Source organism: Cnephaeus nilssonii (genome assembly GCF_951640355.1).
Source record: "Cnephaeus nilssonii genome assembly, chromosome: 12".
Lineage (NCBI taxonomy): Eukaryota > Metazoa > Chordata > Mammalia > Chiroptera > Vespertilionidae > Cnephaeus > Cnephaeus nilssonii.
Window position 1 is genome coordinate 8,226,395 of NC_137083.1, and position 133,599 is coordinate 8,359,993.

General features: G+C 58.0%; 2 protein-coding genes and 1 long non-coding RNA gene across 4 annotated transcripts in view; all 3 read right to left on the reverse strand.

Moving 5' to 3' along the window:
* Nucleotides 1-2,734, reverse strand: part of AQP1 (aquaporin 1 (Colton blood group)) — a 12,487-nt gene extending 9,753 nt beyond the window's left edge. Inside the window, exon 1 of the mRNA XM_079785335.1 lies at nucleotides 2,057-2,734. Coding sequence (XP_079641461.1) covers nucleotides 2,057-2,446 — 390 coding nt within the window. The 5' untranslated portion in view covers nucleotides 2,447-2,734. The remainder of the gene's footprint in view (nucleotides 1-2,056) is intronic.
* Nucleotides 2,735-17,988: 15,254 nt separating this feature from the next.
* Nucleotides 17,989-20,744, reverse strand: LOC307107897. Its single transcript, XR_013814267.1, has 3 exons — nucleotides 20,301-20,744; nucleotides 18,892-18,960; nucleotides 17,989-18,670 (listed from the first exon to the last, which is right to left on the reverse strand). It is a non-coding gene; the product is annotated as an uncharacterized lncRNA (long non-coding RNA).
* A 1,180-nt stretch (nucleotides 20,745-21,924) lies between these two features.
* On the reverse strand, nucleotides 21,925-115,509 carry MINDY4 (MINDY lysine 48 deubiquitinase 4). Of its 2 annotated transcripts, XM_079786152.1 has the most exons (18): nucleotides 115,380-115,509; nucleotides 110,055-110,174; nucleotides 106,283-106,518; nucleotides 103,113-103,359; nucleotides 100,781-101,208; nucleotides 75,839-75,897; nucleotides 70,973-71,088; nucleotides 68,513-68,629; nucleotides 67,239-67,327; nucleotides 58,683-58,784; nucleotides 57,146-57,209; nucleotides 56,463-56,528; nucleotides 52,805-52,872; nucleotides 40,972-41,035; nucleotides 38,192-38,353; nucleotides 32,274-32,454; nucleotides 31,649-31,721; nucleotides 22,194-22,378 (listed from the first exon to the last, which is right to left on the reverse strand). In XM_079786152.1, exons 1-18 carry the CDS (start codon nucleotides 115,440-115,442, stop codon nucleotides 22,330-22,332), a joined length of 2,304 nt encoding a protein of 767 aa, XP_079642278.1. In that variant the 5' UTR covers nucleotides 115,443-115,509; the 3' UTR covers nucleotides 22,194-22,329. The 2 variants fall into 2 exon arrangements, with proteins under 2 accessions (XP_079642277.1, XP_079642278.1); XM_079786151.1 differs by lacking the exons at nucleotides 31,649-31,721; nucleotides 32,274-32,454 and having other exon boundaries at nucleotides 21,925-22,378.
* Between the last annotated feature and the right edge of the window lie 18,090 nt (nucleotides 115,510-133,599).

A 133,599-nucleotide genomic window follows, 5' to 3' on the forward strand; every position in this document is an offset into this window, starting at 1 on the left:
ATGTCCAGCTCGGCCCCTGGGCCGCAGCCCAGCCCTGGGCAGGGTGATAACCGCCGGCCCACAGCGCCTGCTGCAAGCGCGGGTGTGGCCAGGACCTATCAGACACCTAGGTGCCCGCGCGCGGCCTCAGGGCCCCGGGCTCCAAGGAAACCAGCAAGTTAGCAGCAGATGGGCCTCCCCCAGCCCAGGGCTGGCCCCCCAGCGGCTGCCCCTCCCTCCTCCCGCCTCCAGCCTGCCCAGCCCAGGTGTGAGGGTGACTCTGGAAAGTGGAGGCGGAAAGGGGACGAGACGCTGGAGCAGGGTGTGGCCAGGCCGGATGGCATCTGCCTGGCGCACGGTGGCGGAGGGGACCAAGCTCCCCGGCAGAGGCCTGTCCCTGGAGAGGGAGGGTCAGGAGGGTCCGGGAAAGCCTGGGGACACAGCTCCTCCCCGCGGAGGACCACGGCCCAGCCCATGATGCCGGCTGAGCTCCGGGGTGAGCCTCCCTGCCCAGAAGGGCGCTCCCTGAGGTGGCCTGGCTCTGCCCCCACTGGAGGCGCTGAGGCCGGAGGGCCGTGCCCCTTCCACCCTCCCGGCCATGCCTCCTGACTAAAGTCTAAACTCCAGCCGCACGGCTAATCTTTAACCGCGGGCCGAGCAGCGCGGGCTCTCCCGAGGGCTGGGCGAGGTGTCACTGTGACACGAACGCTAATCCCCCGGCACAGATCCTGCCGCCTGGTCCGAGCATCGGCGGGGAAGCCCGGGGACAGTCCCAGGAACCACCCAGTGCCATCTCCCTCCCGGTCCCCACACCCGCCCGCCCTGCCCGGGCCCGCCAGCCTCTCCCTCCACATGAGTCCTAGTTCCTCCTCCTGCTCCTTGGCCTCTGCCCTCCCCGGGACAGCACCCCCACCCAGGTGCTCCTCGACATCCTTCCAGCCTCAGTCAGCCTCTGGGCCAAGGCCCCCCTGCTGTGGCCCGAGCGGGGCTGAGTATGCACTTGGCTCGGGGTCTGGAAAAGCCCAGGTCTGCGACAGCGGGCGGCGGCAGCCAGAGGCCAATTAGCTGTGCTGAGCGGCCCGCGAGGAATTCTTTTCAGCAGCTGCCACCCATTGCCAACATCTGCTTGTCGTTAGTGCCCCTAGCCCAGGCCCCACTCCAGCCAGGAGCGGTAGGCACAGGCAGGGACCCCCTGACCCCCACCCAGGCTCACACAGCCCACTAACATGCTCACACACATGCTGGCAGAATCAGACACCACGGGAGCGCGCGGCTTACGCTCACTCGAGCCCCACGCCGCCATCCACGTGTATCACCCGTCCACACACAGACACACGGGCCACACCTCCCGGTGCCCAGCCACAGAGTGAAGCCCAGACCCGAGGCAAGAGGTCCCTGCCTGGCCCGCCCTGCAATCCAGGAAAACCACCTGCCAACCGCCCAGAAAGCCTTCCCGGCCCCCAGTCTCTCCCATTCCTGGGGCCAGAGGGGCGGGGGGGGGGGGGTGTTTCCTGAAGGGGGGTTCCTAACGCCAGTCTGGGGTGGGATGCGGATGCCAGACCAGCAGTCATGGTGTCCGCCTCCATGGAGGGCAATGTCCACCCTCCGGCTGAAAGGGGGGACCTGTGGGGCTCCCTGGAGATCAGTGGGTCCTCCACAGGAGGGGCCCCACTGCCCACACCCCTGCAGACCTGGCTGCCGGGCACCTGGTTTGGGGGGGCTGGGGACAGGGGCTGAGTTTCCCAGGGTCCAGGCTGCAAGAGCAGGGAGCTGACTGCACGGGCAGGGCTGAGAGGTGAGGAGCTGCTGGCCCAACGCGAGCTGCCTCCAGGGCTCAGTCCCCACAATAGATGACCTCAGGGGACGTTGGCAAGACTGTTATTCTCGGGGCCTCAGCTTCCCAGCGCCCGGCAGGAAGCAGGCTCTGGGCTGCGTGCGGAGCTGGGTTCCAGCCCCAACTCCGCCTGACCTCCGGCAACCTCTTGTCCTCTCTGCTCCTCAGTGTCCCCATCCGCACAATGGGTGGAGGATGAGACCGAGGCCCTGTCAGCACCATTCGAAAGCCCACCCTACTCACCGCATTGCTGCCCAGGGAGTTGTCGGGCAGGGACGAGGTGATGCCCGAGAGGATGGCGGTGGCGACAATGGCCCCCACGCACTGGGCGATGATGTACAGGACGGCCCGGAGGACGCTGATCTGGCAGCTGAGCAGCAGCCCCAGGGTGACGGCTGGGTTGAGGTGGGCGCCGCTGATGTGGCCCACGCTCTGGGCCATCGTGGCGATGCTCAGCCCGAAGGCCAGGGACACCTTCACATTGTCCTGGGCCGCACCTGACGTCTGGTTGTTCTTCAGCGGGAAGTTGAAGCCCAGGGCAGAACCGATGCTGATGACGATGAAGAGGGTCATGGCCAGGAACTCGGCCACCACCGCCCTCCAGAAGAGCTTCTTCTTGAACTCGCTGGCCATGCTGGCGGGGGCTTGGCTGGAGACCGCTGCCTGGTGCCTGACTCCCTCGGAGAGCTGAGCCACAGCCCGGGCTGGGCCTATTTATAGGGCCCCCGGGGGGAGGAGGGGAGGGGGAGCACAAAGGGAGGAAGGCCTCTCCTGCTCCTGGCCCGCCCCACACCGCACGGGCCTCCTCTCGGCGATGGATGCAGACACAGCTCTGCTGTTGGCCTGCCAACTTTTTTCCCTTCCTCCTCTCACCCCTCCCTGCCTCTCTCCCTCCGCCCTCCGCCCTGCCCAGCCGAGGAGGCAGGCAGGAGGCTGCCACTGCACTAATAGGCTTTGGGAAATTCCTCCACGTGGGCCCCACTCAGGGGGCTGCAGAAACCCAGGTGTCCCTGCCCTGTGTGCAGAGCTTAGGGGGTGCCCAAGGGCAGAGCCAGGCACTCCAGAAGCGGGGGGGGGGGGGGGGGAGATTGGGCAGGCTGGGCCCGGAGGGTGGACATTGCCCTCCTTGGAGGCGGGCACCATGACTCTGCTGGTCTGGCATCCCCATCCCACCCCAGACTGGCGTTAGTCTGGAATCCATGCGTCCAGGCATCCGGAGGGGCAGCCTGGGCCTCCTGCACCCCAGTCCCAGGCTGGCCACTGGATGTCACCTCAGGGATGTCCCAGAGCCCCAGGCACCCCGCCAGGCCTCCGCCAAGGGGTCACCGAGGCATCAGAAGTCTGAGAGCTGGTCTGCGGACCAGCCCCGCTCTGGGGCCAAGGCCAGGCCCGAGCGAGGTGAGGGGGCTGGGAGCCCCCACTCCAGGAGGCCTCAAGCTTCTGGGGCAATTCCCAGCAGTGATTCAGGGGCAGAACCACAGGAGACAGAGGCAAGACTGGAAGCCGGGAGGGTGAGGAAGGACAGACAGACGGGGAGGGAAGGGGAGCGGACACAGCCCTGCAGAGGGAGGAAGACAGGCTAAGAGGGAAGTAGAGTCATGAGAAGAAGGGAAGTGAGAGAGAGAGAGACCCAGGCAGAGACAGGGCGCGGGCCAGGGCAGAGAAGGAAAGACGAAGAGCATGCCCGGGGTGAGACCGGCTGAAAGAGGGGAGACCCGACTGGGCCCAGAACCAGAGCGAAAAGGGGGAGATGTGTGAGGAGCGGGAGGTGGGAGGAGGAACCAGACAACACACTGAGCGAGAAACTGTATCCCCGAGCCCGAGCCCTGAGGCCTGGCCCAGGAGAGAAGAGCCCCCCACCCTGGCCTCTCCCGCCTCCTGCCTGCCCCACACAACCCTGTGTGAGTGGTGGCTTGTCCCCATTTTATAGGTGGGAAACTGAGGCCAGTGAGGGAAAGGACTTTCCGCGTTCTGCAGGTGCCGGGGGCGGGGCAGGGGTGAGTGTGTGGGCTTGTGCAGCCTGCCCAGGGGCCATCTGCAGAGATGACAGCAGGCCCCTCCCCGGCCACCCTCCTGCCCGGCCCCAGCAAGGAGCCACCAGGGGTCAGGCTGGGGTTTGCTGGGAGGCAGCCCGCTGGGGGAGGAGGTGGGGGGAGTGCCTACCCCAATACGCCAAGTGCCTGCAAGTACAGGACGGAGTGGACATGAGGCGGAAGTCAGCGTGGTGGCCGGCGAGTCCTGTCTGCTCAGAGAGACCCAGCAGCTGAGGCCAGAGGTAATCTGTACCCTATTAACTGTCAGAGAGAGAGAGAGAGAGAGAGAGAGAGAGAGAGAGAGAGGAGAGGAAAGAGAGGTAGAGAGGAGAGAGAGGAGAGAGAGAGGAGAGAGAGGAGAGAGGAGAGAGAAGAGAGAGAGGAGAGAGAGAAGAGAGAGGTAGAGAGGAGAGAGAGGAGAGAAAAGAGAGAGAAGAGAGAGAGGAGAGAGAGGTAGAGTGGAGAGAGAGGAGATAGAGGAGAGAGAGGTAGAGAGGAGAGAGAGGAGAGAGAGGTAGAGAGGAGAGAGAGGTAGAGAGGAGAGAGAGAGGAGAGCGCGCGCCGGCCTACTGGGGCCACTTCCAGAACCTCCTCCACATCCGTCACTCCGGGCAGCACTGGCTCGGCTCTCCGCAGCCCGGAGGCTCCCTCTCGCCATGGCCAGGTCCAGGGCTCCCTCCACAGGCCTGAGATCCCCAACACCGGGCTCTAGGTGCTGGCCCTGCTCCCCCTCAGACCAGGCTCCGGAGGCGTGGCTGGGCGCCCCTCCGCCAGGGAGGCCTGGAGCGGGACCCTCTCCCCTCAGTGTCCTCTAAGAGACGGACCGTCCTCCTCTTCCCTCCTGCCTCCAGGTCCTGACAGGGCCACACCTGCCCCTGCCCTGCGACGGTGCGGGTGAGTTCTGACACTGCAGGCACAGGGTCCCGGCCAGGAGGGCGTGCAGGCGGCCTGCAGAGCGGGCACCAGGCCTGCAGGGGCCACTGACCCCGCTGGGGTGCGGGGGCGGCACAGCAGACGGCACTCGGCGCCTCGGGGCCTGGGCCTGTCCCAGGTTCGGTGACAGTGCCCACGGGCCGGGCCAGGACCCGGGCAGCTGAGGACACAGGAGGTGCCACCGTGCCCGGGGGTGAGAGTCGCCTCGGACTTACTCATTTACCCACCAGACCTTTACTGGGTGCACGTCACATGCCCGACTGTCCTGGGCACTGGGAGGCGGCTCCGGCCCACGCCGCCCAGCGCCGCCTCCCAAGGCTTGTGTTCTAGCCCATGAGCCCGCAGGCTCCGTGTGGGCACCTGGATGACAGAGCGTGTGACTGGAGGGCACCCGTGTGAGTGTGCACTTGGCAGAGGCCGTGTCCTTCTGGAACAGGCAGGAGACGGGGACCCGGGGTCCCGGAGCAGGCAGGCAAAGCACTTTTGTCCGGGCCCATTAGGTGCCCACCAATCTCGGGATGGTGAACGGGGGTACTCAGGGCAATGCCCCAGCCACCCTGCGTCCCTCCCCCACTAACCCCCCAGGCCAGCATGCTTTCCGCCCTAAGGGCCACCATGAAACTCCTTCCTTTGGGCGAGGCATTGACACCTCCAGAAAGTGCCATTAAAACACCAGCCTCTCCAACATAAAGCCACCTCCTCTCCCACAATGCAGAGGGGCCCCTGTGGCCGTGACCTACTTCCACGGGAAAGGAGGAAGGTCTCCCACTGGAGCCCCAGACCCAGGAAGGCCCCACGCCCCTCCCCCACCTCCTCGCCACACATCTGGGCCCACCAGGGAGGGAGGGAGGGAGGCAGCGTCCAGCCGAGGGCCGTCTTCACAGTCCTGGGAGGCTCAGATGCCGAGTGACTTGCCCGAACGGCAGAGCTGGGACGGGAACTCGGGACCCCTGGTTCCCAGAGCCGCGTCTCTCTGCCTGCCTGTGGGAAGGGCCCCGATGGGCCTGGTTACCAGAGGGAACCCCAGGAACAAGTACACGGCTGGGGGATCCAGGCCCCAGAGGCACCAGGACGGGTGAGGGGTGAGTGAGGGACACCTCCACTCCCCTGAGTAATGACCGCACGGTAGGGGCGGGTGGGAAGGAAGCAGGGGACAAGAGTGGACACAGAGAGGCTGGGAGAGGCCAGGCAGCCCTGCAGACCAGCTAGCCTGGGAGCTGGGCTCCGAGCAGGGCCCGGCCTTCCCCCCCCCCCGGCTCCCCCTCCCGCCTGGTCTGAGTCGGCAGCCCCAAGTCCCTCCCATGGACCCGGCACAGGCCCAGCCTCCAGAGCCCCCGGGGCTGAGCCAGGCTAAATAAGGGGGCCTGCCCCTCACCCCAGGGCGGGGCTGGAGGCCACTCAGGCTTGAGGGCACCTCGGGGCCCTGCCAGAGCAGCGCTCCGGACAAACGCTTTTCCAGATGTGCCTTATTCCTGACGCGCCCGGCAAGACCCGAGTTCCCGTCGGAGCTGGCTGTTCCCACCACCGTCTGGGCTCGGTCCCCACCGGGACTCGTGGGGGAGCCTCAGGCTTGGGCTGAGCTGGGTGCACGAGCCTCGGCGGCTGGCTAAGGAGCCGGACCTCGGGCTGTGTGGGGAGGAGGCGCCCACGGGGTGGCCTGGGTGTCACCGGGCAGAGGGGACTCACCCTCCCATGGCCAGGCAGGGGCTGCCCGCCGCAGGCCGGGCCGCGGAAACAATGACTTCGCCGCCTCCAGCAGGCCCACCGGGAAGATGGCGTTTGGGGCGGGAGGAGACGCAGACAGCCGACTGGCCGTGACCACTGGGGCACCGTCAGCTCACCAGCAGCTCGGATGACTTTTCCAGAGACTCTCAGGCTTCCCTGAGTCGAGGCAGAGAGCGCTGGTGGAGGGTCAGTGCCTGGGGTCCTGGACAGGGCGTGGGCATCGGAGCACGTCCTCCCAGAGGAGCCCCTGCCGCCTCCCAGCTCGGCCCCTGCGCAGGGCGCTCACGGCCACCCCTCCCCTGACCTGGATCTAGGACCCGGGGGCCCTGGCTCTGGGCCGCTCCAATGGGCCCTGTCTCCCTCCCCAACCCTACGGGAGGCATGGATCCAACTGGGGCTTTGGCACCAGCGTGGACCCAGCCTTCCTGGGAGGCATGGCCACCCCCTTCCAGGGGACGGGAGGAGGGACACAGGCCAGAGCAGAGACCAAGAGGGATACAGGATGTCCCCTCCAGCTCCTCAGCCCAGGCCTCCACCCCCTCCTGACTCCAGACAGGGGCCCAGGTCCTGTGCCACCAGGCCTACTGCCCCTGGGTGATGGGGTGCACACCCTCCCTCCTCCTTCCCTCCTGCCCCAGGCTCCCCTGGTCCCTCCTCCAGGGCAGCACCGCAGTCATGAGGGTGAGCTCACCCGGGCCTGGGCTGTCCCCTCACGGCCCCACGGGGCGAGGCTGTGCACCCAGCAGCGCTGAGCACAGGGCTGGGCGGAGCGTGGGGGGGCTGATCTGGGAAGCATCTGTTCTCTATCTGACTCCCCCCAAAGCCACAGCACCTACCTCCCAAAGCCTGTGAATTCCTCCCCGCCTGACAGATACCTCCTGGCCATTTAGGCGTCACACGATCCCCCCTAAATCAATCAAAACCGGATTTAGTGGGCCACCAGTGATTCGCCAGGGGAACAACTTAGTCATCTTCTAAGCCACTGCCTCTGGTTCCCTTCTCCCCCGCCCTCCCCCAGCCCTGCCTGCCCTGAGCAACATCGAGGCTTATGGGGGGGAGGAAGGGGGGGGTGGAGGGGAGGGACGATGTCAAACCTACGTCTGAGAGGCAGGGTTTTCTATTCTGAGGTTTGGCAACTCTCCAGCACTGGACCCCGACCTGACGCCCCAGAAGAGAAGCCGGAAAGACGGGACAGGAAACTTTCCCCCAGCCCAGCTGGGACGACGAGAGTTTGACCACCGTGTCCACAGGGTCGGCAGTCAGGCTGGGCACCTGGCCCTGCACGCGGGCACTGGGAGCTCAGGGCCGCCCCGTCCTACCCCGCTCTGTCTGCATGAGGGCACTGGGAGCCAGGGCCGCCCCGTCCTACCCCCGCTCTGCCTGCATGAGGGCACTGGGAGTCAGGGCCGCCCCGTCCTCTCCCCGCTCTGTCTGCATGAGGGCACTGGGAGCCAGGGCCGCCCCGTCCTACCCCGCTCTGCCTGCATGAGGGCACTGGGAGCCAGGGCCGCCCCGTCCTACCCCGCTCTGCCTGCATGAGGGCACTGGGAGCTCAGGGCCGCCCCGTCCTACCCCGCTCTGCCTGCATGAGGGCACTGGGAGCTCAGGGCCGCCCCGTCCTACCCCGCTCTGCCTGCATGAGGGCACTGGGAGCTCAGGGCCGCCCCGTCCTACCCCGCTCTGCCTGCATGAGGGCACTGGGAGCTCAGGGCCGCCCCGTCCTACCCCGCTCTGCCTGCATGAGGGCACTGGGAGCCAGGGCCGCCCCGTCCTACCCCGCTCTGCCTGCACAGAGGAGGTCCGCCAAGAGGGAGTGAGGTCACGGTTTCCCAGCCCTGCCCTGCCCGTGAGGAGGGTGCCGGGCCAGGAAGGCGGCATCCCTCACTTCCAGAAACTGCTGGTGGTGGCATTTGTGCCGGGCTGCCAGCCACACCCTTGGGGGCCAGGGGTGGGGTGGGTGGGGATGGCCTCTGTGCTGCAGGTCCCTGGAAGGGAAGTCATTGCGCGTGTAAGTGACTTCGGATCATTTCCTCACCCCGGGCACGCACACACACACACACACACACACACACACACACACACACACAGCACTTCCCCTGCCCCCACCTGGCTGCCACATAGCTGCTCGCTCTGCTCTCCACGCCCCAGCCCCTCCCACCCTGGGCCCTCAAAAGCCTCCTGTGTCTGCCTTGTTAGATCACAAAACATCACACTGGAGAAGGGGGTCAGATAGCATTGGCTCATGGGGAAACTGAGGCTCAGAGAGGCCAGGTGACATGCCCGGGGTCCTTTAAGGGGTCAGGGTGGAGGCAGGGCTGGGATCCGGGTCTGCCAGCCACGCCCAGGCTCTCCCTGCCCCTATCCTGAAGACAGCAGGCCACGTCCTCCTCCATCTCCAGCAAGGACTCAGCAAAGTGCCCTCCTCAACCAAAACCAAGTGCCCTCCTCGCCCCGCACAGCCAGAAAGTACCCGTGGGGAAGCCCGCCTTCTACTCCCCGAGGCCCCCAACCTGACCTCTGTGCCTCCCAGCAGGGCCCGAGCCAGCGCAGAGGCAGTCAGTCCCAGCAACACTGCGGTCCCCTGTCCAGCCGGGCTCCTGGCCTCTGCTCGCCCCCTGAGGTTTCCGATGCCCCCTGCCCTCCCAGCCCACGGCTCACCTGTGGCCCGTGCCCCAGAGGGTGTGTCCAGGGTCCTCAGCAAGTCCTGCAGGCGGGGACTGGGCTCCCTCTCCTGGGGCTGCAGCCCCTCCCCCGAACACCCATGCCGTCTGCCACCCGCCCCCCCCCGCCCGCCCCCGCCTCACTGCGCTCTGTGGGTCTCGCTGCCTCTGCCGTTCTCACTGGGTCTTTCTCGGCTCTGGCCACACCTCGGTGCCGTCAGCCTCCTGGGCTGTCCTTGCCTCCCCTGGGCCCTGCGCTGGGAATGGTTGGGTGCTTCACTGGGCTTTCCAGGGGGCACAGGTGCCCGGCGGGGTGCAGCCTCCCCTCCCGCCCAGGCCTGCTCCAAGTCCTGAAGGGAAGTCCCTCCGTCACGGGCAGTGGCTGTTCTCACGGCTCACCTCCAGGATCAATATGTTCGTGTTATCCCAACCCTGCAGTCAGATCAGCTCTCAATGTTGTTTTGTGGAGGAAGAGGCCCATGAAAGCAAAGTGACCATCACACTGTGGCCCTGACCGCCCCAGCCCACGCCCCCACTGCGGCTGGCCTGATGGCAGAGCTCCGGGTGGGCGGGAGACGGCGCACCCTGACCCTCTACACGGAGCGCGTACTCCTGGGCTGGGTGTGCCCCCACCCTCTCCTCCTTGATCACGAATCCCCCATCCCTCTCACCAGCCCTCGCCAAGTCACGCCTGGCCAGGGTACCACAGGACAGGCCTGGTTGCCCCTGCCTCCACCCAACAGTGCTTGGGCTTCTATGTACACATACACATGGCACATGCTCGCACATACATACACGTGGGCATGAACAGTGCATATAGTACATGCATGCAATGCACACACACTGATTGCCTCTATAACGCATCGCATGCATGTACATGTGCATACATGCATAAAACACATATGTATATGCCCAAACACATAAGCATGCATGCAAGCACACAGAGTCGTGACATGCGTGGTGGCCATGATCCCCTGCACCTCCTAACCCTCTGCCACGTGCCCTGTGGCCTCTGCTGCCAGGACCCTGAGCCCAGGCCTCTGCACGGTCTCTCTGCACATCATCTAGGGCCTCCCGCATCTCACCTCCTTGTCACGGAGCCGAACTTCAATGGGGAGGGAGGCGCTGGGGGCAAGTTAGCAGCGGGCACCTCTGTAACTGCGTGGCTTCACGGCTCCTCGCTTGGGAACACTCTGCCTATTGCTGTGTGTGTCCTGGGCGCTCTTCGTCTCCAGATGGGACCCCCGCCCTGGGTGGGGTTGGGGACAGGGACTGGCCCCGCTCTGATCACAGCAGGGGAGCAGGCTCAGTGTGCGGATGCTCAGGAAAGGTCAAAGGTGAGCCGAATGAGCCACCTGCCGGCCCACCCGCCAGTGTCAGGAGGGCGTGCTGGGCACCCACGGAGCAGGGACAGCGAGGCCCCCTGCGGATGGACCCTGGGATGTCGCCAGGCCATGCACTGGGGCTGGTGGGGTGAGTCGAGGAGGGTGAGAGGAAGGGTGGGCAGCACTGCCCTGTCCCCACCCACTGGAGACCCCTCCTCCGTGGCTCGGTCTGGGGATTCTATTCATGTGAAGCCAACATTCCTGGAGCCCACAGGGCGCGAGATCACGGCCCAGGCGGATCGCTGTCCTGCCTAATGAGAAAATGATGACATGGCCCGGCGGCCCCTGTGCCCAGCCTCCAGCGCCAGCAGCTCAGCCCAGCACACTCCTCCCCTCTGTGCCATTGCTCTACAGGTCTGCCCACCAGTCCAGGGAAGTCAACTCAGGCCCGCGCCACCTCCTCCAGGGCCTTCCTGTCACCGGGGTTGAGCACCTCTGGATTCCCAGGAGCTAGAGCATTAGGACAGCAGGCCTCCTGTCATTAAGACCCTATTGCACAAAGGTAAACTGAGGCCCTGAGCTAACGTGGCTTCTTCAATGCCCTACACAGTGAACCAGTCTCAACTACCCCCAGCAGGGAAGGACTTACTGCATGAGCGAGGCAGGACCGCTCCCCTGCAGACTACCCCCGCCCCGGGGCCGACACCACTGGGACCTCGGAAGATCCAGGGCTGGAGGGGCTGGGCTGAGGGGCTGGAACTCACATTGAGCTTGCCTCTGCCCAGGCCTGAAAGAGAATGAATATAGGGCAGGCAGCGGCCTAGGGGCAGGCGTCTGGGACCAGAAGCCCTGGCAGTGACCGTTTTCTGAGCCAGCAGGGAAAGAGGGACCCGCCGGGCCTGGATCAGCTGCCTGCCTGCATCTCTGGCTCAACCCACCCACCAGGCCGAGGACAAGTGGGAAGCGGAGGAGACTCAGGCCCTGGGTTCCTAGGCTGGTTGGGGGTCCCAGACAAAGACGAGGCATTCAGAGAGATGTCCGGGCAAGGTTATAAGCCGGGGGAAGGGTGTGATCGGGAAGGGTGGAAGAAGTCATAGAGGCCTTCCTGGAGGAGGCAGGGCTCTGAATCATAAAATCATAGGATCTCGGGATCTGAAGGGATCACAGGGCTGCCTAAAATTGCACCTCATCAGACCCAGGAATCTCCTTGGCACCGTTCCTTCCCGAGGGCTGTGATCCCGCTGTGAGTCCCTCCCCCGGGGCCCTCCTATCTTCTCATCGTGGGACAGCTCAGACGGGCGGAGAGCTGCTCCGTACCTGTCACTTCTCAGCGGTGCTGCCACCTTTCCCAGGGCTGCCCTTCGGGGCCACAGACCACGTGGACCCGTCCCCAGCCCCAAGGGACAGCTCTTCAGAGCAGAAGCATGGACACAAGACCTGTGTTTGGGGGGGACTGCCACCCCTCAGGTGGACTATCCCCAGGCCTCCTAGACCCTCTGTGCCCCCACCTCATCCTGGTGGCAGTGGGGGGCCCCGGCCCAGCCCCATCACACCAGGGCAGTCCGAGGGCTCCAGGAGTGGGCAACAGCAGCCACTGCCACGAGCCCAGCACCAGAGGAGGATGGCCTTGTCCACGAGGGAACACACAGCTGGCTCCTGAGCGTCCCCTGTCCTGGGCGCATGCCCACCACCTGCCTCATCCCCATAAGAAGGCTCTCGTGACACACCTCAGTGACCAGACCCTGTGGGAGAGCAGACCTGAGCGCTCAAATCAAAACCAGGGCTGGGGGGAAGGGGCGGGTCAGGCTCAGGAGGAAATTCCTTAGGTAGAGAAATAGGGGGGTGGGAGGGCAGGGGAGGGGAAGAATCATTACAGGTCCCCTTTTAGGTACCTTTTTTATCCGGAGGGTTCCACCGGTGCTTTTCAGCCTGTGGTGTGGACGTGATCCCCGAGGATCTCGCCACAACGCAGTCTGATTCCGTGGGTCTGGGGCGGAGGCTAGATACCACATTTCTAACAGGCCCAGGTGACGCGCAGGCGCTGGTCTCAGGGCCACAGGTCTCAGGACTTGGAGCAGCAAGGGGCTAAATTAAATTAAAGAAGCACCCAGTCACCACGTAACTAAAATGAAAACACCGAGCGGGAGGGACCTTCTCAGGACATCAGCAAGAGAGCGATGGAGCCTCACTTTCCACCTGAGCTTCCTGGAAGCCGTGGTGAGAAGGAAGAGAAGTGTTCACCAACTCCTCCTCCGTGGGAGTGGAGACAGCTGCCTGTGATCGGGAGAAAGTCTCGTGATCGTGGCCGGGGAGGTGGTCCAGCAGAGATTACTCACAGGAGATGTGAGAAGCAGGCTGTTTCAGGGGCACGGCAGGCCCTTCTCCGAGGAGGGCTGTGTGGGGTGTAGCCCTAATGGAAAGTCACAGTTTTTATCACACAGCGCCCCAGTGTCCAGCTTGGGCCAGCCCCGTGCTCAATGCCCACCAGAGCCCATTTTTCCACCACGTACCGGCCCAGACACTGGCCGGCTCAAGTGCCCCTGATAACCCAGGGAAGCCTGGAGCTCTGATGGGCCGCACGCAGCCCGGGGTGTTCAGGGGAGGGCAGCTGAGGCCCAGGCCTGAGCCTCAGGAAGGGGTGAGGTGGACCTGTGGGCAGCGGAAAAGCCCCACCTCTTCCCAGTAATCAGGACAGGCTTCCTGGAGGAGGGGACATGGCAGACAGAGTTGTTTATGTAAAGGAAGGGAGGCCTGCGGGAGAGGAAAGTCCAAGCAGAAGGAGAGATGGGATGGGGTGTGCTTCCAGCCACGGCGGGCGTGGGAGCTTCCCTCACTCCCCTCTCCCCACGCTGGCCCAGCCCCTCAGAGAGGGCTGGTGGAGATGGAGGGCACACTGCCCACCCACCTCCCCACGCCCAGTATGCCCTGTGTGACCATCTTCACAGCCTGAACCTCTGCTTCCCCTCAGGGCCCTGCCCGTCTCAGGGAGCACCCAGCCTGGGGGTGCAGAGGCTCGGCCCTCAGGGAGTTCCATGCCCGGACCAGCCGGGTGGAACTGGGGTTAAAGGGGGAGTTCGGGCAATAAAGCCTCTGAATGTAACCGCGGGCACAGCCACAGCCAGGACAGAGTGGACAGACTTGGTCCACCTCATGTCGCGAGACCCTGGGACTCACAGGCCGACACGGAGTCATCCAGCCTGAAGGGGGGCAGGGCCCGGCGGGCACAGCGCCGGCCGGTTGCTCAGGCGCTGGTCTCTCAGCCTCCCTCACTCATCCTTCCAAGGGTGACCGGGGACACCCCTCTTTCCAGCCTCCTTCCTGATGAAAGGGACACGCAGGGCCCTGATGACTTTTGAGAAGAGGAAATGCCAAATCCGCGTAGAGGAATAAATCAAGGTGTGTGTGCATTTGCGGGGAAGAAGGGAAATGCGGTTGGCGCTTTCTGGGATTGCCACGGCCGCCGGGGCGGGGGCACTGGGAGTGGGTGCTGGAGCCGTGGCTGGATGGCTGAGCGGCTCCTCTGGGCAGGGCTAGACGGGCTCCGACCCATCCTCGCCAGGCTGCTTGCGGGGCGAGGTCTGAATTGGAGGAAAGGCTGGGCTCCCACACAATAGCTCCCGGGGCAGAAACCAGGACACTCAGATATTCCCGGAGCCCCGAGGTCCCGGGCCTGGGCTGGTGACTGGAGGAAGTAAGGGGAGATAGCAGAGGAGGGGTTCCAGGAAGCCCCACCCTCTTGTCCGTCCTGCTTGGGGGCTCCAAGGCGGCAGGGGAGCAAGTAGGAAGAACTTGGCATCTGCCATCTCTTAGCCTGCGGGCCCCAGGCGAGCGCCTGGCTGTCTGAGACTCAGTTTCCCCATTGGGAAGTGGGAGGTTGAGTGACTGGCCTGCCAGGTGCCACACACCGTGCTAGCTGCTGTGCTGAGGGTCTCTGTCGCAGGGGTGGTCACTGATGAGGATGTGGGCCCGGCTGCATAAGGCCATCTCATCCAGTCACTTCCCTTCTCAGCTGGGACCAGAGCCCAGGCTGGAGGGTGCGCCGCGGGGATAGCGGAGAAGGCATGTCTCCAGCGGCCCAGGAGCAGCGCGGGGCCCGGCGTGGGATGAGGAACGGAGAGGACGCACTGCCATTGCGGTGGGCTTGGAAAGTAGGACCGATCACAGGGGTCAGGGGCCATGGCTACGGTCCAGATGGCTTCTCGGTGTCACGGCACTGCACGTGGTCACACTCCTTGATTCTCAGGGAGTTAGGTCCGCCCCATCCCGCACCCTCCATCCGGCTCCCGGCAAAACAGCCAACATCTGTCTCCTGGTGCAGACGGGGCGCATGCTCCGTGCCAGGCCCTGCACCTGCCCCCTCGCACCCACCTGAACGGGGACAGCACGTGATCGCTCCCGTGTTACAGGCAGGGACACTGATCTCAGAAGTTTTCACTTGGTCTGTTTGTTTTGTAACTTAATTTAGGTTCCACAGCTGAGAAGTTGGAGTTGAGATCTAAACGCAGGGAGCAACCTCCAGGTATGAGCCCGTAACCACTCTGCCAAGCTGCCCGGGCCCCTCCCAGTGCACACCCCACGCAACAGGGACCCCCGAAACCAACGAGAGAACGGCAGACAGACGTGGGACTCCAGGCCCGCGCCCCCCACCTTGCTCCTACAGGTCCAGAGAGCTGGGGAGGCCTGTCTGCTTTCCCAGGAGACTCCTGGTCCTCAGGTGAGCAGTTTCCGTCATGCCCGCTGACACCCCAAATGGCCAGAGGGGAGGGTTCCAGACTCTGAGAACACAGCTGGGGCCCGAGGTCCTCCCCAAGGCCCCCGAGGACGGAGACCCATCCTGCCAGCCTCGCTGTCCTCCACGTGCACTTGGAGGTGGCCAGGCCCCAGGGAACCCGTAGGTCCCATCCAGCTGGCCCAAGGTCACCGTCGGCTTCTAAAACAATGGGCAGTGGGTCCCGCCGTGGCCGGAGCCAGAACAAAGGCCTGGGCACTTCCTCGCATTGAGGCCCCCTCCTTCATGGTCTGCCAAGGCCGGGGCAGAGGAAGCCTCGTCGGGAGCTGGGGAGGTTTTACAGACTGTTCCCGGGCGAGTGGCAGCCCCAGTGCCAATGGGGAGCAGACAGAGGGAGCGACTGCTCACGTGCAGGTCCGCCTGCCAGGGAGCAGAAGCGCGAGGGGCTGGACTCCAGGCCCGCGGCCCCCACCGTGCTCCCCAGGCTGGATCACTGCAACGCAAGGGATCCCCTACCGCTCCCCTCTCCGTGGCCCAGCTCAGAAGCTGGCATCGTCCCTCAGACCACCCCCCACGCTGCTGCAGTGTCAGTCTTTTAGAACAGTTGGATCCACCACCGCCTAGCTCCGATCCCCCCCACCCCCAGCCCATGGCTCCCCAGTGCTCACAGGAGGCAGTTTAACCCTTTGCACTCGCTTGCTTTTTTCATTGAGGTGCTACCGATGCTAACCGTGTCGAGTCACACTCGACATCCGAGTGCAAAAGGTTAAGCTCCTTCGCCTGCCATGCAAAGCCCCTCAGGATTCAGCCTTAATGTCTTTAACCTTCCCGCCACCCCAGACCCCCAGATCCCTTCCCCTGGCAGCTCTGCCCCTGCCCACCCTGCCTGGCATGCCTCCGTCCCTCTTTCTCCCCAATTCTCCTTCAGGATCCAGCTTTAATCCTCTTCCTTCAAGAAGCCTCCCTGACTGCTCCAGCCTATGTAGGCTCCCCTCCTCAAAGCCCTACGTCCCTAATAAATTCTAAGAAGGATCTGAGCCCAGGAGTTTGGAGAATGGTGTCAGGAGATCAATAAATAACAGAACAATCCTCCCTTAGATGGAGGTTCCCATACACAGCACAGTCTGTTTACACACTTGTCCTGACACCATTATTAATAGCACCCCACCCCCTCAGTCGCTGTGCTGGGACAGAGGAGGGGTGAGGCACAGGGGGTAGGGCCAGAGGTGATGCCCGAGAGTGCCTACCCTTGGCGCCCAGCAGGGCACAGGGAGGTGGGTGCTTATCACCCTGGGCTCCACTCCTAAGACAGGCGGGACTGTGCCAACCTCCCAGATGTCAACAGGCTTTAAAACAGACACCGCCAGATAAGCAGCCAGGATTGCCCTTATCAGGGGCACAGGAAAGGCGCCAGGTTTAATCTCAAAACCACACCCGGAATCAACGGTTCAGAGACAGGCAGCTGCAGCCGCCCCACCCCGACACCCAGAGCTGGGGCTTTCTGCCGGGGGGTGGGGCCGGCGGGGGCACAGGTGTGGGCTAGGGAGGGGCTTCTTCAGAGAGAGGAGTGAGCCCTGGGCTTCGTCCCGCAGTATGGCACAGGTACATGGGAAGACGAGGAGCCCCAGGCCCAGGGAGAAGGAAACAGCACTATGTAGAGGTGTGTGTGTGTTTTTATGTGTGTGTGCGCGCGCGCGTGGGCACACGCAGTAACAGGGAATGTGGGAGAGGAGCTGATGGAGGACACTCAGAGGGTAAGGCCCGCATGTTCAGCTGGGCAATGCAGGAGGGCTTCCTAGGGGCGGGGCCTGGAAGGCAGGCCTTGAGGGATGGGGAGACTTGGACAGACGACAGGGCAAGCCGAAGGGCAGGAACCGGGTGCCACAAAGCACTAGCAAAGGCTTTGGAGAAGCAGCTGCTGTGGCATGGGGTGGGGGGAGCTGGAGGAGAGATGGGGGGATGAGTGGCAAGTTGGCATCACCCCCACCCCCATCAGATACCAGATATATTCCCTTTAGCCCCAGGACCACCTGATGGTCTGTCTCCATGAGACCCCTGTGAGGAAGAAATCTCCTGGGAGGGCTCTTAACCAAGGATTACCATCTGGGCCTCAGTTTCCCCAATCTGTAAGGAGAAGGCCTTCAGTGACTTCCTGCGGACATAGGATGGCATGTTGTGGGGACCTGGGCAGGACAGTGGCCTGAAAAGGGGGGGCGGCCCACCTCGGGTTTCCACAGTCCCCGAGCGCCCGACCAGGGGGGCACGACCCCTCTCACGCCGAGCGGGTCTGTGGAGCAACAGGCAGGCTCTGGCAGGGTGCCGCCCGACCCCCGGGCAGCCGCTCGCCCATCGCCCGCCCACATACCCGCCCACCCCTCGTCCTGTATTAAGCAATCTCCTTATCGCAAATGCCTGGCATTTTTGCCTTGTAACTACAGCTCCCACAGCCCCGTGAGGATTAGGACATGATTATGGAGTGGGGAGGACTCTGGTGGGGGCAGAGAGAGACCTGCAAGTGGACTTGGCAGCCTGGTCGCCTCCTGCAAGTTTCAGGGTCCCAGAGGGGCTTGGGGGCCGGTGAGGATTGTCCCCGGGGCCTCTGGGAGAGAAGGCCATCTGTGTCTGTCACCCCCATCCGCCCCTCACCTCTCACTCACACTGCCTTCACTGGGAGCACCGCGGGAGCCCCTCAACGTGCCCCCACCCCACTCCCACCCTGCCCACACCCGCTCCCGGGCCAGAGGGAGCGGTCTGAAGCAGGGCTCTGACCGGGAAAACGCCCCAATCCCCAGCCCACCGGCTAAAGTCATCCCCTACCGGCTGCCTCCTCATCTAACCTTCCGGGCTCCCACTCTCAGGCCACCCCCACGACACCTACGGACATGGACGTTCAGTCTCTTGGTTCTCACCGTTCTTTTTACCTGTAATGATCTTCCACCCAACTCTCCACTTGTCAAACCCAGCCCCTCGTCCAGGCCCAGGGGAGATGCTGCCACCCTTGGGGAGCCTCCCGAGCGCCCCCCGCAAAGGTTAAGAGCAAACACTCGAGTCCCTGTGAAGGGCCAGGCCCTGCTCTACACGCTTCACAACTTACTGACGCACTGGATCCTCACTCCAGCCTGCGAGGAGGTCATCTTACAGATGAGGAAACTGAGGCCCAGGGAGGCAGCAGTGGGTCAGCACCAAACCCAGGCCCTCCGGTCCCGCTGCCGCTTTCCTTCATATCTCTTCACGATGGGTGGCGTTCGCGTTCCCACTGTCTCCCACATCGCGAGCTCTGGAGCAGAGCTCCTCGAACTGTCATCTGACTCACCTGAGGGTCTTGTTAAAATGCAGCTTCTGATTCGGGGGAGGGGACGGGCTGGGCCGGACCCGAGGTTCCGCATGTCTAAGTTCTCGGGCCTTGTGAATGCTGCTGGTCTGAGGACTGCACATTGGGCCGGGACTCGGGTCTAATTGGGCAGGAAAAGCCTCATGTTGCCAGGAGCCTGGCAAAGACTGGCCCTTCTCCTCTGGGGTCCCTCTTCTGCTGCCAACTTCCCTCCTGGCTCGGACACAGAGACCCCGGGGGTTGGATGGGGTCTGGGTGCACCCCTGCCTTAGCACATCCCCTCCCTGCCCGTCCCAGCCCTGCCTCCCTGGCAAGTCCTGTGGTTCTGGAAATTGTTCTTACCTGCGCTGTCTCCATAGAGAGAGTGGTGCACGTGGCTCTGCCAACATTGGTCCATCACATCCTCTGGCCCTGGGACAAGGGGAAGAGAGCACTTGGCGGGCAGTGGGAGAGGCGGCAGGGTGCGGGGTCTCTCTCCCTCAGCCTTGGAGCGAGAAGGGATGGTCTCTTCTTCCCCGAGACGCCGCTGCTCCCGATGGGTGGCTGAGCAGACAGGCAGGCTTAGGTGGGAAGGTCTGACCTCCAGAAGTGGGAGGCGAAGACATGTCGGTGCTTTGCGTGGCTCAAACGTGGATCCTGCAGAGGCAGACTTGGGTCTTCTTGACTGGGGAGCATGCAGGGGACCCCACCAGAAGCAGCAGCCACAGCATGAATCATCTGGCTCAGGAGAGGTCCCAGCAATGGGAGGGCCCCATAAGAGGAGGCCCCATAAGAGGAGGCCCCATAGAAGAGGCCCCATAAGAGGAGGCCCCATAAGAGGAGGCCCCATAGAGGAGGCCCCATAAGAAGAGGCCCTCATAAGGGGAGGCCCCATAAGAGGAGGCCCCATAAGAGGAGGCCCCATAGAGGAGGCCCCATAAGAGGAGGCCCCATAAGAGGAGGCCCCATAAGAGGAGGCCCCATAGAAGAGGCCCCATAAGAGGAGGCCCCATAAGAGGAGGCCCCATAGAGGAGGCCCCATAAGAAGAGGCCCTCATAAGGGGAGGCCCCATAAGAGGAGGCCCCATAAGAAGAGGTCCTCATAAGGGGAGGCCCCATAAGAGGAGGCCCCATAGAGGAGGCCCTATAGAGGAGGCCCCAGAAGAGGAGGCCCCATAAGGGGAGGCCCCATAGAGGAGGCCCCATAGAGGAGGCCCCAGAAGAGGAGGCCCCAGAAGAGGAGGCCCCAGAAGAGAAGGCCCCATAGAGGAGGCCCCATAGAGGAGCCCCCATACCGCTTTCCACCGGTGAGAGCATGGAGTTGTGTTACATCAGATGGTCTCACTGCTCACACTGCCCCCGAGGCATTGGAGTCGACCTGCTTTCATCAGAGACCAAGAAACTAACAGGGGAGATAGGGAAGGAGGCAGCCTTAGGTAGAGAAACAGTTGGGGGGAACCAGGAAGGACGGGAGGGAGCCCAGTGGGAAGGTACAGTGAGAAAGGATGAGCTGCCTCCTGCCGCACCCCACCGAGGTCTGCTTGTGCAGCGGACCAGACCCCCAAGATGCAGGGCCAGCCCAGGCTCAGCCCTGGGGAAGCCACTCCACCATAGGAGGTGGTTGGCTCTTCACCTTTTGAGGACAAAGAGGGGGCATTATTCCAAGTGCAAGGCCATGAGGAAGGCTAAGGATTCTCTTCCCAGAAAATTACACATATGTACATGTACACGAGGATTTTCATATAATGGGGCCAGGGCCCACTGAAGCTTACCCTAGGAAACTAGGCCTCCAGATGGAGAACGCCCATGAGCCAGGTGCCTAGGCCTGTGTTTCGTGCCTGCAGGCTTGACCCAGGACGTGGGCTCGTTCTGGCTTCTGGGTCCAGGAGAGGAGGCGCTAGGCTTTGCTCATCTTCCATCCAGAAAACGTGGGCAATGGGTGTCGAGCTGCATGCGTACCTGCGTCTCGGCTTCCAGAAAGTGCTTTTGTAATTTGTTGGAAGCGATCTTGTCAAGCAACGCTGGGAATATTTTGATTTCCCCAGCCCTGCCAAGGGGACCCTGGTCAGAAGGTTAAGTGAGTTTCATTGAAAAGACAGTTTTCCTTCCAGGCTGATAAACAAAGCCGCTGCAAGGAAACCACCTTCCTCCGCGGGCCGCCTGGCCAAGGAAAACAAGCGCATAAACATTTCAGGGACATATAGGAAGCAGTTCTGCTGGGCGCCTGCTGAGAATGGCCGCGGAGTTTACATAGCAAAACCCCGGGCCTCTGTGCAGCCGTCACTTCCCTCCGGCTCCTCCCTGCTGTCCCCAAAGACCCACAGCAGCCACAGCGGCCACAGCTCCTGCACCGCCCTGAGAGCACAGGGCTCTTTACCGGGCCACTGGAGGCGGCTCCGCCTCGGGCGCCCGCCCTCAGTCCGGGTGCTGGGAGCCACTGCAAAGGTCCCAACCTCCGTTTTTGATACCACACTCTCCCTGGTCTTCCTCACCAGCCTCCACTGCAATTCTACACCTCATGTTCTTTCTGCAATCGGAGGATATACATTAATGGAATGAGGAGGCTTCAACTGCACAATTTTCCCGTCAGGAGTGACTGTTTTTCTCATGCCAACCCACTCCATCCTGGCTCTGCAATGTGGGGAATCCACAGACTGCCCCCCCCGACCATGTTCAGCCAGTCTCTGCACATGCCCACTGCAGACACAGGGGGCCACACCCCGTCCCTCTGCTCGTCTCCATCCTATTGCCCTCCATGGCCAAGCGGCCCCTCCCGAGAAGGTTCTTTCCTCCAAATCCACTTGGCCAGGTCCTGCCGACTATCCTCTCGGAGCCCGGCAGGCATCCAGGCCTGCCCTGAGAAGGCTCCTGGGATCCCCTCCCTGGACCCCCCCCCCCCCCACACACACACACACATACAAGCACCCAGGCCTGCCCTGGGAGGGATCCCGGGACCCCCACCTCCCCCGCCACACACACACAGGAACCCAGGCCTGCCCTGGGAGGGCTCCCGGGGACACCCCCCCCCCCCCCACAACACACACACACAGGAACCCAGGCCTGCCCTGGGAGGGCTCCTGGGACACGCCCCCCCCCCCCCCCCCCCCCCCGCCACAACACACACACAGGAACCCAGGCCTGCCCTGGGAGGGCTCCCGGGGAACCAAGTTGCTCCTGGTCAGTACGGCTTACATCACCTGGTGCCTGAGACCTGGCTCTGAGCAGAAGTCAGGCTAACCCAGGAGTCCAGCAGGAACACCTCAAAACCAGAGGGTATCAGTTGCCTACAGAGACCCCAGTTAGAGCCATCTTAGCCCACAGGTCACCAGGGCCCCTGCACCCGTTACTGCGCCCACCCAGCCACGAACCACGCAGACCTGGCGCTTCCTTCTCGGCAACAGGAACAAACGAGTCTTGGCTCTTGCGTGGTTTCACTCCTGTTTTATAGAAAGCCGACGACCAGAAATAACCAGTGTCCAGGGTCCCGGGAGGACCATATCAGAGGCTGGGCAAGGGGGTGGCCCAGCAGGGAGCCAGGGAGGGATGCAGGGAAGGGCAGCCGAGGCCCCAGCAGCGCCTTCCTGTCCTTGGCAGTCACAGCTCGGCTGGGAGGGAGCCTCAGCCCCGTGGGCCCTCGTCCGTCCAGGGCGGCCCTTCGTGGAAGGAGCAGAGGTTCTGGATGCTTCTGCAGCAGTGCTGGCCCAGGTGGGGGTGACACCCTTCCGAGACTCGTCCCTGAGGCCTGGGGCTCAGCTGTCACCCTGTGACGAGTGGAGACATAGAACTCTCCCACACGAAGGCTCACAGGATGGGGTCTGAGCCGTTCCAGTTCACAGACGCCCCCTTCCACCTACGAGCAGAGGGACAGAAAGAGCGTCAGAGCGGCAGGGCCCACACAGAGCCCCTCAGGCCCTCACTCACCTGAACTCCCTGTCTTGGGGTCTGGGAGGAGTCAGGTTCCAACCTGCCCACTCACACACAAACCTACCCCCAGGCCCTTACAAAACACAAATGCACCCAAGACCCTGAGGGTGATTGATGGACAGGTCCGTCCTTCCTTCCTTCCTTCCTTCCTTCCTTCCTTCCTTCCTTCCTGCCTGCCTGCCTGCTTGCCACCAGTGTTCACTGAGAGCTCCTAGGTGCCTGGCCGTGCGGGGCCCTCGGCTGATGTGAGTGATCCACACACATCTAAATCCAGACACTTTCCAGGGGTGCCTGACGGTGGCACTTTAAAGGCACATGGGAAGACCTACATTCAGAAAAATTCGGGCTCATTCCAGATGCAGGAGGAGGTCCGGTTGCTGGGGCCCAGTAAGGGGTGGAGAGAAGTGCAGCAGAGGGTGGGGAGCGGCGGGGGCAGCGCCGTGTAGGACCCGGAGGCCTTGCAAGGATGTGTCCTTTGCTCTAAGAGCCACAGGAAGCTAGTGAAGGGCTGTGGGCCATTCAATAAAACAGATATGCATTCATTCATATGCATTATTAAATAGTGTGTGATACCCTCAGAAGCACTAAGCATAATTAAACTGTAGTTCAGGCTTACATACCATTTAATAACTAGAGGCCTGGTGCACAAAATTTGTGCACGGGGTGTGTGTATGTCCCTCAGCCCAGCCTGCACCCTATCCAATCTGGGATCCCTCTCACAATCCAGGACTGCTGGCTCCCAACCACTTGCCTGCCTGATTGCCCCTAACCGCTTCTGCCTGCCAGCCTGATCACCCCCTAACCACTCCCCTGCCAGCCTGATTGATGCCTAACTGCTCCCCTGCCAGCCCGATTGCCCCTAACTGCCCTCCCCTGCTGGCCTGGTCACCCCTAACTGCCCTCCCCTGCCAGCCTGGTCGCCCACAACTGCCCTCCCCTGCTGGCCCAGTCACCCCTAACTTCCCTTCCTTGCCAGCCTGGTCGCCCCTAACTGTCCTCCTCTGCAGGCCTGGTTGCCCCCAACTGCCCTCCCTGCTGGCCCGGTCACCCCTAACTTCCCTCCCTTGCCAGCCTGGTTCCCCCAACTGTCCTCCCCTACAGGCCTGGTCACCCCCAACTGCTCTCCCCTGCAGGCCTGATCGCCCCCAACTGCCCTCCCTTTCAGGCCTGGTCCCCCCCAACTGCCCTCACCTGCAGGCCTGGTCCCCCCCAACTGTCCTCCCCTGCAGGCCTGGTTCCCCCCCAACTGTCCTCCCCTGCAGGCCATCTTGTGTCTACATGGGGCGGCCATCTTGTGTGTTGGAGTGATGGTCAGTTTGCATATTACCTCTTTATTATATAGGATAGTTCAATTCCAAAATCAAAGTTATGGCCTGTGAGACCACAACATTTCCCAACATGTGACTTAATACGTGGCACTATATTTCTAAACAACTCAGAGGAATCACGTTTGTGGGAGATGGGTCTGGCACTGGGTATCGGATACCTACACGTTCTCCTAAGATAAAATGGAGCGGAAGCAGATGCTACCCCCCAGCAGTGCTAGACAGAGTGCAGGGCTAAGGCTGGGGCTGAGGAATGCTTTCACACAACGGGCCTGGGGAGGGAGGAAGCAGACGTTTCAAAGCCCGAGTTTTTCTCCAGGACCAATGTCAAGTGGGAACCACCACAGAGGAGGAGGAGAGGACAGCTTTCTCACGTTAATTGCGCATCTGCAGGCTGGAGGGCAGGGAGGAGGGGGGACACCTCGCCCAACACAGGATGGATGCCTCTCCCAACCGAAGCTCAGAAGCACCAGGGGTTTCATCACAAACCCCACCTTCTTCACCGTCATGGACAACCTGGCCTCCCACGGAAGTCCTTTCTCTTCCCTTCCTCCGCTCGGCTCTGTCCTTCCTCACGGCAGGTACCACTTCCCCGCCCCCGACCTCTTCCAACTTCCTGTCCTCCCGCTCCAGGCAACTCCTTGGTATCCGTAAAGACTGTCTGTTCCCTGCTGAATAGTTTGCCTACTTCACACCATCCCATTCCCCTTCCAATGAGCAAAAAGATTTGTTGTCATTCGGAGAAAAACATCTTAGCGGAATGTCTGCTTCTTGCTGCCAGGGGAAGGGTTAGTGCAGGAGATATTTCCACATAGCCCGTTTGGAACAATTAATATTGCATTCCCCTTGCTCCACCCAGGGCACAGCGAGGCTAGACCTTCCACAACCATGGGAATGCGGGGTGCAATGTTCAGCATGGTCTAGACACGAGACAGCCCTGCCCTAGGCGGGCATGCCCATCAGCATCCAAGAAACCTTCATCTGGTCCATGTATGAGCGCTGAGCTGCCTGACCCTCCTTGCGAAAGCACTCAGCACAAAAGGCTGAGATGGGTGGATGATGGGTAAGCTGTTCAGTCGTGAATGCTTTCCCGTTTTAGGGAACTGGTCCTTCCCAAACCAGCTCTGTGTTCTCTGCGTGGCACTTGGTAAGAAATCTCACCCAAAATGAGGCTGCATGGTTTTGGCACGGCAGGCGAGCGGCACCATGTCACCGCCTGGGCCATTTGCTCCTGGGCCCTGCAGAAGCAGGGCTGGATGTGCAAACAATTTGCAAACATCTGGAAGGGTCTTTTCTCAGCAGTGATTGCTGGGAGAACTACCTTAGGAAGACACATCGCAACCCTAACGCGTGGCGAGATGCACAACCCGCTGTGCTTGTCCCCGGGCCCTGCCCCCTCCATCACCAGTCACCATGTGAATCGAAAGGCTCGGCATCGCCATCCACTGGATGTGGAAGAATGAAGTGACTCCGTGGTGTCCGGGTGCTTTAGACTCTGTCCTGAGCTGCTGTGTGTCAGCACTAAGGCCCATCGGAGGAGGCTCTTCAGGGTCTAGGGGTTGAGCCACTTCAGTGGAATCCACCAGCACCAGCACCAGCACCAGCACCAGCACATCGTCACGGCTGCAGGAAGAGGCACTGGGACTGGGCCTGGAGACAGCCTGCCGTGGCTGGGCGGGGCGGGCTGCCCCTAGGTGGTCAGTGCCCACCGCCTGCACTCCTCATGCTGGACCCTGAGATGCCTCCGAGCAGCCCACACAGTACAGTCAGCGGGGAGGACGGGAGGTGAGACAGGCTGGGCAGGTGCGGTGCTGACCTCAGGCTCCCGGGACGAGGCTGGCCCACGGTGTCTGCTGGGTTAATAGCACTTTAGCAATCTGTAGCCACACAGCGTAGGGCTCGATTGATTCTACCGTGCCACTTGAGATTTTCCATTTCTTCCTCTGTTCATCTTTGCAGTCTTGAAGCCGTCATCAAAAAGCTTTTATTATTCTGTTAAGATTTGTAGGTAAGCAGCAGCCTCTGTCAGTTACTCTCCGAGCTTTTGGACTCTCGGGGCACATCCTAACTCCAGACCCCAGGAAGGCGGCAGAGGGAGGCAGGGCGGGGATGACGCCTGTCCACAGCTGGGCTCCAGGGGCCGATGTGCCAAGGGGAAAAGACTGCCCACCCCAGGGCAAGAGTGAGGGGAAGAGTCATAAATGGACCGGACTTCCTGTGTCCCTCTAAGATCCACCTTCAGCCTGGCCCCCAGGCCCTCGCCATCCCTCTCCATCCTCCCAGCCTGTCCTCCCCACTCTGAACAGGCAGGTGGGACTTCCTCTGAGCTCCCAATCTGCAAACATCTTAGGACCCCCTGCCGCCCCCACTCCCCACCCCCCTCCCCCATCCCCCGCGAGATGGCACTTGGTTTCGGGGCAGGGGCGAGTCAGGCTTGTCTGCCACTAGATGTCATGTCACAACAACAGTCACCACGTCCTATGGCCAGGCTATGGGGTTTACACTTAGTTTTGGAGTTTTTCACAGAGGTAACGAGCCCACCCCATCCCGGCCATCGGAGGGAGAGTCCTAACAGCCCCAGAGAGAAGCAGCCTGCCATTTATAATCGGAAATCAAAGCAGAGACATCTTAAAGCCTGAAAGGACCGGACACAAAACACACACTTTCAAAACCGCTCCTACGGGGAGTCGCTTCTGAGTCCATTGCAAGGACAGGAAGAGCCCGCAGCGCGTGAGGACAGGTGAGACGGGAGGGACGGACGGAGGCTCGGCGTGCCCAGCGCCTACGCCCTGGTCCCGTCAGTCAGGAGGAGGCTGAGAGGAAGGGCGGGGAGCAGGGCTTCTCAGCCTCGACACCGTGACATTGTGGGCTTCGAAACTCTGCTGCGGGGCTTGTGCGTTGTAGGGTGTTTAGTATCCTCCACCGACCCCCCTCCCCCAGTTGCAACAACCAAATCTGCCCCAGACATTGCCAAACAGCCCCTGGGGTGCAAAGTCACCCAGGCTGAGGACCCAGCGCTGGCACAGGGGTGAGCTCAGTGACGCTGCCACGGCCCTGGAGCTCAGGGGGGCTCAGCGTCACAGACGCCCCCTCACAGCACAGATGTGGCCCTTCCCCCAGGGCCGCCAGAACGGCCGTGGTCAACAGGACGACAGTGACCGCCCCAAACAATTTTCACACCGATAACCCCGATTTCAGGGGGGGAGATGCCCGATAGAGCCCGCATGGGCAGGGAGAGGCTGGCCTGGGGTCAGAGCCTCCGAGCCGATGGGTAGGAGTACACCCGAGCTCCTCTCACTCACTTGGGTTTCCCAGGCTTCCTCCCTGGGCCCCAGCGGCTCTGGAAGGAGCTCCAGGGGGGCTCACCTGGCTGGGTCCTCCGCCCCAGCCTTCAGGGGTCTCCCTCCCTGACAGACTGTGAGTTCTCAGAGGGCAGAACTAGGCCACCGCCCCCCCCCCGCCCCCCGACCTCTAGCTCGGTGCCAGAGCACGGGCACCCAGGGTGCTGCTGAATGAGCACCCCCTCCAACCAGCTGCTCCCCTGGAGGCCAGACCCAGTGGGAAATCTGAATCCTGTTCACTTCCTCCGCCCCCGGCTGTCACAAGCCCTGCCATGGCCCACGCCACTCTCCCGTCCCTCTCCTCCACCTCCTCCCGACTCCCCCCTCCCCTCACGCATGTCGGTCAGGGAGGACGTGTCATTCCCAACCAACAGGTGGGAACCGGGTGCAGAGCACAACCGAAGCTCCCGGAGGTCAGAGACGTGACAGCGCGGAGCAGGACAGCGAGGCCAGACCCTGTGCTGTGTCCTCCCCACATGGTGGAGCCCAGTGTTCTGTGAGCCCAACCAGGTGCCAGGAAACCAGGGCAGGTGTGCGAGGGCTGCAGTGGGGGCCCCAGGGAACCCTGCTCCCGAGGGTGGCCCGAGGGTGGGTGGGGGGCAGCGGGGAGCAGGGCGCTGGGTGCCAGGCCCTGGAAGGCAACATTCCAGCTGGAATGACATTTTCAATTTCTTGTCTGAGCCTCCAAACAGAAACATCTGTGGCCCGGCCCCAGGCCCGGCTATGAGCTCTTTCCTCTTTTCTCTGGACCGGTGACAACTGTGTCTTCTCCCCTCTAGCCAGGCTGGAAGGTTGAGCGGTCACTGTGTGCCTTGTTGGGAAATGACCATAATGAGCCTGTTTCTGCTGAGATGGTTGGAGAAGCGGGAGGAGGGAGCGGGGGACAGGCTCCCCGTTCCTGACACAAGCGAGCGAAGGTAACAGGAGACTCTCTGAGGCCGAGACGTGCGTCACGCCAGACAGGAGAGATGGCATAGGACCTGGGACCGTTCAACTTGGGATGCTCTTCTCCAAAGGCGAAGCCCAAAGTCTGAGCTTGTGCAATGTTGCCATGGCAACAAAGCCAGGTGGCGGGAAGTCACACTGCCTGCTCAGTGACCTTCCTCTGGGCTGGGACAGCTCGAGCCTCGGCCCCAGGCCCCCTGCTGCCTGTGAGTAGCAGCTGGCCTGGGGCACAGACCCGACCCTGGAGAGCCCTCTGTAAAAGGGAGGGCCTGCCTGCTGGTGAGCAAGGGCCTTCTGTGGGTCCAAGCAAGGCGCCAGGTGGCCAGGTGTGTGGTGTGCTCCGTGCTGGGACAGGGCGGTGTCCGAGGTCCTGGGCGTCAGAGCTGGGCTTGAGGGCAGACGGTGCCTCTGTCCCTGGACGGGAACCGAGTGGATTCTGAACTTGACTTCCACTTGACCGTGAATCCCGAGAGCAGGAACCAAGTCGCATCCAGCGGTTCCTTCCCTGGAGTCCAGCCCAGGGTGGAAGGGCGGGGAGGGGAACCGCGCTGTGCAGCACCGACTCACCTCAGCAGGTGCTGGGGGCGGACTGGCCTCAGAAATGACCTGAGCCCGGCCACACCTACCCCTTCCCATCAAGGCAGCGGCTTCCTACGGGAGCAGGACTTATCCCCCAGAGGCAGGCCCTCGTCCAGCGGGTCCTCACTGACCCGAAAGGCCACTTTCCCAAGTTTCTCCCTCTGAGCTGCTTGAGAATCTGGGATGAAAACAAAACGCAAAGCCTTTGTAATCCAAGCCCTGGAGCAGGATTCCGAGGCTGGGCTGTTTCCCATTACGGGTGTTATCTGATGGGGACAGAGGGGGAACCGGTCCCACTCCGCCCACTCCACTTTTCCGGGAACAATGCTGGGAAAGGTTTCTCGGTTCTCAGTGTTAACCACCCAGGTGGACCCCACTGGTCCCCCGTGGGGGGAGGGTTTGCGGCAAGTGCTGGGGAAGCAGAGCCGGCAGACAGCTGGTCTCCGGGAACTGCTAGCAGAGGGTGGAGCACTCCCACCTGGAGGGGGAGCACTCCCACCTGGACGGAGAGCACTCCCACCTGGAGGGCAGGGGCGGGGAGGGGACCATGGAGACAGTCCCCTGGCCCTGGGCGCGGCAGCAGGTGGGACGGTCAGATGCAGGAGGGTCAGCAGCTCGCCTGGCACCTGACCTCACCAGGCAGCCAGGGACGGGGCACTGTCCTTTGCAGGCACTGGAAGTGTGGGCCTCAAAGCGTGGGCCAGGGCCAGCGGCACCAGCAGCACCGGGAACTGATCAACCTGAAAATTCTCGGGCCCCCACAGCCCACTCAGCCAGAGCCTGGGGTGAGTGAGACCTGTGACCCGTGGGTGACTACGCCCTGCAGGGGCTGCGCTAACACCTGAGGCCCACCCTCTAGAGCGAATCTTCCCAGTGGGCGAGCCACAGCCGATCCCGGTGCACTGGAGCAGCGACCCCTCGGCCACCGGGGGTCTGCGCCAGCCAGTCCCCAGCCCTCGTCCCTAACCGGGTGCCGCACAATTCGCGTTCCTGTCTGTGACGAGGCCTGGGCAGCGCTGTTGGAGGGGATGCCAGGGCTCAGCCTTGCCCAGCACCTCCTGCAACAATGAGCAGGGACAGGTGCGGGTACCGGGGGCCAGCGCCCAGGCCGAGGGCTCGCTCCCTGAGGATGCCGCCTCCCACATCATTGCACAGGCCAGCATCTCACTGTTTCGCTCGTGGCGATGGCGGGTGGGGGCAGGGGAGGCCTGGGAGAAGGGGTAGCTGCCGAAGAGGAAGAGGAGCTCCAGGCCCACATTCACGCAGATGTCTCCTCACTGGGACCCCTGACACAGCAGAGCCAGGTCATTTACGAGCACTTGGCAACGAGGCTGCGCCCAGGAAGTCCAGCCCAGGCCCCAGAGGTGCTCGGCGGGTGGGCAGCAGTTCTCCCGGGGAAAGAGGGCGCTCCGATGGGAGTTGGAGAGGCTCGGGGTGGTGGGCCGCCCTGGGAGGGGCGCAGAGACAAATGCACTTTCAGCGAGGGCCCCAGGGTTCGGTGGGCGGAGCCGGTGCCCAGGGTGTGGTCCGGAGCCCAGCTTGGCCAGCCCACCTGCAGGAAGAATGGCCTGTGGCCTCCCACCCTGCCCCGCAGAGGGTGCCAAGGCCGCTGTCGCCTCCTTCCCTGCTCTTGCCCTCTCGTCACTCTGCATCAGCGGCCCTTTCAACACAAAAGGAAGGCGACCTCCACATGCCTGTAGCCCTCCCGACGAAAGACAGGCTGGCACGTGAGCGCACAGGAATGCTCCGTCCCTGGCCCGGTGGGCGGGCGGGCAGGTGAGCAGATGGGCGACATCTCCCATGTCCCCTCCCTGGATACGTGGCGTCTTCTTTCTCTGCTGCTCCATTCAAGGGCCTGCTTGCCCACTATCGCCAGTGCCCTAGACTCTGGGCGAGCCCCTGGATCTCAGAGCCACAGCCCCTAATCGCAGCCCTCCCCCCAACCCTGGTCACTTCACAAGCAGGGAAACGAGGTCCTGCCTGAGGTCACACAGACTCGTGAGTGGCGGCGGAGACAATAGTAATGGGAGCCCTTACAGAGCTCATGGGAACAACCGGCCACCCTGCGGGACCCTGTGGGCCAGGCACTGCGGTTACCCCATTTCACGGATGACAGCGTGAGGGTCAGAGGTGAAGTCCAGTGGCTCACAGCCAGGAGGGGCAAGGCCATAATCCACAGCAGGCAGCCTGGCTCCGGAACCCACACTCGTCACGCCTGCAAGTTGTACTGCCCCCAGAGAAGGCCCCAGAACCCCGGTCTCCTCCCTGCCCGGCCCGCCTGCGCCTCTACCGCACCCAGAGCCTCCAGCTCACTACCCAGAGGCTCCGTACAGGGCCTGCCGCCTGGGAACCCCCCTAGCTCCAAGCCCACCCCCCTGGAGTGCTGCCAGCCAGGCCTGCTTGAGAACTCAGGAGTGACGTGAGCCCCACTCCCCCTGAGTCTGGGCAATGGCCTCTGCTGACCCTTAAGGACCGAGGGGCTGGCTTAGAGGAGCCAAGGACCCCCCCCCCTGCCTCTGAGGCTAAAGGTGCCCCTGCGTGCTGGCCCACTGGCCCCAGCAGAATGCCCAAGGCTCCTCCTGCCCGATGCAGAGGGTGCTGCTGCCCCAAGACTGGCTGGTGGGCCAGTCCCGACCGCCGTCCTGTCCTGCGGAAGACCCCCGACCCCCACCGCCCAGGCAACCTTACCTGCCCTCCCCCCTTTGGACCTAACAACACTCACCACATCACGTGGCTGCTGCCTTGAGTGAGGAGGGTCTCAGAGGCACCCACTCACCGGAGCCCCGTTGCAGGGACGTCGTCAGAAGCTGTCTGAAGACTCATCACCCACCAGTCACACCTTCCACTTGGGCCACGATCACAAAGAACAAGCCCCAGTGCTGTGTCTTTCCCCCTCACCACACCCCGCTGAGCTGGGGTGTCCTCCTTTCTGAAGGCCCAACCACCCCAACCACCCTACTCCTGGCCACAGGTGAGGTTCCGCAGCCAGTGGTGGGCCTGACTCACTTGGTCCTGATGCAGAGCTCGAGGGGCGGGACGAGGTCGTCCTCTCTGTCCTCAGGGACAATCTGGGTGGTGTCTGCGGAGGCGAGAGGCACAGGCTCAACCCGGGGCCCAGCTCACCCTGAGATCAGCGCTGACAACCCAACTTCAGGGACCCAACTCCGGCGCCTGCCCTCCTCTCCCCCTACTGGACCACCCTCGCTCCTGCCCATCACTTCTCACCTGCACAGCACGGCACCCTCCTCGCTGGCCTCCCGCCTGCAGCCTCCGCCCCACCCTCCTGCCCCCACTGCAGCTACCAGAATAATTCTCTTTAAAAACACACCTGATCCCATCGCTCCACAACCTCCCAGGGCTCCCTATTGCCTGGAGAATGAAACCCAAACTTGTTGGATGGTATTCCAGGCTCTCCAACACCTGCTCTCAACCTCCCCAGCACTCAGCCCAGCTCTGGCTCCCTCCTGCGGGTCGCCTAGCACTCGCCCTCTGACCCCTCGTCCTGACACTGGAGTCTGCATGCTCTCCGACCTCCCTGTGTGGGTGCTAGGGCCCGGGTCCCCGACCGGCCTGGAGGCTCCCCGAGGATGCACGGACGGGTGGGAGGCACGGACGGGTGGGAGGCACGCACCGACGGTCAGGCGGATCTGCTCCTGCTGGTTGGCCAGGCCGTCGTAGTAGAACAGGTCGAAGAGCCGCTCGGCCCTCCAGTCCCGCAGGAGCTCGGGCTGCAGGCTGAAGAGCACGCTGAAGTGGCTCTCGCTGCACACCACCCAGATGGGGAACCGCGGGGTCTTCAGGAAGCAGCCCACCTGGACGAGGGAAGAGGACGGGGGTGCCTGATGCAACCTGCTGCCTCGGGAGAGGGGCCAGGGCATCTTCTGTCCAACCCCAGGCGGCTGGCCTCAGAGGGGCCCGGCTGGGGACCACAATCTGTGTGATGCCGGGTCCCCGCGTGCCGCTCACACACAGCCTCTCCCAGAGCCGCCCCTGCTGCTCAGCCCGCTGCTCGCAGGGCCCCAGCCTCCGTCATGTCCGCCCAGGCATGTCTGCGCTTCACCGCCACATCCAGCCGCACACGGTGCTGCCGGCCGGCTTCCCAACGCTCCTTCACGCCCCGCCTGTCCCGCCCGGACAGGGCCTCCTAAACTGGCCTTCACACCCTGCCCGCCCCACAGCCCAGGGAGCCTCTCACCAGTCCTCAAACTACTCCCGCAGCCAAGCCCTGCCTGGCAAGCCCCTGCCTGAGCACCCACAGCCCGCGGCCGAGGGGGCTGCACACCTCTCCCTCCCTCCAGGGTCCTGCATCCCCCAAGCCACCCAACCAGGGAGCACGGATCACCACTGCAGCTCCCGCCTGGGGACGAGGCACTGGGCACCGTGGCCGCCCTCCTCTAGCTCAGGCCCCACTCCTCTCGGTGACACGTCTGTCCCCGCTGACACCGGGCTGTGTCCCTAGCGCCAGGAGCGGAGGGTGTACTCAGCATAAGCAAATGTTTGAGGAGCGCAGGGCCTCCTGAGCGAGGTGGGTCAGGAACTGGGTAGGACTTCCCCTTGAAGGCAGGTGGGACAGGGAGCCCTGGGGTGGGAGTGGGGGGCGGCCTCTGGGGGAACAGGCAGGGGCTGGGGGCTGGGACTTCCTCCTGGGAGAGTCCCAGAGAGGACTTCATGGTGGAGGGTGTCTGGGAAGCAGATCCGTGCCCCAGGCCCTCAGCCCTGCTGCTGTCCTGCCTGCCCAGGAGAGTCGGATGCCTGGCTGGCTCTGCCCGCCCCCCCCCCCGCCATCCCCCGCCAGCCCTCTCCGCTCTCTCTGTCACCTGTGGCTCCGTGGACGCCCTCTCCCCACCCGGGCCTGGCTTATTTAGCTTGTACGTGCCACGGGCTGGGCGGGCTGAGTCTGGCCTAAATCCCCACCGGCCCCAGGAGATGTTTGCTTGCTCAGGTATTTACAGAGCAGCCTGTGGATTAAGGAAAGAATGGGAATTATTTTTCCAGTGGGGAGAAGGGCATACTTTCTCCGAGGCCGTCACAGAAGAGTGGTCGCAGCCTTCCTCGGCCCCTCGGAGCCGCCGGGATGGGCTCTGGGGGGAGGGGAGGCCTTGAGCAGAGGGCTGGGCTCGGGAGGCCTGGACCAGGTCCCTGGGGAAGGACTGGCTCGTGAACGCTGCTTCCCTTTACAATGTGTTCCTTTTCTCTTTGTCCAAGCGCCCCGCCTCCCCCCTCCCCCGCCCCCCGGCCAGTGGGCCCTCACCACCGTCCCCTGTGACATTATGTGACTGCAGAGCCCACTCCTGGGTGGGATGTGGGGGAATTAGGTATCTAAAGGACGTGGCTGGACGTGCCCAAACCCCGCTGTAGACTTGGCTTCTGTTCCAGGCTCCAAAGCAGCTTTTCTGGTGAGGGCGCCCCTCGAACCGGGAGCCGAGACTGGGGACCAGGGCTCATTCTGCACCATCAGCCGCCCCGAGTTTTCCAGCGGAGGGACAGAGGGCGGCTGGCCATTTGCACAGCGGCCAGAGGATTACGGGCAGAAAAGGCCGCCAGGGAGTTTATAAACGAGGTTTCCCCTTCAGGAGCCTCTTCCAAGTGGGTGACATTTCCCGAAGATGAAATTCACCTCCTTGGGATTCGGGGCAGCTGACCAAGGGCCTGGGGCGAGGAGGGGACGTGCGGGCGCGTTTCCTCAGCACAAGCCGAGGCTTTCTCCCGGTGGGTGACCGTGCACAACTGAGAACTACTTTCTAATGAGGTTCTTTCCTCTTTGGGGGGGCGGTGTGAATGCCCCAAACCCACCTGTGGACTGCAGCTCAGAAGCCCTGATGGAAAAGGACCAACATTTGATTGCGGGGGGGTCAGCCTGTCACTTCCGAGGAGGACATCTGTCCAGCACGGCCTGGACTCTGGTCCCAGGCACCGTGCGAGACAACGGGGATATGGCAGCATGCTGAGCCCGGTCCTACGGCGCTCAGCAGGGGAGCGGGAGGACAGGCAGCAATCAGACAGCCTACCATGCACTTCCGTGCATTTCACGGAACCCGAGCGCCATCAGATTCGCCACCATCGGTCGCATCACTCAGAACACAAGCCATGGTCCAAGGCTGACCCACCACCGACTGCAGTGATGCAAGAGAATCTCTGCGTGCTCAGGTACGGGGAGAGCTTCGTCTCCACAGCAACGGACGGTGGTACTTCACCCAGAAGGAAAGAATTAAGATTCCGTGATGGGAGATGGCAGGTGGCAGGGAGGAGACCCCCGTTTAGAGTGATGACAGGCCTCCTAGGAAGTGGCCTCTAAGCTAGAATGTGAAGCGGGGGAAGGGACAGGTGTCACAGGCCTCCAGGCTGGAAGCTCTGGGCCCACAGAGCGGGGCTGCCTGCTCCGGCTGCCGCAACACGCTCCGCAGACCCGGCGCTTAGCCACAGCATCTACTTCCCCGTCCTGCAGGCTGCAGTCCCAGGTCAAGGTGTCAGCAGGCTGGCTCCTCCCGAGGCCTCTCCCTGGTGTGGGCGGCAGGCATCTCCCTGCGTCTCCACGTGCTCTTCCCTCTGTATGTCTGGGTCCTGATCTCCTCTTCTGAGATAAGGACACCAGTCGGATTGGGTTAGAGCCCACCCTACGGCCTCGCTTTAACAAAATCACCTCTTCAATGGCCTTGTTTCCTAACAGGCACATTCTGAGGCATTGGGGCCAGGACTTCAACACAGGAATGGGAGGGGGGCACAGTTCAGCCCCTGACAGTCTCAGGGGACTGACAGCCACTGTGGGGTGGTCTGACCCCCTCTCTAAGAGGCCTCACTGAAGTACAGCATTAGCAGAGGGTGAGGACAGGGGCCGAGGCCAGCGGCGTGGGCGTGGTCACAGGTGTCCAGCCAGCGATGCTGGGGACGCAGACTGGGGTGAAGGTGGATAGACTTGAGAACAACTGAGGGTAGGAGCCACGTGACCTCCTGGTGGGAAGGACACTCCTGGTTTGAGGAACTGGGAGCCGGGGAAGTGGAGGAGGCTGGAGCCTGCAGATCACTGCCCTGCCCAGCTCAGCCTTAGCCCAGGCGCCTCCGTGAAGGCAGCAGGGAACCCCCCTTCAGGGATGGGGTTAGCACTGAAGTTAAAAGCCCTGTCCCATGCTGTCCTTCCCTGGCCGGTCCATGCCCCCTCACCCCGGCCACCACGCGGAGCTGGCCTTCTACCTGCAGCCTGCACTGCCGTCCACCCTCACCGCCGGCTCTGGGATGGGGGGAGTGAGGTGGATGTCAGACGAGCAAGACCAGGCTGTGGGGTCACAGAGCTGATGGAGGCCCCCCAATCCCAAGGCAGAGGGCAGACATCACCTGCTATAAGGGATAGAACTCCCAGCCTTCGGCCAAGCACACGACAGCCGACGGGGTCTATGTGAATTCAAGGATTCGGATCGTTGAAGGGTCTGCATTCCACCCCCCTTTTCTACTGAGTTTATTCGATGTGACATCTGTACATATAAAAGCCCAGCGACCATAATGGGAGAGCAACCAGAACGACCAGAAAGACCGGTTGCTGTGATGTGCACTGTGGCTGCCAACTGGCCTGATTCGGGCCCCAATGGCCCCCCCCCGCTTCCCCCCCCCCCCCGCAACCTCCCACGGCCCCTCCCCCCAGCTGGCCCCACCCACATCGGGACCCCACCCCGATTGGTGGCGGTGTCAGCCAGCCAACCTCCCGTGTTGCCTCCCCCCCACTGCTTGATCCCGATTGGCCCCCATCGGGGCAGGCCCACCGGACCCCGCATCGGGCCTCTAGTTAGTTAATAAAATTATATACGTTTCTGGTGTACAATTCTCTAATACATCATCTAGATATTGTATTGTGTATTCAACACCCCAAGTCAAGTCTCCTTCCATCACCATTTATGCTCCCCTTTACCCTCTTTCCCTGTGTCTGTAAGTTGGGGTTTTTTGTGTTTTTGCTTAATTCCTTCACCTTTTCACCCAGCCCCACAACCCCCTCCCCTCTGACAGCTGTCAGTCTGTTCTCTGTATCTATGAGTCTGTTTCTATTTCATTTGTTAGTTTATTTCGTTCATTAGATTCCGCGTGTAAGTGAAACCCTATGCTATTGTCTTTCTCTGGCTGGCTTATTTTCACTCAACATAATGCTCTCCAGGTCCATTCATGCTGTCACAAAAGGTGAGATTTCCTTCTTTTTTATGGCTGAGTAGTATTCCATGGCATAAATGTACCAGATTTTCTGCCCACCCATCTGATGGGCACTTGGCCTGCTCCCAAATCTTGGTTATTGTGAATAACGCTGCAATGGACATAGGGGTGCATATTTTCTTTCAAACCAGTGCTTCGGGTTTCTTTGGACACATTCCCGGAGTGGACTGGCTGGGTCGTAAGGCAGTTCCGAGGGCCTGGATTTCCTCAACCAGCAGCTTATTCCAAGGGGAGGAAGCCCCTGACGTCCTCATCCATGCCCCTCAGCAGACCAAAGCGAAATAGTTTACTTTCGACCAACGCCCTCAGCACAAGACTGAAACCAGGGCTCCCGGAAAGTAAGCCAGAGGATTCCGTAAGTGCGGCCAAGGTTCCCCTCTCGGCCCGTGGAATTCGAGCTGCACGCTTCCGGAGCCCACCCAGGGCGTGACGCTCGGGGCCCTGGTGTTTCTCACGGGCCACGTGGCCACATTCCTGGGCTCCGCTCAGACACCAGAACATTCTGGAAATAGCCACCACCAGTCTTCCCTGTGCAGGTCTGTGGACCCCCCAGTCTGCTCCTGACCGTGGGGTGGGGGTTCCCAGGGAGACCGCGTGGCCCATAGCAATGGGCAGCACACCAGTGTCTCCCATAAGACACGGTGAAGTGCTAGCCCCCGGACATCAGCACCCGCCCTTGTTTGGAGGTAGGGCCGTTGCAGATATGGCATGGAGGTGAGGTGCTGGAGCAGCGTGGGCCTGTAACCCCACGTGACTGACACCCTTACAGGAGGAGGCACAGGGAGAAGATGGCCACGTGGCGGCGGGCAGAGACTGGGCGGAGGCAGCACTCAGCCGAGGAGCGCCCCGGCGGCTGGAAAGCAAAGAGCCAGCAGAGACAGGGAAGGACTCTCCCTGTGGGTTTCAGAGGGAGCAGGACCTTGGCCACACCTTGACTTTGGACTTCGGCTATGAGAGTCCAGAACTGTGAGTCAAGGCATTTCTACTGTTTTAAGCCACCAGTTCAGAGTGCTGGGTTGCAGCAGCCCCAGGACACTAACACAAGGCCTGTAACCTCAGGTCCCCTGTCCCCTCCCCCCCTCTCATACATACACACACACACACACACACACACACACACACACACAGGACAGTGGCAGCCACTCTGACCCACAATCACCCTATACACCCCTAGCGGCCCCTTTCGCACAACCTTTCCCAGAACACGGACCGGCAGGCTCTGGGTGTGAACCTAGTGCCCAGTACCCGATGGCACAAAGCCGCACTTCTTCCCAAACCCTCTGTGAGGGCGATGGCACCCCAGTTCCCACAGTTCTCCCCACCCTCCCCGCTGGTGGCAGGGAGCGGGGCTCCTGGTACCTGGCACGCGTTGTAGTGCTCAAAGAGGGACAGGAAGCCCACGTCGCTGCGGGCAGCAATGCCTTTGAGGAGCGTGATGTTCCCGTTCCCAGAGTCCAGCTCCAGCACGTCGTTGAAAACATTGGACACGGCTTTCCCGGTCAGGAGCAGATTGACAAGTTCCTGTTGATGAGAGAAGGGAGATTGGCAACAAGGCAAAGGGTGGAGAAGGAAGGAAAGCAAGGAGGGAGAGAGGCCGGAGTCAGGGCGTTGAGTTCGGGGATCCCACAAGCCCCGGGGAAAGCTGCCGACTCTTCCGGAGAAGGAGGCCGCTCGAGGCCTCAGCAGCCTCTACTCCGAGGGCATTGGTCAGCACCAGCCGTGCACAAGGCCGGGGGCGGGGCGCTGCTGGAGGGAAGAATGGCTCCTGACCTTGGGCTTGGGGTCCACCCTGGGGTTCCAGGTGTGTGCCTGCACAACACAGCATGTGACTGAGCCGGGGAACTGTGTGCCAGGGCCAGGCAGGCACCGGGCCACATGATGCTCAGGGCGACTGTGGAGAAGTGACATTTGGGTGGGTCTTGAAGGAGGGTAATTTTTAAAATAACCTCTTTTATGTTGAAATAATTTTAGACTCAAAAGCAGTTATAAGAATAGTACAGAGAATTCCTGTGTACCCTTCACCCAACTTCCCTCAATGATAACATCTTACATAACAGGAGCTCATTGCATTTACGTAACCGGGCACATGAGCAACGCCAGGAAGCGGACGGGGCCCTACCGGTAACCCAGTCCCAGGCCTCATGGATCTCCCCGGGACGGTGGGCTCTGCAGGCGGGGAGGAGAGCCGAGGGCAGCGGCAGCAGGTGGGCCCTGGCTCTGTCTCTGCCCCTGTCGGCTGCATGGGATCAGGGTTCAGTGGCTGCATGACTAGTGCCCACACCCGACAGGCCAACAAGCCTGCCGACCCCAGAACCAGGAGACGGTGCCTCGGGGTGACTGGAAGGGCCCTTCCTTACGCAGAATGTCTAGGGGTCCAACTTCCTGTTAGGAATGGGGAAACTGAGGCTCCCAGATGGGAAAGGATTTGCCCACGCCACACAGCCGGTCAGCGACAGAGCTGGACTCCACCCACATGTCTGGCTCCCTGTCCAGGGTCCCTTCCCTCTCCACTTACTTGCTACCCTCAGGTACCACCTGGCCGGCCGAAGGTTCGAGAGGAAGGCAACTGCTAAGTGCCTGCTGACCAATGAGTCACTCGAGTCCAGACCCAGCGCCTGGCGGGCAGGACCCTCCGTCTAGCCCACCGCCTGCCAGGGCTGGCGCCGTGCGGTGCGTGGGAACGGCCGCGCAGCCCTTCCCCTGGAGGGCAGAGTTCACCGCGTTTTCCCCTGAAGTGTGGGAGCGGCCGGGGCCATAATGAACCCTCTGTCAGCACCGAGACCCCTGCTCCAGTGCCAGTAAAGGAGGCCGCTGATGGCCGCCAAGGGAGGCATCGGGCCTCGCCGCGTCCTCGCAGAGGAAACGAGAGGAACTAGGAGGAAATGGCAGCTCTGAGAGACTGCCCCTCAGGGGCAGCGGCTGCTCGGAAGGCCTGCCTTTGCCAGGCCGGTTCCACTTTTCCCATCAGGTTTTAAGGGGGAAAGGCTCCTGCTCCCCATCTGGGGGGTGTCTCAGGCCTTCCTCGCAGGGACCCTCTTTGAAACTGGGGTGGAGGGGCCACAGGCTGCCCCTGCCCCTGGACCCACGATCACACAGCGGCAAAGCACAGTGGCCCTCAGGCCCTCGTTACTCAGTGTGGTCTGCGGACCAGCGGCATCGCCTCACCGCGGAGCCCCTTAGGATTCAGAAGCTCGGGCCCCAGCCCAGGCCCCTGAAGCTGAGCCTGCTCCTCCACGTGACCCTGGAGTGCTCAGGTGTGCATCCAACTTTAAAGCGCACTGGTCCAGCGCAAGCACCTCGTTCCCCCAATGAGCACCATGAATCTTAGGAGGTGAACATCCCCCAGCTCATCCCACCAACAAGGACCCTGAGTCTCGGGGGGTGACCATCTCCCAGCTCATCCCACCAACAAGAACCCTGAGTCTTAGGGGGTGAGCATCACCCAGCTCATCCCACCAACGAGGATCCTGAGTCTCAGGGGTAACCATCACCCAGCTCATCCCACCAACGAGGACCCTGAATCTCAGGGGTAAACATATCCCAGCTCATCCCACCAACAAGGACCCTGAGTCTCGGGGGGTGACCATCTCCCAGCTCATCCCACCAACGAGGACCCTGAGTCTTGGGGGTGACCATCTCCCAGCTCATCCCACCAACGAGGACCCTGAGTCTTAGGGGGTGACCATCTCCCAGCTCATCCCACCAACGAGGATCCTGAGTCTTAGGGGGTGACCATCACCCAGCTCATCCCACCAACGAGGACCCTGAGTTACATCCTCAGAGAAAGGCACAGGCAGGCAGAGGTGGCCTGTGGCTCCCTGTCCTGGTGCTCACTGACAGGCTCTTGACCAGATCCTTTCCTTGGTGGTACCATGACTGGGAGGAGCTAGACAGACAGCTATGCTCATGTCCCCTCCCCCAGGAGGCCCCGTAAGGGCCCACAGTGAACATGCAGAGGGAGGATGTTGTAAAGAAAGTGCTGTGCCCTCCCACACTGGCCCGGGCCCCGTCCGTGCCACCAGCTCCTGCTGGCAGAGGCAGGCACGTGGCAGTTGCTGGCCGAGGGCTGGCAGGACCCAGGAAGAAGAGAAGAGGGAGGGAGAAGCAGCAGTGCCCCAGCCCCTCCCGCGCCCACTGACCTGTGTGCAGTAGTTGTGCGCTCCAATCAGGTGGTTGGTGGGGACGTCGAAGTCCTGGCGGACGCTGGAAGACACGAGAAAGGTGGTGTTAGCATGTTCTGCCTGACTCGGGCTGTTGGGCAAGCCTCGCTGGTGGCCGGGGCTCCCTCGGGCTCCAGGCTGAGGCCCAGAATTCAGGGGTCTGGGCTGTGGCTCTCTGCTCCGTACCTCCCTTGGGGCTGGAGCCCAGGTCTCCTCGAGTCCCCAAACTCTAAGCAACAGCTTGCCTCTGGCCTCTCCAGGCCCCCTGCCAATGCAGCAGGAAGGGCCCTGGGCTTGCAGTCCAACACCCTGCATTCACACCCCAGCTGTCACTAAGGGGGCTCCGGGCATCCTCTGCCATCTCCGAGCCTCCGTCTGTCAGTCTGTTAAGTGGGGGGATGGTCTGAAGTAGTAGCTGCCACCACCTGGGCACAGCCCGGGTCCTGGGCCCAGCACACACCTGCTCCTACACCCTGAGAGAGAGCAGAGGCTCAGAGAAGGACTGCCTCAGACCCAAAGGGGCTTGACTCCTCTCACCCACCCAGTCCCCCTGGGAGACGGGCACTGTAGCTGAGGAAAGCCGGGGACGGGTGAACAGAGAAGGAGCCACCACCGATCAAACACACTCGGAGGACAGCAGTGCCAGCCCCAGCCCCGGGGAAGTGAGAATTTCTCTTTTATAGATGTCGGAGGGGCGACACCAGGGAGGCGATGTGCGGCTGGGGTCCTGGCCCCTCTGCTGCCGCCCACCCAGCGTGCGCCCGCCCGGCCTGGCCTGCCTCCTTCACCCTCAGCCACAGAGCGCAGAGGAGGCCCAGAGGCAGGAAGGCTCAGCAATCCTGTTTGTTTTTCCTTTCAGTGGCAGCGAAGAGAAACCTGGTCTCAATTTTGTGCTTTAAACCTAAGATCAGTCCACAAACACAAAACCCACGCCCTGGACCCTGGGCCCTGACCCTTCCCGGGGAGCGGGAAACCTGAGCTCCGTGACCTCTGCAGGAGACGCGCTCTCTGGTTCTTAATAACCGTGGCCAAACAGGCAGGCTGTGGTCCACATGGCAGACGCTGGGCTCGGAACTAGGAGTCCTGGCTGAGAGGCACGGAGGCCAGAGGCCTGGGGAAGGCCCTGGAGGCTGGCCCACCAGCAACGCCGGAGGGCCTGGGAAGGAGCCGGCCGGGGGGACGGTGGCCGAGGGCCGCACTCGCTGGGGTGAGCTCGGGCAGGAGGACTGATGGGAACGTTCTCCGTGGTGTACACAGGCACCTTGTGAAGAGAGGAAAGTAACCTCGGAGGAGCCGGGTGGACCGATAAGCATCGCTGGCCCCGCGCCACCAGCCGCGTTCAGAAGCAGCCGATCTCTGCAACCTCCCGGCCTCGTGTTCGCCCAGCGGGACTGAGAGCCTGCGTCAGCCGCGCGCGGAGGGACAGGCAGAAAGGACAATGGGAGGAAGCGGTAATTGCATCCTTAGGTGCAAACACGATGGGAAATTCAGAAGTGGGCTCAGATCTTAAAAGGGAGGAACATCTGTAGTTCACATTAGGGCGCTCGCAGGACGCCAAGGAGCAGCTTATGGCTTAAGAGATTTACAACTTTGGCAAATGTAGCTGCCCAGACCTCCCTCCGGGGGAATTCCCTGGAGGGCTGAGTGTAAGGAGTCCTTGAGAGAAGGCGGCTCCCTCGGCAGGCCCGCACCGGGCCCCAGCTCGGGCCCCAGCCTGCTGTGGGGCCAAACCTCTCCTCGTCGGGCTCCCCTTTTGAGGGGCTTGCACATGACGAGAGGTGTCTCCAGGATTCATAGCTTGAGACGCTAGCCCCCAGGACCTTAGAATGTGACTGTATTTGGATTAAGTTAAGCGAGCCCGTTAGGCTGGGCCCTAATCCAGGCTGACCGGACAGACAGAGGGACCCCAGGGATGCGTGCACTGACGAGAGACCATGCGAGGACACGGGAGAAGGTGGCCGTCCTCAGAGGAAACCAGCTCTGCCCACGCCTTGATCTCGGACCTGCAGCGTCCAGAGCTGAGACCATGAACGTCAGCTGTGTGAGCCGCCGGTCTGGGGAGCTTTGTTATGGCAACCTGTGAAACGAATACAAGGACCCCGGCAGCGTCTCAGACTCAGAGCCCTTTCTTCACATGAAATCTACGTGCAGGAGTCCCACGCAGAAAACACCAGCACAGCTGCCCCGGCGACGGCGGTGCGGAGGCCCGGCCGGCTTCCTCCCTCTGGTGAACCCCGGGTCTCCACGGCCCTGGGAGCAGGGGCTGCATCACTGGAGCAGTTGCCTGAGCTCTGAGCTTCCTACGCTCCCTGGGCTTCTGAGCAACAAGCTGGGACAGGCCTTCCTGGGACTGACGACTATTCCAGCCTAATGGGAAGGCTGTCCGTCGGGGGGCTGGGCGACGCTGGGCCCTAGGAGAATTCTGCATGGACACCAGGCTGGTGACAGGAGCCAGGGGTGCCAGGAGCAGGAGCAGAGCGAGGGGAGCCCGAGTGGACTCGCCCAGGTACGGAAACTTACGAGGAGGGGCGTGGCCCTGGCTACCCTGCCCTCGCCCTCCGCAGATTCTGGAGCAAAGGGCCAGCACACGGCCCGGTCTAGTGCAATGGCCTGGCCTCGGGGTGTCCAGTTCACCCACTGACCGAGGAGGGGAACAGGAGCTCTGCCCAGGTGCCAGCAAGGACGGCTTCTCCCATAGCAGGTCCCACCGACACGGCTGACCAAGCAGCAGCACAAAGGGTGGCGGCTGCAGAGCCTCCAGGGCGAACATTCACGATGGAAAACGTTGCCCAGAGAAAGGACAAAACGGGCCTGTGATGGAGGCCAGCCCAGCCCCAGCGCCAGGAGCCAGGCCCAGTGCTCGGCTGCCTCTCGACTCCACCCTCCGGCCCAGGTCTCAGGGCAGAGGCTCCGCCACTGAGCGGCTCAGGTCGCCTGAGCCCTGAATCTGCGGTCTCACCCTTCCTTCCCAGTACTCTGTCCCCTCTAAAGCCTGGGGGGGGGGGGGGGGAAGGACCACCAACTGTGTTACTGGTGGGAAAACTGAGGCCCGGAAAGGAGAAGGGACTTGGGTCTTGTTGTCACAGAGCCAGTGGGTCAGGACCGTGTCCCCAGTGCCAACATCACAGTGTCTCCCGTGTCCTGTAACACGTGACAGTCAGGCCGGCCAGGAGCCCTGAAACCCTCACCCTAAAGCCAACCCACATGCGCCTGAACGTCTGAATGAAGGAACAAATGAATGAAGGAATGAATCTGAGCAATTCATTTGAACAATGACTCTGTCCAAGTGGCCTAGAGACCTGGCTGCAGCCTACAGTCATAGCCATTCACCAAAAAGCAAAGCCCGCAAGGCTGCCTCCTTCACCCTTGGACTAGCAGTGGCCAGTCAGCCTTGGACTAGCTGAGTGGCCTCAGGCAAGTCCCCGCCTCTCAGCCGTGTCCTCATTGGTAGCCAGGGGACTGGAGCAGGGGTCTCCGGGGGCCTCCTGGGATATGAGCGAGTGTGCCTGGTCCATGACTCTGATATTTAAAACGCCTTCCCTAAAATAGGCGGTAATTAACCAGGAGAACCTGACCACCACCTCCCCTCCACCTGAACTCTGGGGCACCAGGCCCCGGAGGCACCCCCACATCCCTCAGGGCCAGCTCCTGCCTGTCCTCCCAACAGATCCCCCCCCCCCAGAGACTGCACTGCCCATTGCACTCCCCACCCCACAACAACCTCCGGAGACAGCTCCCCTTCGCGTGGCAGCACTTCTGCGGCTTTTGAGGACATCGGCAGTGCCCACGGCAGCTGTGGAACCGCTAGGAGAGCCTGGGCGTGGGAGTCAGGGAGCCCTGGATTCAAATCCAGCTGCTCACCACTTGTCCCCTCTCCAAGCCTCAGTTTCCCCACTTGCAATATGGGTCCGATGGTGCCTCCTTCTAGTACAAGTTGCTGTGAGAACTGAGGGAGATGAACTGCATAAAGCATTTGGCATATGGTAACTATCACTTCCTTTTTCCTACAATAACAGCAATAATAACAACAACCAAAAAACAATGAGAGGTCACGATTCCTGCAACCTCAACCTTTCGTATCACGGCCAAGCCCCAGCGTAAACAGAGGCCTCCGCGGCCGCAGCGGAGCCCTGAACATCGGAGAAGGGACCAGGTGGAGCGGATACGACAGTTTTCCCAGAAAGCTGAGGAAGTGGGCGATGAGGCAGAGCGCCTGGCTGTCAGGCCCGCTGCCACCTGCGCCGGGGACCTTCAGCAAAGTGCTGTCTCCCGTGTCCTGTAACACGTGACGGAAAAACGTGTATGGAAAATACAACCGCCTCAGAGTGCTGCTGCAATAAGGTCGAGCCATAGAAAGGCCTGGCAGACAGCAGGCACCTCCACAGGAGCTGGGAGGAGGGGCTGAGGGAGGAAGGGCTGGGAGGCCCGGAGAGGCAGGGCAAGGTGTGTGGAGGAGGGAAGAGAAAGCGGAGATGCCCAAGCCCTTCCCGAGCGGCCTTCCTCCTCCCCACCCGCCCATGCTCCACCTGCCGGCACCGCCCTCCCCAGCCAGACTGCGTACAATTGTTCCCTGCAAACCCCACCACTGGTCCCCGCCTCCTCCGCCACTGCAGGCCCAACCTTCCCCACGCCCCTCAGGGCCCTGCGAAGCGTCACTCCCCCATAAGGGGACGCCTCCCGCGCCCCAGCACACGTCCATCTCTCGGTCACGTCCCCTTCCGAGGACTAGCCCCAAGCTGCTCTTCCCTCTGCCTTCCCCTCCGGGAGCAGGACACAGGGCAGGGTTACCATGTCTCATCGGCCCCTGGGTGCCCAGAACTGGGCCCTAAGCCTCAGGTGCACGGACAGGCTCTCACTCCTGTGCGCCTGCCCCACTCATCCTGGGAGAAGCTGCAGGGAAGGCCATGGTGGAACAGCCTCCAGAAGCCGGGAGATGCACAGAGGCAGGGGAAGGAAGCTTCGCCCCATGCAGCGGAGGCTGGTCTGGGCCAGAAGTCTCCCAGAGGGCTCTCCCCTCCCCTCCTCCCCAGGCCTGTCCTCTCTGTCTGGCCACCCAAACCCTCATGGAACAAGGAGGCTTGGCCCTGGGATGAGTGGGTAAGGGTGTTGGATGCACTGAGTATTGGGGGACACCCTCAGCTCTGCCACTAACCCTGGTGTGTCCCAGGCTTGGTCGCCCTTAGTTGCCAAGGGAGGTGGGTCCCCACTCAGCCTTCGGTCTCAGGACCTGTGGGAGACTTATGCGTCAGCCACGCCACCTGCCGCTCCCTGCCTGTGGCTCGCCGTCCTGGCAGCCTGGGACAGCCTTGCTTGGGCCCAGACTGTGTTGGCTGAGATGATATGGAGAGTGAGGTATGGGGACAAGCATCTGGCCCAGTGGGCCTAATGAGATTCCCGTTTCCCATTTCTCCTTCTCAGTGGCAGACACGGCCGAGCAGCACCTGCCACCCCTCCCCCAGCCCAGGGAGGGATATGCAGGCTCAGGGGCTGAGACTGGGAGCCAGGAGACGAGTGATGGTCCGCCAACCTGCTCTTCACTCCTCCGAGCCTTGATCCCCACATCTGTGAAGTGGGGTAATGGTGCTAGGCCAGTGGGGTTGCCATAAACCCCAAAAGCTATGGGGTGGCAGTGAAGGCCCCTCCTTGTGCCCACCACTGGTCAAGGAGGCCTCACAGGGACCCCCAGAGGGAGCCAGCCAGAGACCCACAGAACGGAGCTCTCGTCACTGCTCAGGAGCCGGGGGCTCCCAGAAAGGGACCCGGGAGGAAGGAGGGCCAGCGGAGGAAAGTGGGGTCTCGGGGAGTCTGCTATTTCCAGCGGCACAGTTTGGGTCTATCTCCCGCCCACCACAGTCTTGGAGACACATCTGCTGGAAGTGATCATGGCCTCCACCCTAACTTGAGTAGAGTTGACGCTGATGTGGAATTCATTGAGGAAGTTCCCCAGCTGGAGTCAAAGACCTTGGCAGGGGGGTAGGAGGGCCCCTAACCATCTCTCGTGTTCCAGGTGGGGACCCAGGCGGAGGCCTCGTTACTCCGGCTGGAAGTCAGTGGGTGCGAGAAGGTGGAGGAGAAAGCGGACACACATCCTATCGATCCTCTCCCATCAGCAGACACGTGGGACCACCAAGACCCTGGGATCCTCAGCAAGAACGGCCCCTGCTCAGAGCCTGACGCTGCAGACCACCGCCACCCCGGGGAGCCGGTGCGGGCCTCCTCCAGGGCCCAACCGGGCCCGGCCCCACACTCCCTCTGCTCTGCCGGTACCGCCCGAACTCCCATTCCCGACTCTTCCCCAGCCCCTGTGGGAGCCCTCTGGCTTTCCCAGCCCGTGTTCACATGCCACGAGGGGTGGGACCCAGGCCTGGCCGAGGCGAGGCGTCAGGAATGGGGCACGGGTCCCACAGGCAGAGGGGGCTGGAGAAAAGGGGCCCCCACCAGGCAGGAGGGGCCCCTGAGAACACCGCTGAGACAGGAAAGAAGATAAAGGGACAGAAGGAGGGACATCAGGTCCCAAAGACGCTGTCTGGGTTCCTGGGTCCGGCCTCCCGAAAGCCCGAAGCCTTTGATTCGAGCCCGTCAATAGCGCCCTTTGCTGCTGACACGGAGAACTGAGTCTCCGTCGCTGCCTGTGCACCAACACTCCCGGCCGGCTTTCCCGTCAGGGCTGTTTGCACAAAGAAGTAAACTGTGCTGCTGCTGCTGTGTTTCCTCTCGGGCACAATCAGAGCCACAGAGCCGCCCGGGTGCACGCGGCCTCGCCCTCCCTGCGGCGGTGCGTCCAAAGCGGCTTCGCACAGGACAAACCACCCTCTATTGGGGACTCGCAGGACGGCCTTGGGCAGCTGAGTTGCCGCTGTAACAAATGCCAAGGGTCCGCTTCATGAAAAGGTTCTCTTCACAAGCTGTGCCCCCCGCCGCCAGGCCTGCGCCACCCGGCGGGCACCGCCCAAGCCCCCTGCCCTTGCCAGGCCACGTCACCGCTGACTCCCGGGGCACTGAGCGCCCGCGCTGTGCAGGCCTGGCTGGAGCGGCCCTGACCCAGGGCCCCGAGCACCCTTGGGGCGTGGGAGAGCGTGCGGTTTGGAAAGCGGGGAGCGAGCGGAGCATGAGAGCCTGCTGAGATGTTCTGTAAGCAACTCAGACCGGAGGAAAGGAAGTAGAGGCTTGAAATCAAGTGGAAAAAATAAAACCTGCACAAGCCTTCACCGTGGCCCGGAATAAACAACAGTCCAAGGCCAGCTTGCTCCTGCTCTGCAGCCTCTGACTGAGGTGAAGGGCCGGGCTGCACGCCTGGGTCGGGGACAGCCGGGGGCAGGAGGTGCTGGCTGTGGTGTGAGGCCTGCCCCGGGCCTCAGGCCTGGGTCTGAGAGCCTGGCTAGGAGGGAGAGGTGGCCACATACACTCACATACATTCACACACACATACCCACACGCATTGATTTTTAGAGAGAGTGGAGGGGAGGGAGAGAGACAGAGGGAGAAACATCAATGTGAGAGAGACACGTCCACAACACTCACATGAACACACACATACACTCACACACATACACTCACACACATACATACAACACACAATCAAGTCACTTTCCCACAATCTCAAACACACCCACCAACACGTATGGCCTCACACCCAGCCGGCAAACTCGCCACCTCTCATCCACGCACACATCACCGCAAATGTGCACACACATGTACACACACACACACACACACACACACACACACCCTGCGGCTGTGCAGGTCTGGGAGGGTGTCCGGCCCCACGCTCCACCTCTCGCTGGATGAGCAGCGTGGGACCTGAGCCACTCGGCTCTCTGGGCTCCGAGGAGCTGTCCGCTGCATGGCAGTCACAGACGCCCCTGGAAGGGCCTCGAAGGCGCTGGCACAGCTGAATCCGACCCCCGAGTGGGAAGCCCTTGGCGACCACCTGGCCCAGCCGCGTTCAAACTGCTTCCGTGGTGGGGGCTTCTCCACAGCAGGGTCTCAAAGAGGCACCGGAGGGGGGCTGGGGGGGTCCCCGGGGCAGCAGGGTCTCCTCTCCACACCCCCCCCCCCCCCCCCCGCTGCCCTCGGGCAGCTCTGCCTCATCTGCTATGTGCAGTGAGCTTCGGTTTCGGGATACGGTTTCCTTAGAAAACATCTATTTCTTTTCACTACAAAAAGAGACTAAGGGGCACTAGTCCAAACCCTCCGGTTAGCGATGGCAAAGCTAAGGCGCAGGTAGGTCAGCCACACGGCTCGTGGGCAACAGAGCGAAGATGGGGACCAGGCCCCGCAGCTGCAGCGCAGCCAGTGAGGGGGCACCTCCTTCCGTGTGACTTGCACCCGCCAGGCTGCCCAACAAGCCCTCAGCTCCGCCCGCGAGGGGTGCCTGTGCCGGGACGCTCCCCGGTGCCCACACGTCTGTAGAGGAAGGCCACCCCCGGCCGGCAGGACGAGGTGGTGTGGGTTTCCACGGCCCCGGGCCGTCACCACTGCCAAGCGGATCACAGCCAACCCCGGGCCAGGCCTGGCATCCCTCCCGAGCCCGGAAACCAGCGGCTCCGTGGGGCACGCCACGTGACGGCCCGCGAGGGGCGTGGGCCATTCCAGGAGTCCCTCCCCAGAGGCGAAGGCGAGAACAGCTTCTTCAGAAGACCCCGCAGAAATGCCAGGAATGCTGGGGCTATTTTAAGTAACTTCAGCATGATCCTCACAGGCTCTGGCAGCGTGTGCTGCTCGGGCTGCTCCTGCCTCCCTGCCAGTCCATCTTCCCCTGCAGGGAGCCCCGTCTCTGGCAGCCCCGGGGGGGCGGGGGTCGTGAAGGGTCAGGCAGTCATCCTGGGACTGCCCGGGGGGTGGAGGGAGCCTGGTCTGGACTGGAGAAGGCCCGCCCACCCGTGCCCCACCTGATGTTCTCAGGCAGCCTAACGAAAAGTCACCTTTTGTTTGTTGTTAATCCTCACTCGAGGACACTTTTCCATTTATTTTTTAGAGAGGGGGGAGGGGAGGGGACTGTCTGTAACATGGGGAGAGACAGAGGGAGAAGCATCAATGTGAGAGAGACACATGGGTTGGTTGCCTTCCGCATGGGCCCTGACAGGCTGGCGATCAAGCCTGCAACCGAGGTACATGCCCTTGACTAGAATCAAACCCGGGACCCTTTAGTCCACGGCCAGCGTTCTATCCACTGAGCCAAACTGGCTAGAACTAAAAGGCATCTTGAACTTAAACACACAGGAGAGAGTCCGTGTCCTCTGCAGCACCTCTGGGGGGCGCACTCCAGGGCAGGGAGGGGTCCTCCTGCCGCCCTCTCCTGCTCCATCTGAGGAACAGCACACGGCGCCCAGGGGGCCCCACGCCACTAGAAAGGGCCTGGCAGGGTGACCACAGCCGCGGTGCACCCATCACCCACAGGACAGCCCTGTGGCCGTGTCTCCACCACGAGGCACCAAGAAGACTGAGGGCAAGAAAGGACAGGATGGGACACCGGCATCTGGGTACAGTGGAGACAGGGTCAGAGGGCAGCGGCCGTGATCCAGGCTTGCTACCCAGCGGGACCCTGCCAGCACACATTTACTTCTCCATTTAATCTTAGGAAGCAGGAATTATCACCCCCTTTCACAGACAAACTCGGGTTCAGAGGGTTATAGAGTCAGGCCTGAAACCAAGCCTGTTTTGTCCCCAAGTTCAGGCCCTTAAACAGCAAACCGAAGAGCCCTGTCTGGGGTCAGGCTGCCTGGTCGAGCTGTGTGACTGGGGCGAGCCACTGGCCTCCCAGACCTCAGTTCTTCACCTGAAGGCAGGGAGGGGACAGTCGTCACAGCAGTGCGCCCAGCAGGGTTGCTGTGAGGATGACAAGCTTCACGTGTGGGTGTCAGAGCAGAGGGAGAAACATCACGATATGGGTGCCATCGCGCCCAGTGCCCAGAGCGTGTCCACTGTGCTGTCTGCTTAGGAAAGGGGAAGGGGCAGCCGTGGGAGTCAGACACGCCCGATCAGCTCCTGCTAAGTCCCACACTAAAGCAGGTCTCTACACCAGTCCTCCTGGCAGGTGGGGCCAGGCTGGCCAAAGTGCCCGGGAGACCTCAAACCACCGGCCTCCTGGGCCCAGGAGGGTCCTCAGGGGCCGTGAAGTGAGGGGACTGTCAGTAACAGGCTCTCTGCCCTGCTCTGGAACCGGAGGGGACTGCAGCTGGGTCACACGTGTGTCTGCCTGTGTGTGTGTCTGTCTGTGTGCACATGTGTGCATGTCTGCTGTGTGTGCGCCTGTGTGTGGGTGCCTGTAGTGAAGAGGAAGGGGTTCGGTAGGGTTGTCACTTCAGGCCCATCAGCATGAGCTTCTGCAGGCTCAGCGAGGCACCTTCCCACACGCGTGCCCGATGCCCACAGGTGCACGGCCTGCCCGGCGCAGGCGGAGGGGCAGGAGGGGCAGAAGCAGCCCCGGCAGCCCAGCTCTGGACAATGTGGATGAACAGCAGCCTGGACGGTGGGCCGGGAGCCTCTGCAGCCGGACAGATGCCAGAGCCGCTCCCTGCAGGAGGCGTGTAAACAGCGTGCCAGCTCCCAGGCTGGGAGCCAGGGCCTAGGCCCCCGGAGATAAAGAGGCCGCTGTACAGGTGGGGAAACTGAGGCTGGGGGGCTCACACTGCCAGACGTCAGCAGGCCTGGCCCCTCTGAAAGCTCAGCTTCCCGTCAGTGAGGGCTGGGTTCTCACCACAGCCGGAGACACCCTCCCCCACCCCGTCAGCCCAGGATCAGCAGACCAGGCCTGGGGAGGGGGCGGCGCAGCTCATGGTCTCCATGCACGTGAGCCGGGCCAGGAATGAACCCTATCATCATGGCAGGATTAGGAGAAAATGCCATTAGAAAACGCTGAGCGCACATGTTAATAAGGTCAGCAGCAGCAGGCGGCCGGCGGCACCAGGCTCAGCGCCCTCCGCCCTCCGCCCTCCTCCCAACAGCACCGAGGCCTCAGGGAGCGTGGACCGGCCCAGGCCCAGGCCCGACCTCAGGAGCAAGTGTCTCCTTCGTCCTGGGCCTCCCCAGCCTGGGCACCACACGGCGACACTTTCAGCCACCCCACATCCCGGGCCCAGCTGCTTAGGGTTAATCCCAAATCCTCCCCACACCAAGCACCCCAAAGTGGAAATGCACTCCCCCAGGTCTCCACGCCTCAGGGCTGCTTTCTGCTTGGAAGTGAACGTGGCAGTCGATTGTACTCCACAAGATATTAATGTGCCAGGAAGCTCAACTCTCCCTGGTGGCATATGCCCAGGGACGGGCATGGATGAGAAGTCTAGAGAGCTCTAGGAATGAGCTGGATGGAGGCCAGCTCGGAGGCTGCATGGGATAAGGATGCCTGGAGTCGGGACCCAGCCTTCTGCCCCCCTGCCTGCCAGGCCCCCGCGCGCCCCGTCATCTCAGCGCTGGCTAGACCCGGGCCCTGCAGCCTGCAGATTGCCTTGACCTAGGGTGAGTCCCCCTTTCCCTGAGCTCTGAGGGCCCTCGGTCACCTCCCAGGGCTCACACTCAATTGCCCATCCCCGTACATGTCCCAGGGGAGTGCACGTGGGTGTGAAGTGTGCCCAGGGAACTCTCAGGTCACCCTCACCACTCCGCACACGCAGGTAGACCGAAAAGAAGGCAGCACTGAACACACATGCATGTAGAATGCAACTGCTCCCTCCTCCGTCAGCCTTCATTCATCCTCCCAACCAGGCTCGCAAAGGAAGCACCCACTGTGCGCCAAGCACCGCCCTGCGCTCTGGGGAGGCGCAGTGAATCAGACAGACAAGCCGCCCAGGAGGTGAGGGAGGAAGATACTCACAGCTCAGTGGACCGGGACAGGATGGCAGACAGGGTGAGCAGGATGCATCCAAAGGGGCCCACTTCGAACTGGGAAGAGGAAAAAGGAATGAGCACCCATTAGGTCTGCATCTTCCTCCTCTCACTTCCGGGGGCCACAGCCCGACCCTGAGCCAGCTGCCTCCAGCCGGCCCAGAGGTGGCTGGTGGCCCCAAGGCAGACCCCTCAGGGATGAGGACGATGGGAGCAGACACAGTGCCCACCCAGGACCACACCCTCGACCTCCAGGTCCTGGAGGCTCAGGACACAGCAGCGGCAGGAGCAGCCTCTGTTGCCAATGCCAGTGTCTTATGCTCATGGTCACATTTCACGCTCACAGAGCTGTCCCGTGAGGACTGCCATTCCTGCCCTCGCCCTGTGAGGACATTGGGGCTCAGAAACTGCGCAAGCGGCAGGCCAAGCAGCCGGCGAGCAGCCCGGCGGGCTTGCGGGGCTTTGTCTGGTTTCAAACCGCTTACTCCTCAGGGCTGCGCCGTGGAGAGCAGCAGAGAGCGGCTGGGCAGAGTCGGGTCCGGAGGGCAGTGAGGCGGGCTGGGCAAGAGCAAGGGCAGATCCGGTCTTTTAAAGCTTTTGCATTTCCTTCCTCACGGATTATTTGGATTAACTGTTATTTTTTAGATATTGCATTACAATGTTATCTATGCTGATTACTGAGGTTTGGGGTGCCCCCTCGAATTTGGCACCCAAGGGGAGCACCTTACTTGTCTCCCCTAGTCCTGGCCTGGTTTGGAGCCACGGCTGCGAGCTGGGCTGCCAGGCAGAAATCCCAGCTCTGCCTCTCCTAGCCGTGTGACCACAGGGACATTTCCTAACGGCTCTGCCCCCAGGCTTCTCCTCTGTAAGCAAGGGTACAAACCACAGGACCTACACTCACAGGTCATTGTGAAGACTAGGTGAGATCACCCTGGCAAACCCCTGGACCAGGCCCAGCACCTGTTAGCCGAGGTGGGATGCTGGCTCCACACTGCACACCTGTCCAGGGAGCCCCGCGGGCAGCGTCCACTGGCCGGACCGTGTCCCTTGGGCTCCCTACAGAAATGCCATCCCCTCGCTGCAAATCAGGGTGAGGACCTTACTCATCCACTTTGGTGACGATACCACTTCTGTGAACTGTTGTCGAAGCTGCTGCCCATTAAAATAGCCAGTTCTTTACATGTGATCAGTTTGTTTTTGGACTTATAACCAGAAAAGAAAAAAAAAAAGCTTGTTTTCCTGGAACAATAAGAATTATAGAATTTATCATATTTCCATTTTGCCTTGGCGCCAAGAAGCTCAGAGCCAAATATGGTGCTCAAGTGTGGTAACTATTTTAGCTCCAGCTTTTGACAAAATTATCTCTTCTTTTTCTCAAAATATAGCCTTTACTTCCGTCCACTAATTCAATTAGTCATTCAAAAAAGGTACCACGTGAAATAGCCAAGAGGCTGCTCCCTGCCAAGGTTACGCTGTGCACAGGTGGGCACAGATCTGCCCTCCCGAGAAGTAACTCGGGGAAGAAGGACAACACGCCTCGGGAGGTGGGGAAGGGGCTCTGCTCTGATGGAACACAGGTTCCCCTGGAGACACACAGGAAGGGCCTGCAGTACAGACGTCGCGTGTGGGGAAGGAGGGAGTGTCCAGAAAGGCTTTCTGGAGACAATGGTGTCTGAACAGAAACCCCAGGGCGAGGCGGAATCAGAAGAGGAGGGAGTGCTGTTCCGCACAAGAGGAGAGGCACGTACAAAGGCCGAGAGGCAGGAGAGGGCGGGTGACCACAGTTACTGGTAGAACACAGAAAAGGGCGTCACTCCTCAGTAAGTCACTTTCCATCTGTGTTTGCAAGTAGAGATGGAAGAAATGAGTCAACAGCCATCTTAAACCCACCTCGTCCTAATCCTGTGATACCCGGCCAGTCACCGCACTTCTGCTGTCCTCCTGTCCCCATGTGCAAAGCGAGGACAACGCACACCTCCTCCGCACATTTCCGCGGGCGCCGTGACCACCCACAGAGCAGGGCTGAGTCCTTGCCGCGGGACAGGCCTGGCGGACTTGGGCCCCCTGCGCCCTTGCCACAGCTCTACCACAGACCTGCGTGCCGCCTTAGGGAGTGACAAAGCTCTCCCAGCCTCAGTTTCCCCTTCTGAAATGCCTGCCCGCTTCTGCCTTGGACTCGCACATCGCCTTGACAGGCCTGCAGAGACTGCCTCCTCGCAGGACCGTGATGAAGGGGACACAGAAGCCCCTGGGAGCCCACACGCTCACGGGAGGAGCTGTTATTGCACTCGGGCCAACCTTGTCCAGGCCCTGGGACACCCGGAGGGACCGTGCAGGGCCCTGGCCGTGGCCTCCATGTGCAGTTAGACGAGACCACAGCCCGGAGGAAACGCCCCCACCTGGGCTCTTGCCGGAACGTGACCGAATGGCACCAATATTCCATTTTGGTTTTTTGTTTTTTGTTTTTTGTTGTTTTGTGTTGTGTTTTTTTTTTTGGGGGGGGGGCGTTGTGTGGTGTTTTTTTAAAAACATTGATTCAAATTATCTCATCAAATTCAAGCTGCCAAGACACGGGAGACGGCAGGGCCAGGCGCCTTCCCTGAAAGGCCGGAAACCATCACCGGGGCCAGGAACACGTCGGTCCGGCTGGGGAAAGGCCATTCCCGTGCTGCTCGGGCCGCAGAGACCCAAGCCCACCAGGAGCCCCACTCGGAGGCAGGGCGGCGGCATCCCCAGCTCGCGGGGACCAGCCAGACACCCCGCCCAGGGGGCGAGCGGTAATGAAAGCACAGCAAGGAGGCTATTTATTTGGGCAGACACGGCTCGGTGTTGGTTTCCAGGCCTGGCACGAGGAGCCCTCTCAGGCGCAGGCCATGAAAAATGAATTGGTGAGGGTTGTGCTGAGGCAGCTCAGCGGCTTCCAGCAAAAACACAAGTTAAACTGCAGGGAAACACGGCCTCCAGAGAGGAGGGCCAGCTATCGACCGCGTGCACCCAGGGACCAGAGGGGGCACGGGGGGGGGGGGGGTTGTCTGCCCAGAGGCTGGCAGAGGAAGGCGCCCCTCCCCGCACAGGCCCCACACTCTGAGCCTTCACAGCCAGTCTTGCTGGGGCTTCCTGGCTTCCATGTGGGGGTACAGGTCCCGCCCACACTCAAGGATGTAGACCTTGGTGCTGAGGGTCACCAGGGGCCATCAGTGGCCAGTGAGGGGGCCTCAGATACTTGGGTCATGTGATCAGTACCCCAGGGCCCCTCCCACTCACTGGCAAAGGGTTCTTTGCTTCTGGAGGTGTCTGCTTCCCCTCAGACAGAGAGAAAGCTCTCCAAGGCACCGTCAGTGGCTGCTTCCCTCCACTCGGACCCCACTCCGTCCCCCGCGGCAGCCCCCACAGTGCAACATGCTGAACCTGGCAGCCACGACCCCAGGAAGCATGGCGGGGCCTGGGTCCCTGCTCCCCAAGCCCACTCTCCTGCAGCCACGGCGCCAGGGCCAGCAGCAGCTCCTCCCTACCCTCTACCCACCCCCACCCCCCAGCGCCGCCCAGGGTGGTGTGAGGGGGACAACGCCAGTTCACCAACATCTCGTCTACAAACAGAGTAGAAGGCCTAACAACACACAGCCCACAAACTAAACCACCGCGCGTACCTGATGGATGCTTTGCTGGAGAAAAGCCACCAGCTCCTCATAGCAGGTCAAATCGTGGAGTATGAGCTGAGGAGACACAAACACAGAGTAAACCGGCCGAGCCAGGAGCCTGAGGAGCACCTGGGGGTGGGGCGGGGGCGGGCGGGGACTGTGGGGCAGGTGTCCTATCCAAATCGCCACCCAGGCCAGTTCTCAGCCCGGCAGGCAGCGTCCTGCGTGGAGTGGAAAGCAGAGATATGAGTTTCTTTTGCTTTCTCAGGCAGGTCAGGAAAAGTCGCTTTTAGAGAAAACATCCAACGAAGTGAGACCCTTCCTTAGGCTCCCAGGGCCACAGGTGCCCAGACCCAGGTCACACGAAGCCACTCGGGAAAGCGAAGCCCCCACGGTGGCGGCCTCCTGCGGGGGGAGCTCTGGGCTTGGTACGGCCTCATGTCACAGGCTGCCCATCAGCCTTTGTTGGGGCCATGAAGCCAGTTCTGGCAAGAGCCCACCCCCAAGCCCCCACCTGCCCCCACCTGCCCCCACCTGCCCCCCCCAGCCCCAGCCCCAGCCCCAGGGGGAGGTTCTGGCGGGGCCACAGGGGGGGCTGGCCCTCCCCAGCTGAGGAAGGATTTACTTATACGAAAGGAGACCGTGCCCAAACCAAGCCAAGGGTTGCGTGATAATTTTCCAGAAAGCCGTACTGTTTCTAAGACTCCATCTGCTTTGTATTTCCCTGTTGGAATGAACTGCTGTGTTCCCGAAGCCCTAAAAAGGAAATGGAGACGCCTGAGTCCAGTGTGTGGAAAAAGACATGACCTTGAGCCAGGGCGAGTCCACATGTGCCATTCAATGAGGGCGGGTGGGAAGGTGGCTCCGGGGAGAGAAGGAGCCGAGGCTGGGTCCAGAGAGCGCCACTAACAGAAGAAAGGAGGGGAAGGGATGGAAAAAAGACAGCAGGAGAGCTTGGCATGGCCAAACCCAGTCCTGGCAGGAGGAAGTGCGCTGTGACCCACGGCTGACAGACAGTCCTACACTAAGGGACGCGGGCTTGCCCTTCGTGCTCAGGGGCGTCAGGAACCCCAGCCTCCGAGGCTCCCACCGACCCCCCAGCCTTTAGCCAGCATCCTGGGTGCGCCGCCCAGTGAGGCAGGGCCTCGAGCTGGGCTGGGGGTGGGGCCCATGTGCCATTAGCCGGCTGTGTCGCCGTGGGCCAGCCACTGCCCCTCTCTGGGCTTCTCTCTCCGTCAGTAAACCAGGAAGAAATGGAATTTTTGCCCCATCTGCTCTCAGGGCTGCCAGGAGATCCTAAGGGCCAGGGTTAGTACGTTAACTGGAACATGGGTACCAAGGATGAGCACTCTGTAGGATCAGTAAGAATAATGGTAATACCTACACTGACATGGCACTTAGTAAGCGCCGGACATTGTCCTGAGCATTCCACATTCATTTGTTGTTATTTATCATTTATTTATGTGGATTTATGATTTACACTGATAGAGATTATCATTTATTATACATCATTTGATTTATATTGACTCATTTAATTCCCTCATAATCACCAGTTATGTAATCATCATCACCCCCATTTTCCAGATGAGTCAACAGAGGAGGCACAGAGAGGTTGAGTCAGTTGCCCAAGGGCAAACAGCCAATAAGTGACAGAGCTGGGAAAAGGCACCTTCACTAAAGCCTGCCACGGGGCTGGGGCCGAGAGCCGGGCATCCGTGTGGGTGAGAGGATGGCACCTCCACCCAGGCAGGAGGGAGGTAGCAGGAAGACCCTGTTGGCTCCACCATCGACCACTCACCTGAGTCCCCTCCTTGGAGGGACCCAAGTGACACAACAAACAGCGTGCTTTGGGGACTGGGAAGAGGATACAAATCGGGGTGGGGGGGCGGGGTGACTAGGTCAATCGAAGGGTTGTTTTCCAAGGCTTCTGAGTCAGAAAATTCTAGAGGGGAGCAGGTACGGGTCAGAGGTTTTCTCAGGCAGGCAGCACCCCCGGAGCTCCCGGGCACGGGGGACAGGCAGGCAGGCAGATCTGGCCTGTCCTGAGATGAGATGGAGCCCCCCTCTCCCTGCCCGCCCAGGGCAGGGCTGCCCAGCACATCGCTGGCTCTCTGGGCTGGTCCCAGCATGGGGCTCAGGCAGGGGTCTGGGAGGACACACAGCCAGCTTGACCACAGCTGAGCCAGCCCAAGGTGAAGTGGTAGCAACACGGCCCCGGGAAGCACTTACAGTGTGACCACGGCTCTCGCGTGGCCCCCAGCCCGCCACAGGATGTCCGCGATGGCCAGGGCCAGGCAGTGGGTCCTGTGCGCACTGGAAGGTTGCAGCTGCCTGAGGAGGAAAAGGAGCGTGTTTATGTCGACGGGACAGAAACCAGGGGCAGCGCAGCCCCGGGGCAGATGGCCCCTCCTTCCCTCTGCCACCCAGAGGGGCGCCCCCAGAGCCTGGAGGGACCTCCTCCGATGAGGACCACGGGAAGGTCTGGAGGGAGGGGCCCTGGGCGGGCTGGAGGAGGAGCAGAGGGACTGGAGACTTGCTGGCGGTGGGGTGTGTGTAAAAGGGGGGTGAGCTCTGGCAGCCCAAGAGGCTGAGCAGACGTGCCCCAGCCCTGCGGCCACCCGAGGAAGGAAAGCTGTCCCGGGCACAGGCAAGGTACTGCCCTGCCCAGCCGTGCGCGGCGACCCCTGGGCCCCAGCGGCAATAGGAAAGGAGACCACAGGTGCGGGCGGGGCAGGGAGCAGCCTGACTTGCTGGTGACTAGACGTCTAGGGCGAGGGGATATGGGAGAGGAGGGGTTCGAGATGAAGAGCACAGGCGGGGATCGGGCTGAGGGAGGAGGTGTATGTGCCCGGGGAACACATCCAAAGCCCGGAAGAGTGGCCGGGGCTGAGTGGAGGGTTCGGAGCCACCTGCGGGGTCCTTGGCACCTTGGGTGGCTGAGACCGCCCAGAGGGAGGACGAGGAACGCAGAGGCAGTGGCCAGGATGGGACCCTGGGGAACTCTAGCGCAGGGGTGCCGTCCCACAGAAGGACTTGGAGAAGGACGGGCAGTCAGTGGTGCCAAAAACTGCAGAAAATCTCTTATGAAAATAAACAGCAACGAAGAGGCCGCTGGGGGGTGAAGTGAGGGAGGGAGGAGGGCGAAGCCAAGCACGGCGCCTCCTTCGTCCCCTGCCCAGGGCTCTGGCGCTGCGTTCCCTCATCGCTCAGCACCTGTGAAGGACGCAGGACTGTCACCTCCTGGTCAAAGGGGAAGCCTGAGGCGCCGAGACTAACCGCCCCACCTAAGTCACACAGCAGAGATGGGAACTCCCGCCACAGCGCCCAGGGACTAAGTCACACAGAGAGATGGGAACTCCCGCCACAGCACCAGGGACTAAGTCACACAGCAGAGATGGGAACTCCCGCCACAGCGCCCAGGGACCAAGTCACACAGCAGAGATGGGAACTCCCACCTCAGCCCCAGGGACTAAGTCACACAGCAGAGATGGGAACTCCCGCCACAGCGCCCAGGGACTAAGTCACACAGCAGAGATGGGAACTCCCACCTCAGCCCCAGGGACTAAGTCACACAGCAGAGATGGGAACTCCCGCCACAGCACCCAGGGACCAAGTCACACAGCAGAGATGGGAACTCCCACCTCAGCCCAGGGACCAAGTCACACAGCAGAGATGGGAACTCCCACCACAGCGCCCAGGGACTAAGTCACACAGCAGAGATGGGAACTCCTACCTCAGCCCCAGGGACTAAGTCACACAGCAGAGATGGGAACTCCCACCTCAGCCCCAGGGACTAAGTCACACAGCAGAGATGGGAACTCCCACCACAGCGCCCAGGGACCAAGTCACACAGCAGAGATGGGAACTCCCACCACAGCGCCCAGGGACTAAGTCACACAGCAGAGATGGGAACTCCCACCTCAGCCCCAGGGACTAAGTCACACAGCAGAGATGGGAACTCCCGCCACAGCGCCCAGGGACCAAGTCACACAGCAGAGATGGGAACTCCCACCACAGCGCCCAGGGACTAAGTCACACAGCAGAGATGGGAACTCCCACCTCAGCCCCAGGGACTAAGTCACACAGCAGAGATGGGAACTCCCGCCACAGCGCCCAGGGACCAAGTCACACAGCAGAGATGGGAACTCCCACCACAGCGCCCAGGGACCAAGTCACACAGCAGAGATGGGAACTCCCACCTCAGCCCCAGGGACTAAGTCACACAGCAGAGATGGGAACTCCCACCACAGCGCCCAGGGACCAAGTCACACAGCAGAGATGGGAACTCCCACCACAGCGCCCAGGGACTAAGTCACACAGCAGAGATGGGAACTCCCGCCACAGCACCCAGGGACCAAGTCACACAGCAGAGATGGGAACTCCCACCACAGCGCCCAGGGACTAAGTCACACAGCAGAGATGGGAACTCCCACCTCAGCCCAGGGACCAAGTCACACAGCAGAGATGGGAACTCCCGCCACAGCGCCCAGGGACTAAGTCACACAGCAGAGATGGGAACTCCCACCTCAGCCCAGGGACCAAGTCACACAGCAGAGATGGGAACTCCCGCCACAGCACCCAGGGACTAAGTCACACAGCAGAGATGGGAACTCCCACCTCAGCCCAGGGACCAAGTCACACAGCAGAGATGGGAACTCCCGCCACAGCGCCCAGGGACCAAGTCACACAGCAGAGATGGGAACTCCCACCACAGCGCCCAGGGACTAAGTCACACAGAGAGATGGGAACTCCCGCCACAGCCCAGGGACCAAGTCACACAGCAGAGATGGGAACTCCCACCTCAGCCCCAGGGACTAAGTCACACAGCAGAGATGGGAACTCCCACCTCAGCCCAGGGACTAAGTCACACAGAGAGATGGGAACTCCCGCCACAGCCCCAGGGACCAAGTCACACAGCAGAGATGGGAACTCCCGCCACAGCACCCAGGGACTAAGTCACACAGAGAGATGGGAACTCCCGCCACAGCCCAGGGACCAAGTCACACAGCAGAGATGGGAACTCCCGCCACAGCCCCAGGGACTAAGTCACACAGGAGAGATGGGAACTCCCACCACAGCGCCCAGGGACTAAGTCACACAGGAGAGATGGGAACTCCCACCACAGCGCACAGGGACTAAGTCACACAGCAGAGATGGGAACTCCCGCCACAGCACCCAGGGACGGGGAGAGCGTGAGGAATGGCCGCCGTCAGGGCACGTGGCTTTGAGACCAGCCTCCCTTAGCCTCGAGCCTGTCCGTCCAGCACCGGGCTCCTGGCTACAGACCCTCCGGCCTCCGTGTTTCTACACAACAGTCCTCATTCTCTCCTGGACTTCCACCTGGTCTCTCCGCCCATCCCTGAGCTTCCGCCAGCCTCCTCCTCCTGTGAGACCCAGCCTCCCAGAAAGCACGTGGGGCTGCGGCAAGGGCGGGCCTGGCTCTGGTGGTCGGGCCTGGGTTCCACTCTGGCTCCCAGGCCCCGGGAAGCCCCTTGCCCTTGCTGACTGTCACCTCCTCACCTGTAAACAGGCACTGGGCCCGATGCCCCTAAGCATCCCATCCTGCCCCGGGGCAGATGGTGTCCCCACCTGTGTGTGTACAGCTGAAAATCAAGAGGAAGGAGGTGATGTGTTCGGTCACCCAGACTGCTGTCACCAGATAACTTCACGGCCAGGCCTCAGTGACCAGGATGGGTCCGCATTGCCTTGCTCAGCAGACACACACTTATCAACTCCTACCGTGCATCTCGCACCTGGCCGGGCTCTCAAACGAGAAGTCTCTTTAAGAGTCTACGTCCGCCCGAGGTGCAGGGTGAAGACCCTTGTCTGGGCTGGGGTGGGAGTGGGAAAATAATTCATTCTGCGTTGGCCTAAACCCGTGGTCGGCAAACTGTGGCTCGCGAGCCACATGCGGCTCTTTGGCCCCTTGAGTGTGGCTCTTCCACAAAATACCACGGCCTGGGCGAGTCTATTTTGAAGAAGTGGCATTAGAAGAAGTTTAAGTTTAAAAAATTTGGCTCTCAAAAGAAATTTCAATCGTTGTGCTGTTGATATTCGGCTCTGTTGACTAATGAGTTTGCCGACCACTGGCCTAAACCACCCGAGTCTTGCAGAGGTGTTTCTACCCGACTTATCCTAGATCACCTGACCTGTCCATCTCACAGGCCACTAGACTGCGTTCATAGAGAATGCAGAGGCAAGCTGAGTGCAGGCTGCTCAGTCCATCTGCTCCCTCTCACAGTCCAAGCTGCCGGAGTGGGTGGGAGAAAGGCTGGCCCGGGGCCACTGGACCTGGGTCCGAGCCGGGCTCTGCTCTGTGCCTGGAGGGGTCTCGGACAAGTGTCCTTCCATCTCTGGGCCTCAAATTCCCCGACTTCAGAAGGAAAGTGAAGGTGAGAGGACAGCATCTTGCCCGCGGCCCTGCCAGGCCTGCAGGGCACTGAGGGCTCGCCACCCTGCCCACCAGCTGAGCGCTGGCACAGCCCTCCTCGAGTGGAAAAACACGGCGTCCCGTTGCCCGCACTATCCTCCAGGGTAGAAGAGAGGTCAGCTGCTGGCCTGATGGGATGAGTCTTAATGAAGCCCGACATCCCGCAGCAGAACACGGGCCCTGCCAAGAGCCCTTTATTTCAGCATGCCTTCCCGGAGGGCACATCACATCCACCGCGCGGCTCTCACAGAACCACTTCCCCAACCGTCGGTCGGTCAGTGGGAAGGAGAGAGAGCGGGGGGGGGGGGGGGGGGGGGGGAGGGGTGTCTGCACCCCAGGCCTGCAGACCCCGCACAGGAGCCCCCGGCACAGGAGCCCCCGGCACAGGCTGCGAGCACAGAGCCCCTCCGGGTCCACAGGAGCCCCCGCACAGGAGCCCCCGCACAGGAGCCCCCGGCACAGGCCGTGAGCGTGGAGCCCCTCCGGGTCCACAGGAGCTGCCCCGAGCCCGCCAGCTGCAGGCGCTGCGAGGTGGCCGTGCCAGGGTTCCTGAAGAGAAGGCGTGTGCCCGCCTTGTTGTTGTTTTTTAAGCCGGGTCATTTCTGACATCCTGGAATTTCAGTCAGAAGGGAGCGCTGAAGCCTCACACCCAACCCAGCACGCAGCCCGTGCGAGCTCAACCACCCCATCCATCAGTGTTAAAACTGAAGACATAAATCAAGTTCGAGAGGAGCTGGGGCCTGAGAGGGGTCCCGGCAGAGACGCCGGGTGAGGCGGGTCCCCAGGTATCTGCTGTGCTAGTCTCTGTATTCTTCTCTATTGGCTTTTCCCAAATTGGGAAAGCGGTGGTTCTGTGGAGAAGCCCCTCATAAAACACAGAGCCCCCCAGTGGTCAGCGAGAGGCCATCTGGGCGTCCAGCACTCAGGAGCCTCAGACCCAGGACGCTCAGGCCTCCCCTCCTGTCTGGCTCTCCCGTCGCCAAGTCTCCTCTAGGGCACAGCAGTGTGAGGACAGACAGTTTGCCACGTGCCAGGCTTGGCTCTGCCACGGATGCCAGGTGTGACCCTGGGCAAGCATCTTTGCCTCTCTGGGCCTCAGTTTCCCCATATGCACCTTGGCGAGCGGCACCCATGGTCCTACTCACTCGCGCAGCCCTCGGGGATTTACGAAGGCCTTGGTTCGCAGTCAGCCTTAGGCAGGACAGATTCACAGATGGAGATGGTGAGGCCCTGCTCCCCCACAATTTCAGGTCCCTAGGCCCCAGTCTCACACTCTCTTTAGCACCCCCAGCCTGGGACAGGCTAGGGAGCACAGAGCCAGGCACACCCCACTCCCCCCACCCCCCGGCCTCAGCCCCTTCAGGCTGCACTGAGGCCAGCTTGGCAAAGGCAGCTTCCCGTGGCCTCTGACCTGCAGGGCCTCGCCTCAGCACAGCATCAGCTCAGATCCTGCTGGCTCCCCCCTCCCTCCTCCGTCACCAGCGCCTCATTCCCTTGGCCTTTGCTTAACCCAAGTCGTAGCCTGAACCCAGGAGGCTCTCCATCTAATCAGTGCTTAAACAGACAGACACCTGTCAATAGAAACGGGCCTGAGTCCGTGCAGGGCTGACTGCGGGCAGTGGGAGGAACCTCACTTTCCGCAGCTGCACAGTTTTCCTCCACCCACAGCCCCAACCTGGACGGCTGCCTGCCTCCCGGCCCTGGCTCTTGTCTCTGGTGTGCAGAGCAGAGCTCAACCACAAGGCTGTGCCTGGATCCGGGGGCTCTCACACCCCCTGAGTGGGCATGCAGGGTGGGCAATAAGGAACCAAGCCTGTCTAGTGCCCCGGGCAGACACCGCATTCCTGGCACCAACTTAAAAGCCTTGCCCCAACTACTGATCCACAACTTTCTCAGAAGCCCGAGTCCAAGTTCAAAAGCAGCTCCAAAGGGATATGAGGCTGAGAGGAGTTGTAAGACATCTCCCACGAGGGCCAAGGCCAAGGCTTGACCCCAGCAGGCGGCCAGGCCCCGAGGCCCCTCTGGCAGCCTGGCCCTCACCCATCCGCCAGCCCCAGTCTCATCCTGCCCCTCCAAACTCTGCCCTGGCCACCCCAGGCCACTCTCAGCTCTCCGGCTCTGCTGTCCCCGCCCTCAGCCCCTGCACACATGGTTCTCCTTACTGGAATACCATTCCCCTTTCCTCCCTGTTAGTCTGGATAACTGTTCATCTGTCCATGCCTTCATTCAACGGAAGTCCTGAGGGCCTCTCTGGTGGACCAAGCCCTGGGCTGGATGCCTGTGAGCCTGACAGCCCAGGAAAGCCTGGGTCCTCTTGCAGCCGGTGTCTGAGGTGGGGGCTGTGGGTGGACAATGACAGGTAGCACCATGGATGAACAGGGCACTGATGTGGGCAGGGCTTGGAGGCAGGCCAGGTTTGTCTGGAATGGGGAGGTCTGGGAAGGCCTCCCTGAAGCCATGGCCTCTGGGCAATGAGCAGCCAGCCCCCAGGGCCTGGAGGGCCGGAAGGAGTATGAGGCACCTGCTGGAAGGGGAAACTGAGGGAGGAGCAGCCATGTGGGAGGAGGTGTGAGAAGAGGAATCAGTCCTGTTCATCCAGCGCTCCCGGTGAGAAGAAATGTCACTCCCCCAGCAGCTGCCGACCCTCCTCACGTCCGGGTGAACCCCTGGCACCCTGCATGTCCCCTGCAGCCCCCTGTCTATTTGTCTGGCTCTTGTTCAATTAGAGGCGCCATGAGGGCAAGGCCACGGCTGTCTCGTTGAGCCCCGTCTTCCCGCCAAGCACCTGCTAAGTCCTCCCTGCACGCTTCCTTCCAGTGCAAGGAAGGGAGCAAGGCAGGTGGGGACGGGGTGCTCAGAGGAAGCCCCTGCACCTTGTGGGCAGCCAGGGGCCCTCGCTGAGCACATCCCACCGGCCAGTCAGGAGCGCTCCTGAACATCGTGCATTGTGCTGGCCTTGGGGAGAGTCAACGGCAGGCTCTCTGCCCACGACGGACACTCAAGCTGCCCGCCCTCGGCTGGGCTGGGCTCCCAGAGCAGGCCATGGAGGGTCCGACACATGGAGGCAGCGAGGGACGGACCTGGGAGAATGGGTGGTGGGGGTGGGGTGTCTAGAGAACAAGGACCAGTGAGTTGTCGCTGTGCTGATGAGGGTGATGCTGTGCTCATGGTCAGCACCTCTGACTTGAGTAAAATCACCTTGGTTACCACTTTGTAAAGCAACTGGACAAATTGCACTATTAGACAAGGCACAAATGCCAAGCATGAGAAGCTGCCTTCACTGGGCCCTGCCTACGGCAAAGGCACCGAAGCAGCTGAGTTTCATCTGCACGGAGCTTGGCTGACCGTCCGGGGAAACACCATCCCCAGGAGAACCTGAATAAATGGGAACGGCTATGTTGTCTTCATAGCACTCAATCTTAAAAACTAAAAAAGGCGATGACATGGCTAGTTTAAAAGACGAGTGCTTTCCATTCCAGTTCAGGAACTTGCAAAACCGAACTGTGACTTTAGAGTCCGTTTAGCTGGACTCTGGGGAGGAGAACGGAGGTGCCCCGTCCCCTGGCAGGAGACTGTCAGGGTGCTGGGTGATGCAGTCGCCGTGTGTGGTTTGGCAACAGTTCGTTAAGCAGAACGCGTAGGAGCCGGGCAGTTGGTGTGCTTTCCTGCATGTGAGCCCCATTTCAACTAAAACAACAAGCCAGTAGCTGGCCCGCAGGGAGGAAAGGGAAGCAGGCGGCTCCTCCCGAGGCCGTGGGGTGCGGCCTGGCCAGCACCGTCCATCCTCTGTCCATCCTCTGCACCACCCACGGGGCAGGAGTCCGGCTCTCTAGCCATCTATCAACCGGCAGAGCATTTCTGGAGCACCGAGCCTCCTTATCTTGTGCCTGCACAGAAATGTTCTAGAAAAGTCTGCCAAGTGAGTGGGAGTGAGCCTGACATTCTGTGTGCAAACGATCTGTGAGCTGGAAAAGCGGTGGCAGGAGGCGTGGAAGCGCGTTCCCTGGGGCTGGGACGTTGGCAGAGGTGAGGTAACGTGGGAGGGAGGCGAGCCCTGGGCTCGGGGCAGGGTCAGCGGGTTGGCGTGGCTGTGACGGCAGCCGGACTGCTGCACGTGGCTTTGGAGGAGGGTGGCCCCAGTTCCGACGCCACGCCACAGCCGATGACCACGTGGACAGCACTCAGCAACCTCCCTGCCTCTAGACAAATGCACACAGCTCATTTCCCGGTCGCACAGGCCGCGTTCGCCAGCCCCCATTCCCCTCGCCAGCTCAAGGACACGCCGGGCCCTGCCTGTGTTCCTGGACACGGGGAGCCTCCGGGGAAGGCTGCCGTAGGAACGGGCGCCCACTTACCGAGCGCAATCCGCGCCGCTGGCTCCTTCAAACAGGAGTTTCTGCAGGACACAGCCTTGGACAGCCGCCAGGACCCCGCAGGGACCACCCTGCAACGAAGGGCACGCGTTAGTGCCAGCAGGAAGTGCCCAGGGCAGAGCCGTCATTCCTGCAGAACCAGCTCTGCGCACAGGTGACAGATCCGGGGCCTCTCCAAGCCCCGCCTCGGAAACAGGGGTCTCTGACATGGTGGCTCCTTCCACTGTGCTGACCCCCAGTCACAGAGAGGGGACGGCCAAGGCCCAGGCAGCCGTCGCTGGAGGGAGGAGCGCGTCGGCAATGTCTGATGGGAGGAAAGTGACTGCACAACCAGCCGGGACGTCACCATAGGTTTCCAGCCACCCAGGGGAACGTTTCTGTGTCCATGGGCTGCGGGTGCCAAATGCCTCCCGGCCTTCGAGGCCCACCCTGGAGGCCGCCTCCTCCAGGAAGCCTTCCCCCCCACCCTCGCTGAAGAGCGTCCCTTTGCAGCCTCCACTTACATGCGCTCATGTCTGCCCACCGAGGCCTGCAGCACCCAATAGGTGTGGCTTGTCCCCTCCCACATCAGCCCAAGAGGGCTCCCCGAAGAGCTCATCCCTAGAGACATCGACAAGTCAAGGACTGACAGGACAGCAGGCTGTGGGAGCCCCTGACTTGGGGGTGCTGAGCTTGGCCACACTGGGGACAGAAGCCGGCTGTCTTGGGGTTCTTCCCCAGGCAGTGTGGGGCTTGAGAAATGGAACCCAGTTAAACTGCGGGATTTATAGGACCTTTGGGCCCTTCGAGTGCACATCCTGGGAGACAGGTGTAAGCCATGTTCAAATCCTGCCACAAGGCACCTGTGTTTCTGTCTTATCGCACCGCCCCTCACACCTCTGCTTCTCACTTTCTGCGGCCGCTGGACTTTCCCATGGCCTCCCCCTTCCCACCCACCCCCACCCCCGCTTTGTTCATGCCCCACCTGCCTCGAGTCTCCCTCATCCTGAAAAACCATGTCTCTAAACGCAGCCTACGGACGCTCTCTGGTGCCCGCCAGATGCGGGGACTCCTCGCTCTCAGAGGGGATTCCGGCGCCCCAGCTCCTGCTCGGCAGCCACAGGTGAAGTTCCTGCTGGTGACAACCGGCAAATGTGGGGCTGGCCGGCACTGGCCGGCCCAGGTAACGTTCGTAGGGTTTAACCAACTGGGGTGCATGCCACCCCTGCCCATGAGGGCCCGCAGTCAGGTCCTGGGGAAACGTGAGAACAACCTGCCTTGTTCTGCACGATGCCGTATTTTAACGAGGCTGCGTCACTGAAGGAAAAACTCTGAAGTTTCCACTCCTCATTGAAACAGCAGAAGCTGGACCCGAACAGCAGGGTCTTTACGTCCTGTCAGAAGAAGAGAGCGTTTTATTGGCTAATAAAGCAAACAGTGACCTGCCCAGGGGTTCCCACAGGAGCTGCTGTTGGATTCGGCAGGGCCGTACATTCTCAGGAAGGCTGGCTGTTTCTTTTTATTTCGCAAACCCATTCTTCTCACACTGGAAGAAATAACATCAACCCTGAGGTCTTACTTCTGGAACATCTGTAATCCAAAACCTCCTTAGGTTCCTTAGAGGAAACATGAGACACAAAATGTTAGTTCTACAAGGGAACTTGGAAGTTCTTGACTGCACGTTATAATCACCTACGAAGCTCTTAACAGTCCTGATGCCCAGGCCGCGTGCCAGGCCCACTACATCAGAAACCCTGGGCGTCAGGCTCGTGTCGGTCATTGTAAACCTCCCAGGCGATTCCAGTGTGCAGCCAAGGTTGACAACTGGTGCTGTAGGACAGGCTTAGCAAACCCACAGGCCAAATCCGGCCCCCACTTGTTTTATAAATAAAGTTTTATTGAAACATAGCAATCAATGCCCGTTTGTTTACATATTGTCTATGTCTGCTTTTATATGGCATTAGCAGAGTTGAGCGATTGCAACAGAGAGCCAAAAATACACTATCTGGCCCTTTAGAGAAAAAGTTCACCAATCCTGCTCTAGGATAACCCTTTCCATATGTGAGAATCTCCTCTACAACACCACCCAAGAGTGGTCCCCCAAGATCTTGGCTGGAACACCGCAACCACCCAGTGAAGGAGGTCCCGCCACTTCCCAAGGCTCTGTCGTCTCTAAACTTCTGACTGACATTGAGCTCACGGTTAATCTCCCATCAACCCAAGCCCCACCCTCCAGAGCCCCAGAAAGTGCCAGCCCCTCCCCACTGCCTGGCCCTTGGACAGGAAGGCAGAGCCTCTCCCTGGATGCCCACTCCCCATGCTGGCTACTTCCTCTCTCTCCACCATGACTTTACAGCCAGGGACCTCTGAAGATGCCAGCATGTGGATTCCGATGCCACCTCCGCAGACCCCCTCCCTGGGTGAGATCTCTCCCACAGGCTCAGATTATCTCTCTCTAACATGGCTTTTTTCTTTTCATGAAGCACAAGGAAAATCTCTGTGACAGAGCAGTTGTCCCCATGTCATCAAAGGAGGGCTGGCAGCACAGGAGCGGGGGCAGGGCAGGGTCATCTGTCAGGGTGGGTTCCTTGCACCAACCACCACCATCCATGTACTGGAACGGAGTTTCCCGAGAGCCTAGAACCCAGAGAGACTGAGTGTTCTGGCTGAGGCCATGTCTGTTCTCTTAATCACAGGACAGCTCCCAGCTAGGCCCTGAGGTCCCAGGGCCCAGGGCCCAGGGCCGGAGCCAGAAGCCCTGGCCCTCCTTTTCTGTGGGGCCTCAGGTTTCCCAGCTGCTCTTGGAGATGCTACTGCTGAGTGGTCTCTACGGCCTCTAAGGACCCTTCCCAAGAGTGGGTCCCCGCTGCAGAGAACCACGGCCAGTGGCTACAGACAGCCAGAGCACTTCCTCCCAGGCCGGGGCCACTAGCACGCCTCTGACCCTTTGTGGTTTCTAAAGAAGGAAGGAAAAGGGAAGGGAGGGGAGGGAAAAGCTCTAGAAAAATCTTTGACTTTTGATCTGTGTGCTGATGAGTAGGAAGAGGAGGAGGTCAGCTGTGCCCCAGGAGTTTTACATCTTCCTCCTGGATCCTGGCTGAAAAGCCAGTGACGGACAGCAGGAGCAGAACTCATCCCACGGCCAAGGGGAGGGGTGAGGCCGCCTGGCAGCCGAGATGGGACAGAGTCCTGGGCACTCTGCTGAGGAGGCTGTAAGGCCAGGAACCGGCCCCCTAGGTCCCAGTGTCCTTCAAGGAGACCAGGGTGCGAGCCCAGACGGTGCTGAAGAATTGCTGACTCCTCCCTGTCCTTCCTCACTGGTACCAGCCTGGGCCCAGAGACGAGTGCAGGAGCGGGGCCAGTGTAATGAGGGCCACTATCCCATGGCCACCCAGCTCTGGGGCCACTGCAGATGCCATGAAGCTTCTCAGAGACAGAAGAGCAGGGCCCTGGAGCGTCTGATGGGAGGAGGCTGAGACCTTTTGGTTCGGGGAGAGTTGGGAGCTGCCAGGACTAGGCCCCCGTTTTCCTGACTCTCATTGAGGTTTTCGTCTACATCCCACCCAAATTCCCAGTTTAACAACGACTGAGAGGCTATACTGAGATGATGGAGCCAGAAAGATCAAAATCACCTCATTCACACCAATTCGAATCAAACCGTCTTCGATTCACACCACCCCCATTCACACCCATTCAGATCGAGATGTGTCAACTCGCACTTTTAAGTCGGCACCTACCTTTGCCACTGAGAGGTCGATTGGCTTTGACGCTATGTGCAGCCTGAGCGCGGATGGGACTGGAGAGAGAACGACTTCCTCCCGAAACGACGCATCCTCCACATCCTCCACATCCTCTGAAAGAGAGGGCGGCGTGAGCGCCTGCTTACAACTCACGGAGGACAGAGCGTGAAGTCGCCTACCACCGAGGGTGTGATGAGTTCGGAGTGAAAAGCGGTCCTCCACCCACCGCCCCTCCCCGGGAGAAAGAGGCAGAGAGAGCCAGCCCTGCTCCGTGCCCAGACCCCACGCCGGCCCCTGCCACAAGGCTGCTGGCGGTGGGACGTGGCTGCGGTCCCCTGGAAAGCTCTGCTGGGGGCACAGGGTGGAAGAAGTGCCTGGGGCCCAGAAAAGCCTCGCGCAGACACATTTCTTAGGAAAGGTGGGCATGATGCACAAGTGTGTCCCCCGAGGACAAACATGACGAGGGCAGAATTAGCACAGGAAATGCACGCTCCTGATAAAATAACAACAGGTCATCACTGTTGTAGCTTTCATTTATTAACCACTCATGTTTTACCACCTAAGCCTCCTAGCAGTCCCCCGAGGGAGTAATTATCATCCCCCTCCCCATCTGCAGATGAGGAGACTGAGGCTTCGAGAAGGTAAGTCACAGAGATGGGAACTGGCAGAGACGGGATAAACACCCAGGCTGACTGCTCATTGGCCTGCCTTCCTGCCAGTCAGATGTCCCCGGACCTCCAGCCAGCAGGGACCTAGGCCACATCCCGGATAGAGTCTCCTACAGCTGCGGCGACTGAGGCCAGGACAGGTCCCGCGTGAGCCTTGGCGCACCAGCCTGCGCCTTCCCAGGGCCGAGGCCCCCTCTCTCCATCGCCACGGCAGCAGCACTTCCCAGACCTCAGATGAAGGCCCAAGAGAAAACCACCCACGGCAATTATGCTGGCCGAGCCGGCCGTCCCTAGAGAGCCTCTGGGCCTCCTGTTTTTCTTCCGTTTCTTCAAAACTAAAGGTTCATGTAAAAAGCTTACGGCACCGTACAGATATGGACATGTTTCCCACAGTTCTGTGCCTCTAGGACTATAGACATGTCCCTGCCCCACGTCTTCTGGAGACGGTATCCAAAGGCCAACAGCCCGGGACACAAGTCTCATATCTTATTCTCTAGCCCCCCTTTCTGCCCTGGCGGGGGGCCAGGCCAGCATGAGGCCAATGCCTAGGGGCTCGGTACACCAAGACGGGACAGAGTCCACCTTCAGCCTGAAAAGAATGCTTTCATAAGTCAGGGATTGAAATGAGAACCTTTCATAGTTAGGGTTTCTGGAAAGCCACCGTGACCACGGCCTTACAAAAACACCCTGAAATAAAGACCAGATGTTCACCCAGCAACATGCAAGGGGCTTAAAAACATGGCATTGGGCAGAGAACGTAAGAAAGCAGATGAGGTTTACATCCATGACACAAGACAACACTACACATTTTTCAAAGACATGCACAAGAAAAAGATACCAACTAAATACACGAGAATGGTGGCTGATGGAGGAGAGGGTCATGGGAGTTTGGGGGTGGGGCCAATGGAAAATAAGGAAGGAAAGGCAAGAGGGAGGGAGAGGAGGAGGAGGAGGAGGAGGAGGAGGAGGAGGAGGAGGAGGAGGAGGAGGAGGAGGAGGAGAAGGAGGAGGAGGTAGAGAAAGAGGAGGAGGGGGGGGGCAGAGAGGGATGAAGGGAAAGAGAGAGGGCAGGCTTTGCAAAGATCCATAGTGAGAATTTTTGCTGGAGGAACAGAAATAACTACTATAGAGCCTAAAGGCCCAAAACAGAGGAAGAGAGTGATGCCCCCAGTCCTGAGGGCTCCTAGCAACACCTTGGGCCAGATTGTTTCCTGGGGGGAAGAAGGGGCAATATTTAAGCCTACTGGAGGCTTCTGTCCAGTCTGGGTTGTCCGGGAGGGAGCCGGGCTGCACCGGGCTCTGCTTGGGCCCATGGACTGTCTGGGGATGGAGGCTGGGGCCCAGGGGAGGCAGACGGGTGGCGGCCCCAGGAGGAGGCAGACCGCCTTGGCTTCTGCCCGGAGGACCTTGGCCCCTGTTCAGGACCACATAGCAGGCCGCCGGCCCAGATGTGGCGGGACCGCCATGCAGGGGAAAAACAAAGCGCCGCCCAGTGACATGCTGGCCAAGCAGACAAAACCGGCTGCAAATGCCGGTGGTTTGAGAATTCTATTTTTAAGGCCCTGGCATAGTTATCTGGTTAAAGAGAAGCAAGAGGTTTGGTTTCCTATCCCATTCACTTGCCCCTTGGAGGAAACCATATGTAGAGTGTAATATATAACAGAGGCCCCATCCGTCTTTTCCCAGGTGCCCATGCTATTTCCTGGAAGTGCCCAACACCCCCAGCTCAAGTCTCAGCACAGCACCCCTCAGGCTTCGGTCGATAGCAGATTCCATCCCCAACCCTCCACCAGGGGCCCTTCCCCACACACCACACTGCGCCAGCGTCCGGCTCATCCTGCCTCCAGAATGTCTCCTACCTTACCCCGCCCTTTCTCTCACTGTTACAGGAGAATGTCATCGTCTTTATATACGCGTATTTTATTGATTTCAGAGAGGAAAGAAGAGGGAGAGATAAAAACACCAATGATGAGAAGAATCATCGATCAGCTGCCTCCTGCACGTCCCCTACTGGGGACCAAGCCCACAACGCAGACCGTGACCTCCTGGTTCATGGGTCAATACTCACCCACTGAGCACACCAGCCAGGCTATTTTTCTATTTGCTCATGAAGCACTTTATTCACCTTGTGCCAGGGATTATGAGGGACAAGAAGGGGTGATGCCTGAAACATCATCCCTGCCTTCAGGGAGAGCCCCGCCTAGAGGGGGAGACAGAGCCCCAAACAGGTAATACAAGGTGATTAAGGGCTAGAATGGAGAAGAGTGCAAGGGTCTTGAGAGAGGAGGGAAGAGGCAGATAATTCTTCCTTTAGCAGGGTCCCCCATATAGAACAGGGGGCCCATCACCTCTTCTGTGGACGGTTCCAGACCCCTCACCAGTCTCCCAATGCCCAGGCTCTTACTCCTAGAATCCACTCCCCCCGCCACAAGCAGAGACGGCCCCCCACAGCCCGGCGCGCTGCTGGCCAGCACAGCCTCTCCCTTGCTGGCTGACCGTTCCATCACCCTCGAGCACAGCGCTCAGCACAGGCCTTGCCTGGCCATGGCCTTCCTTCCCGGCCTCCTCGCCCCGCACCCCACCGCTTCCCCTCCGGCCAGGTCACCTCAAGCCAACCTCTCTCACACCCAGGCCTTGCCCAGGAGGCTCGTTTCACACCTCTACTTGGCAAGACTTTGCCATCCTTCACAGCCCCGGCTAGATCCCACCTCACTGTGGAAACTTCCAGAACCCGCCACAGAACCTGCAGCGGCGCAGAACGTAGGCGTGGGCTTCCTGCACTGCTGTGGAGGCCACTCTCTTCCTTGGTGCCACCCAGCCCGGCCCTGCAAGGAGGAGGCACTTCCATTCCCCTCCGCCTCCTGCAGCGCCCGGGGCCCGGCCCGGAACTGCCCGCAGAGGTTTGCTGAGCGGAACCAGGAGAGTGACCTGCTGGGCAGAGCGTGCTGTTCCTAACCAGACGTGACTCCTGTCCGCCCCACGCCCGAACCTCTCCCTCTCTCTGGGAGAGAGGGCTCCATGGGCTCCATGGGCTCCATGGGCTCCATGGGCTCTTCTATCTCCTCCTTGTCTAAGTCCCCAGCCGAGCCACTGGCCCAGGGGGGCTGCCTCCCCCTGGAAAGCACGCCTGTGCGTCAAAGAGCCGGGTTCTGAGAGCGTCGCTGAAAGCCTTCCTTCCCCGAGAAGCCCGTGGGACCTGAAGGGCTCTCAGTGGAAAACCTTCCACCGAGGCTCTTAGAAAGGCTGCCGACGCCAGCGCTTCCTGGCTCCGTGCTCATGTCTGCAGGGCCGCGCACCGAGGGCCTGCCCGGCTGCCCCTCCTGGTGACTCAAACCCCAGGCACCTCTGGAGTGAGCGAAGCAGGATGCACCCCCACTCAGAGGCCTGCCCTGCCTTTCAGCTGCTTCAAAGCAAAGCCTCCGACGGCACCTCTCACAGTCGCTTCTAAGGCCCTGCTTTCTGCTCCCGTCCAAAGGGAGCCTTAAGGGGAGGCAAGTGTGTGCGCAGCTCTGTGTGCCAACATGGCCCACAGGTGGGTCGCTGCTTCCAGAAGAGCAAATGTCAAAGGCACTCGAGCCCATCCCCGCTGTCTGGTGGGGTGGGCAGCTCGTCGTTCTCCACCGACCGCTGCCTTTGGCCAGCCCTGCAGACACACTGTCTGGGGGGTGGGAGGGGGTAGAGAATTACAGAAAGAGGGGAACACTGCTTCAAGACGAACGCGTGCATGTGGAGTTAGGGGGTCTACATACATGAATGCACCCAGCTGAGCGTGCCCTATGCACCTCCCTGTTCATATGTCACCTCAATCACACATTGGTAAGTATTGCAGAGGAATGGACTTCCCAGGCACAGCCGGGCTAACATGTTGACTGAGACGATCTTCCGGAGGCCTCTGTAGGTTCTGAATGGCCCTAAGAACCTCCAAATGCACAAAAGGCTCCTCGGGCCCCCAGGAGGACCCAGAAATGCACAGACTTCTTAGATTTCTCCAGGAGGGAAAGACGGGCGGTGCAAGAAGACAGCAACCAAACAGGAGCATGCTCTGCTCCCCGGCCAGCCCTCCTTCCCAAGGTCAGGGGAGAAAGGAGCCCCCACCCGCCAGGAGAGGGCCCCACCACCCGCCACCTCCCAGGCAGAGCACAAGAAGACTCCTGGGCCCTGGCGGGCAAAGCATGGAGGCCGGAGTCACACCTACCGAGCTGCAGGGCCCCCGGCTCATCATCCACCTGGCAGGGCACTGCCAACGGGTGTTTCCTAGGAGAAAGGAAAACGTCAGTGGGCCAGGGAGAACAGCAGGGAGCGGGAGGGGCACTGGAGGGGGTTCAGGAGACCTCGCTCTGCGTGTGCCCTCACTGGCCACTCTCCCTCCCTGAGCGACAGGTTCCATATTGGCTGGGACCAAATCGTCTCCAAGGTGCCTTTCAGGCTGTGAACATTGTTGCACACACATCACAATGTAGCTTGACACTTGCCAAGGACCGAATGCAAGTTAATTTGCTGACGTCACCATGATCCTGCTGGGAAACACACACGCACGCACGCACGCACGCACGCACACACACACACGCACGCACGCGCACACACACACACACACACACACACAAGTTCTTGTAATCATTACACAAATTGTCTTCATCTCAGCTCTGTTTTGTTTTCTTTCTCCAGCTTTCCTGTAAAGCTTTCAGCAGCCATTTAAAATGCACCAAAGAGCCCGGCCAGTGTTGCTCAGTGGCTGAGCGTCCACACATAAACCAGGAAATCACGGTTCAATTCCCAATCTGGGCACATGCCTGGGCTGCGGGCTCAATCCCCAATCGGGGGCATGCGAGAGGCAGCCAATCGGTGATTCTCTCTCATCACTGATGTTTCTATCTCTCTTTCCCTCTCCCTTGCTCTCTCTGAAATCAATTTAAATATATATTTAATACGTTTTTTAAAAAGTACCAGAGAACCTGTGCTGTGCTTGGTAAACTCGGGTGTATGCATGAGGAACTTTCTTAAAACAATCTACCTGTATTTAACTCTCTTTAGTTTTTCTTCCCCTCCAACAGGCATCCATCTGAAGTAAAGCAAAATCATTTTCTAAAAAGAATGTATTAAAAACAACAATATGACATAACTCTCTGAAAACCCATTTACCATGTTAAAACTGACAGCTCTTTTGATGGTGACATTGAAATATATTTTCCTCCAACATCCCTGCAGGGTCAGATATGACTGAAGTAACAATTGCAGTCCTGCCACGGTCGGTTCTATTGAATTGGCTTCCTCCTGAAGATGTATGAAGGGGCGTGATGGGAGATCGCCCAGGACGTGCCGTTCCGAACCCGAGCACTCGCTGCTTGTTCTCCGGGTTTCCTACGCTGGTGCTGGAACACGGAGCTCTTCGCCCCCCCCCCCCCCCCAGGTGGCCTTCCCCCTCTCCGGGCCTCCCCCACTCATCAAGCCATTTTCCTCCATTCAAAACCACCCGTCTATGCCCCTGGCTACCAGGATTCTGCAAGCGTCCTCATGGGGGATGGTGACAGAAGGAGCTGGAAAGAGGTGCGAAGGCATGGACGGGCGGTAGAGGATGTGAAAGGTGGAGGGTCAGCACAGAGGCTGTGTCAGACCCACCCTCCCCGGTCCCCACACTCATATCAGAACCCTCCACCCCCTGGCTCCACCACTAAAGGCTGAGGACCCGAGTCCCACCTCTGTCTAAACCCTCTGGAGACTAGGACAAGGTGCCCCTCCCTTGCTGCACATCAGCGTCGCTGTCTGAAAGCGATGCCTGAGACGCAGGTGCCTGATGGGCGCTAGGATCCCCCTTGGACCACTGTGAGCAGAGCACAGCAGGGGCTGCCCGGGCATCTCTGGAACACCCCAGGGTGGTAACACCTCTCGGGTACCCATCTCTGCTCCCTGCCTCATCTCTCACCCAGGTCACTGCAATAGCGTCCTGACTGGCTTCAGGACCCCCCAGTGGAGCCCCCCACCCCATGCCAGCCCCCCACATCTTCATATGGGTGTCAAAGGCATCTTTCTAAAAAAGAAAGTCGGGCCATACTGGTGTCAGGCTGACCCTCTTCAAAGGTTCCCCATCATCATCATCAATAATCATATTCATAAAAATGGCAGCGAAGTAACAGCAAATACTGTTGCCTGACTCCTTTGGCCGTCCCAGGCACTGTGCTGAGTGTCCTGCAAGAAGAGCCCTATGAAGAAGTTACTGCACTGAGCCTCAGAGCAGTCCAGTAATTTTCCCAGGTTGCACAGCAAGCAGGTGGCAGCAGAGGAATTTGAACCCAGGCAATGACGCCAAAGACCCACACATACTGCTTCCTTATAACGTAATATCCAGGCCCAGTAGGGTGCCCTGTGGGCCTTCTATGGCCTGGCCACCCACCGCCCGAGCTCATCCCGCTCTGCACCCTCACGCCCCCTGCATTCCCTCCATGCCAAACTCCTCAGCCGTGCCTCTATACCTGCTTACAAGCTAGAATGCCCCTGGGCAAACCTACACTAATCCTCTACAGCCCGACTGGCTGTCACCCCTTCTCAACTCCAAAGCATGCATTCATGCACTCACCCAGCAAACAGGTGGCACTTATCTGGCAGGCCTGTCTCCTGCCCAGGGAGACCCATCCTTGTAAAATGAACAGACATAAATGGCAATATGAGGTGGTGTGGTGGGTTGAACAATGGCCCCCAATGAAATCCACACCCTAGAGCCTGTGAATGGTACCTTACATGGTCTAAAGCAGCAGTCGGCAACCGGTGGTCCGTGAGGTCTGAAAGTTGGTGACCGCGGGTCTAAAGGACTTTGTAAATGGGATTAAGGATCTTGAGATGGAGGAGGGTACCCTTGATTACCCAGGTGAGACCTTGTAAGAGGGAAACAGAAGATCTGACAGAGAAGAGAGCTGATGCGACAACGAAAACAGAGGTTGGAATGTACTAGGAAGTTGGAAGGGGCCACAAGCCAAGGAATGTGGTGGCCACTAGAAGCTGAGAAGGGCAGGAAACAGAGTCTCCCCTAGAACCTCCAGAAAGAACTAGCCCTGCCAACACCTTGACTGTAGCCCAGTGGAACTCGTCTCAGACTTCAGTCTCCAGACCAGCGAGATAATAAAAGCAGTACACGTGGTAAGAGAAGTAACCAAGGCGGAACAAAGGACTGGGGGATTCTCCCGCCGCCTGTGTCCCCTGTGCCCAGCATCGAGGCAGTGCTCCTAGATGGCTGCTGAGGATCAAGTGACCCTCATAGAGGCCGGGTGACTCACATAAGGTCACACAACTTACACGATCAGAGCCACGGCTCAAACCCAGGCTGCTGGCTCTTTCTGGTCCTTCCCTGCCCAGAACCCTCCATGGCTCCCTGTGGACCATAGGACAGAGTCCAAACCTCCCAAGTGGCCCCCCTGGCTCCTGAGGGCGAAGCCATGAGGCACGAGGGTGGCCACGAGTCGTGGTGAGAGGGTGGGGTGCCGTTCCCCCCAGTAGGGTACAGCGGGGCCACTCCCGGTCATGGGACTTCCACCGGGCGCGCCATCCATCAGCGGCGAGAGCCCCGCTCAGATGCTTTGTGCCGTTTCCCAGATCGCATCACCAGGAGACTTCAAGCAAGCCCACGCTCGGGAATGCGCCTTTGTTCCTTTCATGTGTCCCTTTGTGGCATGAGCATTACAAAGTTTAAAAGGTCAGTTTAAAAGCATGTTCTTGCCTTTGAATGAAAACCATTATGAAAAAACAATGACAAAAAGATAAATCAAGGATTCAAAACACTTTTTCAAAAGGTGCTGGTGCCAATAACCCAGAGACTTGTGTCAAAGTGTGCTCCTAATAAATCCCCGGGAAGCGGGCCGCAGCCAGCCGGCTCGCCTGCTGTGGCCGGCCGCCACCCAAGCGCCTCTCTGTGCCCCAAGGGAGAGGCAAGGCCAGGGCACTGCGGGGTTCGGAGCTACCGGGGCCAGGACTCAATCCCTGGGTAACTGAACCTCGGCTAGGTGGAAAGAGTCACTCGGAGGCCGGAGTTCTTGTCCCTGCTCCCCCCACTCCGTGTGACCCTGGGCAAGTCACTTACCCTCTGTGGCATCCGCTGCCTCGTCTGTGCCTTGGGGAAGCCTGAGCGTGCCCATCCCTGGGGGCATGACCAGGTGCAGGGCTCTGACAGGTCGTGCCGGGCCATGCTATTCTTGCAGATGCTCTACTGCTTATGTATCCCAACGGTCAGACTATCACACCAGCTCTTCACATGAAACCAGACGAGGAGATGCCCTCTCCTGTATGTTGGTACTGGATGCTCGGCTAAATTCGTTATGGATTCCAAAAGAAAGGTGTCCCGTGAGAGTAAAGATATTGATCACTCCCTGTATGTTATATTTGATGGAAACAGAACCCAGTGTGAATGGAGTCCAAGTTGATTCATGGAGCACAGGAACCCAGAATACAAGAAATGGACATAAGACTCCCCCAGCCAATGATATCCTGGCACACGACACCGAAGCATGTGAAGTTACCTGGGCACTTCCACAGGAGGGCCATGCGAGACCCCCACGTGGGGGAGGAGAGACATCTGTAAAGTCCCCGCTGAAATATGCTCAAGACAAAACCTACTGAGTGTATCAGGAAAGGATGCACCGTAAGCGAAAGCCGGCTAAAACAGCAAGCAGGACTCCAGAGAAGTCGAGATAACAGAACAACAATCTAAAAGACTTGTCATTTGAGATATTAGAGAAAGGTTTCTTTTAATGAAATGAAAATCATAAGAAAAGAAAAAAGACTATGAGAAAAAAACTGGCAGCTGTAAAAAGTAAATAGTCTCATAAAAATTTAAAAAATGTATGAGCATTATAATGATGGATAAAAAACATATTTAACATATTTTTTTAAATATATGAGCCTGCTTCAAGAAGAGGAAGGGAGGGAGCGATAGGTAATGGAAAGGTCTTCTCTATAGAATACCATCAACTAATAAATCAAAAAGAATGATAAAAATTAGGAAATCACCGTTTTATAAACTCCTAGTATGGGGAAAGGGCATTGACGGATGCTAAAACCACTGGTGAAAGGTTTTTGAGGTTAATAATGGCCTGAAAGTTACAGATTCCTTATTAATTGCAGAAGGGCGGTTACCTTTTAATGATGGAGAAAGCACCTTCGTGGAGTGACCCAACGTCGCATCACCAAAAATAAAGCAACCTGGCCTCACGGGCCCCTGGTGTGATGCAATGGGAAACGCACAGCATCGTGTATGTGCTGTCCTTGCCAGAGGTGTTTAAAATAAACCTCATAACAAAAATAGACACATCTAGAGTGTGGTCAACAAGACTACACTCACCATGAGAAACTAAAGAACGGGGGAAATTGTTTAAGATTAACAGAGACTAGAGAGACATGACTATGCTAAACTCAAGCCTTAGAAGGTATTCTGGAGCCACTTGGAAGAAACCTGATCATGGACTTCATGTTAGCTGTTACTGAGTGAATGTGAAGTTCCTTGGGTGATCATGGAACTGTAGTTACATAGGAGAATGCTCTTATCCTTAGCTGAAATATTTGGGGAGAAATGTCATGATATCTGAATTTTACTTTCAAATAGATGTGTGTGTTACAAATACATATAATTTAGATGGGAGAGGGAAAAAACAAATGAGACAAAATCTTAGAATTGCTGAAGATAGGTGAAGGTTATATAAGTGTTCGCTGTACTATTATTCCAACTTTACTACAGGTTAGAACTTTTTAAACGTTGGGAATAAACTCTTTGCAAGCTTAAACAGGAGACTAGATGCAGTGAAGAGATAACAAATGACTAGGAGCTATCAGATGATGTCACTCAGAATGCAACTCAATCAAAGAGAGGAAAAGTGTCCAAAAGAGCAAACAGGAAACAGGGAGGGGGAATTTCAAGTCCACTATCCCTCTAGGAGGAGTCCCAGAAGGGAAGACTAAAGAGAATGGCTGAAAGGAACTTACTGAAAAGACAACTGCCAAGAACTTACCGGACAGGAATCCAGAGAAACAGAGTAGCGTCAAATGGTGCTTATGACAATGAGTGCACACCCAGAGTGTCCTACAGAAACTACCGGAACACCAAAGACAATAAGAAAAACCGTAGAGAAAAGATAATCAGCAATTACTTAAACAAGAGACATGTTTAATATTCAAAAGACTAAAGGTAAGGACAAAGGAAGACATTTTCAGGCAGAGACTAAAAGAGTTGACTGTCACAGACCTTCACTGAATGAACTACTGCAGGATTTACTCCCGGGAGAAGGAAATAAAACCCACAACGTCGTGAATGTACTCAATGCCACTGAATTGTTCTCTTTAAAATGGTTAACTTAGAAAAAGAGAAAGAAAAAGAAAAAAAGGAAGGAAAAAGAAAAGGTGTGGCAAAATTAAAGTATAAAATATAACAGGACAGATTATTTCAAGTATATCAGTAATTGTAATAAAATAAATTAGCCTTGTCAGTAAAAAGGCACTGAGGTTGACACTTTAAATTAGCAACATGCTGTTTCACAAGATACATGACCCAAAAGGTGACGAGGAAAGCATGGAAAAAACCAATCACTTGCATGCCAATCATTTAAAAGCCAACGTAGCTAAATACTATCAGATAAAAATAGACTTTGGGATAAAAAGCATTATTCCTGATAAACCTATCTGTTACAGAATAACAAAGAGAACAATTCGACAGGAAATATTAGCCATCATGAAACTCCATAAAATGAGGTTAATAATAGTCCTACCTCCAAAAAGGATGGTATTAAACAAGTTAACATGTCAAATACTAAGAATAGTATCCAACACACAATAATTGCTACAGAAATAGCTGAGATGATGATGACGATGGTGATGGTTAATGAGGCTTATCACCTTGATTCCAAAAACCTAACGCTTATAAACACAAGTGGAAAAATATGAAATAAAGTAATAGACAATTGCATCAGCCATGAGTTCGAAGAAAATTATGGCCAAGTGGGGATGTAAGAATATTGTAACATTAAAAAATTGAATAATGTAATTCACACTAACAGGTTGGGGTGGAGGGGTGTAAAATAATCTCAATAGATAAGAAAAAGCATTTTTAAAAATAAATACTTGTTACATATTTTAAAAATAAGAACTTAGCAGGCTCATGGGAGGAGAGGGTTTTGCTCTACTTGGCACATGTACTTGGACCCTAGAGAACATCCTAACACTGAAGCCCTGGAGCGTCCCAGTGGAGGCAGTGGCCAGATGAGGAATCCATACTCCACAAGATTCACAATTACTCTAGAGCAACGGTCGCCAACCGGTTGGCGACAATTACTCTAGAGCAGCGGTCACCAACCAGTGGTCCGCGGACCTCTGGCGGTCCGTGAGGTCCGAAAGGTTGGCAACCGCTGCCCTAGAGATACACGAGAGGCGACAGGACGAGCGACACTGCCAAGCACCGCGCCGAGTCCGGCTTCCTGCCACAGGTCCAGCACTCCTGCTCCTACCCAGCTTCAAACAGAACATCCTCTTGGAATGAGCCAGAGGGTGAGATGGCAATGAAGCAGAGAGTGTGCACATGGGAATGGGGCAGACCTGCCACAGGACCAGCTCGTGCCAGAGAAGATGGGCATCGCCTAGGGCAGTGGTGGGCAAACTCATTAGTCAACAGAGCCAAATATCAACAGTACAACGATTGAAATTTCTTTTGAGAGCCACATTTTTTAAACTTAAACTATATAGGTAGGTACATTGTTATTAACTTAATTAGGGTACTCCTAAGCTGGCCTTTGCTAAAAACTCAAGGGGCCAAAGAGCTGCATGTGGCTCACGAGCCACAGTTTGCCGACCACTGGCCTAGGGATACACTAATTGCCTTGCGTCTCCACCTCCATGTGACCAGAATCGTCCTTGGGAGGCTGCAAGGGCCATGACATCCAGGATTCCGGGCTTCAGCTCTGCAGACCCAGCCCGTCCCCAGCACGGCCCCTGCTGGGCGAGGGTGCCACCGCGCACTGAGTGGTGGCCGTGTTGGCTGCTTTCTGCTTCCCAGCGGTGACTGCACAGCCCTTACAGGCTCTCATCAAAGGCTGAGCTCTGGGAGGAATAAGACGTAGAGAGGCGGGCAGATCCCTGAGGGCAAGCTGATCTAAAAAGAACTTTGGTTTAATCCGCGTTCTCTATAGCAGGGCAGCTCTTTTATTTTCACTCTCCTGCTCTCCATTTCTCCTCGGCTTCCTCTAGAGGCTCAGCCAAGCTTCCCCAGAAAAGACGAGGTGCGGAATCGCAATCGGAATCGGGGTGAGCTGCAGCTGGAAGGCGGTGTGGGGCCGCCTGGCAGAGGCTCGGCTTTCACAGATGAGGAACCTGAGCTCCGCAGAGAGGAAGGGGCGCCTCCCGTGTCCCTGGTCCCAGGAGTCAGCCCGAGGGGGTCCGTGTCCGGCATCGGGAAGGGCCCCACCCGCCCGAGCCTCGGAATCAGCAGGCGGTTTTAAAATTAAGCCCTAACGAGCGTGAGGTCTCCTTGGGGTTGGGTTATCGAGAAGTCATCGTGTGCACGGGCCGTCACAATGTGGAGCCACTCTAACAGTTGCCAGCTCTGTTGACCTTCAACATTAAAAAAAAAAAAAAAGAATATTTTTTTCCTCTCTTTTCTTTCCTCTTTAGGATGTGGAAAACCTGACTAGAATTGCCTGGTCTGACATTTCCTGTGAGAAAGCACTGTTTGGAATACTGTGAAAGCAATCTGCCTTAACAATTCAACCCAAATAAATTATCTTCCTGAAACTAGTGAAAAACCTTCATTGGGAATTGGGCGGCCAACCCAAGTCTCTCTCATCCGGGTCCATGATGACGAAGGTTGGACAAAAATAGGGATCATCCTGTGAGGACAGATGGGGGTGGGGGGGCACTGATGGCCCCGCGTCCTCCTGGAAAAGCCATCGGCTCGGCCCATGCAGCGGGAGGGAAGACACGCTGTACTCCTGCCTCCTGGACCATTGTTCTTCGGGCGATGATTTCGCAGCTTAACTATCTTTCCGAACGGCCCCTCCCCACGGCCTTTGGAACACACCCTTGACTAGAAGCCTGCAGAGCCCGAGCAAGATCCAAAACCAAGTCCACGGGCCTCCTCCCTCAAGTCAGGCCGGACTCGGGCACATTCCAGGAGCAGAGAAGAAATCTATCCCCGTCACCAAGGCATCGGACGGGAGGGTTCCTTCGAGGGCACACAACTGGCAAATGAAACTGAGCCAGGTGTGGCCTTCCTGCATATTATTCTCGCATTCTCCCAATTTGGCACAAGGCCTTGGCACACAGCTGGTGTTTAATGGGTGCTCCCTCCGGATGCCGAGGACCGAGTTCCCCGGATACGGCCGTCCATCCGGAGGGGCTGGAAAGGCTGACCCGGGCCTCCTCGTTTAACCCTGTGGCCCTGGCAGGAGCGGGGCTGGGGGTGGGAGCTTTCGCCAAGGCCCCGGGGCGGAGGGTAAAGCCACAGAGAGAATTTTAGGCTCCAGAGTCCCCTGGGTTGGCCGTCATCTTCCCCCGCTGATGTCAGCAGCACCGACCGCATGTTCTTAAGACAAAAAACGCAGAGAGAGGTTGGCGACACTTCCCTAAGGGACTGGAGCTGGCGGGGCTTCGTGGCTCTCAGTTCCTATGCCGCCCGCCCTTCGCTGTGGCTGCAGGTGCCGGGGTGCAGCCAAGACCAGTTAGTTCCTGGAGGAGACCGGGAGGCAGAGGAGGGGAGGGCGGAGATGATGTTACTCCAGGGAAGAAAACTGTCCTCTGCAGGCAAAGTGGTCTCTGTGGAGTACATCTCGGGAGCCTGGCCAGATTCACCTGAGATACGCTGATCGCCGAGCAGAAAGGGGCCAAGCCCGGGAACTGGGTCCTGGTCTTGGCCCTGCTCTCTGTCCGCCAGCACGTGGCTGCCTGGCTCAGCCAAGCCCAACCACCGAGAGCTGCTGGATGAGCCCAGTGACCAGGGCCAGAGCTAGCCAGGTGACGTGGTGCCTGGCCCAGGCCTCAGGGCCCCCACCCCGTGGGAGCCCCGGCCGCACGCCCAGCTGGCGGGACCGCCCCGGCTGCCCCTGGTTGGGGCTCCTGGCAGTGGAGTGAGGACCAGGGATGCCCTACCTGAGACAGAGGCTCCCCTGCCCGCCCCCCCCCCCGAGGCTGGTGTGAGGACCCAGGAAGGAAGGAGCGCCTGGAGTGCCGCCTGGAGCTATAAAAGGGAAGGCTCTCACTCGCCGCCTAGAAGACATGACCTAAGAGTTGCCGCCGGTTTCCATAGCGGCCTGGAAAGCGGTGTGGAGCTGTTGACTTGGCTGCTAGGAGAAGCCGCTTTCTGGCACCTTTACTGTCCTAATAAAGGCAGCGGGGGGGGGGGGGGGGGGGCGGCGGGGACCTGCCCAACGGGAGAGGCCGACTTCCTCCGAGTCCCATTAAACCCTGAATCCACTTAGGCTCTGTTCGGTTCAGTACGCCAAGGGGTGGCTTAAAGCAACTTCTGGGATGAAATATGTTCCGTTGGACTCATAAAACATTCCCCTGCACCAGCATCAATAGAAGAGCCGTGAGCAGTGCCTTTGAAATGACACTGTCTGGGCCCCAGGTTAACTTCCCACCAATTTGACAATAAAGACATTTGAGTTCGTTTGCCTTTAGAAACGGTGGGGAGGCTTACGCTTAAATGACACTTGTTTTTATTTATTTTTTTAAATATATTTTTATGAAATATAAAGAAAGGAAGGGAGAGGGAGAGAGAAAGAGATAAAAACATCAATGATGAGAGAGAATCATTGATCAGCTGCCTCCTGCACGCCCCCCACACCGGGGATTGAGCCTGCAACCCGGGCATGTGCCCTGACCGGGAATTGAACCGTGGTCTCCTAGCTCATAGGTCGATGCTCAACCACTGAGCCACATGGCTGAGCTCATGTCTTCCCCCAAGTGGCCCTGATGGAAAAGCCGCCTCCCTCGCTCCCGTTTTCCTCTCTGTGACATTCTAAGGGTTTAGTGTTTATCGGGGGTTGTTTATCGGGGGATGTTTCTACTTTACCGCGCGCTGCAGAGCACAGCTCTGGGGGGAGGAGGCACGGACCTTCCAGCCCGGTTTTCACACGTGAGGACATCGAGGATCAGGAAACTGAGCACAAGCCAGTGTGTGACACGTGGCCAACGATGACGTGAGGAAAGCCAGCCCCCATACGGGGCATCTTCCACGGGCTCCGTTTGGTCATTGTAAAGGCGGGACTTTTAGTTCAAATTATGTCTATATTTAAGTTCTATAAAATTGTTTTCATAGCCTTACTTAGCCAGAAAAATAAGAAGCCCTAGCAGTGTGTTGGAAGTCTTCTGTTTTTGTAAAACTGGCAAAAATTAGATATTTTTATATTCTTTGTCTTAAAGAAGCCACCCAAACTGTGTTAGTTGCAGGCCCACAAGGTCCCCCAGATTTTTGGTTTTTGTTTTTGTTGTTGTTCTGCTGACCCCTGAAGTCCCAGGGACCCACTGCACCGGAAGTCTCCTCCGGCCCGAAGACCTGTCACCGCCTTCCCCTTGCTGGTACCGAGAAAGGCCCGGCCGAGACGGCCCTAGAGCGCCTCCTTCCCCCAGGCACCCCGCCACGAAGAGGGAACCTCCAGGAAACGCTGACCGACTGCGAAAGCACAGAGGGCTGGTTGTTTTCTGGGCATTTCTTAGAAAAAGGAGGAACCTGCTGCTTAAAACCCACGTTAGCTCTGCAGATGGAGCATTACGCCACTCACACCCAGCCAGGGAGCTGTGGGGTTTCCGGGGAGCCAGCCCCCACCGGGGCCAGCACACCCCACACCCGGGGCTAAAATTAGCCGTGCCCTGAGCCAGCGGGTGGCCACCGGGCTCCCCACAGCCGTTCTCACTTGCAATGGGGTGAGGGCCCTCCGTACCACCAGGGTGCGTTTCCTGCCTCCACGCCCCTCTGGGGTTACCATCCAGCCCTTAATGAGGGTGCCCAGCTGTTCGGCACAGGCGGCTCATGGGTGGGCCCAGCAGGTGGGGTGTCCAGGGGGGAGCTGGGGTGTGGCTGAGAACAGCCCCTCAAGGATGGGATATCCGAGCTGGAACTTCCCGTGATCACCGAAGCGAGAAGCACAGGGCCCACCTCTCTGGGCTCGGGAGTGGGGACTCAGAGCAGCGCAGGGCAAGTGTTCACTGCTGAGGAGGTAACAGCATTTGTCTGAGTTTCTAAGAAGGAAAAAGAGAATCAGAGCAGCACAGCCCTCTCCTCCTTAGCAGTGGAACTTCTGCAGGCGCGGAACGGGGCCCTTGGCAGGGCCTTGGCTTCCCTGGTTTCTAGGGATCCGGACCCAAATAACCCAGGCAGAGCCTGCAGGCCCCCGCCCTCAGAACCCCCTGGCGTCCTCGCTCTCCAGGCCGGGCGCTCATGCCCCGGGCCCCGCGGGGCAGACGTGACGGGGCCTGCGGCCCCTACGGGATGGCGTGGGCGGGAAATGGCCCCAGCAACGCGCCAACAGGAAGAGCTTTGACCAAAGGTATCTGGAGCTTTTTCCAGAACAAATATAAAAACCATGTGAAGCCGCTGGACCCACGTCGGGCAGCCGCCTGCTGGAAATGTCACGTGGCGCCTCACGGTGTGAGTGTAATCAAAGGACTGGGGGTTTCGAGAAAACATCCCAAGAGCGAGGAGGGAGGACACGGCCAGCGAGCACTGCCAGGCGTGGGTGTGCGGCTCCAGCCCCGCGGGAGGGCAGGAATCAGCTCCGCAATGCCCGTCAGGACGACACTGAACGAGCTGCCTCTGCACATCTGGAAAATATGCACAAGCTATTGTTGCGGCAGCCGCGGCCGGTCCTGGGCAGGAAAGGGGCTGCCACGCCCACTCACGCCCGTGGGGCTGCCCCGGGGCGTTTCCCGGGCCAGCCTCTGTTTTGTATCATCACCACATTCCAACTTTTATAGAAACACTATGTCCTGGTCACACTTCTTCACGATGCTTACTGAGCGACGAGAGATAGATCCTTAGACTGTTCGTTTTCCCTCTTTGCTCCATGTGGTTTTTATTTTCCCTTTTTATTTTGAAAAATGTTAAACCTACGGGAAACGTAAGAGACCGACACAGTGAATACCGGAATACCCTTCACTGAGTGACAGATGGCTAACATTTTGCCATGTGGGCTTTCCCCTCTCTCCCCTCACACCTACACACACAAACACACACACTTTGTGTTTCCCGGACCATCTGAGCCTGTATCCCTAAGAACAAGGATCATCGCCCACCAAATCCATGGGGGGTACCCGCATGACAGCCCTCGAAAGCCGGGATCCTTGTTACGCTCTCCCAGATCCCCGCACCTGTCTGGGTGTGCCCTTTTAGAGTTATTTTCTTTCAAACGAAGAAAAACATCGGTCGTGATGCCTGCATTAAAGATTAAGTGGGCCAGGACTGCTTTGGCTTTCCTCTACAACGGATACTTTGACCTCTCCGCCCTCCGTGACCTCTCTGCCCTCCGTGACCTCTCTGCCCTCCGTGACCTCTCTGCCTAGGAGCGCTCTGGTTTTAAGGAGGTCTGACTGTCCACACGCACATCGGCTAGAAAGTGACTGGCGATTTGTTAAGAGGCTGAGAGGGGGCGGGAGGGAGGCTCTGGGCTGCCGAAGGCTGTGTGGATGCATTTCCTTGGCAGTTGCCGGCGTCGGCTCCTGGACACTTGTCGAAACGCTCTGCACAGCAGCCTCGGGAACACGAACACTCGGTGTGTCACTGCCCCAAGAGGAGGGGACGTGGGAGCGGGGAGGGGGTCTAACACGCCTCTCAGAAGAGCCCCGTCCCCGGATGCGGGCAGAGTCCTCGGTCTCGGCGCGTGTGGGTGACTGTAGTTTGCTTGAGCCTCTTTTTTCTCATTCAGAAGAAACCTCACGTGAAGGAGCCAGGGCTGAACCAGGTGACCCTGGGATCACAGGAAGCAGCACCATCGGTAACAGGAATGCCATCCTGCTCCACGGACTCCCCCTTTCTCTTCCCTCCTCCGGACCCCGCTGAAGCCTGGGCCCGGCTCCTCCAGACCCCGCTGCAGGGGGGAGGAGGACCACGGCCACGAGGGCCCAGGCCGGGCGGCTCGCTGGGCGGCCCGCTGTCCGGGCCTGGCCTCGGGGGCTTCTGGGAAAGAGAAAGGGGGGAGAGGGCATCTGTCAACCGCCAGGGCTTCCCAGTGGACAGCGCACCTTGGCCTAACGCTAGGGGAGGAGAGACCGCCTGGAAGACAAATTCAACCCGCAAAGCTGGGGCCTATGTGCCTGGCCACCAAGTCACACTGAGCTTCCCTCCCCTTGGCCACGGCCCACGCGGTGGATGCGAACATTTCTCTTTGACCGTCATAACCTTCCACAGTGTGGCTCCAACCTTACTTCCCACCCCTTTCCTACAAAAGTTTCATTTATTCAAGAACACATCTATCCATTTAAGAAAGGAGGTGTTTTGGCTAACTAAACACTAGGAGACAAAGCTCCAATTTATTAAAGTAACTATTGTAGGTCAACTATCTTATATACATTATTTCACTTACTCTTCATAACAATCCCATTTTTTAGATGAAAGAAACTCGGCCACAGAGAGATTTTTAAAAATATAAAGGAGTGTGCCCACGGTCAGCCTGCTAGTAAGGGAAGAATGTCCAAGTCTCAATCTCAGACTCTTTCAACCTCGCCGAGGCGAGAGCCACCTTCCCAAGTCTCGGATACGGTAAAACGCAACGTTTCCCAAGCGGCAGGCCTCGCAGCTTGACAAAGCGTGGCTTAACTGGGCTGCATTTCATGTAACGCAGACACTCGGGGAGCAACAACGGCTCTCACTGGCGACGTAAAGGTGCTCTGGGAGCCTGCGCCGCCCGGGCCCCCCATGGACACCGGTCACTATTGTGAGGAGGACGGGCCTGGTCCTCGGCGCCGCCCGCCAGGACCCCACCCCACGCTCGCTTCCTTCCTCAGGCGTCCTGAACGAGCAGTGCTTCCTCCAGGCGCTGGCACCGCCCTGGCTTACAAAGGTGCTCGCATCTCCCGTCCTGGGAAAACAGACCCTGATCCCTAACCCTCTCCCCTCCTGAGCTGCACCCTGTTCCTAGGCTTCCCTTCACCTCGAACTTTCTTATGAAACCTCCACGTTCTCTGTCTGTCGATGTCTTTACCCCGCCAATTCCTCCACCCACTGCAGCAACCGGCTGTCCCCAGGTGCCTGCTGAAAGTGCTGTCTCCAAGCCACCGGGTCGCCAACCTCATGACCTGCCCCCAGGGTGCCAAGGTGCCAACCTCCTGCTCTGTGGACCCCCACTCTTCCCTCATCTCCTCGTCCGCCTGCTCCCACCACTCCTTTTCCTCATCACACCAATCCCATTGCGGGGGTCTGGCCTGGGCGCCCCCCCTCCGGGGACTTAGCTCTCAGCAGGGCAGCACCCTCCCAAGGCCCCTCTCCCAAGCTCTCGCCCCGCGTTCCCGGGACCTGCGCTCCTGCCCACTCCTCACTGTGGGAACAGAAGCTCCCCCGGGCGTGTGCTCACACAGACGCCTCGTCCACCTCCGGACCCAGCCGGGCCTCCTGCTGCGGACCTGCGGCCTCTGCGAGCTGCAGGCCAGGCTCCCGGCCTCCAGGCCACAGCCTCCTTGCAGGCCAAGGCCTGTGGACTCTCCTCCGCAGGTCCCTGCTCCTGACCCCCTGGTGCCCTCAGGTCACAGCCCACCTGCCTTCCAGGCTGGGGTCCTGCTGCCGGTCCCTGCTCAGTCCTGCAGTGCCCCCGGACTAACCTTCCTGAAGCACAACTCCAACTGTTTAGAAAAACAACCCTTATTACATAACCAGAAGCGCCAGAGGCCTTTCTCTTCCTCTCTGCTGCTCTCTGGCCCTGCTGTCGGGTCGCTGTCCAGTCCCCCCACACGCCCCGGGTTCCAGCCACACCAGCTTGCCTGCCTCTTTGCCTGTGTTCACACTGTCCCCTCGGCTTAAGAGCCTTCTGCTCCCTGAATTACCAGATGGGCCCTGTAAGTCGCTGCGGGTGTCAGCTCCCCACAGTCCTTCTTCCCCAGACAGGGGCCTGAGGTCACTAGACCAGGTTGCTGGCATGAATTCAGACTGGCCGGCCATTCTGTGCCTCAGTTTCCCCACCTATAAAATTAGTGCCAATAACCCGCCTACTGTTGCTGTGAGGCTGAAATGAGATACTACATCTAAAGCTCCTGCAACAGGACCTGCCAAATAGTGAGTAATCAATAAATAGCAACAGCTGGCCTGGCCAGCATGGCTGAGTGGGTGAGCGTTGACCTATGAACCAGGAGGTCACGGGTCAATTCCCGGTCAGGGCACATGCCCGGGTTGCAGGCTGGATCCCCAGTGGGGGGCGTGCAGGAGGCAGCTGACCAATGATTCTCTCTCATCATTGACATTTCTATCTCTCTCTCCCTCGCTCTTCCTCTCTGAAATCAATAAAAATATATTTTTAAAAATAAATAAATATCAACAACTTAACTGTCCCCGAAACAATCCAGACTCCAGCCCCATGGCACTCTGCCCTTGTCCCCCCATCACTCGTTTTTGCTTTTTTTTTTAACCCTATAGAGCAGTTACGTGTATGGCTCCTCCGTCTCTTTGGAGTAGGAACCTCATCTTCCACATCTCTCCCCAGCACTATTCCAACAAACAGGAGGCAATCCACAAAGGCTTTGTTGAACCGAATAAAATTGAATAACATGTATTTAGAGTGAGATCAAAAACTGTTTACTCGACCAGGAAAAGGCCCCACTTCTGAGCGACCCGTGGCCATGAACCTGGCCCCAACAGGATATGGACGGAGTCCCATGGCTTTAGTAACGTCTCATGGAATGAGCAGAGAAAACAAAGTCGAATTTTCTGGAATGAGGCGCACACATGGAATCCAGCTATACAGGAAGCCGCCCTGGCAGGCCCTCGTCGGGATTTGAAGAACTCTTCCCAAAATCCCTGACAGAACTCAGCATCAAAGGCCACTTTCCCTTCCCAGGTGGAGGCACCAGCCGGACTGAGTCACGGCGCACCCCGCCCACGGCGTCCACGGGAAAACCAGCTGGGAATCACCAGGGAAGGAGTCTGCAAATGCCGCAGAGCCCAAGGCGGCCCCCAAAAAGGAGCTGAAGGACAGCAAGAGCTGCTTCAGTCTTTGGGAATGGTGCCCCAGGGACACCAGCAATTTGTTCCCAAACAATCTCCGGCTTGGAAGAAGGTGGAGAAGAGTGACGAGTATGTCCAGGCACAGCCATGAGGCCCTGGCTGCCCCCGGAAAGGGTTACTCCAACTCTGCCCATCCTTCCAGGCCCCGCCCAGCAACAGCCCCCTCCTCTGGGATCCTTCGGCCCCTCAGGGGGCACCATCCATCTGGCTCTGGGACAGATGCTATTTTTAGGTGACTTTTCCTATTTGCTCAGTCACTAACCCAGTCTTTTATGTGCCCCTTGAGTGAAGGGAAGACTCATACTTCACTTCCCCCTCCCCCAAGGCAAAGCCAATGATTCAGCTCCATCCAGTAAGTTTGGAACAATTCTGGGCAAAATTGAGGGAGCAAGGTCACAGACAACTCACCCCCACACTCAGCTGACGTCCAGCAGGAGACTCAGACAGCCTGTCATCTCTCTCCCGTGTGACATGGGCTCTTAGAGGTGTGAGAAGGGGCCGTGCCCAGGTCCAAGAGCAGAGAAGAGACTGGGAAAGGCTTCCTAAAGAAGGAAGATTCAAGATGACTTCAACATGGGCCATCACAGTTGTGATGGGTTGAGTTGGTTGGTGGGTTGTTGAGTCAGGGGGCTGGTTGATCAGATAGAAGATTGGTTGGATGATTAGTTGGTTAAATGAATATATGAATAAAAATGAATGAGTGAATGAATGAATGCCAACAAGTGAACTTGAAGATAAAGTTTGGATTGTTCCAGTTCTATTAAAGATGATCAGTTTAACTTTCATGACACTGTCCCAAACAGATCAACATCAATTTCTCTTTCAGTCTCCTCATTATAGACATTACATTCTGTCATTTGCTCAATATTTATGGACAGGTTCAGAGATATAGCGGAGGGGTGGCGGGAGGAGGGGGGGAGAAAAGAAGTCCCACTCGGAAGCAAACATGAGTTACCAAATCGTTGTGCTGTAGTGAGAGTTATCCATGATACTGTAAGAAGCAGAAGAGAAGCTATCAGACTCTGTGACCAGACCAGGATTAGGGTGAGACTTACATGGTGCCTAGGGTGCAAAATTTAAGGAGACACTCACTCTCAGGTTCATGCAGGTGCCTACACCATGGCTGAACCACCTTGAGAGTGAGTGCCTCCTTAAATTTTGCACCCTGGATGCCCCACGTACTTCATCTCATCCTGGCCCTGTTGCTGACCACTACAGGGCCTCTCGGGGTTCTGGTACCCAAGGTCTGCTGGAAGCTCCTGCCAGAACAGCAGATAAGCATCTTGGAGAGAAAAAAGCGCCCAAGAAGAATCTCCACACACCTCCCCTGCTCTCCAACACTCATCTCCCCAAACTACCCTCAGTCTTAATAGCCTGCTTCCACCCAGAGCAGCTGCTGTCCCTGGAGCATCACCCTGGCCTGCGAGCCATGGAGTTGCACTAGGCAGAGGAGGGTCTCGGAGCTCCCACCCTGATGCGGAGGCTGACCAATGAGATCACTCATCCTTCCAAGGGAAGGTGTGGACACTGTCACTTCGTTAGCCACACTTTCCTGATCTCAGAGGAAATCTGAGTCATGGGACGTCTCTTTCCCCTGCCAGAAGCATTGGATCAAAGCCTTGGGAACCCTGGAACTGAAGGGACCCAGTAGACATCAGCAAAGCACAGGGCAGGGCATTGATCCCATTCCTGGGGCCTCTGAGGGCCCGTAATGCGCGCTTGACCCGTTTCTCAGGTTTCATCTCCTGCATGGGCTGGGAGAGGCCAGCCTTTGGAAGGAGAGAGACTGGTGCTCCTCTGTGGATGGGCACATGCAGGGGAGATGTGGGTAAGAGGTGGGTAGGAGACCAGCTGCGCACAGGGCCCCAATGGCAGATGGGGGGTGCCCACCACAGAAAAGAGGTCCCTGGAGTTGGTCATGGAGGAGGCTGGCCCCGCCCAGGAGCCCCGGGCAGGCCACTATCCACACGGGCTTCCGGCACACAGGAAAGCAACCGTGTGCTGTGTTTGTTTCAAGAGTCAGCTCATTGGAAGCCCCAGAGTCTGACATAAAGCCCACACACCATGCAGAGACCAATTACAATGGAAATTCCACCCATCACTGGTCCCCCGCAGTGCAGCTGTCGTGAGAAGGGATGCTTGGCTCTGGGGAACAGTCAATGAACCGCAGATGCCACATCCTCTGCCAGGCTCGGGCAAGCCCAGAGGGCACTGCTCATTGTCCTCAGGACGCAGCCAGGCGTGTGCCCTCGTCTCTGCTCCCATCTCTGCTCCCATGTGGAAGCCAGGAGCGGCCGAGGGCCCCTGAGGGATGGGCGTCACTGATCGCTCTCCCACGAGAGCGAGAGCATCTTCCTTGGAAGGGGCCTGGTGAGTGTCTTCGGAGTGAAATCGAGCAGCAAGGCCATCAGGCTCTGGGTCCTAAAGATTGGTGACAACCTGCTGCCACCTGCTGTCCATTAACTGTAAAACCCGAAAATCTGATAACCTCAGAGTCATAAGTAAGTCCCTGAACCAGACCACTGGCTCCAACAGAGGCAGGGACACGATGCGCTGGGGCCCTGGCTGCGTCCAGGCTGCAGAGACCCACGAACGGCGCAGGTTATCACAGCCACTCCTCACTCATGTCACTGGTTCGTCACGAAGTCTCTGCGCCAAACACGGCCTCTGCAAGGCCTGGGCCTCCTGCCCGGTCAACAGCTCCCCCTTAACTGCTCCCCAGTCTCCCATCCTCTGTGAGGGCCACAATTTAGCACCCAAGAACAGAGAGCCGCACGCGGGCCCAGGGCCTCAGGCAGGGAGTGGTCTCGTCCATCCCCAGTGCTGGATCTGGGGACCAAGAAGAGTGTCCAGAGACGCCTCCTGCCCAACAGCTACAGCAGGACAGGGCCCTGTCCGAAGCCGATGGCAGTTCACCCAGCACTTCTGCAGTGAGTGCTCCGGGGTCGTGATGAGGGCCGTTTGAGGGCCTGTCCCCTCGCCTGTCACCTCCACATGTGGCCTGCCTCACCAGGCATCCCATGCACCAGAGTGATGTCACAAATAGGCTTCGCGGCTGGTCTATCTATATCATGGCCCTGGGAGCTGGGTGAGTGCAGAGGACACGGGTGCCCCGACCAGATGCCCGACTAGGCACACCCATCCCAGCTGCCGTCCGTGTTGGTGCTAACAGCTCACGGCACCCTTCTCCAGAGAACTGCCCTTCACCAAACTCACCCAGGAAGTGCCACACTGCCCGCTCCACCCCAGCATGGACAACCCATAGCCAATGACTGACAGAAAAAAAAAAAAAAAACTTAAAAGGTGGGACCAGCTCTGGGTCAATTCCCACTCTTATCTCCCTGTGGGATCAGACGGAGACCCCACAGCCTTCCTGAGACCTGCCTGCCCTGCTCCCCTCACTGAGAGCATGTCCCCCATAGATTACATGCGCCCGACCCTCCGTCTCAGGCTTGGCTTTAGGGCCCGGGTTCCCAACCCTCAGCTGCAGCACATCACCGCAGGGCTTGTTAAACACCTGCGGGGCTTCCCGCCAAAGTCCCGATTCGGGTCACACAGTCACACAGGTCGTGTTTCTCCCCGGTTCCCAGGGGATGCAGATGCTGCCCGTCCAGGGATCACAGTTTAAGAACCACCGCTCTCAGGAACCTGCCCTAAGACGGAATTCACTCAATAAGTAAGGTAAAAGGGTGGAGGTGGCAGCTTAACCATGCAGCAGCCAGCCCGCCTCCAGCTCACACCTGCAGCTGGGCACGGCGATCACCAGGCCTCCAGCCACAGCCCCTCGTGCTCCGGAGACTCCAGGCTCCTGAACCCTGATCACCACTGCACACCTATGGGAACTCAGAGCCCACAGTTGGGGGGACTCCCAAGGCACGAGGTACATGCTCATCCTTCACAGAAGATGAACCTCAGAGGTCAAGAAGAGGTGTGATTCTTGGCTCACAGAGGGGAGGTTTGGTCTGGACACGCCCAAGGGCACGTCTAGAATGGAGGGTGGAGAGTGTCAGAGACGGAGAAGCCCCTGTTGAGCACCCACCAACCCCTCCTCTTAGGACAGGAGCACAGAGGCCCAGAGAGGGCCGAGATCTGACCAAGGCAGAACTCAACCTGCGATCACAGGAGAAGTACGTGCTTGACTTCAAGGCCAGCCCAGGAGTTGCTTTTATTGTCACCAGAGAATAGCTGCGAGCAGTCCTATTAATTTGGGCTCTAGTAATAGTCCTCTTCCCAGCTTCAGGACAACCCAGAGGTCAGAAGAGAATTGTCCTGTCACGACTGAGCAACAGGGCCTGGAATGAGAACCACGGAGAGCTCGCTGCTCACATCTGTGGCCCCAGGCACATGGCCCCTGACCCACGGCCACAGGGAGGCCAGTGAGCAAAGAAACACTGCTGCCTGATAGAAGTCTCATGGCCCAGAGGGATCTGGATTGTGGCCCAGTGACCATGGCCTTAACTTGCTTCTCCCACAGTCTTCCACTTTCAGGGAACAGCAACCCCCTTCTTGTGGTTGTTCAGCAAAAACACGGGGGTCATCCTTGCCTCCCGGTGTTCTCTAATATAGCACCTCAAACCCACAGGCAAATCCTGTTCACTGTGCTGCGTGTGTGTGTGTGTGTGTGTGTGTCTGTGCATGTGTGCCTGTGTGTGTATCTGTGTGTGTGCCTGTGTGTGTGTGTGTCTGTGTGCATCTATGTGAGTATGTCTGTGTGTATCTGTGTGAGTGTGTCTATGTGTGTCTGTGTGTGTATGTTATATACAATCCAGTCCATGTCCCACCACCTTCACTGCCATCGCCCTGATTCAGGCCACCATCAGCTCTCCTCTAGACTATTCAACCGCCTCCTGACCGGTCTCCCTGCCTCCACCCTCACCATCTGAAGTCCCTCTGCCCAGGGTCCTACGGAAATGGGACCACGAGTGGAACCAGGCGTGGCTCTGCTCAGCCTCCAGAGGCCCCAGAACCTCCCAGAGTAGAAGCCAGGCCTTTCAGAGCCCCAGGCCTCTCCCCGTCCTCCCTCTCCTCTCCCCAATCTCTCCTCTGAAAGAAGCAGGCCTGTGCATGGCTACCCTCTCTTTGCATGTGCTCCCAGGGATCAAAAGGCTGGTTCCATTTGCCCTCTGATCTCCTCTCAAGTGTCACCTTCTCAGAAAGGTTTTCCCTGACAACCTTTTTGTACAACAGCAGCCCCAAAGCCAAGGTGCCTCTCATTCTTCCTTGATTGATTCTCCCCCGTAGCACTCTGCTATGTTATGTATTTACTTGTGTGGCTATTGTTCTGGGCTGTCTCCCCACCGGAACTGTAAGCTCCAAGAGGGCAGGGACTTGGTCTGCTCCATTCACACAGATCCCCAGTGGCTAGGGCTGTGACTGGCACACAGTAGGCCATCCCAGATGGGGTGCTGGTAGACATGAACAACTGAATCTCAAAGAAGGGGAAGGCTGACTGGCAGCATCTGCCAATTTCCACAGTGTGAACATTCCTACCATGACCAATCTCAAGCTACCACCCTGATGTCGTTGAACACAGTCGGGAAGAGATGCTAACCATTAGCTCTCTGAGCTGGTACAGCCGTTCCAACCTGCCACAGCACTCACTGAAGAGTTGTGGAATAAATGAATGGAATAATGGTTATTTTTGTGAATTGACAGGGTCTTTTTGAGGACAAAACTCTAGAAACCCGGGGTCTGAAATCATGTTTCTCCAAAACCAAGGGAGTTGCTACTAAAGAACAGGACTGGATTAAAATTCCAAATATATGCTGTGTATAAGAGACAAGCTTTACATATCTATGGACTATAAAGAAATCTCAACAAATATCAAAGGATTGAAATCATACAGAGTAGATATGACCAAAGTGGAAATGTCAGATATCAACCAAAGAGATAACCAGAAAAATGCCCAAAATGTTTTGAATTGATCAATACATACCCAAATAACCCATGGGTCCAAAGAAGAAATCACAATGGAAATTAGAAAATATTTTAACTGAATTGTATTAACATGTAACTTATCAACACACAGGATACAGACAAAGCATTGTTACAAGGAAATTTGTACCCTTAAAAGATAGTACCAAAGAAGGCTGAGAATCAATTATTTAAGATCCATATCAATAAAATAGGAAATAATGGCAAGTTAAACTCCAAGAAAGCAGAAAGAAAGAAAGAAAGAAAGAATAATAGTTAAGAGTGGAAATCAATGGAACATAAAACAAATATACAAAACCGAAAGTTAACTCTTTGAAATAGTACACAATTGCTAAACTGCTAGTAAGATGAGTCAAAAAATAGGGAAAACCCAAATTACCAGTATCAGGGATGCAGACCATACAGACTTTAAGTGATAGTAAGAGGATATTATATTTACACATTTTTATACCAATACATTTAAAACAAGTGGTAAAGCTCCTTGGAAAAAAATACAACTTGCAAAATGGATACATGAAAAAATAAGACAATCTAAATTTAAATTTTTTCAATTAAATCCATAATTTAAACTCAATGCTCAGAAGGCTAGTAAATTCTCCTAAATATTTAAGGAAGAAATAACCAATCTCTCTTCAAGAGAATGGGAAAAAGAGGGATGACTTCTAGCTTATCCTAAACACCAGACTCTGACGAATGAATTGCCAGAAAGGCAATTAACCAAATTCTCCTTCATAAAACCCTACACAAAATATTAATAAATTGAACCCAACGATACATAAAAAGATCATATGTCATAGCCACGTGGGTTTATACCAGGAATGTAGGATGGTTTAACATTCAAAATCAACCACTGTAGGAATCAACCAGGTCTGCTGTGTAAGAATAAAAATAAGGTTTTATGTACATATATATATATATATATATATATATATATATATATATACATACACACACACACACACATATATATATATATATATATAATAACAGGCTAATATGCAAATGGTCATGATGCCCTCACGCCTTAACGACTGATCAGCAGGAGGCTGCGTGTGCAGCAGGCGCGGGTGGGCGTGGCTGCGTGCGCAGCCAGGCCGGGGGACATGAGGCTGCGTCCCCGACCCGGCCCGACTTAACAAGGAACTTCTATTATAGAGAAAGGGCAAATAGCAATATTAAAATATTTCCTCTAATTAATTCCCTTTAATGTGCATGAATTTCATAATTTCGTGCACCAGGCCACTATTATATATATATACTAGAGCCCCAGTGTGCGATATCGCTCGAGACCCAGACCCACTGCACCGGCGCGGACCCAGACTGACTCCCGCCGCGCGGGGCCGGGGGGGGGGGGGGGGGGGGGGGCGGGACACGGGACAGAGTCAAGTCCCCACTCACCCGCGCATGCCTTGCTGCGCACACATCCTCCTGGTGACCAGTCTTTGGTCGTTCCGTGTTACAGCATCACAGCCACAGGCCTTTTATTAGTGTGTGTGTGTGTGTGTGTGTGTGTGTGTGTGTGTGTATTTCAGAGAGAGAGAGAAAGATAGAAACATCAATGATGAGAATCATTGATTGGCTGCCTCCTGCATGCCTACCACTGGAGATTGAGCCCGCAACCTGGGCATGTGCCCTGACTGGGAATCAAACTGTGACCTTCTGGTTCATAGATTGATGCTCAACCACTGAGCCACGCTGGTCGGGCAAGAATGGGGTTTAAAGAATGGCCCCACAGGAGCCCTGTGGGAGCTGATCATCACCCTTGCTCAGCCTCCCAGAGGAAGCACCCCTATGCCACCCCAGCCTGAGCGTGTTGCTCGGGTGTGTGAGGTCTTCTGCTGAAACCTCCCTGACTGTGAGAAGTAAGAGAGGCCAGAGAGACCTCCCCACGGGTTCCCGTGTGCTCTCTGGGCTGTTGTCTCCCCAGCAGGGTGGCCACAATCACCTGCCCTACTTCACAGCCGCGCTTAGCGAGCCCGAGGAGCCACAGGGACTGGATGGTTCTCTAGGAGGAGGCATCACCGGGCACAGCAAGCTCACCTGAGGGGCAGGCACTGGTTCCCCTGCCTTTTAAACGCTCTTTCCAGCCTCTCCTGGGTCGTCCTGGCATTCCCTCCCGGCAAGGAGAACTTCAAGGGCGTCCTGTCGGCCTCCGGGCCACTGTCGGCGGCGGGGCTGTCCTCGGCAAGTCCTCTCCACCTGCCGCTGCCCTGAAGCAGCCCTGGGCTGGGCAAGCGGGGCGGGCTGCCGGCTGTGGGCCTGTGCTTCTCTGCGGGGGCCTCGCTGAGCTGGCCCAGGGGGCTCCTGGAGGTGGGGCGGGCGCTGGGAGCCAGGCCCTCCTGTGGGGCAGTGCAGGCCGGGGTGCGGGGGGGCAGCTCGGGGGCTCTCCGGCCCTCCTCCTCCTCCTGGGGCTGGGCCACGGCGCTCAGGGCCAGGGGCCGCCGCAGGGAGCGCTTGCGGAGGGAGTCCTGAAAGGGACAAGGACAAGCACAGTGAGGATCCCTGCAAGAGAAGTGGGGGTACCTGATCCCACTTCAAGCGTTTGCCTTGATGTTCCCTCCCCCAGGAAAGCCCATTCCACCCCCAAGTCCTCCTGTTAAAGTCCGCCTCCTCCTCTGTGAGGTTCCCAAAGGCTTCGCTTCCGCAATGCCTTCACTGCACCCGCCTGTGTGAGCCCCGAGAGAGGGCCGAGGGCGCAGCTTCAGCAGGTGAATGCGTGGCTCCAGGGTCGGGCCTGGGTTGTAGTTCCTGTGTCACCGCCCCCCAGCTGTGTGCCCTGAGGCAAGCCACTGAACTTCTCTGCCCCTCACTTCCCTCCCCTGTAAGGCAACCTGTCCATAGCCACTACCTGTGATTTCTAAATCCCCAAACAAAAACTTCTTGTGGAATCCTGTAACAAATTCTTTCTAACTGCTTTGAGGTTGCTTAGTCTTTTTTTGAGAGTTGAGTTGCAGACATGGTAATGTTTGTGTTCTGCCAACACCACCTACCACATAACGGCAGGCGTTACGCTATGTGGTTTATGCACTGCATTTCTTTTCTGGAAAACGAGTTCTAAATTCCAGAACATACCTGGCCCAAGTTGTGGAGGAGGGACTGGGGACCTGGAGTGCCTGTCTCCCCCAGGATGGCGTGAGGGCTGCAGGAGAGCCCGTGGAAGGCACCAGCACAACGCCAGACCCGGCACAGCGGTTCGCAAACACCGGCTCCTGTGTGCAGCCTCGCCGTCGGCCTTCCCCGCTCCTGCCAGGATACCAGGAGTGGCAGAGGCCACTCTTCCTCCACCTCGGTGTCCACACAGCTCCGGCTCAGGGACCCATACCTAGCAGGCCCCGATTTCCATCATTTTTGAAATGAAGGCATTCCAAAGGAGTCCGCTGGTATGTCCTTCCTTACTGCCCATGATTAACTGACGAAATGGTTCAGCCACGTTACCAACCTCGGGGACAAAAATATACCTGCAGGGCTTTCCATGGCCCTCTCAGCACTTCCAAAAATGACCCTGAGCCAAACGGGAAAGGCTGGGCTTGAATAAGAGGAGCTAATTCTGTCGTGTTCTCACCTAGCGGAAATTACTAGATACCTCCTCCAAACGCCCAGGGCATCCCCTGCCACAGGGCACGGAAAACGTGAGTCACCATTTCCACCGAGACCCAAACTCTGGCCAAGGGAGGGAACCCAGCCTCTCCTCATCCTCGTCAGAGCGGAGCCGGCCTGGTCACTGTGAAAAGGGATGACATACCCAGCAAGACTTGCTCTTTTCTCTTGGGCAACCCAGAAGGATGGCCCAGGATCTCAATGGCCCACAAAACACCTTCCAGAAAACTTGAGGAGATTCTACAACAACCCATCCTTCAATGCCCTCCACAGGACTCAGCTGCCCCAGGGCAAAAGCACACAGAACGACCGCTGAAAGGACAAGTTCGCGCAGCCTCTTGGTGGTAAAGCAGATCCGTCGTCACCTCATCCCTGCCAGGAGGGGGTCTCAATGGCACAGGGAGGATCAGACGGCCATGAACAGCAGGGCCCTGGCGTTCAACGCTCCGCCAGTTCTAAGTGTGGCCCGCCACCCGTAGGGGTCGCCACGCCCTAACCGTTTTCATAATAATAACACGAATGATGCGCTGTGTCCGCGGTGTTGACATTTGCAGTGGGGATGTAAGCGCGGCTGGTCCTTAGCAGGAACCAGGCCGGGCACGCTCGGGGTTCCCCCACTGGCAGTAACGTAAGCAAGCTGCCGGGGAGAACACGGAGGAGGTGTGCTTCCATCCCCACCGCTCAGGTCCCTTTTCTGGGGCTGCCTGGGGGTCCCCCACATACACCCAGGCAGGTTCACACTTCCCACTCTCACGAAACAGGACGGAGCAACCACCTGTGGGCAGCTGGCGATGGGCCCGGCCGTCAGGCCTCGGACAATCAGGCCAGACTTGGTCCTGAACTTCTCTCCCACCCTCTTCGTGTCCAAGGAAGGCTCTGCCGGCTGCAGCTTGTCTTTCTTCTCCCACGCAGGGGCCACAGCGGGGCTTTCGGCCGGGACAGTCGGCACCGGCTTACTTTTGTGGGGGGGCCTTTTGGATGATACAAAATTACCAAGTATATCCCCATCAAGATGGTCGTGTCTGCAAAAAAGGAATATTTCCATTAAAACAGACTCCCCAAAAGGAATCACTAACCACGAAAACAAAACCCACACTCAACAGGCACTCACAGCAAGCCCATTCACAAATCCGCAGTGATTTCTAGCCAGCCAGTGCGTCATGTTAAAGGAAAAAACAGAAATTACTTTCGTATCAGGGCAAGTCTGGCCTACAAAATGAGACCAGGAAATAAAAACAAAATCAGAGTTGACGATCCATGGAAGGATTCCTCAACTATTTATACCCTCTACTATCACGAGCATCCTTATTCCAGATCCAAGTGATGAAGGAAAATGCAGCCTTCATACGGTCACGGGACATGGGAGCCGTGTTACTGCACGCCATGGAGTGGCGGACAGAGGCTGCGGCAAACCTGGCCTCCCTGGCAGGGCAGCTAAGGTTCAGTAAGGTTAGGCATGCCAACGGCTTCGCTTTCTGGGGAGCTTGACACTGAAAGGGAAAAGGGGCAAGAGAGAGAGAGAACGAGAGCAGGAGAAAACAAGAGGGTGAGAAGGTGAGAGCAGCAAGGAGTGAGAAAGAACAGAAATGAGAAGGAGACAGACCAGGAAAAGAGGAATCCGGCCTGCGATCCCTCAGAGCCAGCACCTGACACGGGCTGTGCGGTTTCTCCCAGGGACTGGCATAAAGGGGCACTGGCACCTGCTGTGCCGAGCTGCTTACCAAGCAGGGGGTCCGCATGAGAGGCGGTCACGTGTGCTATGAGGGGGGCATGTCAAGCAGAGGACGGATTTGGAACCAGCCGGAGGAACCTAGAAGAACTTCCAGAAGAGGCAGCAGCTGAGTATGAAAGAATGGCAGGCTGGGAGAACGGTAACCAGGAGCGGGTACAGCTGGAGGGCTGGAAAAGCAGCACCTGCCCCGCTGAACCGTGGGTCCTGACCACAGAGAGGGTTTTGCAAGTTATCCTAAGGAGTCTGGATTTTGTCCTAAAGGCTACGGGGAACGTCTGCAGGCTTTTGGCAGGGCAGACCTTCTGTGGGAGCTGAGTCTCGGGTCGGGAGATTCGAGGCGATCGCTAGAGTCCTGGGACCAGAGGAGAGCTGGTCTTGCAGAGAAAGCAGGAAAGGGTTTACCTCACTGAGGGCTCCAAGATGCAGAGCCCGTAGGCAGAGGAGCTGAGGAGAGCACCCGGGTGTGAGCTCGGGCAACGGGTGGAACAGCTTCAACTACTGCATCGCGGTAGTTTATCATTTCAGAAGTGTTTCCCTGCCCAGCCAGGCCGGGAGTGTCTGTGAGGAGGAGCCTTCTTCACTCCACCTCGTTAACGTTCAGCCCTTAGCCTTGCGTTAATTGTTTAATGGTCCTCACCTTTTGGCACTGGACACCCACACCCTCCGCTCTGGCTCCCCTGTGGAAAGCTCTGGAAGAAGACAGCCATTCCAGGCAGTGAGACTCACCCTCAGAGACTACACCGGAGTGTTAAGGCTACAATGTAACAGGACAGTTTTCCAAATAACAGAGGTTTAATCAAGAATGCCAATTCACCCCGGCCAGGTGGCGGAGTTGGTTAGACGTTAGAGCATTGTCCCGGGCACCAAAAAGGTTGCAGGTTCAATCCCCAGTTGGGCAAGTACAGGAGGCAATCGATTGATGTTTCTCTCACATCAATGTTTCTCTTTCTCTCTCTCTTTCCCTCTCTCTCCCTCCCTCTCCCTCTCCCCACCCCTTCCCTTCCTTTCTCTCTAAAATCAACAAAAACATATCCTCGGGTGAGGATTATAAAATAAATTTAAAAAGAATGCCAATTCATTTTCTTCCTAAGATTGCCTAAAGGCCTTATTTTTCAGATTTTCCCATATCTCCAGTGTTTAGTTGTATTTTAAGAAGTTGTTAACAAGACCCTTCTGAATCCTGAATTTGAACTTTTAAATCATACACATCCTCCATCACAAAGTGGTCATGCCCACGGCCTCCGGAGGAAAGCTCCAATGCTCCGGGCCAGGAATTTTAACAGCACCGAGTGCGGAAGGCTGAACGATGTCACACACACCCCCAGAGAGGTCCTGACCCCCAGAATCTGTGACTATATTACTTTATATGGAAAAGGCTTGATTAAGCTAAAGATCTCAATGTGGGGAGACTATTCTCGGTTATCTGGGTGCACCCAATACAATCACAAGGGTCCTCAGTAGAGGGAGACAGGAGGGTCAGAGTCAGCAGTGGGAGGTGTGATGACAGAGCAGAGGTTGGAGTGATCTACCCAAAGGACAGAGAAAGTGGTACAAGCCAAGGAATGTAGGCGGCCACCAAAGCTGAAAAGGGAGAGGAAACAGATTCTCCCGAGTCTCTAGAAGGAACAAGCCCTACACCGTGCCATTAACCAGTGAGACCAATTCTGGACTCTGACCTCCAGGACTACAAGATAACCATTCGTGTTGATTTAAGAGACCACAGTGATATTTTTATATGTCAAATTTTATGTCAATTTGGCTAGGCTGTGGTGCCCAGCTGTTCGGTCAAATACTAGCCTACATATTGCCACGAAAGTATTTTTTAGACGTGATTAACATCTACAATCAGTTGATGTAAAGCAAAGGAGACTGCCTGGGTAATATGGGTGGGCTTCACTCAATCCGTTGAAAACCTTAAGAACAAAAACTGAGATTCCCAGAGAAGAAGTAATTCTGCCTTGAGATTGTAACACAGAAATCCTGCCTGAGTTGCCAGCATGCCCTACAGATTTCAGACTTGCCCACCCCCACAATCATGAGCAAAAAATAAATCTCTACACACACACACACACACACACACACACACACACACACACACCCTCTTGGTTCCTACTGGTTCTGGTTCTCTGGAAAACTGTTACAGCCACTGAGTTTATAGTCATTTGTTACAGCAGCAATAGGAAACTAACCCACAGTGAAAACGGAAGAGATACCTGGCTTTGCTGGTTTCTGATAGCGATGTTCTCCATGCTGCATCCTCATCTGCAAGGTCATATATATTTACCAGTGTGGTCTCTGAGCATCTCAATGGTACTTTGTTACTTTTCTTTGGAAGTGAAAGTGCAGGCATTGGTGTTTCTTGAGTGAAGTTGTTAGCAGTATTTTCAAAGTGATCCAGAAAGTATCTGGTAATGAGTTCAAGGCTTGTTTTTAGAGGATTTTCCTTTGCCTAACAGTGGAAGAAAAAAATCTCATTAATTGCATGTACAGTTTCAGAAGAATGGTAGCAAAGATGGCTATTCTAATTCTGTCACATAAGTTTGTCAACTTCTCAGTCGTGCATTGTTTTTCCTGACTGCCTATCATTGCATTTGAAGGACTGTATTATGACAGATGAAGACAAAAATCTCTATCCTAAAAGAACTAGCCTCCATTGCATAAGACAGGCAATTAAATTTCAATTTCATCTTGTTTTTTCCTCCTAAGGATAACTTTATAAAATATATACCCTTTCATTTAAAAAATGAAGCCTTTAGGGATTGCTAACTCCCAAGTTTGTAAACATTTAGGATCTGGATATTCTCTTAGTTCATATCCCCTGCATCTGACACTGGACACTGGAGAACGCAGCAGGTTACTGCAAAGAGCACAGAGAGGCCCTCAGGGTTGACTAGGTTTACACGCCAATCTTAAAGAAGTAAAAAGATACAATGAAACTCTTCAGTAGTTGGTTGTGGAAATAAATAAAATCTGTATTCCCTAACCCTGACTGTACCAAATATGACCTTAGGACATTTTAAAAATACATACTCCTAGGCCCACTGAGTCTTAAATCGCAAAGACTGGAGCCCTGATTTCCCTTCCAATTCCCCTAATTAATGTGGACAGACAGCTATCCAAGCAGTGACCCACAGGCTGGCCTCAGGGACCGGGCCAGCTAACTGTGTCAGTCCCCACGCCACTTGCCCGCAAACCAAGCCCTTGGGAAGTGCAGCCAGATGTGGGGCATTCGGCGTGGCATTTTGCAATCAGAGCAATAAAGCACCTGACGGAGAGCCTGGCACAGAGGGAACCCTTGGGCACATCCAGTCCTCGCCCCTTCTTATTCCCCTGATCTACACAGCAGAACTCTGGGACCAAGACCCACAGCCAAATGGGCTAGGACCAAATTCAACAGGTTGATCAGGCAGTCAAAATCAGAGGATGGCTTTTTTTTTTTTTTTTATGAAACCCCAAAAATATATTTATCTAAATCTAAATAAAACTTACAAGGAAGCGAGTCAGGAGGGAGATATATATTTTAGTTTATTTCAGCCTTGTTGTTTTTTCTTTCAATACAGGAGATTTAGGGCCCTGGTTACCTAAATTATACTTTATGGCTTTTCATATCACTTTGCTCATAAGAAACACAGCCGTTATATGAATCTAGACACCATTTCTCAAAGCCTCAATTCTATATAGGCACTTTTATCTATCATATACTTAATAGGGAAAGACAAGCTACTGGGATTAACATTAAATTGCAGGGCTTCCCTGGAATCCTGCTGGCTTTGTGTGAATGTCAATGTCATTACGCAACAGATAATTAATAAGCATTTTAAGCTCCAATTAATTGTTTAATAGCTAATGACCACTACATAAATCAAATAATCAGGGTACTTATCAAGATCTAATGAAAACTGCCCTGACCGGTTTGGCTCAGTGGATAGAGCGTCGGCCTGAGGACTCAAGGGTCCCAGGTTCGATTCCGGTCAAGGGCATGTACCTTGGTTGCGGGCACATCCCCAGTCAGGGGTGTGCAGGAGGCAGCTGATCGATGTTTCTAACTCTCTGTCCCTCTCCCTTCCTCTCAGTAAAAAATCAATAAAATATATTTTATAAAAAAAAAAGAAAAAAAAAAGATCTAATGAAAACATCTCAAGTATCTTTAAACATCTCAAGTACTTTAGGGAGACTATAGTATAGTAAAGAGATAGAAATAACTTGAATGGCAAAGATGGCTAGAAAACTGGATAAAGAGGCATTTACATGAAAAACCCCTGCCCCGGAATGGTTCATTGAATCTTCTGGTTAACTGTCTCACTCTCTGTGTGGAAAAATCTTTCTGAAATGCACAGTCCACTCTCCTACTTTATGCAGCCAATGAGGGGTCTGGAGGTCTGGGTCACTAATCTTCTTTCTGCAGGAGTTCAGCTGACTGCATGCAGGACATGGAGGGGCCCAAGTGTCACCCCAGGGCCGGGGACGAGGGGCATCTATTCGATGTCCTTCCTCGGCCTCTGCCAGGACTCCCTGGCTGCCCCGCCCTTTCTCCTCCGAGTGGAGCACAAGACCTTCGGCCGCCTGAGCAGTCCCTGGGTGGCCCGCCTCCTGCCCCCCATCTCTGGCGGTTTATAGGTTTGCTTGGATTTCCTTCACTTTATGGAGGGAAGCCCGGCCCAGTTCCTCCCTGGGCAGTGCTGTATGTGCACGAGGGTGGCTCTGAGGTTCCCCTGGGTGTCTCAGAAACAGCCTCGGAGGGCTGGGGGGTGCCCCAGACCCATCCCAACCCAATTGCTCAGATTTCACTTGAGAAAAGGGTTCCAGTTAAAGGACGCTTGACAGCCATTACTGGACAGGACTGGGAAGCGGAAGATCTGGTTCTTGCCCTGCTCCTATGGGGGAATTCCGAGAGACCTTGACAAGCCGCTTTTCTCTGCTCACGTCTCTGTCCCATCAGTGGTTAAAAGCTGCCCAGAAGGCCGAGAGGGCAGGCTCTTTTCATTTCTGTTTCACACAGGACTGCCCCCATCCTTTGTTTTCCATAAAACCTCTGCAGGTGATGTCATTTTACAGCCTTTTCAAAAATTGTGATAAATGCTAGCCTACATGGTCATTAGGTTCTTTCCAAATGTGATGGGTGCCCTACCCCCAGGCAACATCTGCAGGAGAGACCATTCTTAAACCCAGTTATAAGGTCCTGTCTTCATAACAGAAAGAGCAATTAAGGCAGAATGGCAGCTTCATTCACCATCCACCCATTCATTCATTTATTCAGTCAGTCAGTCATATAACCCAGAAATGCATAGTGACTCTTTACTACGTCATCAGGCAGCATGGTAAGTATGGGGATACAACAGTGAACAAAACAGATGCCATCTCTGGCCTCCTGCTGCGTTCAAGGCGGTAGTGGAGGCAGATACTAACTAAACAGCCACACACACTCTCGCATAACCTTGACAAGCACAGCAAGGACAGCTACAGGTGCCAGGAGAGCTTGTAATGGGGGTGGGAGGGTCGGGGAGCTGGAGGCCAGAGATTGGGGAAGTTCCACCCACCCCCACCCATTCTCAACTCCAATGCCCCTGGGGGCTGAACCCAAGCTTCCCTTTGCCGGAATTAAAGAGCAAGGTATTACTCAGATCTGAAGAAGGAAAACCTCAGGCAGGCAGGGAATGGAAATTTTTAGTAAAACTGAATACTACGTTCTTGAGTAAAGGCTGACTAAAAATAGCCTCGGGGGAGGAGGGAGCACAGGAAGAACTGTTACAGATTCGGGTTCAAAGGAGCCTCATGGCTGGGCATGTGCAGTACCCCGTGGTACTGGCTGGGGCTGGAACTGACTCACAGCTGGGACTCGGCAGCACTTGGTTGGGTCTGTTTCTCCCTGACCACAGGTGTGCCCGCCTCCCGCTGCCCACCTCTGGCGGCCTGGCAGGCCCATGCCTGCTTTGACAGTGCCAAACTCAGTTCCAGAACATCACGCCACACGTTACAAGCGTGTACCTTGTTCTCCTTGTAGAGGAATTCAAGATGCAAAACTTTGCGGAGGTTGTTTCTGCTGTTTATGCTGAGATCGGAGCGTGGGCGTTCCTGGTCCATGGTCACGCACGTCTTCTTCAGGCCCTGCGGGAAGGAGTCGGGAATCGGAAGCATCAGTTACCACGTTAAATCAAAACCCTCTGTTCTCTGACGCGCAGTGTAAACAGCGGGCTGCTGGTGTTTATTATGACGATGCTTATCCTGCCTTCCTCACTGACTGAACAATTCACTTTCGCATGACCTTCACACTTGACCTCTCTTCACAATTACTATTCTGAATCTTACAAGTGAGGCAGGCGTTGCTGGACCATTTTACAGAAAAGGAAAGGGGAAGTCAGCTGACACCCCGAGGCTGGCTCAGGAGCCCAGGGTTTGGCCCTGGTTTGGGAGCCACAGAATAGGAAGCTTTAAAAGCAAACAAAAGGAAAGACAAACTGAAGGCCAGTATTCATTCCCTCCTTTTCTCCGATACTGGAGCCAGCGTTGATTCGCCCCAAGTAACATAGTGCAGCCACCTAGCGGGGCTGTGAGCAGCGATGCTGGGACCCAGGCCCAGCCACGTTCCATCGCCCAGACTTGAACTCCCAGAAGGCCCAGCTGAGAAACAACCACAGCACTTTGGCTGCCCACCTCGCCCGCCAGGCCATGGTGACCCTCAAACGGTGGAGGACGAGGCAGAGATGCCTCACAAACAGCTCAGCCTGGCCCAGGGGGAGCCCCCGCTCTGGAAGGACCCAGACCTCAGTGCTAAACAGGCCGCGACTGCTCCCCTGGCCTCTGTGCTCAGACTTCTGCAGAGGCTCCGCGGCTGGGAAACAGGACGAGCTGCTGTGGCCATGAAGTGAGGCAGGAACACATCCCGAACCAAAGAGAACAAAAGGAAAGCCTTCGCAGGGGCACAGAAAGAAAGGGGGTGTGAGCTGGCAAACGTCGGGCCATGCCGAGCGTTAGGGAGGCCCGAGAGCAGGCTCCAGCCTCTCCCCTGGGCTTCACCATGGCTTCGCCGCCATCAAGGTGATGAGGAGACCTCTGAGGGGGGTCCTCCTCTGCTGGGCAACAGCTGGTCCAGCGATCGCATCAGCAAGTCTCGGCACTTCCCAAGCTCCAGGACGTCGTGCGCGCCGGCATTTGGAAACCACCGGGTGGTGGACAAGAACACCCTCGGGAGCCAGCCAGTCCTCGGTCCCACCGGCCACTTCATCTCCGTTCACGCAGCAAACATGTGTCAGGCACCTCCTATGTGCCGGGCCGTTCTCGATGCAGGAAATACAGAAGGAAAAGACCATGTTCCCACCGCCCATGGAGCTGGCCTTCTGATGAGGAAGCAGGCCGTACACCAGGGATACGTTTACAGTGTGGCTGCTGCTAATGTGGAGACAAAGATGAAGAACACAGTTTCAGGGAGTCAGCTACTCATTGAGCCTCATCCCGTGCTCACTCCTAGCTTCCGGTCTCCCGCCTATGAAACGAAGGGAACGAACCACTAGTCCACCAACCAGCTCAGCTGCTGGAGGCGGAGTGAACAGGTCAGAGCCCCGGCCCGCACGGAGCTCACATTCGATGGGGTGAGGGCCTGTGACAGGTGGCGGGAACGGGAATGGAGATGTGAGGGGGAAGAACAGTTTATGTCAGACTACCAGGGGGAGGGGGACTGGATATGAGAATGGTGGGGTACACGGAACTGAGATTATGGAAAGGACACGGTGCTGGTAATGACAAACCTAGGGTAGGGCCACAGGAAAGAGCGGCAGAGGTAGGATGGGGCTGTCCCTACAGGAGAGGGGCCACGGACCTGGGAGGCTGGGGCCACCAGGAGTCACCGCAATGGATCCTGACATCGCCAGGACACTGTCATGACTCCCCCTGAGAGGAGGTCACACTTGGTGAGTAGTAGTGGGTACAATGCAGGGTCGAGGAATGAGGTCCCAGGGGGAGCGGGGAGCCAGGTCACAGACAGCCTTGTAGGCCTGGGGAGACCTTCGCTGGGATTTCATTCTAATGGGATCTGACTGCTCACCTGGGCAAGTGTCTTCGCCTCCTACTCTCATGATAGTCTTGCAGGAAAGGGAGCGGTTATACCTGCCTTTCAGGCTGTTATAAGATTTGAGAAAACAAACGAGCACCTAGAAGGTTCCTCGAACCATGATAGGAACTCCTGTGGCTACAGCTGCTGGCGCCTGCCTGTGCCGAGCCCTGTGGGGAGTGCGTGGTCTCTGCCCGGGGCAGGAGACGATGAGAACAGCAGTCAGCCTGGGCTGCAGCCCCAGCTCTCAATGACTTGCTGCGGGGTGGTGGGCACCTCCTTTCTCCTCCCAGGGCTTTAGGTGCCCAGATAAAAAATGCGAGGGCGAGAGGCCGGGTGAGCCAGACGATTGTCAAAGTTCCACCCAGTTCAGGCGTCGGCTGTGTGGACCTATCTGGCAGGTGAGAGAGACAGAAGTGTAAACTATAACTTGAGCATCAGTGAAGGAACCAGACAAGATGAGCCACTCATTCCAACGGGAGTTACCTGAGAAGACCTCTTGGAGGAAATGGGACTTGGGTGGGCCAGGGCAGAGCATGTGGAAGAGTCTAGAACTGAGAGTGGGATGGTAAGGGGGCCTTGGACATCAGGTGAGGACTTGAGAATTCGCTGGTACTCAAGAAAGGAAAGGCATGAAGAAAACTCTGAGAGTTTTGCTTGATAGCCAGACTTTTATTTCTTGTTAAATATTTTTATTGATTTCAGAGAGGAAGGGAGAGGGAGAAAGAGAAAGAAACATCAATGGAGAGAGAAAATCATTGATTGGGCTAGCCAGACTTTTTAAAAATGACGGTAGTGGTGAGCCTCGTGGGCCTGTCACTGACATATCCAATGTCCAGCCGGGACTTGGCGATGGAAAGGCAATTAACCATAAAAACAGAGCACGTACAATGAAGCCACATGCCTTTAAAAAAGTTTTTTTTTTTTTAATAAAAATACATGTTTAGCCCTAGCTGGTTTGGCTCAGTGGATAGAGGGCTGGCCTGCGGACCAAAGAATCCCAGGTTCGATTCTGGTCAAGGGCACATGCCCAGCTTGCAGGCTCGATCCCCAGTAGGGGGTGTGCAGGAGGCAGCCGTTCAATGATTCTCTCTCATCATTGATGTTGCTATCTCTCTCTCTCCCTCTACTTCCTCTGAAATAAAAAAATATATATATTTAAAAAATACATGTTTAAAAAGCAAACAAAGACTTTCAAAACAGGTGCACATCAGAGATGGGGAGGAGACAATGTTGAATACCTACTATGTGCACCACACAGTGCTTGGGAGCTGCCCATATATTATTATTAACCCTCATTATAAATCTGCCAGGGGAACGTCTTCTTATTCCTATTTTATAGGTAAGAAAATCGAGACAGCAGTGGGCAAAGGACCTAAATAGACACTTTTTGAAAGAGGACATATAGACGGCCAAGAGACATATGAAAATATGGTCAAAGTCACTAATCATCCGAGAGATGCAAATCAAAACGACAATGAGGTGCCATCTCACACCTGTCAGAATAGCTATCATCAACAAATCAACAAACGACAAGTGCTGGTGAGGATGCAGAGAAAAAGGAACCCTTGTGCACTGCTGGTGGGAATGCAGACTGGTGCAGCCACTGTGGAGAACAGTATAGAGTTTCCTCAAAAAACTAAAAATGGAACTCCCATTTGAGCCAGTAATCCCACTTCTAGGAATATATCCCAAGAAATCAGAAAGGATTTATGCACCCCTACATTCACAGCAGCACAATTTACAATAGCTAAGATTTGGAAACAACCTAAGTGCCCATCAGCAGATGAGTGGATTAAAAAACTGTGGTACATCTACACAATGGAATACTATGCTGCTGTAAAAAAGGAACTCTAACCATTTGCAACAGCATGGATGGATCTAGAGAGCGTTATGCTAAGCGAAATAAGCCAGTCGAAGAAAGATGAACATCACATGATCTCACTCATTTGTGGAATATAATGCACAACCTAAACTGATGAACAAAAATAGAGCCGGGGCGGGGGGGACATTTTAGAATATAACAGAAGTAATCCTGTTATTTGCAGATTTTTAATATTTCCTACAACTTGTGTGATATTATACTATGTTAGTACAGTTTGGGTAATATTATGATATTTAAAATCGTTTTTCTCGAAATATTAATGTTTATTGCATGTAACATTATTACACTTAAAATAATTTTCCTTGAAATAGTAATGTTTATTGCATGTAAGAAAATAAAATATAAATAAATAGAAAGAAAAGAAAACCGAGACAGTGAGCAGCGTGCCCAAGCTCACTGTAGCTAGTAGCGGACACTTGAACTGCTCTGACTCCAAAGTCCTACCCTTTCCTCCATTCAAAACGCTGCTTATTGCCCAGTCGGGGGCGGGGCTCAGCGGTTGAGCGACAACCTATGAACCAGGAGGTCAGGGTTCGATTCCCATCAGAGCACATGCCCGGGTTGCAGGCTCCATCCCCAGTGAGGGGCGGCGCATCAATGATTCTCTCTTATCGCTGACACTTCTGTCTCTCCCTTCCTCTCTGAGATCAGTAAAAATATACTTTTTTAAAAAACATTGTTTCTTCTTCTTTTGTGTGTGTGTGTGTGTGTGTGTGTGTGTGTGTGTGTGTGTGTTTTAATCCCAGACAAGTGTCCATCGACCCGCCTAACAGGACACCACGGGGACCCAAAACCCCGGGCAGGTGGTCAGTCACTTTGTGTAGAAGGAGTAATGGGTGCTGTCCCTGCGCTCTCCTCCGCCAGCACCCCAGCCACCTCTCTCCCGGGGTGCCCTCAGCTCCACGGACGGGGCAGGGGAGAGCCAAGGTCCTCCCCAACCTCCCAGCCCCCCCAAAACCTCTCCTGGGACCAGGCAGCAGAACTAAAAAACAAACCCACAGCAAGAACTTCACTGTGGACGCACGTGACTGGAGGGGGAACTTTGTGAGCTCCTGGGGCTCCCTTTTTGGGGGCGCAGTTTTTCCAGGCGGGAAAGAGGCCTCGGGCTGGGTTCGCCAGGGAGGCCGGCGCTGGGCCATCGCCCCTGGGCCACCCTCAGCCCGGAGGGGACCGGCCCGGCCCGGCGGCTGCGGTCCGGCCCTTGGAGCGGGAGGTGACGAGAAGGGGTCCCGGGACGTGCAGAACCCCGTTCCGGCCAGGAACGTGGCGCTGTGTCGGGCATCCCTGAGGCCGGCAGCAGCAGGGGCAGAGGTTGCCGGGGAGCCCCTGTGCGCCCCAAATCACAGCGATCGGCCGGATCTGCGCGGGCGACGCCACGTACCTTTCTGCTGAGGAACTCCCGGACCAGGGAGGCGGCCACCTCCTCCACGAAGAGGCTGTCCATGCCCGGCTCTGCCCACGAGGCCCGCCGCGCAGCCCCAGGCCCGGGTCGGTTGGCCAGTAAGGCCGCGTTGCCGTGGCGACGAGTCGGCGGCGCCGGGAAACTCCGCCCCTTCCTGGAGCCGTCGGGGGCGGGGCGTCCTTCGAACCCGCCCACAGACAGAAGCCCCGGGCCGCGCCGCGCCAGGGCCGGCCACCCACTCCGGGCTGGGGTCCCTGCCCTGTCCATCTGGGTGGCCTGGAACAAGTCACTGCATTTCCCAAGACGAGACATGGGGAGGATGTCTGCCTCCTCGATCCTGGGGGAGTAAACCCGCAGCCAGCCACGTGGCCCCTGGGGGTCACCGGCAGCACCACCGCTGGCTCCTGGGGTCACCTGGGGCCCACTGACCTCGCTGGCCTGGACTGCGAGGGGCACAGAAGCCCAGGGCTCCGCCTACTCAGCACTGAAATGAAAGGACAAGCCCCTCCCCCACTTGGGGCCTGCTCTCCCCCTAAGGAGACTTGGTTATTGAGCACCAAGCATTTGACATACATTATTATCGCATCTTTAATCCTCCAACTTCCAGGCAGGTGCTTGCTACTGGTTCCCTTCTTCAAAAGGAGACACTGAGATTCAAAGAGCTTTTGATTTTGCTGTAGGTCGCGCAGCTAGGAACGGGCAAAGCTGGATTCCAGCCAAACCCACGCCTTTGCCCAGTACCAACTCCCTCCACCTCAGTGACTTGGGGTACCCCACCTGCCCATCACCTAGTGGGTGAGTGTGCTGGTGCTGCTGTATAGGTACAGCAGAAGGGGAGGCTCAGGCAACAGAGCGGTACTTTCTCACAATTCCAGAGGGTGAGGGTCCAAAATCAAGGTGTCAGCAAGTCTGGAATCTTCTGAGGCGTGTAGAATGCGGTCATCTCCCTATGTCCTCACATGGTCTTCCCTCTGTACTTGTCTGTGTCCTAATCTCTTCTTCTTACAAGGACACCAGCCTGGCCAGTGTGGCTCAGTGGGTGAGCATCAACCTTTGAACCAGGAGGTCACGGTTCGATTTCTGGTCAGGGCACATGCCGGAGTTGTGGGCTCAATCCCCCGTAGGGGCCATGCAGGAGGTAGCCAATTAATGATTCTCTCTCATCATTGATGTTTCTATATTTCTCTCCCTCTCCCTTCCTCTCTGAAATCAATAAAAATAGGGGGAAAATGTTTAAAGGACACCAGACATATTGGATTCGGACCCACCCTAATGATCTCATTTTAACTTATGGGTTACATTAAAGGTTCTGTCTCCATATACAGCCACTCTCTGAGATAGCAGTTTAGGGCTTCAACATGTGGATTTGGAGGGACACAATTCAGCCCATAACACCTATACTGTCACTTATGAATTTTTTAACCGACATACATATTTTTAAGTTTATTTTAAAAGGAAAGTGCTTCCAGGCAGTAATATTCACAAAATCACATTCTGGATGTGCTTGTTAAATCTCTAATACACATTAAAACACATACTATAGTGGAAAGTTATGCTTTCGTCTAAAATCCCCTTGCAGCCTGGCTGGCCTGGCTCGGTGGTTGAGCATCGACCTATGAACCAGGAGGTCACGGTTTGATTACTGGTCAGGGCACATGCCAGAGTTGTGGGCTCAATCCCTAGTGTGGGGCGTGCAGGAAGCAGCCGATCAATAATTCTCTATCATCATTGATGTTTCTCTCTCTCTCTCTCTCTCTCTCTCTCTCTCTCCCTCTCTCTCCCCTCCCCCTTCCTCTCTGAAGTCAATTTTTTAAAAATTAAGTAATAATACAATAAAATCCCCTTGCAATCACACTTGGGAAGCAAGTGTACCACACTCCTCAGGCTCCCGAGGAAATCACTGTAACACCACAGATCACGTTATAACCTCTACGCATCTTCTCTCTCCTCCCTGCATTGCAGCTATCACATTGACTGATGAAAAGCAAATCCTGTAAGATAACACAGAGCAAATTACTCTGCTACAAAGTTCATACGTGACTAAAACTATGTGATAAAAAGTATGTTTAAAAACAAGGGAGTGGGAAATATAAAACTCATATTAGTGACTACACCAAGGACCAGGTTGGGTGGTGGGTCCATGCCACTACATGTAATGTAGTCATAGTAGATATAGATGAGAGAGGGAAAGGAAAGAGATGATAGATAGGTAGGTAGGTAGGTAGGTAGATAGATAGATAGATAGATAGATAGATAGATAGATAGATAGATAGATGCGACTGGCAGGGAGGCAGGGAGGCAGGAAGGAAGAAAGGAAGGAGGGGAGGGAGGGGGAGGAGGAGGAAGAAAGGAAGGAGGGGAGGGAGGGGAGGGAGGGGAGGGGAAGGAAGAGAGGAAGGGAGGAGAAGGGAAGGAAGGAAGAGAGGTTCTACCATCCGGTCATCAGTGTAGAGGAGCAGAGATTCTGAGGCGGTCCCCAGGGTCCCTGTGAGGCCAGGTTACCATGGACCGGGCTGACCATGGAGCCTCAGAGAGTGGTCAGCTAATCCAGGCCAGCAGGGGCGGGAGTCAGCTGCTTGGTCCATATGGCCAAGCGCACGGGCTCTCAGACCTTTGGGAAGGCCTAGGGTCATGACCCTAGAAGAACCTTTATGAGGTTCTAGGTCTTGAGACCCTCCTTGCCCACACGGCCAGTCAGCTCACACTCCAGCCGGCTCATGGCACTGGGGTGTCAGCCTTTCTCCACCGGGGAGCCCCTGGCCCACACGAAGGCCCTCAGGCTCTCTGAATGTAGCGTGGGCCCCTCACTGGCCTGCCCATTCCCAAAGTCCCGACCCCGGTCCATCCTCCACCGAGCAGCCTCCCAGACAAATGCCGCCGTGCCTCCACCCTGTTGAAACCTCGGCCCTCGGCATGAGGTCCCTCCACATCTGGATGTTGCCCCATGTCCTGCAGCCACCACGCGGGCTCCCTGAACCAGTCGAGACCTCCTGCCTACACGTCCTGGCTACAGCCCGGACTCTTTCTCTCCTCCAGCCCTTGTTCCCGCTCTGATCAGCTTCCGACAAGGTGTGCGGGAAAGGGCAGTGAGGGGCGGTTTGAGCCAGGACCCCTCACCCAGGGAAAAGGGCAGCCTCCGTTTGCTAGCCTTCTGCTCAATCCCAGTGTTTCCTAACTGCTTCCACTGTGCTCTTGGGGGTCCCTGCGTCTTATGTCAGGTCAGCAACAGGCAAGTCAGCCTCCTACCACATCAGCTGGGTCTCCCGGTCCTGGCTGCAGAGACGGGACTATGTGAGATGGCAATGTCTCCTCGTGGTCACTAGAGGGCAGTGCAGGGCAGAAAGCTGCGGGCAGAGGTGGAGAGAGGGCCTGTGCCCGAGGCCTCCAGAGGAAACAAATCTCCCGGCTCTGGCCACCTTTTGGCGTTGAGGTTGTGCCAAGCCTCACCCAGCAGCAAAGCTGTTGCAGGGGGCAGGTTTATAAGGGAGAAGGCGCTTAACTCACACTGGGGTCCCTATGCGGAGGTGAGCTCACATCTCCCCTAAGCCAGGCAAGGCTGTGAGGAGCTGTATTTAATACTCGGGTAATTATTTAATTATTTGGAAACGTCTGTGCTACATCAGGCTTTCCCACGAGGCCACATGCTCCTCGGTGGCAAGACTGTGTCTGTCCCCAACACCTAGCACAGTGCCTGGCACATGCTGGGTGCTCCTCAATGATCGCCGAGTGATTCAAAGTCTCTCCATTGTGTGGATGTGGGAGCTGAGGCCCAGGGCCACACCGTCAGTACAGGAGAGTGTGGGGTTCCACGCTGGCTGTGCCATCACACCGACCAAGCGGGTGCTCCTACTCCAGGGTGGGGGGGCCGGAAAGGCGGCTTATGGATCTGCATAACTCCGTCAGCAGACAGACAGACCTGGGTTTGAATCCTGGCTCCAACACCTGAGCGTTCAGATGCTGGGTCTATAAAATGTGGGTGATCATTCGCTCACTGTTTACTGAGCACCTACTGTGTGCAGGCAGTAAACAGAGAGAACAAAACAGATAAAACCCTGTCTCTTAAGTAGGACTTTGCCTTCTAAGTTGGGAGAGGAAAAAAATGAGTAAAATGGTATATTAGAAGATGATAAGTTAGGAACAATAAAGCAGGAAGTCCAGCGGGAAATGGAAAGGATGTAGGCGACCAATGGGGTTCGCAATTCTAAAAAGTGAGCCTACCACCCCGCCCGGAGCAGAGCTGGCTCAGGGTACGTGCACGTGGTGAGCTGAAGGAAGGCGGGCAGTGCAGGCGGAATGGATGTGGCGTCAGCGGGATCCTGGCTGCAGGCCGGTCCCCAGCGAGCTCTGGGGCATGCATGGCAGAAAGGCGTCAGCCCCCACTTGACGCCTGTACCCCTATCTGTCCATCTGTCCGTCAGGGGCTGCGGGCTGCCCCAGCAGTGGAAAGGGAGAGGCAGAGAAGTGGTCCAGGGCAGGTGGCCCTCCTTCTGCAAGGCAATGTCTGCTGGAGGGGCAGCTGCCTGGTGGGGCACGCCAGTGGGAAGGGCCTCTATGAGGTGCCAGTTAAGGCAAGCGTTCAGAGAGGGAGCCAAGCAGGTATCGAGCAGAGGGCACAGCCAGAGTGCAGGCGCTGAGCTGGGAGAGTGCCTGGCAAGTTCCCGGGACTGTGTGTATGTGTGTGTGTGTGTGTGTGTGTGTGTGTGTGTGTGAGAGAGAGAGAGAGAGAGAGAGAGAGAGAGAGAGCTATTCACGTGGCATCTGTGCATGCAGCTATTCATGCATGCAGGATGTGGGTGGCTGGATGTGTGTGTTGTTCATGCAAGGATCCGTGTGTGCACACACAGGGGACACGTGTGCCTGCAGGCATCTGTGTGAGTGGTGAGTGTGTTCTTCATGTAGAACTGTGTGTGCACATGTGCACGCATGTCCACGTGCACGGAGAGCCTTGTGGGCTGCTGTGAGGCCGGGCTCTTTCTCTGCATGAGGTGGGAGCCATTGCAGGTACTGGAGGGGAGGAGTGACAGGATTGGACTGACCTCAAGGCCCAGAGAGGGGTGAGTGTGAAGAGGCTCCTGGGGGACCTCAGGCCTCTGCATTGGCCACCTCCACCCGTGCCTAGGACGGGGCTCAGAGGCTCTCACCAAAGCTCTGTTCACAAGGCCTGAGGCAGAGAGCTGCAAAGACAAGGGGCGGGGCCCTGCAGCAGGGGCGGAGGCGGGGGCTCGTGGGCCCGGGCCCTGCCCATGTCTAGTGATGTAATTGTGAAGAGCAGTCGAGAAGGAAGGGGGACTCACTGGAGATCAGTCGCCCCGAGCGAGGCCTGCGCACAGCTCAGAGGGCTGTCAATAATGCCCCAAATAATTAAAACGGGATTGTGCACTCCCCCTCCTCCCACCTCTGGGGAGGGATGTTCATCTGCAAATAAATTAAAACCAAATTCAGCAATTTGCATGACTCCAACTCGAAGGCTGGCTAAGCTGCCAGCTCCCTCCAAGATGCCTGTGGGCCCGGTTAGACTAATAAGCCGCTCCAGGCACATGCCCGCTGGCTGTCTCCCTCTGCACTGTCCACACAGATGAGGGGATTGGGGGACCATGGGGGTCACGAGGCCCCCATTCATCTTTCTGTTGGGGTGGGGGCTGCCCACTGGCGGGTCTGAGTGGCCTCCCGAGCTCCCCCCTCCCCCCCCCCACCACACACACACCGTTTACATCTGGGGACGAGAAGGCTTTGGCTGAGCCAGGCCCGGGGAGAGGTGCTGCATTGGATGGGTTGATGTGACAGGACTTCGAAAAGCAAACGCAAGGCTATGCAAAGTCAAGGTGGAACTGCATTAGGCAACCTAAACATATCAGCAATCCAGTCCAGCCCTGCTTCTGGGGAGGAGCCCAGCCCTGGGGGAGTCCCAGTGGGTGGCCCCTGCAGCCTGTCCCTCCGGGGGAAGGGCCAGGCCGCCCCGTGAGCAGGGACAGGAGTCCTGACTCCAGGAGGGCCTGGGAGAGGCGGGGCTCCAGGCCCCACCGCTGACAGGACCCAGTGGCCTCTGCCCCAGGCCAGTCAGTGGCAGTGGCTCTGGCCCAGTGGCTGGCTACCCCAGGCCAGGACACCTCATACATGAAGGAAGCCGGCGGTGGGAGGAGGGGGCAGGGAGGGGACTCTTAGGGCCCAGAAGGCCAAGTCCTCCCTGTCATGAGGACATGCCCCACCCATCTGCAGGCTCTCCAGGCGGGTGGTCTCACCATGCTGAGAGCCAGGGCACCCGTATCATCCTGGCAAAGGCTCAGGGCTCTGGCCAGCTTGCCATGCTGTCCTACACACAGAGCCCTCTCTGACACCCAGTGTCAGCAGTAGTGGGGGGCGGGGAGGCTGAAGGGGAGGAAGGAGTGGGGTGGAGAGGAGAGGAAAGGCCTCGTGCCCAGCCCTGGGGAAGCTGATAGGCTGTGGCTCTGTTCTGGGAGTGGGAGCACCCCATGGGCAGGACATGGGACCCAGGCACAGCCCCTTCCCTGGCTCACAGCCCTGCTCGGATCCTTCTCATCCCTCCATTCCTGTTCCCCGCTCCTCCATGCACCCAGCCCCACCCGGCCTGGGCCCGCCGGTTACAGTCCCCACCAGTGGTCCGCACCTCAGAAGGGCACTGCCCCTCCAAGAGGGCATTTTCATTCTCCTAGTGCAGGGGGTGCTCCTGGAGGTTCGTGGCCAGGGCAGGAGACACAGGAAGTCCCGGATGACTTGGGAAGATTTGCTCCCCATCCTCACTCAGTAAGCTCAGTCAGCCACGCCAGGTCACACGGCCACGCTTTTGCACAGGCTGCACCCCCGGCCAAGAGGTTCGCTCCCCTGCAGGCGGACCCCCCTGCAGGAGCAGAGGAGGAGTTTGGGCTTAGTCTCCGGGCAGTTGGGAGCCACTGACGATCCTGGGCCTTGCCGGGGGAGCGGAGTGCCTGAGTGACGTGGCCAAGGCGTCTGCCCACGGCGTGCCTGGCCAGGCCCTTTCTCCGGGAGGGGGAGCCTTGAGATGAGGAGCTTCCGTGGAAAGCACGTGGCCTTTCCCAGCGGACTTCCGCTGCGTGGCCATGGTGTGGGCTCCAAGCTGCCCACGAAAGCCTTTCCCGGGAAAAGCTCCGAGGATCACTGCAGATTGCCAACTGGGAATAAACGGAGGAACCTTCCCGGGGCTCTCCGTGCGCTCTGCGGAGTCTGTGTGCGCCTCTCACTAAGCATCACAGCGCTGGCAGTGATAGGAGTAGATACACACGACGAAAATCCCACGAGGAGGCTCCTCCTCACGGCCTCATCCAAGCACTCCTCCCAAAGGCCCATCTCCTAATTCCAGCACATGGGGGTGAGGACTTGGACATATTAATTGGGTGGCTGGGGGGACAGAAGCATTCAGCCCACGACAGTGTGCGTGCAATGCTCCCTTCCCTTCTGGCCGTCTCATCGGGCTTCTCCAAGGAGCCCAAATGTGAGCAGGGCTTTGAAGGGGAGAGCGGGACAATGAGTTGGGCTGTGAGGTCAGGGCAATATCTCTTCCTTCTCCGCAAACCCACCATTCTTCTCCCAGTAGGGGGGACCCCTACTTTGGCTAGAAGCAGCCCCTAGATGCTCCTGGTCCCAACTCTGCCTACGTGGGCAGCCACATGCCCACAGGAGCCCCGGGGCAGGGCTGAGCCATGCTGTTTGGAGGGGCCCCAGAGAGATATCTGTCCACACGCGTACACACACACACACACACACACACACACACACAGGCCCCAGCTGGTTCCACCAGCCCAGCCCAGGCTCCAGGCCTGTGAATGAAGAAGCCCTCTTGAATGCTCCAGCCTCATCACACAATTCAGGATTGCACCACTGAGCCTTCCCCAAACCACAGCGCATGAGCGTATCAGTGACTCTGTTGTCCTAACCTTTACGTTTGGGGTAATTTGCTGTGCAACAATAGACAACTAAAATAAACTGCAGCCAAAGGCTATAATCCTCGCCACTCAAGCTCCCAAGTTCAGAAAGTGACAGTTCAGAGAGTGAGGGACACTCGGTGAGAGGGACCCCCGGTGAGAGGGACCCACGGGCAGTTGAGGAGGCCTTGGGTTCGGGCCTGTGTCTGGTTGGCTGGGTGACGCTACTGTTCTCAGTGTCGGATGCCCTCCTCATCCTGCACCACCCACGCGGGTCCCGGGGGCATCGCTCCTGGACCAGCCCAGGATCGGCTTCCCAGAGCCGTCGCTCTCCTCCTTCAGTGGTGTCTGTGGCGATACGCTCAGCCTGGTGAGCAATCGGGACGCGCAAATGAAAGCCAGGCTGTGACTCACCAGATTGGCCACGTGAAGATCCACGGAACTGCTGTAGACGGAGGAAGGACATCCTGGGTTCCAGGGGCCGGAGGGCAGTGATCTGCAGAGGGGTCAGCAGCCTCATTAAAATACAAAAGGTCATTTCCTCCAGTTCAGCAAGCCCACTGCTGAGTCCGCTCCCAGGGAAGTACTTGCCCGCGCTGCACACAGAGGCCTTGTCAGTAACTGCGAATGGAAATGCGCACATCTCCGTGAGCAAGAGCCGGTGACACGCGGGCCGCCACCATCCATGGTATTTTATGCCACGTTTAGGCCACAGCACAGATGACACACATCGACTACATACGTGACACGCGGCACAACAATGCTGACATTGAAAGGTCTCTAAAACATACTGTGAAGCGAAAGGGCATCTGCACGGCATGATATTTGTGTAAACAACCTCACAGAGAACACTTGGCAAAGGGAACTGTGACCCAGAGAGCCCAAGTCACTGGCATGCTTCCGGGTCACGCAGCTAGAACGCAGCAGATGCAATGCTGACCGGCGGTCCCGCTTCGATCTGCGCCCCTACTACGTGCGCCCTACAGTATAGAGGACCCTGCACAGAATCAACATGTGAGGACAGCTGCGATGGTATTTATGCTCTGTTCAAAACCCAGCCTCCCTTTTCTCAAGCAGCCCCGCGAATAAATGCAGCACCATTTGCATTTCCTTTGTCAATATTCTATACACCTGCCAACGGGAGCATTAGCAGCCTGCGTGGCCCAGGCGTTTCTCCGCACAGATACCTCCTATTATCCGAAGCAATGGCTCCAGGGCTCAGTTTGAGAGCACTATCTTTCTTAAGGGAAATAAAGAGCTTTTGTGTGAAAGTCCAACTCTCTCCCTTCACCAGCAGCCTCCTTCCTGGTAAGAACGGCCAAAGGGGTGGGTGGTTGGTGCCCAGGTGGGCTCTGAAATTCCGTGGGAGGGTTGAGCGGGGGTAGAGCTAATAGTCTCATTTCACAGCTAATCCTGGGAAACAGAGGGTATTTGTAAGGACCTGCAGAGCTTCCGAGTTCCTTTCTGCAGCCAGACACCCCAGCACAGCGCTTACGACTCAGACTGCTTGGGTTCAACTCCTGGGTCCGCCAGTTATTGGCTCTGTGACCTTGGGCCCATAACCTGATCTCTCTGAGCTTTGGTTTCTTCTTCCCGCAAACACAGAGAGCAGGGAGGTTTGTGAGGATTATATAAACCCGTACGGTACCTGAAAGGGATTAGGATCCTGCCAACCTGAGAACGAGGCTGTGTACACACGAGCTGCTGTTATCACAGAGCCGGGTTCTCTCACAGCCCACTGCGTGCAAGTGCAGAGGTTAAGGGTTGGGTGTGAGATATTCACGTCCCCAATACACATGCTTCCTCTAAGAGCAGCGTGCTGACCTTCCCTAACCCAAGGCAACAAGAATGACTCTTTCCCTCCTTCCCTCCAGCGTCCAATTGTCTCCATCCGAGGGTCCCCATCTCTTCCTCGAAGATGGTTCCAGCCCCCATAGCCGTCCAGCCTCCTCGTCACACCCCCCTGGGTGTTTCCTCACTTTGAACGGAGCCTGGGCCAGCCTGGGCCACCTCTTCCTGTCCTTCCGGGGTGAGGGGACACAGGGCTGGGCCCACAGGAGGGACCAGGGAAAGACCGAGCGCCAGCTGACCCACAGGGGCGAGGAGACCTGCTCTGTGAACGGCTGGCGGCAGCACCCCCTCCCCCCTGCAAAGCCGGCCACAGAGCACGGCCTCCTGCCGGCGCTTCTCTCCCAAGCCAGGATTCCTGCACTTTGTCCCGATCTGACCCGAAAGCAGGTGCCCTGGTAACCCTCGCCCACCATGACTGGGGGGCTTGAATGTGCTGCGAGTCAGGTGCCCCTGAAGTAACCCAACGGCCTTGCTCTTCCTGCAGCTTTGGCCTCTAAGTCTCCAGCTGGAACTGAGACCATGAGCCGTGCAGTGACATACCAGACTAATTAGACACGTGTGCCAGGCCCGTGCCGGGGCCAGGAGGCTTGTGGTCTCCTCCCTGGTAGCCGTGCTCACATGCCCAGCCTAGCCCATCCACCTGGGTGCCCCAGAGCAACCACAACCAACCTCCCCCTAACAGAGCCAAGTCCTACAGTTCTAAATACAATTTTCTTACTATTACATACACATATATGTAAAAATCTTGACATTGTTGAAACTACTGAGAAGCACAGAGGAAAAGTCAGACATCACCGCTACTCCTGCAACCCAGAGCTCTCCGTGTCTAACCATGCGCTTCTGTCCTCTCATGACAGACACGTGAGCTTCAGCGACACCCAGTGAAAGGAGTTGGGAAACCCGCCCCGAACCCCAACTAGTGCCATTGGTGTTTACATGTGGTCTAGGACCGTGGCCGGCAAACTGCGGCTCACGAGCCACATGCGGTTCTTCGGCCCCTTGAGTGTGGCTCTTCCACAAAATACCATGGCCTGGGCGAGTCTATTTTGAAGAAGTGGCGTTAGAAGAAGTTTAAGTTTAAAAAATTTGGCTCTGAAAAGAAATTCCAATCGTTGTACTGTTGATATTTGGCTCTGTTGACTAATGAGTTTGCCGACCACTGACCTAGGAGATTCCCAGAAAAAGTCAAATAAAGCCCACACTCGGGGTTCAGACACAGGGGCCCGGTCTACGAGACAAACGGGCGTGGGGCTGCCACGGTTAGTGCTGTGTCAGCTTGGCCAGGCTGTGGTGCCAAGTGGTCTGGTCAAACACTCGCGGTGTTCCGGTGACGGCACTCTTAAAAGAGGTGGTTAACATTTAAACCAGCAGGTTGTGAGCAAAGCCGATGGCCCTCTGGTGTGGGTGGGCTTCCTCCACTCAGTTGAAGGCCTTCAGAACAAAGACTGAGCTTTTCCCAGAGAAGGAGCTTGGCCTCGAGGCTGCCCCCTGGAGGCCCTGCGTGAGGTGAGAGGCGCACACCCAGGAGGGCAGGTCTCAGTCAGCCAGCAGGGGAGGCTGTGGCCCCGGAGCTTCCGTGGAGTCGCAGTGGCTGCCCCCTGCTCCGTGGTGGGGGCCAGGGGACCCACGGTGGGTCTGTGTAAGCCCCAAAAAGACACACGAGCCAGTTCAAGCGCGCAGCGATGACCATGAGAATATGAGCTCCCTGCACTACGTAACCCCCACCCCCAGAGGTCCCTGCGCCTCCCCTGGGATGCGGATCGCGTGCTGACGCCAATGTGAGTTAAATCTCAGGGGACAGCTGTCGTCACAGGGAGAGAGATGGACGGGGAGGCCAAGGAGAAAGCAGCCCTCGCACATTTGGGACAGGACTTGTCCCCTCTCCCCAAGCCGGGGCGTGCTGGCCGGAGGGCCCCATCCTGCTGGCTTCAGGCCTCCTAGCTGCTGGCTTCTTCCCAGCCTTCAGCGCTGCTGATGAGTTTTGGCTTTCTTGGGAAAGCGGGAGGGGAGGCGAGGGAATCAGGAGACGCTGGTTCTGAGCTGTCATAACCTCCACATCCCCTCACGTGCACCTTATCTTGTTCCAGGAACAGGGTAGGCCGTGGAGGGGAAGAGACCTGAGTGGAAAGAAGTGCGTTCCACCCGGTGTCACCAACGGGCTGGCGGGGGCAAAGCAGAGCTGCTGCCGACCAGCAGGCCTGGGCGGTGGTCAGAGTCTGCCGAGAGCCCCCAGCCGGAGGCCAGGCCCTGGGCATCTGCATTTCCACGCCCCGGGGTAACGTGGGCAGCCCAGCACGGAGACCATCCTCATCCCCACGTGGCGACCAGAAGGCCCGGGAGGTGCCGCTTCTCTCTGAGGGCTGACACGGGTAAGCCATGCCGTCCAGGCTCAGGGACAGGGAGCAGGACCCAGACCAACTTCCCAGGCTGCCGGCCCCCCGGAGGGAAGCCGCGCTGTGTGTGGGTCCAGCTTTGGCTTCCTCTGGCTCTCTCCTTTGTCCTCCGTGGCCCCTGGGGGCTCCACTCATAAAAGGCCGCCTCCCTGCCTTGCTAGGCTGGTACTGCTGGCCTTGGCCCACATCTGCTCACAGTCCCAGTTCAGCCAGAGGCTCAGCAAGTTGCCCAGCCACTGGGTCCGACGTTGCCCAGCAAAGAGCTAACGTCGGGCCCTGCCAGCCCCACAGGCCACTCGCCTTTCATTCACCTGTGCCTTGGGCTCCTGTCATCGGGGAGCCCCACATGTCACCCCGCGGCGGGGCAGCCTGACCTAGAAGAGGAGGAAAGGACAGCTGTCCTCGCTCACCTCGCTCCCCTCGCTCCCCTCGCTCACCTCGCTCACCTCGCTCAGCAGGCAGGTGGGGCAGGGAGGGAGGCAGCAGTGCTGAGTGCTGGCCCTCCTGCACTTGAACCAGGCCTCCCTGGCCTTGATTTCTTACCTGGGAAGGGAAGGGGGATTGAGTGGCCGTGAAGGTGCCCTCCAGCTCCAATGTGCTCGGGGAGCAGCATTGGGACCGGAACTCAGGCCGCCGCCACTGTTATGGGCAGAGCCTCCTGCCTGGCCTCCCGCCTCTGGGCAAGCCCCGGCCAAGCCATCCTCCACCCCGTTCTTTCTACAACGCCCAAGTCCCGCGTCATCCCCAGGACTAACCCCTCCTATGGCTGCCTCACCCAGACCACAGGCCTCCTGGCCAGGGCTCTGCCCTCTGCTCAGCCTCACCTCCCTGCTCACCCAAGATCGACTCCACCCCTACCCACCTCTGCTGGTCCCTTAGCCCAGTGGTCGGCAAACTCCTTAGTCAACAGAGCCAAATATCAACAGGACAACGATTGGAATGTCTTTTGAGAGCCAAATTTTTTAAACGTAAACTTCTTCGAACGCCACTTCTTCAAAATAGACTCGCCCAGGCCGTGGTATTTTGTGGAAGAGCCACACTCAAGGGGCCAAAGAGCCGCATGTGGCTCGCGAGCCGCAGTTTGCCGACCATGGCCTTAGCCTATGTCATTCTCACTCACCCTTCCATACATTCACCTTCACCCAGCCGAGCTCTGCTCATCCTCCCCGCAGGCTCACTGGTCCTCACAGCCCTGGCCCATTCTGATCTGTCTCCCCCATGATGTTGGGGCAGCCACTGTCTTCTCTCCCCACTCCCTGTCCTCAATCGCTGCTCCATCCGTGAATGTTTAGTTCGTGCTGAGGACTGTCTCCCCTCCAGCTCAGAGCCCCTGTAGTTCGGGAAAGGCAGGTGTGGGTGGAAGCATCCAGTTTCAGCCCCGTGCTCCTCGTCTTCTCAAACCCCTCTTCCCCGACCACCCCAAGCCTTGCCCTGAGACCTTGGCCTAAAGCCGTCCCCATTGGCTTAGTCACTTGACAAGTTTGTTAAGAACCTACTCTGTTCTAGGCACCCATGGTCATGCCTGGTGTGGGGTCTTGCACACAGTGGGTCCTCCACGTTTGGTGACTTTGAACTCGAAGGCACAAAACCACATTTCTGGGAAGTGGTTGACGACACCTGTTCTCACTTGATCCTCACGCTGTTCCTCCACAGGAGGTGCTGTGACTTCACTTCACAGCGACGGGAACTGGGGGAAAGGTGAAGGGAGGGAGCCGTGCATCACAGGGGCCACGGTGAACGGCGAACGAATGCTGGAGCAGCGGGGAGGCCCGCAGAGGGGACCCCTTCCCCGGGGAGGAGCAGAGGCTGACTCCTGCCAGCCCAGCCCACGGTGGCTGCACAGGGGACAGGAGGACAGCTGTGAAGCCACGGACATGAAAACCCGGAGCCAGGCCCAAGGGCCCCTTGGAGCCCGCACGAACCCAGAAAAGACAAGGCCCACAGCTGTTCCCCAACACAAACTTCACAGGCAGGTAAGACCTCTGCCAGAGCTGACTAATCCCTGCTGATCAGACACGATGACGTGGTTTTCCTCCGAGACGAGTGACAAGAGACGATCATAACTCCTACTTGGACCTGGCCTCCCTGACCCCGGATTTTGCAGGAGAAAACAAGAGAGGGAGATCAAAGCAACATCCCACAGAAGCCACCGCACACATAAAAATAAACAGTGAGCAAAATCGATGGCTGTCCTTCCAACGATGCTCTCAAACCAGCGGTCTGAAATGGCATCGCCAAAGCAGACGCTGTCGTCCGAGACCACATCGGTGTGACCACAGCTAAAATAAGGAGATGGCCTCACACACCTGGGGGACGAGGTGTCACCTGGCCATAAGCTCAGGGGTGGGGGGAGGGGACCCCAGGCAACCTCAGCTGTTGCAGCCCTGGTACCAGCCGTCTCAGGCCCAGATGAGAGATAAGGTCAGTGTGGTGGCCCTGCAGAACAGGTGGACCCCACTCTGGACTGAGGTACCCCCTCATCTCTTGCCTGGGCTGCTGTCCCGGCCCTCTCTGCTCTCTCCTTAACTCCAGACTTGTGTCTCCAAACCATGACCACCTTGCTGTTCGGGCAAGCCTTCCAGAAACAACCAGCCCCGTCCCACTCTTGCTCAGAGACACAGGGAACCCAAGTGTCCCTACGAACCCCACAGTGCACTGTGGTGTTAAAGTTTTATGGGGGGGGGGGGGGGGAAGTCCTCCAAAGCTACGCTTCCCTTTTTACCTACAATGACCCGGCTGCCCAGCCATTAGATGTACAGAGAGTCTGGGCTCTCCTCAATCGTCCTGGGTTCCCAGACATGGGGACAGGTCCTTGGTCACCTTTCCATGTCCCTTGCTGGAAACCAAGATCGACAGGAATTAATATAAATGTGAGAAGTCCACCAGAAGACTGAGTTTGGACTCCTTTGATATTCACGGGGTGAATTTGCATTTTATTACCTACTGCTGACTCAGTGGCCTAAAGCAAACTCCCCATAACCTGATCATCCTCCTGTTTACTAAACATGGCCATTGATATGTCTGTTTGCATTCCTAAAAGGCAATTGTGTATTCTCGTAAATAAAAGCAGCGGGGAACAGAGACTCAGTGGAACTTAACTACTACAGTTAAGCTTTTCCCTGGCTTCCCCCCATCATTCCAAAATTAAGTTTTCTTGTCTCATGTGTCCATTTGCACATCAGCTCTTTCTCCAAGCCTTTGAACCCGAAAGCCACACTGGCCGTGGCTTTCCACCAGGGGTCCTCAAACTTTTTAAACGGAGGGCCAGTTCACTGTCCCTCAGACCGTTGGAGGGCCGGACTATAGTTTAAAAAAAACTATGAACAAATTCCTATGCACACTGCACCTATCTTATTTTGAAGTAAAAAAACAAAACGGCAAAAACACCCGCATGTGGCCCGTGGGCCGTAGTTTGAGGACGCCTGCTTTTCACAGTCCCTGGTCACTTTTTACTCTGAATTCTACTCTGTTCAATTCCTGATCCCTTCTCACTTGGTCAGAATTCCTAGGGGAGTGAGCGGCAGAGACTCACTTCCAACTGGCGGGGGCAGAGGCACGTGGGCTTCCCCGGAGCCTGGGAGGCCCCTGGCGCTTTCTCCCCCGTCCTCCCCTGGCCCTCGCCGGAATGCAGCAGCTCATTCCCTCAGCTCGTTCCCTCTGCTCGGCTTACCGCACGGCCACGTGGCTTCCACACGTGGCATCTCTCACCGTCTCCAAGACGGAGAAATAGTCTTCCTCTGTGATGCCAAGTTTAAAAACTCCCGGAGAAGGACTCTGACTGAGTCCCTTTCAGATCAGCGGGTCATCTCTGTACCAATCAACTCTGGTCACTAAGGGGGAGGCCCTCTCACTTACCCAGCCTGGCCGCCTGCCCTGAGCCACCCACGTTTGGAGGAGAGCATGCGCCTCAAGGGGGCAAAAGGTGGGTTTTGGGGAGCAGAACAAACTTGGATGTTAGTTACCATGGTTTTGTGGCCCTCCACAGAACCACAGACCCCAGTGTGCAGTTATCTGTGGTATTAACGTTTCATGGGGGGCTATTAGGGAAAAATCTAAAAAGGCTCCTTGGGGAGGGAGGAGGTGATCATGGAAAAAATAGTTGAGAAACACTGGAGTAGAGGACAGAGCATTTCTCAGAAGGACAGAACTATTATGGAGAAAACTAAGAGATGGCCAGTCCCCCCTCCCACCTCCTGAGCACCCTGGGAGCTGCCCCACCCTGCCCACCCTTCACCCACACGCACAGCACCTCCCCTCACTCCTGAGCACCGTGACCCCGCCGCTGGGCAGGCCCCCTTGCTGCTGTTCACTGACCAGTCACACCTCAGGGGAGCCCCTCCAGCCGCCCCTCCGCCTCAGACCTGGCCTGCCCAGCAGTCTTCCGAGCTCCAAGGACACCCCCAGCCCAGACCCAAGCCCTCGCACCTCCTCCATCGCAGATGCCAAGCGAAATCTAGGATATCCACCTCTTTACAAAGCAAACCACCCCCGCCCTCCTAGACCTCGCTGAGTTGTCTTTCACAGCCACAACAGCCAGGACGGCAATTTTCAAAAACGAAGAGGCTCCCATCAGCCCCAGGGGGCGGCCCCCACGAACAGAAGCTTCTAGATGACAGTGCCTGTCAGCCTGCCAGCTCACAGCTGCAGGCGGGGGTCCCCTTCCCCCCAGCCGCAGTCCTCCGAGGCGCACCCAGGGCCACGGGGTTTGCTGCTGTTGCTTGTCTTGAACCCGTTCCATTTAGAAGATCCAAGTCCAGGCTTCCCTGACCTTCTAGGCTCCGTGGGCAGGTTCCCGGGGGCTGAGATGAGGAGACACCTGCTGTGCTTTGGAAGGAAGAGTTCCCAGGAGAGACTGGCAGGAGAGAAGGAGAAGCAGTCCCCAGAAGTGAGATGGAGGCGAAGGCCCAGCCTCCCGGACAATATAGGGCGACACGTGGAGTTCCCCTCCGGGCCAGTGGCTGAGCCAGCCTGCACTCCCCCAGCTCCTGCCTCTGTCCACCCTGACGCTCCACCTGAGTCAAGGCCTCCCTTCTCCCTCTGTTCAGATCCTTCAAGGTGTCCCAGCAGCACACACACACACCCCAGTCCCTTCCCTCCCTTCCCTGAGCTGCCCCAGTGTCTGTACTATCTCTCACCCCCCATCACAGTGACTCATGCCCAGGTCTCGGGGTTCCATACCCCTCCCCGTGACTGGCACACTCCCACACATGGAGGTTTGGCCTTGAAGTTGACGCTTCCTCCGCTTTTCTTATAGAGAGTCTCCTGCACCCTTGGGATGAGGCTGCCTGCAACGCAGGAGGAGGGGGAAGAGGTCAAAGAGAAGGGGGAGAGCCAGGCGCTGCCCCAAGCTGGTTAGAGACGATCTTCCTCCAAAGGGCATTCAGAGACTCGTCCACACCAGGGAAAAGCCAGGGGCCAAGACCCAGGCCTGTGAGATTTCAGGGAAGGGAGACGTTGGGAGCAATCAGGGAAGGCTGCCTGAAGGGAAGGGGGTGGAGAGGAGGAGGCCCAGGGATACCAGAGTGAACACAGTAGTAGAGTTTCTTGAACTCGCTGAGTCCCCCAGGGCTGGGCCCACCGTGTGCACCTCCTGGGGAAGCTTGGGGCCCCACTAATCACATTCCTCAGATGCTTTAGCTCAGAGCCTGAGGACTAAGCTTTTAAACCCTGCACCAGCCCACCTGTTGGAGCAGGTCCCGAGGCTGCTGCGGCTCCCAGACAGGCCTTGCCTCCTGAGCCTGGAAACCAGACTGCTCAGCCCTGCCTGGTGACTCATCTGCTTCATTGTTCTCTCTCTCTCTCTCTGTGTGTGTGTGTGTGTGTGTGTGTGTGTGTGTGTGTGTGTGTATCTATGTGAATTCTGTATTTCTGAGCCATTTAAACGTCACTTAGAAACCGGGTGTCCCTAAGTACACATTTAGCCCTGGAGTGTTTCCTTAGAATATTCTCTTACCTACCCACAGGGCACGGCCCAGATGGGGATGTGGTCATTGACACAGTGCGGTTCTTTCATCTGCATCCGCATTCAGCTTCCCCGTGTCCCATCAGGCACTGGCT

Bases quoted from the DNA above. Each gene is read 5' to 3' on its own strand.
- MINDY4 (XM_079786151.1), bottom strand. From the start codon at position 115,442: ATGGACAGCCTCTTCGTGGAGGAGGTGGCCGCCTCCCTGGTCCGGGAG. The intron at 106,519-110,054 runs GTACACGCTTGT...TTCCACTGTTAG, and splicing joins TCCTCTACAAGGAGAACAAG to GCAAAGGAAAATCCTCTAAA. The intron at 75,898-100,780 runs GTGAGCTTGCTG...CCTTTCTCCTAG, and splicing joins AACCAGTGCCTGCCCCTCAG to GAAACACCCGTTGGCAGTGC.